At 40.6% G+C, this 144179-nt stretch overlaps 1 pseudogene; it reads right to left on the reverse strand.

Annotated features, from left to right (window-relative positions):
• Window positions 1-45720: 45720 nt before the first annotated feature.
• On the reverse strand, window positions 45721-46190 carry LOC142434968 (small ubiquitin-related modifier 2-A pseudogene; annotated as a pseudogene).
• Window positions 46191-144179: the final 97989 nt, after the last annotated feature.

The following is a 144179-nucleotide window of genomic DNA, read 5'->3' on the forward strand; positions in this document are numbered from 1 at the left end:
CTGCAGGTCCTTTAAGGCCATTGACAGGAGCATAAAAAGTTGCTCTTTTAGGCACACTGAAAGGTGTCCTTTCCATTAACTCACAAATATTCTTCTGTAGCATCACAGGGCTGTATATAGCTATGTGTTGTATAAATGAAAAAAATTATTGCTTAAGAATATAAGTTTAGCATGCACATTATGACCCAGGATTGTGGTTGCCGACACCGAAAGCCAGTCTCCATCCATATTAGAGGTCTGACTGTCGTTTCTTCCGTGACAGAGGGTTTGGATTTTACGCATTACACTCTTGCCTGCACCCACCTTCATTCTATTCTGATGCCTGCTTTGTGTACATATCTATCCAAAGAGTGAAGACAGGGAGAAGACTGATAAACAGTTATTTGAAATCCTATAGGAATGGGATTTTAAAATTCTGAAATGTAAATCGTTTTCAGGACCAGAGATTTATGGAAAGCTTGGATTTAATAGATAATAAATCAGGAGGTATTTCTTGTGTTTGCTATGTTTATATAAGTGAACTATATTAAATATATAAAATATATGAAAAGTGAAGTAATGACCTCAAAGAACAGGTACTCCTCATCATATTTAAACACGCAGATCTCCAGGCAATATTTTTTAACTTACACAGGGAAAGTCATAGACACTCAGTCTAAGCATCCAACATAATTTTCACATCCAATTCATTAATTCATCTACTTTAAGTAAAAATTTGAGAATTTTAAATGAAAGTAATCACAGATAGACACATGGCTATCCTCACCGAGAAAAGATAAGTTTTGTAAGTTTTTCTCAGACCTGCTTGCATCCCCAGAGTGAAACATCATCTCCAGCACAGAACTGTGCAATTGTACTATAAGAAATGAAATAGAGGAAGGGAGAAAGGGAGGGAGGCAGGATAGAGAAGGATGAAAGAGATCGTCTGGGAATTCCTAAATGTAAGAATGTTTCTATCTTCAGCCTACATGCATTTGAATGTTTCATCACATTATTTATTGCGTCTCCTGGTTGACATTTCTTACTGGCCTATCATTCACATAGCATACAATTTAATAGTTCCATCATATTAAGGAGAATCGGGCAGTCATCATCACAGTCAGTCTTAGAGCTGTTGCTGTCACTCTTGACTTAATTCGATGTTTTCAAATTCATGATCTGACAATTGACCCTATTCCTCCCTGTACATGGCCAAGGCCACAGATGCCCTAGGTAAAGCACCTGAAGGATTCCCACCAAGCTTCAACTCCCTATCTTCGGTCTACACCCTCAACCTGTGGTGTGGTGGCACAGGTCTTGAGCGAGTACTTTCTCCCTGAGTCTGCCTCTTCATCTGGCCCTTCAGATTGACACCTCAATGAGAATGCCCACGTGGCTTTTCCTTGGGCCTTCATCCTGCCTCAACTAGCCCTGGACCCCATGCCCTGAAACCCTCAGACCCTACTCCAGCCTCCGAAAACCAGACTAGATCCAGTGCCAAAAGTTGTCAGTTATCCTAGTGGAGTTTCTTTTTCTTTTTGTTTTGAATAAATAATTTTATTGGGTGCTCTTACAGATATTATAACAATCCATAATTCAATTAGATCAAGCATAATTGTACAATTGCTGCCATCATCCGTTTCAAAACATTTTCTTTCTTCTTCAACTCTTTGATATCAGCTCCCCTTTGTCCCCTTACTCCCCCACCCTATCCCCCAGGGACCCTATTATTTATAATATTATATTATGTTATGTTATATTATATATATTTTGCCATATCTTACACCATCCAATGTATCCATTCACATACAAATCTGTTCCCCTCCAGCTGGGTTATATAGTCATCATTGCTGAGTAGAGTTTCAATGTTCGGATGTTTCTGAGAACCACTGGTGAAAGGACTGTCTTTTCCAATGAGATTTTTCTGTTTTACTTTGTTATTGTTGAGTTTTGTTGCTGGCTTTGTTTTTTGTTTTGGGGTTAGTTTTTTTATGTTTTTATGTATATGAAATTCAAGATGGGTGAATCTATAGAGACAGGAATGGAATTAATGATTTCTTGGGGGCATGTCAGGGGAGGTTGTAGGAAATGTGAGGGAGCTAATAACAATGATTACCAGAAAGATGAAAATGTTCTTAAATTGATTGTGGAAAACATTGTATAACTCATTTTGATATTGTTGAATCGTTGAATTATATGATATGTGGAGTATGTGCTAATAACCTGTTTTTAAAATAGAGGACTGTAACCATTACAAGGTGCATGTGCGTTCTGTTATTTAACTTGTAAAACTTCTCCACCTCAGTTTCATCCGCAGAGAAACATAAGTAATAAAAGTAACATAAATTTTGCAAGACTGTCGTATTACATTTCTTAAATAGGAGGAAAGTGATTATAAAGAACTATATCAATCCAGAGAGCAGCCACTGGAAAGGACATCACGCTCAGTCGATGGTGAACACAAAAGAGGGAGACCTTCTACGAGATGGATGGACACAAGGGTTTCAACAATGGGCTTAAACATAACAACAATCGTAAGGATGGTGCAGGACCAAACCTTGTCTCCTTTCTTTCTTTTTAAAAATATATTTAATCATGCTATATTTATTTTATTAACTTTCATTATGCAAAGAGCTCTTCACGCACACCCCCCAGAGACCATGTCACCCTGGGAAATAATCACCCTGTTGGCAGACAATCTCTTGGCTCTCTCCAACAATAGTCAGACAGATACCTTGTCCTCGTGGAAGAGAAAGTCATGGTTTGTTGCCTTTGCCAGGAGTGAAAATATTGGGTGGCAAAGCCTTCCCATTGGCATCTTTCACATGAACCACACCAAAAGAATCAGGGTGTCTCGATTGGTGATCACACCAATCCTTCCCGGGTTAGCGCTTCCAGCGGCCATACACAGGTGAGCAGCATCGAACTTGATGAAATTAGTACTATTTCCAGGCTGCATATCAGTCTGAATGATTCCATTTCCCTTGATGAAGGGATGAGGATAGCAGACAGAGGGAAGAGCATAAGTCCCCAGAGGGAGGATTCCTTTTGAGTCCACAAAGATCTGTGTTACTTTGCACAACATGCACTTTGCCTCCCCAGGATGCATACGCTGAATGGCAAAGCAACCCTTTGTGTCAGAGATCACAGAGAAATCCCTTCCAGTCTTGTCAATGCTGATGGCATCCACCAGCAGGGCAGGTCATATCACTTGGGCATTGTCATCCATTTTAATGAGCCACTGCATGCAGACCTTTTCCACTTCATCTCCCATCAGGACACAAAAGTCCATTTCTTAAGAAAAGGATCAGCGAGAGACATTCTCTCGACTGGTGGAGACTGGTGGGTGGATGAGGAGTCTGTCTGTCCCACACTCATTGCTGTGGAGCAGCTACACCCTTAAACTGTTTCTCGGGACCAGGAGCTAAGGCTACCCTGAGTAGGGACAGAAGACAAGCTCCTTCAGGTGTTCCCAGAAAATACGGCCACTGTTCAGATCTTTGGTCCAAAGGGTCTTCAGGAATCAGAACCCACCTGGAAGCACCTGACAGCAGCAACACATCTTGTTATTGTCAAGAGAGTTTCCATAGGGCAATAGCAAACGAATAATAGCAGACAAGAAGGAAAGCCACAGCAGAATACATTTCAAAATCTTAGCCCTGGCATGAAGTCTATCCCATGCCACAACTACAGCTCCCTCTTTTGCCATTGCTTTGGCATAATGTAGTCCCACACCCTTAGTGTTCATTAGATGATTGACTATTTTTTTTGTTTGGCTATTTATCTCAGGCTCAACAGAAAAATAATGCATATGTGCTTCTGGACTGTGACAAGAAGTCAGAGGGAAGTTTTGAAAGAAAAAGACAAATGCCATGAAAAGGGACAGGTTGCTGTAAATAACATAGAAATGACTCCCAGAGAGTGTCTGAGACGTGGGCGGGGCTGGTACCTGCACACAGTGACTGTGGCTCACAGGAGAAGGGTGCGTTTAATGGGAGCCTGTGGCTCCATTGGAGGCCCCTGTCTATCACATAGAATTCTATTGTGCGGTCAGTGGGGTTCTCGGTTTTAATCTAGTCTCAAAAATTAAGAAAAAAGAAAGAAAGAAATGACTACGTGGATGGGAGTGTTTTGTTTATTTGTTTGCTTGTTTTTATGTTTTAACAGCACCAGGGAGCCAAGGCCACTCTTCAGGAAGCTCCAACAGCTCCCCAGACCTAATTGCAGGAAGAGAAGAAACTCCAGAGCCCATTATTTCTCAGAGAAACCCAGCATCTGAGAGCGCTCAGCACAGTTATTTCTGAGGTTAAACCAAATAAAACCTTCAAAACGGTGAGTAACAGCACCGAAATTTCTTTTCCTGTCAAAAGCACTAATACTAAATTAGATTTAGGATTGCAGATGCAAGAATCAGTGTAGAAACTTTCCCCTCCTTTTCTTTCCTTTTCCAAGAAATTCTTCAATGTAAACACTTGGATAAGCAGTATTATGTCTATTAGTAGGTCCCAAAATTAGTTAAACTATCAATGCATAATCTTTGTGAGCAAGCATATAATTCCCATTATTCACAGCTGTCAACAGAGTGAATGCCGGTGTGATGGTAGAGTACTTTCCTAACTCATTATGCTTCCAGTGAAGTCTTAGTAGGTCTTTGGTGTATATTATGATGTCAGTTCACACCACCACTTATATGTAAAGAGAAGGTTCTGCATCAGTAAGGCAACATTTCCAGGGACTAAATATGGATGGAGCTCTTGTGACATAGCAGTTACTCATAGGACTGTCATCTTCAGGGTCAGCAGTTCAAAGTCACCACCCACTCAACAGAAGACGGAGCATTCAACTCCTATAAAGTGTTAGTCTTGGAAAGTCACAAGGCACTACTACCCTGACCTATAGAGCCACTATAGACTTCAACTCAATGGCAGTGAGTAAGGTACTATACATATTCAACATATATAATCCACAGCTAAGGTTTATGCATTCCCAAAGTATTTGAGACTGATGCACAAAGAATAGAAATTGCTTCCCCAAGGCCCAACAATTAATTGACAGCCAAACAGAGTCTCCAGTGCAGGACTCCAACATTGAAGTTCGGGCTCTTGATACTATATCACACCACCTCCTCCAAAAATTCAGCAACTGTTCAGGAGATGAGCCAGATATGCACACTCGTTCAACATTCTTCCATTAGTTCAAGAACTATTGACTGCCTAGCTATTCAAGTGATGAGCAATATCAGGAACACAAAAGAAAGTGTGATGTTGGCAAAAAAGAACAAACACATGCTCTGGTGGGTCATGCAAAGAAGTCACCGAATGAATATGAGGAGGCTTTGAATAGAAGGGGACAATTAAGATGCTGCCTAAAGGAGGGTCAGCAAGGGAAGAAAACCAAGGGAGGAGCTTCATTTTCGGCACAGGGAACATTTAGGAGGCTTAAACGGAGAAGGAAAGGCGGGTTATTTAAGACACTGAAAATGCAAGATAAGGCCAGATCCTCAACAGCCTTACCTGCCAGACGAAGAATTTGTATTTTGTTTACTGTGCCTGTTCTTGTTCGGTACCATGGAGCCCTTTCTAGCTCATAGCAACCCCAGGTACAACAGAACAAAACATTGCTCAGTCATCACCATTCTAAAAATATTTTCTTTCTACTTGAGCCCTTGATATCAACTCCTCATTTTGCGCCTCCCTTCCCCCTCATGGACCCTTGATAATTTATAAATTATTATTTTGTCACATATTACACTATCTGATGTCTCCCCTCACTCATTTTTCTGTTGTACATCCCCCAGGGAGGAGGTAATATGTAGATCCTTGTAATCAGTTACCCCTTTCTACCCCACCCTCCCTCCACCCTCCAGGTATCACCACTCTCACCATTGGTCCTGAAGGGACCATCTGCCCTGGATTCCCTGCGTTTCCAGTTCCTATCTGTACCAGTGTACATCTTCTGGTCTAGCCAGATTTGTAAGGTGGAATTGGGATCATGATTGTGAAATAGAGGAAAAAACTAGAAGGCAAAAGGTATTTATAGAGGTCTAAATACAGGCATATACATATATAATACATTTATATAGGCTGGTGGAGAAATAGATCTACGCGCTTACGTTTATAGGTTTAGTATTAAGACATCAGATGGACATTGGACCTCCACTCAAGTACTTCCTCAATGCAAGAACACTTTGTTCTATTAAATTGGCATTTCGTGATGTACACCTTCCCCACACGCTCACTGAAGACAAATGTTTGCATAAGCAAATGTGAGGAAGAAAGCTGATGGTGCCCGGTTATCAAAAGATATAGTGTCTGGGGTCTTAAAGGCTTGCAGGTAAACAAGCAGCCATCTAACTCAGAGGCAACAGAGCCCACATGGAAGAAGCACACCATCCTGTGTGAACAGGAGGTGTAGAAGGAACCAGGTATCAGGCATCAAAGACCAAAAATCATATCAGCGGGTGCCCATCTTCCTAATATGATCACTGAAGACAAATGGGTGCATACGCAAATGATGGTGAAGAAAGCTGATGGTGCCCCGCTATCAAAAGATATAGCATCTGGGGTCTTAAAGGCTTGAAGATAAACAAGCGGCCATCTAGCTGAGAAGCAACAAAGCCCACATGGAAGAAGCATACCAGCCTGTGTGACCATAAGGTGTTGAAGGGATCAGGTATCAGGCATCAAAGGATAAAAATCATATCATTGTAAATGAGAGTGAGTACAGAGTGGAGACCCAAAGCCCATTTGTAGGCAACTGGACACCCCCTTACAAGAGGGTCATGGGGAGGAGACGATCAACGATGAAACATAACTTTCCTCTAGTTCTTAAATGATTCCTCACCCCACTATCAGGATCCCAATTCTACCTGACATCCAATTTGACCTTTTCTTTCTATTTTCTTCATGACCTTTTGTTTTCTTCATGTATGATGCTCTTGAGATCATCCTACAACTCGTCTGGCCTATGTCATTCGTGTTCAGTGCCAAATCTATTTTTGAGATGGCCTCTTCTCTAAATTAAGGCAGGGGTTCTCAAGCTAATGCTTTGGCTCTCACATTTTCTTAGGCACTGAAAATTGTAGAATATTTTAACTAAGAAATCATTTATCCATATCTGTGATTTAGGATGATACATCTGAAAGCAATATGTGTGGATATAACTAATGGGTAAAAAAGTGCTACAGCCTATCTGAGAAGAACAAGGCTAGAGGGTGAGGAAAGCTGATGGTCCCCAGCTACCAAAAGATATAGCGCTTGGGGTCTTAAAGGCTTGAAGATAAAGAAGCAGTCGACTAGCTTAGGAGCAACAAAGCCCACATGGAAGAAACGCACCAGTCTGGGAAATCATGAGGTGCAATGGGATCAGGTAGCAGGCCTCAAAAGACCCAAAACAAGCAATCATATCAATGTGAATGAGGAGGAGGGAAGAGTGGACACCCAAAGTCCATCTGTAGACAATTGGACATACCCTCACAGAAGGGCCAAGAGGAAGGGATGAAACATACAACATTCCTATAGTTCTTTAATGCACCCCCACTACCATTACCCCAGTTCTACCTGACAAATCCAGCTAGACTAGAGCATGTACACTGTTACAGATAAGAGCTCCCAACACAAGGAATCCAGGACTGATAAACTCCTCAGGACCATTAAAGAGAGTAGCAGTACCATGAGGGTAGGGTACAGGTGGGGACAAGAAAAGGGGAATCCTATCACAATGATCAACGTTTTTAACACCATGCCCCCCCCTCCAACCCAGGGGAACAAACAACAGAAAAGTGGGTGAAGGGGACAGCGGTTGATGTAAGATTTGAAATAAATTATCATTTATAAATTATCCAGGGTTCTTGAGGGAAGGAAAGTAGGGAAGGGAAGGAAAAAATGAGAGTTCAAGTAGAAAGAAAACGTTTTGAAAATGATGATGGTATCAAATGTACAAATGTGCTTGACACGATCAACGGATCTGTGGATTGTGATAAGAGCTCAAATAGCTCCCAATAAAATACTTAAAATTAATATTTTAAAAAGAAAAATAACGAAATGTCCTCTAGCTAATACAACTCTCTAGAGAAAGAAGATTATGTATAAGCATACATTTTGATGTCTCTCTATGGCATCTCCAACAACCCCAGTAACACATAAGATGAAGTTTTCTGAGTGTAAAAATTCCAAATATTCAGGCTTCAACGTCACTTCATAGCTTGGTTCACTCTCAGTGCCCTCTTCTTACGAAAGTACAAAGAACAAGGACCCTTTCCCTTTGTTGGATAATCTCGCATTTATTTAAAAATGTGTTATTATTGTTATAGCTACTTGTCCTCAGGTCAGCTCAAACTCGTGAAAACGGCATGCATAACAGAACCAAACATTGCCTGGTGACACACCATCTTCATAGTCACTGCTATATTTGAATTGATTGCTGTGGCCATTGTGCATTTGAAGGGCACTATACCCAACAATATTCTATTGTGATCCATAGGTTTTACATTGGCTAATTTTCAGAAATAGAACATTTTTTTCCTATTCTGTCTCAATTTGCTGAGCCCTGTGCGTGGGTATTCTCCTGGTATGAGAAATAGCTTCCACAATAGCAGCAAGCAAGTCATTACAGTAAGTCAGAGTGAAGGAGCACTGGTGGTGGAAGCACGCTCATGGAGAAATCAACCAACCAAAGCAAAGGAGAGACCCTAAGTTTGTCCAGATTGCTTCATGAATGGCTTCTATCACTCCAGTGACCCGATAGGACAGGGTGGAACTATCCCTGGAACTCTTTATGGGAGTAGAAAGCCCTGTCCTTCTCCAGGTGACCGTGGCTGTTGGTTTCCACCTGCTGACTTTGCAGACCACAACCCAGGTCATAACTATTACGCCACCAGGGCACCACAATGGTTTCTGTAGTTCTAGGTAATGCATTGAGGTCTATGATGCAGCCCATTTTTGTATATGATATGAGTCATGTTTCATTCTTCTACAGATGGATATCCAGTTTGGGCATAACCATTTATTAAAGTAAACTTCTCCGTCCCATTTAATGTGTTTTGACCCTTTGACCCTGTGATCCTGAAGGAGGATGGATATGCTTCTGGATTCTCAATTCTCTTCCATTTTTCTGTGTCTATCATTGTATCAGTGCCATGCTGCTTGAATTATCATGACTGAGTAGTAGATTTTGAGATTGGAAAGCAAAGGCCTCCTACATTCTTGTTCCTGCCTTACTTATCTGGGCTCTGCTTGCTCTCCATGCAAAGTTGATGATTAGTTTTTCCATCTCTTTAAACAAGGACGCTTAAATCTGGATCAGGGTTAGATTATACCTATTGTTCATTTTGGGAGTATTAAAATTTTCCCGTGTGATAAGTAATCCCACCCTCGAGCATGACACATTCTTCTATTCATGTAGGTCTCTTTTGGTTTATAGTAGGAATGCTTTGTACTTTGTACTCTCACCCACAGTCATATCCATTCCTAAATATTCCATCTTTGGAGTGGCTGTGGTAAATGTTACCATTTCCAAGATTTCCTTTTCAGGATTCTCTTTGTTAGCATATGAAATTCCACCACTTTACTGAATCTTTCAATTAATCTCAACATCCGTCTTAGCTAGTCTTTGGGAATTTCTATATATAGGATCACATCATCTGCAAATAGAGAACTCTACTTCTTGGCCGACTTTAATTTCCCCCTTTTGCCTCACAGCTTTGGCTAAGACTTCCAGCACAATCTGAATCAGGGCGCTAATGAAGGGCAATCTTTTTTAGTTCTCATTTGTAAGGGGAATGCTTTCAGTTTCTCTTCATTGAGAATAACCGTGGCCATTAGTTTTATAAATATGCCCCTTATCATGTTGAGTAATTTCCCTTATTTTATACTGAGTGCATAATCAGAAATGGTTGTTATGGAAAAAAACATTATCAAACATAACTGAAAACAAATAGCAGGGAACAAAATAGATGACCGGGGCTCCTTAAATAAAAGACACTTCATGCATCAAGAGATTTTACAGAAATAGCAAAAAGAGAATCCTCCGTTTGGGGTGGACAAATCATATCAGACAAGGAATTAATCTCTGAAATTTATAGAAATAAATAAAACCTTAACAATAAGAGCACAAGCAATCCGGTTAAAAGATGGACACATAAACAGACACTTTGTCCAGAAAAGCTATTCAGATGGTCAACAACCATATGAAGAAATACTCATGATCATTTGGTATTCAAGAAGTGCAAATCAAAAGAACCATACAATATCACTTCACCCCAGCATTCAGAGCAGTTAAAAAATTGAAAAGTACAGATGCTGGTGAGACTGTAGGGAGACTGGAACCCTCACACTGTTGGGATTGTAAAATGTTGCAGCCACAATGGCATGGCACTGTCTCACAAAGTTGGGAATAGGAAATACCACATAACCCAGCAATGCCTCTACTGCATATACATCCTAGATAAATAAAAGCTGATACATGCACCGCCATGCTCCTTGCTGCAGAATTCAAAACAGCAAAAAGATAGAAACAACCTAAACGCCCATCCATGGAAGAGGGATAAATAAATTTCAGTATATACACATAATAAAATACTATGCAATGCTAAAGTCTAGCAGTGAATCTGTAAAATACCTTATTACATGGTTGGTGAGTCTGGGTACATTAAAAAAACAAATCCACAGAAACTCATATGAATAAGAGAGAGTTTTATATAAAGGGTAAGTGCATATCAAGAAAACATCCCAAACCAGCAAGCCCACAAGTCCAACATTAGCACATATGTCCAACACCAATCCACGAAGTCCTCCTCCATCTCACAAAACACACGCAGTGATGACAACTGCAGGAGGAAAGCCAAATCAGTGTGCATGTAAGCATCTCAGCGCTGGCAGGGATCTCCAGCTGGGTGCTCCAGCACCCAGGGCTGCATCAGGGTAGGTCCATGTAGCTTCTCCTCGGGGATGTCTTGCAGGAAGTAAGCCTTGCAAGCTGAAGCAGGGAACTAGTTAAGGCAGCTACACCCTGGTCCGATCTTCAGAAACCGAGAGACCCCCGAGAACTAGAAAGGCGAGGCTCACCGAGCCATTTATCTCTCCGCCTTTCAATTAACCCCACATGTCTTTATTGGCCAAGTTAGCACAATCAATGAACTACCTCAATGGTTAAGCCTGGAAGACATTTGCTAAGTGATATCTGTCCATCAAAAAAAAAGACAAATAGTGTATGAGATAATTATTATAAATGTAAAGAAAAAAATTTCTCACTAAGAGAACCATTCTCTGATAGCTACTAGGGATGGTGGAGGTGAGATGGAGGGAAGGTCAAAGATTAAAAGGCAGACATGTTAACTCGGGGGAAGGAAAAGACGATATGTAATAAGAGGTAGGTTGGGGGAAAAATGATTGAGGCAGGAGAAGACACTGGGGAGTTTGCAATAGTTAAAAACCAACATAGGCATATACTCTTAACTACCAATCCTACAATGGTGGTGATCTATGAGTAGATAGTTGGATTGATATGCAGACTAAACAGGTAGGGGAGGGAAATTGGGAGTATGCCCATATATATCTATATAAATATATTTACTTTTGCTGCAAATACAGATATGATTGTGATGGAGCATACAAAAGTCAAAGCTGAAAAATCTTCTGAGACCTAACCAAACACCTTGAGGGAATGAGATGCTGAGCCTATGGGGTCAGGCCCATAGTCTCAGTTATGCCCAATTCAATTGGTAGAGCATAGTTAACAAAGACAATGTTCAGCATTCAACTTTGGTGAGCAGCCAGTGAGCAGGCACTAAGATACAACTTGTAGGTATCTCCCCATTGAGCAGAAAGAAGTGGGGTGAAAATCACAAGACATATGGGCAATTAGTCCAAATGACTAATGGACCATGCAAAGATAAGTCTCCACAACCCTGAGACCAGAAGAACCAGTTGAAGCCTCTCTACCACCATCAACTCTGTAAAGGATCATATTGGAAGATCCTGCCATTTAAGATTGAAAAGATAGCAATCACCTAAGAACAAAACTCAGAAGGTTAAGAAAGAAGGAGGACGGGAACTGGGAAGCACAGGAACACAGTGGATAAGTGATGGTACCTGGAAGGGATTACAGCGGGTGAGTTCAAACAAAACGCTTGTGAAATGTTGGATGTAAAACTGATGATCTGCTCGGTAAACCTTGACTCAATTCACAGTGTAAGAGTTTGTAAAGTAAATAAAGTATAAGGCGGTGGGTTTGATGAGAGAGAACACTAGTAGAGTGAAGTAGACATAGGAGGGAGAGGACGCACCATCTTGAAGGGTTTCTGCAGTGAGATGGCTGCATTAAATCAACCACACCCCCTCTCAATGAAGCTCCCCACCCGCACTGTGCACTGAGATGCAAGCAGATATCCGTGTGTTCACCTTCTGTGTATTATATTTAAACAGTGGACATGCTGTCGGGAGAGACCAGCCCATGGTGAAGGACATCCTGTTTGGTAAAATAGAGGGGCAGCAAAGAGAAAGGACCCTCAAGGAGGTGGATTGACAGCCTGGCTGCAACAATGGGCTCAGGAATAGGCGTAACTGTGAGGATGGCGCTGGACCAGGCAGGCTTTTGTTCTGTTGTTGCCAGGGTTGCGATAGGTCGGTACAGGCCCAGTGGCACCTAACCGCAACAACAGCATGTCTTAAGTCAATGCGGAAAGCATGTAAGGAACACCACATTGGTCTGGTGCTGCGCAGTCACCGGTGATAGGTGCCAGAAGTACGAATGTAGCCTCAAAAACACAGTGAGGCTAATGGATTCAAAGGGAGACAAAATCTGTGGCTTGCCCTGAGTCCTATCCACCTGGCGAAATCCTGGGACTCACACCAGACTGGCCCTTGAAGCTAGATGGGGTCGATCTGTGTCACGATCTCGAACTACAAACCAGACACTGGGCCGAACGCTTCTCTGACCTGGCACTTCTACCTCCTCCGAGCAATGGCAAAGCAGAGGGAAGACGTGAAGACCCTCGACAAGCAGAGGTGAGGGAGTGAGGGCGTTGGAGCCCTCTTTGGCTGCTGGTGAGCCTGTGGGATGACACAGCTGTTGTGGAAACGCTCTTGGCGGTGCCCCCCAAATGAACAGAATTACCAGATGATGTAGCAACTACACTGCTGCCCCAAAGAAATGAAGACAAGGATCACACAGATACCTGCAACATCATTCACGACAGACAAAGGTGTGAACAACACACGTGCCCATCAGCAGATGAATAAACAAATAAAATGCGCTATACACATACAATGGAACATTAGCGATCTATGAAGAGAAATGAAACCTAGTATTGTATGCAAACAACACGCCCCTCTACATCCGTTTGCCACAAATTGACATAAGCAATTGAGATTTTTCTCTGTTTTACTTTGTAATTGTTGTTAGGGGTTTTTTTTCTCCGTTTTGTTTAATGTGTTTCTGTGTATGAAATCCAGGCTAGGTAAGTCTACAGAGCTTGCGATTGGATGAATGGTTCCTGGAGAGCATGGTGAGGAAGTTGGGGGCTGGGGTGGGGGCGGGGGTGGAGAGCTAATAACTTGGAGCGAAAGAAGGAAGAAAGTGATGTGAAATTGATTGTGGTGATGACTGTGCAGCTCTTCCTAAAATGATTGAACTATTGAACTGTATGCTTTGTGAATTATATGCCAACAAAACTGCGAAACTTTAAAAAGTTGGCATAGTAAATCTTGCAAACATTTCATGAGAGGAGGATGCAGTTGGCAAACGAGCATAGCAGGCTTGTGTAGCTTGCATTAAAAAGACAGCAGTGCTCCAACCTTGAAAACATCACGCTAAGTGAAGTCAATCTGATGCAAAAGGACAAATATTACATGACCTCACTTACATGAAATAGCTAAAAGAGGGAAATGTCTAGAAACGAAAGCTTACCAGTGATTGATTGTCAGGGGCTGGGAGAAAAGGGCGTGGGGGAGTTTTTGCCTCAGGGGTACAATATTTGTGTTTGGGGAGATGAAAAACTTGGAAATGGTGGTGTTGCTCGCACATCATAACGAATGTAATTAATGTCACTGAATTGTTAAGTGGTTCAATGGTAGACATCGTATATCATCTATATGTGTGTATATATATACATGAATGTATATCCACAATATTTTTTAACGAAAACCCCACTTCTCCTTTCACAGCACATTACTAGAGTAGGCCAGACAGTGGTGTGCAGTCTTCAGCCATTAAGGCATCAGTAGGGCCTCTAACGTACCAACAGCAATTTTATCCCGATGAAAAGCATTAGCTTACATAATAAAATTGGGGCAGAATTGTTCGGAGTGGTGTGAGTAGAAATGTTTTGCTGACTGCTGTTGAAATGGGTAACAGACTTTGCATATTATATCACCATTTTTGGTTGTATTTCACATGCAGTGTTTTCCTGCTCTTGACTTTGAGGTGTGAGGGGGAGGCTCTAATCATATGGCCTTGTGCAGATGCTCCATTTGCATTTCTATTAATCCAGGCCCTCCTGGAGATGCTCGAGCAGAGACACAGCAGGCTTTGTGTTTGAACTTGTGAGAACCCATACCACCGCTTAATAACTTAATACATATGTATAACCTCCCTCAGACAGCCCACTAGGAGGCAGAAGCAGGAGGAGGTGCTACTAGCTTGCAAACTGCGGGGCTCTACGGAAATGTGTTCTGACAGGAAGGAGCACCTTGCTCAGCAAAGAGTCCCTGTGCCTTAATCCCAGCCAGCCAACCCACCAGCCTGACTGGGAAGTCCTGCTGTGTTCAACTTGGAAACAAAACACTAGCTCTCAATCCCTGGTCAGAAGTACTGGCATGAGGCTAACTGGCCCCTTGCAGTATTTAACTTGGTAATATGACACAAACTATCCCTTTGTTTCTAGCATGAATCAGGAATCTTTAAGTAGGAAATACAAGGAAATAAAATGCTATTGTGTTGGAAGCTTGGGCTGGAGCAGGTGTTTCTTTGAAGGCCAGCCCCACTTCTTACTTGCAGATGCCTTAACTTTTCCGACCCTTGGTTTTCTCACCTGTTACCTACCTTGTAGGGTTTTGTTGGCAATTAAAATAAACAATGTACTTGGAGCACCTGGATATTTAATAAGTTATAGCTATTATTATCATTACATCATTTTCTTGCTGTTTCATCGTGTCCTGGTAGGGCCAGTTAATTCTGTCCTGGGTTGATTTGCAGGGTCAAAGGGCGGGATAGGGCAGGGGAGGTGGTTCTGTGGGAGCTCTTTTGTCCTACCAGTGTGACACATGTGCCAAACCAATTCTGAAAAAACTTCCTCTAATAATTTTTGTGGAGGCTGGGCGAGGGGTATAATAATACAGTCACTTTTCAAAAGATTTAGGGTTCCTTTGTCCTGTGCATTTTCTGTATGGGAAAGTGTCTGAAATTGGCAAATGAATGAAAACCACTAAAAATTCTTAGAATCCTCCGAAGAAAGCCCCACAGAGCAGTCTCTGTGGCAATCCTCGTTTCTGCTAAATATCACAAAATGACTTTCAATTGATGAGATTACATCGCACGCTACAGAGAAATCTCGCCACCTGTTAAGATATCCCTAAGATTGTATGAATAAGAAATGCTTCTAGCTTTTGTCTTTCTGCTTCTCCCTAAAATAAACCAGAGGTTATCTATCTCAGAAGATAGAATTGCAGAATCTTGTCCTCATCGTTTTTTTTGTTTGTAGTATTTTTGTCATTTTTTAAGATCTACGAGATCATGTGTTCTTATTTGATAAATAGCCTATGAGCAAGGGGATGCATAGAGAGGAGAGGGTGATATGCTAACAATGAAAATTAGCATGTCCACAGGTTCTTTCATTCCCTGTCTGATATATGGTAGAGAAACACAAATTTTAATACTAATTAAAAATATATCTTACAACCTCCCTAATATTAGGAAGGTTGGATGAGTAGAGCCAACAGAAACCATAACCAGAATATTCTTAATCTACCTACAAAATAATCATTGCATTCTCCTCATGATTCTGCACAAGACCTCCTAATATTTTATTTTCAATGAATCCGAAAAGATCTATCACTAAAAGTTAACTCCTTAGAGTCAATCCAAAACGCAATGAAAATAGCTGAAGCCAAGTAGTTATGGTAGGGAGCTCCATAATCAACTTGGTCAGATGACCAGGGGTGGTAACTAAGAGCTAGACCATCACTACTCCAGTACTCTGCCATCATCATTACCAGAATGCAACTGCACAACGCCTCAGACACCTCTAGTCTCACAAGATCTGCTGCTTCTGTTAGGTAGCTTAGCCTAGGGAATTGGGAAGTCCATTACGCATGCCCAGGAGAGCCAGCAAAAGACAAAAGCTGGATTTTCCCGCCGGTGGGCTTGGATGGGTGTTACACCTGGAGCAGCTCACCTGGGCCGGGTGATTGCAATTCAGCCAATGGAATCGACCTGGGGACGTTCACCACACCTCCCCCGGGAACCCTTAAAAGGCAGGGACCTGAAGGGAGAGGGTCGCTTGGTATCTTGGTCTCTTGGGCGCTTGGTTTCTTGGTCTTGTCTTGCTTGGGCGGTCTGGTGGTCTTCGTGGGAGGAGAGAGATCCTTGCGTGTCCCGGAGCAGTCTCTGCCAGGCCGCATGGTCAAAGGAATCCAATGGGTGCTGCGTAAAACCTGATGCTTCTTTGAACTTTCATTAAATTCACTTGGATCACGAGCCTGGCTTCCGCGTGAAATCTTTCTCGCGTGGAGCTAAGGACCGAGGCTGAGATTTAGGCCGGAGAGAGAAACCTAACACTTCCACATCCTTTGCCTAACCAGATGGTGGATTTGGGTCCAACTCTTCTTCTTGTCTTATGCCAGCTTCAGCTGTATTTATGGCAAGTCGACATTTGGGTAACTTATCCTTTAGGCACCTGAAAAAATGTTGGCCATCCAATAAAGTGGCTAATGATCTTATTCCTTCCACCAAACACAATCATAAAGAAATAAGGGAAGTTGATAATAAAGAACAGTCCTATATTTAGGTTGGGTTTTATCCAAAATTCTGAGATCTAGTGGTCCCCTCTGGATTTTATCCTGAGTTTTGTTTTTGTTTTATCCCGAGTTCCTGGAGGTGAGCACCTGTACAGTAATAACCACACTGAAGGCCTTTGGGTAATATGTCTATAGTCTGCCAGTCTACCTACTCTCTTGTGTATCACTTTTTTTGCAAAAAAAAAAAAAACTTGCCTTAAGATAGTACTTGGCTTCGCAAAGCTGCAACTAAACCAGGCATAGAGTGGACTCTGAATGAGGATCCTGGAGTCCGACTACTTGGATTCAATCCCCAGCTGTACCATTCACTAGCTGTTTGCTGTCACACAATTCACTTGCTGTCTTTAAAACTCAGTTTCAAGTTTCTTCATCAATGACAATAACAGTAGTAGCTAACTCTCAGAGTTGAGGTGTGCATGAAGTGAGCCAGTAGATGTCAAGCTCTTGGCACATACCAAGTAACCAATTGATATTTCCTGTTCTAATCAGTGCAGAGCCCTGGTGGCACCGAGGTTGCCAAAGGCGAGCAGCTCAGTGCTCCCAGTGGCTGCAGCAGGAAGGACCTGGTGACCTGCTCTCACGAAGACTACGGTTTAAGTAGTTCATGAGGCAGCTTCAGTCTGTGAAGCACGGTTGCTGTGAATTGGCATCAACTCAATAGCACACGACAACATCATTATCACTACTATGATTGCTTTATAGAAATACAAGAGGGCTTCAAAAATGTATGGAAAAGTTGAGATGGAGAGCTAATAGAATTTTTCCACAGACTTTTTGAATCCCCTTCATATATGATTTCTTCCTTCTTCTTCGTATTTTACAGGTATTTTCTTATCATTCTTTGGTTTATCACCTACATTTACTTTCTTGGTTTTTTTAATAATACACAATCATTTATTATTGTTGTATTAATTCAACATAAAGCCATAGATCAAATCTTTGCATTTCTTTTATTTTATGCTAATGCAGCAGGAGGGGGGCATGTTACTGGGCCTTGGGCCTTGAGCCCTTTACTGTCAAAATTACACATAGAATTACTGTCGACCCTTCTTCCCTACCAGCAAGGATGAGTTCTAGTTACTTATGTTTAAAATTAATATCTTGAGTAAACTCTGCTAATAAAGCTCTAGGCATTAAAACACCAGTTAACTAGAATCTATTTTAATGCTCTCTTGAATAGCAACCAGGAGTTAAGTGTATCTTAATCCAATGGAAGAAAACAGAAAGGACCTAACTAGCAACAAGAGTAAACTAGCCAGCTTACTGACTAACGAGTAAGGCAGTGTGGGAAAAGCAGAGGCTGAAATCAAAGCAGAATTATAATACATAACAGAGATTGAACAACGCAGAAAGGCGCTGGAGTTCAAAGTGGACGGTCCTATGACAATATCGGGTGGACGGCATTTTAATGTTGACTGTTCAAGCCAGCCATGCTTTATAAAGCATCAGCTCTGTGTTGGTCACTTGACCAAATGTCAAGGCATTAAGGATTTGTTGGACAAGAAAGAAGGAAGGAAAGGAAGTGGGGTGCGGGGGTGCAGGATTGATGGACAAAAGTGGAAGGAGTGTTTCTTCACATATCCTGAATTCAAACATAAGTACAATATATAAGTATGACTTTCATATAATATTCTATATTCTGTATTATAACTCACTTTTATAATGATAGCACAAGAGATTCAGGAGGTGAAGATTAAAGTGAAAAATCCTGTGAACATTAAAATGTCTTCATATTATATCTATGATGGCAAAAAGTGATCTAAAATGTTTCAGTCCCAGAAGTTGAGAGTTTCTAACTAAGTAATGCAAAATTATCCTTAGCAGAATTGAAATAGAGAAAAAGGCTCCATCTCACTACCACTGACTAGGCTAATGTTGAGAATGATTCTGAGATTAACTCAAGTTGAATAATGTTTTACAAGGGGGCTTCAAAAAATTCATGGGAAAATGGAATTAAAAGATCATTGAATTTTTCCATTGATATTTTGAGGCCCCCCTGTATGTCTGCCATGGATAATATTTGTGGAACATAGTCTGTGTTTTCACTATCCTGACTATAAACAGACCACTCTCTGAGAAGTCTAGCTTAAAATTCGAATGAAAAAAAAATCAAGGTTTTCTTATGCAGATTACAGCTAATGTTAAACAAATAGTTAATACCCACCACAGGTCTAAGGACTTAAAAAAAATCTTCAATTAAAAAAATATGTTCCAGAGAGCTTCTGCTTCACCTAAGACTACAGCCACAGCTACATTGTGCACTTTTTCATGGTTCATAATTCAATAGCTCTCTCTCTCTTGATTTCACTAAATTCTGAACACAGCTCAGCCCTGGTGGGCAACGAACAAGATGCTGGGGAGCATAACCAGGTAACCGCAAGGTCCCCGATGGATAGTCCACTGACGCCATCAACAACCACAGAGTAAAAGTTGCTGTAGTCTCGCCTTTCTGACAATATATCTAAAGGGGTTTGCAATCTCGGGGCATATTACGTTCGCTCATGAAAGTGCTGGAATTTTAAATGCGGGGATCCCCAGTCAGTCTTGTTTGCTGCTGGGCATCTAATTCCACATCTCAGAGATAAATCATCATCTCATTTAGATTAGGGCCCCTTAGCTTTTTGACCCTCTGTGCTTGCTTAAGTGGCTTTTTCGGTTGGTTTCTCCTTAATTAGGAGAAGAAGTCGTGCTGTATTTTAAGAATGTCACTGTTGAAAACAATGTGAGTTTTATATAACACATTTGCCTTGAAGCATCTGCAGGAACACATCTTCATAAATCAAAACAAATATGAATTTTAAACCAACCATTAGGCTTGCTAGCCAAGATTCTCTTTTTCTTGACCCTGTTGGCTAACAAAATCCAAATTCCTTTGTTGAAGATTGGTCCTTACAACATATGATTTTCATAAATCTCTTTATTTCTGAGAAGTTCAAAAGGAGCAGAAGCGAAATTTTCAGGGAAGCACCAAATTAGCAATTAAAGTCTCTAATATAATACCTAAACTGAAATGCTGTACTCCAAAAGATTAAATATTAAGCCCCTAGAACAATTTATTCAATTCCACGGAAGAGAAAGGGCAGCAGAGGGAAAGTGCAAACTTCCACATCAGTTGCAGAGTTTAGTGTTGCTTACAGTTTGCTTCTTTACTCTCAATCCTGTTACAAATAATGCAAACCTGTTTTTATTAATTTACATTAAGTTCATTTAACACTGATGAAACAGACCAGAAATGTATAATGAGGAACATTTAACAAGCTCCCGCATTAGGGCTAATCATGCTCTGTTTACGGGAGCTTATTTCATTCTTGGGAAATATCCTCGTAGAAAGCTCCATCCGTATTTAACAAGTAAAAAGGGGAGAGTCACCAGCTACTGATAACAAAGAAATGAACAAGCTTAATAATCTCCAATTTGGTTTTCCACTCCACTTAATGACGGAGGCGATGTGAGCTCTGCGGCCAGATACATGAGGAAGCATCCCCAAGTGCTGAACACTTAATTAAAAGTCAGAAAGCCCCTGCAATGAAGACTCAGCAGAAAGCCATTTATTTTTAAAATCTAATATATTCTTCATGACTAAAGGCTAAAGCGCATGCTGACTTACACATTTAGCTGTAACTGATTTAAGCTACTTGATGATTTCTTCTTTTTTTCTTTCTTTCTTGCCCCCCCCCCCGCCCCCTGACGCCCCTCCCCTTACTCACGGGGTGGTGCTCAAATTGCAATGGAGTAAATTGGCAGAATTTAATTTGGTGGATTATTTTTTTTAACTTGGTAAAAAGAATCCTCATTAAAGCCATAAGATCAGCTGTGTACTTTTTTTCATCATTAACTAGCCTAACTGCAGGTAAAAGAGATACAATTATGGATTTATATAAATCCTATTGTCAATTTACAGCGGAAAGACTGGTGAGTTACCTCATTTTAAAGAGGTTATTTTCTCCCCTTAACCTTTCTTTGTTTTAATGAGGATTCAGTTTGTCACTGTCTGAGAAGTCTGCTAGTGGGAAAGTTTCTCAGAAATTACAGAGATAAAAAGTAGGAATAGAAGAAGATACTTGGCTAAATTTCAGATTTGCTGAAAGAGTCAACATTTGGAATTCATTTCCAGAGCTGGATGCATCTTGTCGGGAGGACAGAAAGCCCGGCAATGGGGGCGCTGCAGGGGGGCTTGAGAAGAAAAGGGACTGGAAAGACCTTTCCTTCGAGGTCATAGTGCACATGGGATAAAACTGTACACAAATCAAGGTGTGCCTCCCAGATAACCTTAAAATGAATATATGTTCGAATAGTTTACCAGTACCGATCTGTTCATTTATTTTAAAAGGCTTCAAATGTAGTTGGAAGACCAGTGCAGAATACAGTATTCTCCACCCTCAAATGGAAACTTCAGAAACACTTTTCCCCTGGCTCAAATCCGACCATCCCTACAAAATAGCGATGAAACCATAAAACAGATCAACTCGTGGAGGGATCTGGAAGATATGATGCCGAGTGAAGTTAGTCACGCGCAGAAGGACAAACACTGCATGCGTCCAGTCAGGCACACCTGAAGCTTGCAGGCCATCCAGTCTTTTGGCGGAAAGTCAGACTGGTAAAGAGCCAGCCCAGCATCATCTGCGCCAGATAAGTCTAGTGTAGGTCACTTGACCGGAGGGCACTTCATGTCAGCCTGAATCAAATGGTTGGGGGAGGGAGTAGGGGGGTGTCTCTGTTGTCTGCTCAGTGGCTGCCTTGATCTAGGGTGAGGTCCCCAGAGAGGGAGGCAACCCAAACAGAGGGATGAGGCTTACCGATGGGAGGGACAGCCCAGGAGAGGGGAGAGGGAATTGTCAAGTTTGGGGGAACATAGGTGCATGTCTGTTGAGGGGCAGGGTGGGAGGGCAGACCTCCAGGTGGGGGACGGAGAGACTGGGGATGTTTGGGGGAACATTAGGTGGGAAGGGTCTTTAGTGGCATGTGGTGGGTGGACACAATTGACCTGGGGCATCTGGCGGTATCCCGGGAACCCAGGCTCTACTGGGACACATCATGCTCCAGATGCTGCACTGGCGAGACTCCATATACAAACTCCATTGGGTGAACTGGAATGTACCCCAGACTCACTTGTAACCTGAGGATTTAAACACATGGTATCTGAAGAAGCAGAAGACAGCTGTACCAAGAGTGGGGTACTGTTGACTGGGTGACAAACAAAGTCTTGCTACATCAATGCCCTGTATTAATATGTATTAAGACACATATTATGCTGGCAGTCCTGTGATGGCCATTCTGTTATCTTCTGCTTATGCTTGTTTATATTAGGGTGTATCTTAGAAGTGCCTCGCCATTGGGGCTCAAACTCTTGAAGCTGTGTTAATTGTTCATTTGTTTTTCAGTCAATGAAACCCAGGGATGTTGAGCCTACTGGGAAATAAAATATAAGAAGGGTTTGGGGTAAGGGATATCTAGAGGGGTGGGGAAGATATGAGGGAGAGGATGTCAAGAAGATGTCCAGGAAGGAAGATTATGCTTGAAGACTGATTATGGAAGCAATTATACAATTATATTGGACATAATTGAACTATGGAATGATATGACATACATATTAACTCCCAATTTGCAGCAAATTAAAAAGAAAGTTAAAAAAAAGCATAGATCCAGGAATGGGTTTTGGACTTGCACTAAATCCTAGCTCCAAATTAAGAATAATCAGTTCTTATAACATGACCTTGCTCAATACTCCCTTTCATGAAATGATCACTGCAGATAAAGGTGCTGCAGCAAAGTGTGGTGAAGAAGGCAGATGGCGCCCGACTATCCATCGGAATAGTGGCCGGGGTCTTAAAGGCTTGACTCCAAACAAGTAGTCATCCAAGCAAGGAGTCAACCAAGTCCACATGGAAGAAACACTCCAGCTTGTGTGCTCCAAACATGACAATTACAAAATTCTAATGTGGTGAGGAGCAAAACATAAGAACAGAAATGATGAATACCTAATTTGGGAAGGGCTGGACAAGCGGAGCCCCAAACCCATTGGTATACAATCCTGTCAGACTGAGCCGCTGGCAGGTCTGCTCTGGTCACAGGCAAGAGTCTTGGACAGCCTTTCTATCAGGCAGAGACCATTGCCATCTGGAGTATGCTGCAGCCAGTTCGATACGTGGCCAGCTGACCACCCTATGCACATGACCGGGATCCGTACTGGGTACAAGTTTCTCTTCCCGGTCCCACGGCAGAAATTTCCTCGCTGGCTTTTTGAATGTCGATAGGGGTCTTTTCTTTCTTACTCGTTATTTGTATTTTTGTCTTATACTATTATGATTTTATCCTTACCACCATGGTGCAACTTTGTCTTTTGTTTGTTTTGCTTTGTGTCTCCCAGATGTGGAGCACAGGAGGAGTGGATGCACAATGAAAATTATAGATACAAAGGGATATAGGGAATGCAGGGGTGGACCACACGCTCTCTCTGCATCACATTCCTACTGTTGAGACACGCAGAGAGCTGGAGGAGCCATGTGGAGACCCACACCAGTGCTATTCTTAATGCTTCCACCAACACTGGATCCACAAGACTTTCCACCCACCGGCCTGTGACCTCCCTGCATTCGGCATCATTGCATGTGCTGTGTGAGACTCAAAAGGAATTTATGGACTAGTATGGGACTTATGGGCTAATATTGGACTTGATCTGATCTGGGCTACAATGTTTTCTCAATATGCATTTGCTCTATGCTATAACACACATATGAGTGTCTAGATTTGTTTCTCTAGTCCACACAGACTAAAAATCCCGGCCTAACACAATGAGACATCTGAAGTCTTGACCCCTTTTCACTTTTCTTCTCTCCAACTTAGATTAAACAGCAAACATGTTACCCATGTAGCTAATATTAATCTTTTAGCATTGAATAAATTGGGGTGACCTCCTAGAGCCAGTCATCTCAATTTACCTCTAACACACTTCTTGCAGAAGAAGAAAAAAGTGAAAAATTTCCTATGGGGAAGCACAAATCCTTAGCTTTTTACCTTCTTACCCAAGAACAGATTTAGAATATCCATATTTATTGGGCAATGAAAACAGGGAACATGAGCATGGTAAGCTGGCACTAAAGAACAAAGTCCAGGCAAGCACTTGAAGTTCTTTTTGGCATCTTTAGCTGTGCCATGCTTCCATATTTAAGTAGTACCCCAAGTGAACCACAAACCAACGCAACTATTAACCCCCACTTTTCCTGGTACCCCAAAATGTGAATGTTGCAAATTATTCTCTAAATGACCCATTTGCTTTATTGGTCATCCATGGGGGCAAGATTTATGAAATTATGTTCCAGATGCAGAAAGAATAGGGCTGGATTATTTTTCCATATTCATTTCTATTTTGCCAATAAGAGAAATCCATAGCCCTCTCCTATAATTTCCAGGACGTCTCGGTGCCAGTCCTTCCTGAGAACACTGAGAACTAAGCAGTGGAAGTTGGATCAAATCTCCCTTATAAAAAAGCAACAGCATGGATGTGCTTTATACAATTGATGTATGTATATGTATGGATTGTGATAAGAGTTGTATGAGCCCCTAATAAATTGTTTAATAAAAAAAATAAAATTAAAAAAAGCAACAGCAAGTGTTATAGCTAATGATATAAGCTTTGTTTAACACTGCCAGAGTCAAAGAGTCTCCTCTTTGATCTCCATGGGCAGTCATAAACTATATAAAACATCTATGCACTGTGGCTTTGCCTTTAAGGCCAAAGAAGTGTGTACCAAATTTGGAAGGGACTTCTTTGAACATGAAAGAGATTTATGGTAGTTGATGTACAGAATGAAGTTATCTATTCCTACCCACTTTTGAAGCATGACATTCACCCCAAAAGAGATGAGTGGGGCACTGAAAGAGATCCTTGGTACCTGTTCACCCTGCAGTAACCGTGGTCAACAATGCTTCTGAACTTCCTGTTGGCCTCACTACATTCTGTGGTCATGGTGCCATATTGTAATATAAAATCCTGATTGCACGGGATTCACTTACAAAAACACTCTTAGGATGTTTAGTGTCCACGGCATCTAAGAACTATTTTTTCTCCTTATTTCGGAAATATTCTGGAGTCTTTTTTTAAAAATCACCAGGAAGAAAACAAAATAGAATTCTCACTGATGGCACTCATCACCAGAATTTTAGGTTCCAGTTACCAATTTTATTACAGCACAACCAAACTTTTTGTTCCATTCCATCTGCATCCATTTATCCCAGTAATCCCTGGCTCTTGTGCCCTCCTGTCCCCTAAGAGATAACTAGAGTCTCTGGAAGCAACGTATGATAATTGTTCTAGATTTTAGCAGCCAAGGGAGGACCAAATTGAAAGAAATAATAAAGCATACAAAGTAGGAAAGAGAGGAAACGGTTAGGGATGTTGGATAGGAGGTACCTATAAAAATCTCCACCGCTCACCTACTTGTATATGGTGATTCACATGTTGCTAAGATGCTGAAAGTTATGCCCCTGGTGTTTAATATACTAGCAGGCTCAGCCATGGTGTGCAGATCTCAACGAAGCTTCCAAACTAAGACAAAATAGGAAGCAGGATCTGGCAACCTACTTCTCAAACAATGACCAGAGAACACCTTATAAACAGCAGAGGAACATGAGCAGTGGCAGAAAATCAGACCCTTTAGTGTGGAAGGCAAACACAATGCACCTGGCGGAAAGTTGCCTCTTCAAAGTAGAGTAGGGGATTTCAATGGCATGGATGGGAATAAAGCTCTCACGGCCTTTGTTTAGTGTGGCATGACTCAAATGGATGAAAATAGTCATTAATCATCCAGACTTGGAATGTGCAAAGTATGAACCTAGGAAAATTGAAATTCATCAAAAATGAAATGCTTAAGATCAATCTCCCAGGTAATAGTGAACTGAAATAGACAGGTATTAGTCATTTTGAACAGGGCAACTACATGGTCCAATATACTGTTAAGACAATTTGAAGAGAAATGCAGCTGCAGTTTTTTGCCAAAAAGAACATTTCAAAATCTATCCTGAAGTGCTGTTGGTGAGGAAATAGTATCCATAACTCTACAAGGAAGACCAGGTAATACAATTATGAAATTTATTTACTACCACTGATACCAATGATGAAGAAATAGATGAATTCTGCTAAGGTGTTCAATCTGAAATTAATCAAGCATACAATCAAGATGTTTTGATAATTACTGGTGATTAGAATGTGAAAGTTGGAAACAAGCAGAGGGGGCAGGTGCAGAAGATGGTCTTAGTGATAGAAGCAATGCCAGAGATCTCATGATAGAATTTTGCAAGACAATGGTTCATTCCTTGTAAATATTTTCAATGACATAATTAGGAATTATACCTGTGGATCTGGTCACATGGAAAAATAGGAAGGCATCAGCGTAAAACAAGGCTCCTGCTATCAACAGAATACCACTTGAGATATTTCTCCAATTGGAAGCAACACTATTCTAATAAATTTAGAAGAGAGCTACCTGATCAACTGACTGGAAGAAATCCAAATTTGTGCCCATTCCAGAATTCCAGTAACTCCTGCATTCTCTTGGATTATCTATAGAGAGATTATCTATAGAAAGATAATCCGAGAGAATGCAGGAATTATCAAACAATACCATTACTAACACACAAGTAAAATTTTTCTGAAGATAATTCAAAACTCATTGTAGTAATACACCAACAAAAATTCAAGCCAGATTCAGAAGAACACATAGAATAAGGAATATTATGGTGGATATCAAATGGATCTTGCTTGAAAGTAGAGAATACAACAAAGATAGGCATTTGTTTATTGACTATGCAAAAGCATTCAACTGGGTGAATAATGACAAATTATGGATAACATTGCAAAAACCTGGAATTCCTAAACACTTAATTGTGTTCACGTGGAACATGTAGATAGGTCAATAGACGGTCATTAAAACAGAACAATGGGATATTGCATGTTTTAAAATCAGGAAAGGTGTGTGTAAGGGTTGTTACTTCCACTGTACCTAGTCAATTTGTATTCTGAGCAAATCATCCAAGAAGCTGGACTAGGGGAAGACTGCATCACCAAGATTGGTATAAGAATCATTATCAAACTGGGTTATTCAGATTAGACAATTTGCTTGATGAAAGCAGGACTTGAAGCACTTGCTGATGAAAATCAAAGACTACACCATTTTATATAGGTTACAGCCCTACAAAGAACGCAAAACTCTTTACAACCGGACCAGTCAACAACACCATGATAAATGGGGAAAAGATGGGAGTTTCCAAGGATTTCATTTTACTTGGTTCCACAATCAGCACCTGTGGTAGTAGCTGTCAAGAAATCACACAATACGTTGCATTGACAAATCTACTGCAAAAGACCCTTTAAAGTGTTAAAAAGCCAAAATGTTACTTTAAGGACAAAGGTGCACCTGATCCCCGCCATGGTATTTTCAACTCCCTGTAGGTGTATGACAGCTGGACAGTGAGTCGAATGACAGCGTAGAGAACAACAAAGACGTACAGCCAGAATGCTGTGCTTCCTTAGAAGTGAGGATGGCAAGACTTTGTCTCATGTCATCTGGACATGTTATCAGGAGGAACTGGTCCCTGAAAAAAAAGGGCATCGTGCGTGGAAAAATAGAGGGTCTTTAAAAAAGAACTGAACCCTCAAAAAGTTGAGTGACAAATTGGCAGCATGGTAGTGATTAAGATGGCGCAGGACAATGCAGTATTTCGTTCTGCTGCTGACAGGGTGGCCATGAGTTAGAACCGACTGGATAGCATCTAACAATAACAACCTGGAAAAACTAGATGGAAATATTCAGCAGCAAGGTGACAATGGGATTAGACATATGATGTAAACGGAAAGGTTTATTTTGGAACCAACAGCAAAATTTGATAACTCTAATCATCAGAATGGATCAGATTACCCATATCATTATATAGAAAAAGTATATAGAAAAATAAGGCCAGATGCCCAAAGAATCTCTATAAGATCAAAGAAAGAGAAGCCCACAAAAGAGATCAAGAAAAGTCTTTTTTTATCTTAACCTGAGTACCTATAGGCTTAAGATATAGAATTGTGTGTGTGTGTGTGTGTGTGTGTGTGTGTGTGTGTGTGTGTGTAAGAGAGAGAGAGAGAGACTGAACAAAAATACCACAAGCTATAAACCAATTTGAACCTGTAGTTCAAGGATTAGGATAGGAAAGTAGCAAAAGGGAGAAAGGAAACAAGGATTTGAGCAAAGAAAAAAATCAACATGCAAGACCAGCTCTCATCAAATGAGCCCACTAATGTAAAACTTGGTGGTTGTGTGTGTGTTTGCGTGTGTGTGTCTGTGTGTAAAAAAAATGGCAATAAAAAGGATAGAATTAGATTGCCTACTCTATCTCAGGATATACTTACAAAGGAAGAAAAAGGAAAAATTTAATTAATAACCATAATAAGGCCCTATTCCAATACAAATTTGCTTAAATTACATATGAAGGTACTGTATATACTTGAGTATAAGCCAACCCAAATATCAGTCGAGGCACCTAATTTTACCACAAAACTACATTAAAAATGTGCTGAAAAACTCGGGTTCCACCACAGGACATGGCATCCCTCAATGGACTATGGCGCTGTGGGGGACAGTCCTGGAGACACAGTATGGGAATAGTGCACAGTCTGGCCCCATCATACTGGGGCAAGGTCTGGGGGCATGCAGCAGAGCAGCAGGGGGAGCAGAGTGATGAAACCCTCGGGAATGCCAAAAATAGACATTGGAGACAGTGTGGCTCCCCATCAGACTCAACTGGGAAACACTCATAGAGGCCAACAAATAGACCTTGAACTATTTATAGGCTTTTCCATTTTTGTTAGTGGCTTTCTTTTTGTTATTGTTATTTTGTGGGGGGGGTTGTAGTTGTTATTGTTTTGTTGGCTTTGACTTCCTTTGGTGTTTTATTTGGCTTTGCCTGGTTTTTGTACTTAGTAATGTATCTGCATGTCTATCTAGATAAGACATGCCGGATACATAATTCAGAGAAGAAAAGAATGGGACCAATGGTTCCAGGGGGATATGGGTGAAGGGGAGGTGGGAGAAAGAAAGGCGGGGAAACCAACCCAGGGATAAGAGAACCACAAGTGAACTAAAATCAATGGAAGGAAGATCATAGGGTGCCTAGTGGGGCTTAATCAAGGGCAATGTAGCCGTGAGGAATTACTAAACCCAAATGAAGGCCAAACATGATGGTGGGACAAGAGGAAAGTAAAAGGAAATAGAGAAAAGGACCAGGAGACAAAGGACACTTATAGAGGCCTAAATACAGGCATGTGCATATGTATGTCTATGTGTTAAGGATTAAGGTTTCAGATGGACATTGGGCCTCAACTCAAGCACTCCCTCAACACAAGAACACTTTGTTCTAATAACCTGGAATTCTGTGGTGTTCATCTTCCCGACAGGACTGTTGAAGACAAAATGGGTGCATAAGCAAATGTGGTGAAGAAAGCTGATGGTGCCCAGCTATCAAAAGATATAGCATCTGGGGTCTTAAAGATCACAGTGAATATTAGAAGAGACTCTGAGAGTTGCTCTTTATCATAGAGTAGATAAAGCAAATGGAAGAAATGATGAAGTCAGGATCTGAATAGAAAATTTCAAAGGGCAGCTTGAGAAGACAAGGCCAAATTTATATTGAAGTATGTAAGTACTAGAATTAGAAATCCCAAAGGGAAGAACATACTGCGAATATCTGAAACTGAAAGAACAAAAGAAAAATCTCAAGCCTTGAGTTGCAATCTTGAAAGATTCTACAGGCAAAATATTGAATGATGCAGGAAGCATCAAGAGAAGATGGACAGAATACACAGAGTCACTGTGCCAAAAAGAACTAGTGGCCATTCCACCATTTCAGGAGGTAACATATGAGCAAGAACCCATGGTGCTAAAGTAGAAGTTCAAACTTCACTGAAGCATTAGCAAAAAATGAGGCTCCAGGAATTGATGGAAGACCCATTAAAATGTTTCAGCAAGGTGATGTGGCACCAGGAGCTTTCATTCATCTGGGCCAGGAATTTTAGAAGACAGCTACTTGGCCAACTGACTGGAAGAGATCCATATTTGTGCCCATTCAAAAGAAAGGTGACACGCAGAATGTTCAAACTATAGAATATTATTATTGACACTGCACACAAGTAAACTTCTGCTTCAGATTATCCAACAATTGTCGCAGCAGTACATGGTTCACAGGAAACTTCCAGAAGTTCAGGCCAGATCCTGAAGAGGACGTGGACCAAGGGATATGACTGTTAATGTCAGATGGATTTGGGCTCAAAGCAGAGACACCAGCAAGATGCTTTTCCTTGTGTTTCAATGACTTTGAAAAGGCATTCAACTGTGTGGATTATAATAAACTCTGGATGACCCTGAGAAGAATGAGAATTCCAGAACCCTGCATTGTGCTCACAAGGAACTTGTACATGGTCAAGAGGCAGTTGTGCGAACAGAACAAGGGAATGCTGCGTGGTTTAAAATCGGGAAAGGTGTGAGTCAGGGTTGTATCCTCTCCTTATACTTGTTCAATCTGTATTCTGAGCAAATCATCAGCGAAACTGGGTTATATGAAGAAAAATATGGCATCAGGATTGCAGAAAGGCTTAATAACAACCTGTGATACGTTGAGAACACAAGTGTGCTTGCTGAAAGCAAGGATTTGAATCACTTGCTGATTAATATCAAGGATTGTAGCCCTCAGTATGAATTACAACTCAATTTAAAGAAAACCAAAATCCTCACAATTGGACCAATAGGTAACACCATGATAGTGGAGGAAAGATTGAAATTGTCAAGGATTTTTGTCTTGCTTGGATCCACAATAAATGCTCATGGAAGCAGCAATCAAGATATCAAAGATATATTGCATTAGGTACATCTGCTGACAAGACTTCTTCAGAGTATTGAAGAGCAAGGATGTTACTTTGAGGATTAAGGTGCCCCTGATCCAAGCCAAGGTATTCTCCATTGTATCTTATGCCTGTAAACCTTGGACACTGAATAAGAAAGACCATAGAAGACACATTTGAATTGTGGTTCTGGAGAAGAATGTTGAAAGTATCAGGGACTGCATAAAGGACAACCCGATCTGTCTTGGAAGAAGTAAGGCCAGAGAGCTCCTTAGAGACAAGGATGGCAAACCTCCATCTTACATAATTTTGACATATTGCCGGGCGAGACCAGTCTCTGGAGAAGGACATCATGTTGGGTAAAGTGGACAGGCACTGAAAAGAGGATGGCCCTCAGTAAAATGGAGTGACACAGTGGCTGCATCCATGGGCTCAAGCACAGGAACAATTGTGAGGATGGCCAGGACCATACACTGTTGATTTCTGTTGTGCACAGAATTGCTATGGGAAGAAGCCAACTTACGGGCACCTAACAAAACTCAACTCTACCCTGTTTCATTTTACACTTCATCTATTCCTGATCTCTCATCTATATTTTCAAATGAAGCACATTTCTTATGCCAACTCGTATGCATTTGGACATCTTAAATATTCACTCTTCTTTGAACGTTTCTGTTTGAGAAAAGCCTCCTTTTATTGTCTTTGAAAGAATAAATCATTATTTATTTACATATATCAACATACATTTTGCTTTTTAGTCATTTCTATCTATCAATGTTTTGTGTGTTTCATTGTAGTATTTTATGTTGTCTTCTCAAGCTTCCCTTTGAAATTTTTTGTTCAACTCTTTTACTTTGTAATTTTTTTTTCAATTTGCCTTAGCTATTCTAGATCAAGATCAAGTTTCGGGGCTCTTCTGACATTTTTTAATGTTTTCTTTCTTTTGTATCTTTTTTAATGACTTTTTGCTTTGTTCGTGTATAATGTTCTTGATGTCAGCCCACAGCTCCTCAGGTGTTCTGTCATTAATATTCAATAAATCCAATTTGTTCTTGAAATTCAGATGGGATAAACTCAAGGTTGTATTTTGGATTCTTTGAACTTGTTTCAATTGTCTTCAGCTTCATCTTGAAATGAATAATTGATGGTCTGCTCTACAGTTGGCCCATGGCCTCATTTTAGCTACTGATGCTGATTTTCTTTGTCATCTCTTCCCACAGATGTAGTCAATTTGACTTCTGTGTATTCCATCTGGAGAAGTCCAGGTATATAGTCACCATTTGTGGTATCAAAAAAAAGTACTTGGGGATCAACTAAGGGATTAAAACCAATATCTAGGAGTGTGTAGAGCTCCTGTGGATATTAGAACAACACCAATGTAGTTTAGAGGAAGCACTAAAAGGTAGAAGAAGGGGGAACATGATGGTGGGGCAGGAGGAGACAAAAGGAAACAGAGGAAGTCTCTAAGAAGCAAAGCCATAGATAGAGGTATTAACAGAGATGTGTACATATGTAAATGCATTAATCCATAAAAATAGATAAAGCGGCCATCTAGCTCAGAAGCAACAAAGCCCACATGGAAGAACACACCAGCCTGTGTGAGCGAGTGATCCCAAAGGGATCAGTTATCAGTCATCAAAGAACAAAAAATCATCATATCATTGGCTGCACACCTCCATGATAGGATCGCTGAAGACAAATGGGTGCATAAGCAAATGTGGCAAAGAAAGCTGATGGTGCCCGGCTAACAAAAGAGATAGTGTCTGGGGTCTTAAAAGCTTGAAGATAAACAAGCGGCCATCTAGCTCAGAAGCAAAAAAGCCCACATGGAAGAAGCACACCAGCCAGTGCGATCACGAGGTGCCCAAGAGACCAGGTATAAGGCATCATGCAAAAAAAAAAAGAATATGTGTATATATATATATATACCATATTGAATGAAGGGGGAAGTGCAGAGTGGAGACCCAAAGCCCAAGTGTCGACCACTGGAGATCCCCTCATAGAGGGGTTTAAGAGAGGAGGAGATGGGGCAGTCAGGGTGCGAGGTAGTACCGATGAAGAGCACAGCTTTCCCCCAGATCCTGGATGCTTCCTCCCCACAACTACCATGATCCGAATTCTACCTTGCAGGGCTGGATAGGGCAGAGGTTGTACACTGGTACATATGAGGGCTAGAGGCACAGGGAATCCAGGGTGGATGATACCTTCAGGACCAAGGGTGTGAGGGGCAATGCTGGGAGAGTGTAGGGTGAGTGGGTTGGAAAGGGGCAACTGATTACAGGGATCCACATGTGACCTCCTCCCTGGGAGAGGGACGGCAGAGAAGGGGGTAAGGGAGACTCCGGATAGAGCAAGATATGACAAAATAACGATGTATAAATTACAAAAGGCACATGAGGGAGGGGGAAGTGGGGAGGGAGGGGGAAAAAAAAGAGGACCTGATGCAAAGGGCTTAAGTGGAGAGCAAATGCTTTGAGAATGATTGGGGCGGGGAATGTATGGATGTGCTTTATACAATTGATGTATGTATATGTATGGATTGTGATAAGAGTTGTATGAGTCCCTAATAAAATGTAAAAAAAGAAAAGGAAAAAAAAAGAAAGAAAAGAAAATGATTAGGGCAAAGAATGTACAGATGTGCTTTATACAATTAATGTATGTATATGTATGGACTGTGATAAGAGTTGTATGAGCCCCTAATAAAACGTTTAAAACAAAAAAATAGAGGTACTGGCCTATGTACATATATTTATAAGGAAATACACTGAGGCTGCGGATGGGCCTTGGGCCTCTGCTCATACCCTCCCTCAATATGAGAAAACTTTTTTTCTAACAACATGGAATTTTGCGATGTCAACACACACACACCATCGCTGAAGACAAAATGGGCGCATAAGCAAATATGGTGAAGACAGCTCATGGTATCCAGCTAATAAAATATATAGCATCTGGGGTTGTAAGGGCTTGAAGTTAAACAAGAAGCCATCCAACATTGAAACAAGAAGTCCACATGGAAGAAGTACACCAGCCGGTGTGATCATGAGGTGTCATCAGAACTGGGTAACAGGCATCAGAAGATTCATAACAAAAACAAGCAAACAAACAAAAATGTGTTGGTGAGAATGAGGAGGTCTGAAGCACAGACTCAAAGCCCAGCTGTAGGCAATAGAACATCCCCCCACTGAGAGGTCACAGGGAAGGGATGAGTCAACCAGGGTGCAATATACCTGTGGATCATGCAATATTCCTCTGGTTCCTTGAGGCTTCCTCACCCCCCACTATCATGACCCCAGTGCTGCTTCCCACTCTGGACTGGACCGGAACATGTGCATAGATATAAGCAATAGATAAAGCTCACGACACACAGGATCCAGGAACAGGAATGGGAATAGTAATGTGAAGAGGGTAGGGGGAAGGCGGGGAGAGAAGAGGATGAAGGGGGTACTGATATCAATGAATGGCCCATAACCACACACACCCCTCCAGGGGGAAGAACCAAAGAAACCAGAGGGGAAGGGAGACAGCGATTGGTGTGAGAAATGAAAATAATAACAATCTATAATCTATCAAGGGGTGTGGGGGGAGGGAGGTAAAAAAAACAGGGGCTGATCCCAAGTGTTCAATAGAAAGTAAAGGTCTAGAAAAGAACTTGGTAAACTATGTACAAATATGTCTAATACAATTGGTGAATCAATTGTAACAAAAGTTGTAAGCGACCCCAATAAAACAATCTTTAGAAAAAGTATTTTTATAGTGAAGTGTGGGAAAAGGAAGAATAAATTCTACATGTCTGAAACGGAAAAAACTAAAGTAAAAATCCAAGCCTCAAATTGCAATCTTAAAAGATTCTATGGGCAAAATAAAAGAAGGTGGAACTAATACAGAGGGGCACTGTACCAAAAAGAACACGTTGATATTCAGTTAATTCAAGAAGTAGCATGTGAGCAAGAACCGGTGGTACTGGAGAAAGAAGTCCAAGTAACACTGAAGCCACTGGCCAGAAATAAGGCTCTAGGAATTGACAGGTTTCCAACTGAAAAGTTTCAAAAGGCCTGTGAAGCACTGAAAGCACTCACTCGGCTTTGCCAAGAAAATTGGAAGACTGCTTACTTGGCCAACTGCCTGGAAAAACTCCATATTTGTACCCATTCCAAAGGAAGTTACACAACAGAACGCTCAACTTATAGAACCACATCATTACGACTACATGCAAGTAAACTTTTGCTGAACATCATTCAACAATGGTCACAGCCGTACATGACAGGGCATCTTCAAAAGAGGTCGTGAACAAGGGATATCATTGCTGATATCAGATGGATCTTGCCTGATGCACAGTCCCAGAAGGTGTTTACTTGTGTTTTACTCTGTAAAGGCATTTGACTGTGTGGATCATAACAGACTATGTATAACTGAGAAAAATGAGAATTCCAGAACACTTCATTGCGCTCATGTGGAACTTATTTATGGATCAAGAGGTGGTTGTGTAAACAAAACAAAAAAATACTGCATGGTTTAAAATCAGGAAAGGTGTGTGCCGGGGTTGTATCCTCTCATCATACGTGTTCATCTGCATGCTGAGCAAATCATCAGAGAAGCTGGGTTATATGAAGAAAAATGAGGCACGAGGATTGCAGGAAGGCTTATTAACCTGTGATATGTAGACAACACAACCTTGCTTGCTGAAAGTGAGGAGGACTTGAATCACTTGCTAATTAAGATCAAGGATTGCAGCCCTCAGTATGGATTACAACTCATTATAAATAAGACCCAAATCCTCCTAATTGGACCAGTAGGTAACATCATACTAAATAGGAAAACGATCTAAGTTGTCAAGGATTATGTCTTGCTTGGATCCACAGTAAGTACTCATGAAAGCAACTGTCAGTGATCAAACGACACTATTCCATTGGGGAAATCTGCTGCATAAGCCCTCTGTAAAGTGACTAAAAGCAGGGATGTTACTAAGGTGTGCCACACCCAAGTCATGATATATTCAGTCCTCTCATATGTATGTGAAAGCTGAGCATTGAATAAGGAAGCCAAAGAAGAACAGATGCATTTGAACTATGAAGAATATTGACAGTGCTGTGGACCCACAAGAACAAATCTGTCACGGAAGTAGAGCCATCATGCTCCTTAGAGCAAGATGACAAGACTTCTCATCTCAGGTACTTTGGATGTGCTATCAGGAGATGCCAGCCCCTGGAAAAGGACATCCTACTTGGTAGAGTCAATGGAAAAAAGGAAAACCCTCTCTTTCCATGGACTGACACAGAAGTGCAACAATGGACTCAAAATGAGAACAACTGTAAGGATGGCCCAGGACTGTGGGTGGGGGTTCCCAGCAGAGGCTGTTTTCTTCTGTTGTACATAGAGTAACTATGAGTCAGAACAGACTCGATAGCACTTGTGTTAGTCTGGGTAGGCTAGAGAAACAAAGTCATAGACACTCGTGTGTGTATAAGAAAGAGGCTTATATACAATAGCAATTGAATATTGCGAAAACATCCCAGCCCAGTCCAGATCAAGGCCATCCAAGTCCAATATTAACCCATATGCCTGATACCAATCTATAAAGTCCCCTTCAGACTCATGAAACACATGCGATGACACCGATTGCAAGTCAATCACAGGCCAATGGGTTGGAAGTGTTCTGGATCCAGTGGTGATGGATCTCAGCGCTGGCAGGGTCTCTACGTGGCTTCTCTAGCTCCAGAGGTGGTTACATCAGGGTAGGTCCATGTGGCTTCTCCAGCTCCCAGGGTGTAGCGCCATGTGTCTTGTCAGTAGAGCATCTCCAAGGGAGTGAGCAGAGAGAGAGACAGTGTCTCCCGCCTCCAAGAAGGAAAACAAGATTTCCCAGAATTATAAGGAGAAGGCCATGCCCACACAGAGGCCTCTTTGGCTATGATCCAATTGACAGACTAGACTCCACTCCTTCACTCACAAACCTCTCAAATTGACACCAGATTATGTAACTACCTCAGCACTTAAAAATAATAATTTATCGATGTAGTAATTATATATCAAGCAAATATCCCAGTCCAGTCCAGATCAGGTCCATAAGTCTGATACTAGTCCATAAGCCCCTCTTCAGCCTCATGCCACATGCAATGATGCAGAATGCAGGAAGATCACAGGCTGGTGGGTGCAAAGTCCTGTGGATCCAATGGTAGCGAAAGCATCACAGGGCTCTGGCAGTTCTCAGCATGGATCCTCAAAAGGAAGGTGAAAACAGACAGGGGTTGGGGGGAAGCCCCTAGGCCCTCCTTATGAGAAGGCCAACCTACAGGAAGGTATCATCAGGCTGTGACCTGATGGACAGGCTAGACTCCATCCTACACTTTGTTTATCAAGTTAACATCAAATTATATAACTATTACAAACATCTTCATATTCTAAGTGATTTGGCATTTATCTTTACATATATAATTTGAATTATAGAACTATATTCACTAAGAAATTAGGGGCTATTAAACTGTACTTTAATGACAGTAATCTTTAATTAACAAGTATCCCTTAGAGATTTCCAAGATCAGGTTCCCCAAAGAAAACATCATAAAAATAACTGAAGAACATTGCCACAGGGGACAACACACCCACATATTCCATGGCAACCAGCTTTGAGGTCAAAAGCGAGATTTAACAAATTGTTTCAATTACATGGTAAGGACAAGCATATAATCTGTTGAATACTTCATCTGTTTCTCTTCTGTGATGAGTGAGATAATCTCTTTCATTTATACTACAAAGAACCAGTTGAAATTGGCTTTTATCAAGAATAAAATCAAAGCTTTTAGATTTCCCAAACAATTCTAAATAGTGGCCAAGAGTTAAGGAACACTCAACTGATATTTAATTCAGTAGATAATCAACATTGTTGGAGAAAAAAATTGATGGTTTGGCTTTGTTTCTGATTAGTGAGATTGAAAAAACTAGGTTACACTTCAGTCTCAATTGTGCAACGAACAGTCCACTGTTGAAAAAAGTTGGTTTGATTAAAGATTTGATAAAATATACTGTTACGGCTCAACCTGAAGTCTTAGAAATAAAGAAGTGGTTCATGATTTGATGTTAATGTCTGAAAAATACAAATCAATCTTGGCAAGTAGAATTCTCCTTACAAGCGAGGCTAGAGGGAATTCATCTTGCTAACTTTAGATTGACCAGAAAAGACGTCTCATTTTTTTCAACAAAAATGAGAGAAACTCTGTAAAAGATGGATTGACATAATAGGTGCAACAATGGACTGAATCATAGCAAGCGAGCATAGCACAGGGTTGGTCAATCTTTTGTTCTGTTAAACATACAATCACCATGTGTCAGATCCTAGGGAATGACGAGATACAATAATAATGAACCATCTAGAAGGAAAACTGTTCCTTCTGCTGAACAAGGTGGTTAGGACATTTTTGTTCTCTAAAACAAGACTTGCTGTACTGTTAGATAATAAAAAAGGAAGTTTTCCATGCCGCCCCCCCTGAATTTGCTTTTCAGAAAATATGTGAGTGGAAAGAAGTGACACTGAGTGGATGAGCCTATCTGCCTTTGAGACATCTCCGAGCATATCTTGCTGGGTATGCTGCTAGAGAGAGAAGAACTTTGGACAGAAAGGGCAAGGCAATGTAGAAGATGGGAGATACTCAGTCAAATGGCTCCTGTCATACAATTGACAGAGTTCAAGGCTCCATGACAGGCTGAAACTTGGACTATTCTGTGGAGCCAGTTTAATAAATAAGACAGCATATGCAGAAATCAGCCACTCAAACATGCAGAAATTTTGTCGATAATTTTGCTGAAACTGTAGGATATTCCACTAAATCCAACATGCAGGACTGCTTTGGGTAGGATCGTCCATCTGCTCTGAAGATCCTCGGTTACAGAAATTTACAGCACATTTCTAATTCTGTAGCCTTGGGTTTTTGTTTAGCTTTGGTTTTTGGTTTTTTGGAGGGTTTTATTTCCTTCTTTTCCCCTTGCTTTAATTGTGCAGCAGGAATGCCACATAAGCAAAGTCAAAATCAAGTCTTGCTAGTTAAATATAAGAACACGGAGCAAAATATCTGAGAAAGGTTACACCTCTTTAAAGATGCAAATTGATAATGGAGCTCAATATCAAAACAACAGAGCGCTGTTAATTTTTAAAAAGGTGCAAATTGCTAATCTTACTTAAGGCTTTTTTTTTCCTTTTGGAATTACTTATTAAGCGTCCCAGCATGAAAACAAATTTTAAACAAAATGCACTCTTAAAAATGGAGGACAAAGGGCTAAACATGAAGTGTACTGCAATCCGCTGCTTCTCTGTGAACTTCCTTGTTTCAACAAGAATTAATAAAAGTTTGGAGGCTTTATATTCTTTACCCCAGGGTCAATCTCCACACTTGTTTCATCAGTAATCTATTGCCCCCATAGTGTTGCAAAACAAATAGTCATTAAACCTCAGTGGTACATAATAAACATATATTTAGTTCATCAGTCTGGGAGTTCAGCTGACATTGATGAGCCTTGGCTGATCTTACCTGGCCTGACCCATGTACGTAGAGTTAGAGATGAATGGACTGGAAGTATCTAAGTATCTATGGTTTTGACTGCGCTTGTGCATATATTGGAAGCAGTCGTGTGTTGATGGAGCCACTGTAACGGGACGGCAGGCTAACTGCACTGTGTTCCATGTGCTTCATCCTCCAGTGGCTAGGCCGGCACGTTCTCCATGACCATAGCAGAGAAGTAACAGTTAAATAGAAACATGCAAGGATTCTTTTCAAACAGCCTCATGTTCACATTACTTTTTTATTTTGGTTTCTATTTGAAAATAGTTTGTGTCTTACAAAAAATTGAAGCCAGTTTCAAGTTTACTTTTCCTCCATTTATAATCACCCATACCAATGTTTAGAGCTGATAAATAAGGAAAATGGGGAGTGTTTGCGGCTGTGACCATTCTCTTTATTTTTTAACTTAGAAGCGTTTCCCTTTTGTTTGTGGGATATAATGTAGGCAAGAAAGGCATATTATACATGATTGCAGAGCCCAGTGCCTCCAAACAGTAAGAGTGTCCGCTAAGCTCTCCACCTCCTCTTCCTCCTCCTCCATTTTCTTTTACCACTTACCCCGCTTCCTTCCCTCTCTGCCCTTTCCCTCTTTCCCTGCTTCCTAGCCCCGCCTGTCCGTCAGTCCGTTGTCTTCAAAATTTTTTCCTTTTTGTCTTGCTGTTGTTGTTTTCCTGTACAATAATGGTGTATGAGCCCCTAATAAAATGTAAAAAAAAGAAAAGGGAAAAAAATGGTGTCATGAAATAGTTGTCTTTGTGTGATTGACTCCAGTAATTTTGCTGAGCAGAATGGCTTCCAGTTTCGTCCATGTTGTGAGGAAAGTTAGCACTTCTTTTGTTGTCACCCCACAAAAGCAGAAGTCACCACCCAACCTCCCATCCTATGCAACAGATAGGTCAGATGTCAAGATGAATGAATGATACTTCACATGTGGAGAGAATGGCAAAACAACTTAAAAGTTTATTGCTCACACAAAGAACTTGTAATGCAGAGCAGGCACAAATGAATCTCATTAGCAAGACAACAGAGAGGTTGGCCAACTAGTCTACAGTGTCCCACCTCCCACCAGTGTCAAGAGTTCAGGTTTCCTTGTATGAAGTGCCAACTGGCGTTGGGTAAGGGAAATATGAAAGTTGAGATATTTTTAATAGTCAATGATCAAAATGTGAGTCAGAATCTTTAGTGCAACATTCCAATGGCCAAGAAAAATGCATGACCAAGCTCAGTAGCAAAGGGCTGAGAACTCCAGAAATGCCGGTAGAGGGATTAGAAAGTAGTATGTCAACAGTGCATGACGTCAGGAAGGGACTACTAATGCCACTAACCTAATTAATGCACTGAATGAAGATAGAGATGATCTTCTTAGAAGACAGAGACACAAACATTCTTGTCTCTGCAACAATTTTTGGACACTTCTGATGAAATAAGGGACTTTCCATCAAAGACAAGGGATAAGGGCAAAGGAATGATGACTCTTTAGAGTCTTGTATTTGATGTGATCCTCAAAAAAGGAAAAAGAATTCTGGGATCTCAGAAAGTAAAATTTAAAAGGAAATCTGGAATCTCAGAAAATTTCAACTGAATCTGGGAGCTTGGAAATGAGGTTTGTGAATGTACGGTTGAATCCATATTTAATGTCTGTCTATCTCGTAGCGTGATGTTAGGTCCTATGCAAATCCATGGCAATTATCCCTTAGTAAATCCTCCTTGGAAAGAAGAATACTAAGCTGGCCATAAATCTCCATGTAATTTATCACAGTGGGACATCTCCTTCCACTACCCCACTATTTTAATTTGAGGACTATTAAAATAATTTTAACTGTGGTCTAAATAAGAGAAACAAGAAGGAAAACCTGCTAATCTTCAGAGTCCCCTCAAGGTCTCCAATATAATAATTTCATATAAATATAATGTCATTTAAGTCATCCACCATCCAGAACATTCTCCCTCCCCCATCCAGTAAACATCTATAGGGCATTTAATTTATAAGATGATTAGGTAAAGTGCTCTTTAGGTTTCTCTTCAACCAGTTCCTAGTATGCACATACCCCGCCCCCCCCCCCCCACACACACACACACATCCTGGCTCTCAGCATAGCAAAACACTTAGCATCATCTGCCTCAGTCAGGAGTGTGGAACCATTGGTTATCTTCAGAGCCGGGCAGACAAGACACCCCCAAACAAACAAAGGCAAGAAAACAGAGATTTTATTGCCAAAATTCAGAACACTTTCTCAGAGAAGCTTAATAGAAACTTCTTATTTCAGATTCTCTAAGTAAATATCCCACTGGAAAATAGTAATAACTATGTGATGTTTAAAAGCAAATAAATCTAAATGTTTCATGTACTATGAATTCTTTCTCACCTCTTCCAGGCACAGTCAATAATTTCAGGCCTCTGAATTCTCATAATGCTTTCTGCCTCTCTTCACTGAAGACTCTACTGTATAGTTTCATAACTACCCGGAGTTAAGCTATGAGCTCCTTGGACACAGGTACCATCTTGCTCTTCTTTGTATCTCTCCACAACCAGCCTTTAGTCCAGTGTCTGTTACCTACCACATCTAATAAAAAAATGAATGACTGCATTGCTGCTTCCTAATAGACCTCACGCTTCCCACACTTCCCATAGTGGTATTCCTATAGTGGGCAGTGGAGCCTACTAAACACGTAGCCCTTTATCGGCAGGGCTAGGGATAAACTTCTCAGACATACCATCTAAAAAAGCAAGACAGGAAAGAAAGAAAGAAAGAAAGAAAGAAAGAAAGAAAGAAAGAAAGAAAGAAAGAAAGAAAGAAAGAAAGAAACATCAAACAGACACATGGAGCAAAGACAGAAATAATGGAAGTAATCGATTGAGAACAGTCTGGGTGGACAAGTGGACAAGAAGAAAGAAAAGCCCAGCAAGGTACAATGGCAGAGAGCAGAGGACGCGGTGCCAAGAGGAGAGCGATGAGAAAGCGCTGTTTGTGGGGAGGAAGGGAATGGGGAGAACTAGTAAAACCCAATTAGAAGGAAAGTGAAAAGACTTATTCAAGGAGTATGGTGTTAAAAAGTGAATGAAGTGGGAAAATTTCAAGTGTTAATCTCTATCCAAAAACAGTATAAGGGGAAATTTTCACACAATGAAACTTCAAGCAAGTGAAGAAAAGACGTACCAAGTCTTTTGTTGGTGCTTAGATGGCACGAAACACTACATCATAATTAAAGCCCTTTGCCAGCACTAATTAAGTTCGATCGGTCAATATTATTGGTCTGTGTTCTAAGGAGAAACAAACCTTGGAGCTAGAAAGATTAGGTGCCTCGACAGGATCACGCGTGAGCCTGTTTCTCCAGAAAGAACGAGGTAGGTTGTGTTGCGCAGAGACAGACTCGGGCACAGAAAAAAAAACGGCTATGCGAAACAGCCCAGGGCAGAAGAAAATATGCATGCAAATGAGCAACGATTATGCTGTTGGTGATAGGTACTGTCAGGTCGGTTCCGACTCATAGTGACCCTACGTACAAAGGGAACGAAACGCCGGCAGACCCTGCACCAGCCCCACAGCGCTTTTATATTTGATCCCATTCTTGCAATTACTATGCCAATCTCACCTGTAGCGAGACGGTCTTCCTCTTTCCCCTGCTTCTCACTGGTCTCTCCTGATACACGCACATAGTAAGGGAGCATTCTGGCTGTCCTTCTTTCAAGACACATTGTTGGTTCTTTTAGCAGCCCAATAGTACTTTCAATATTCTTCACCAGTACTGTAATTCAAATCCCTTGATTTTTCGATGATCTTCCTTATTCAACTGTCCAACTTTCACATGCATGTGAGGCGACTGAAAATACCATGACTTGCGTCAGATACACCTTAGTCACAGCCTTGCTTTCTAATACATTAAAGAGGTCTTGGGTAGCAGATTCACCCAGTGCAATGGTCATTGGATCTCGTGACTGCTGCTTCCATGAGCATTGATTGTGGATCCAAGCAAGACAAAAATCCTGGACAACTTCAATAGTTTCTCTATTTATCATGATTTTACTTATTGATTCAGATGTGAGGGTTTTTATTTTATGTAGGCATATATAAATTTATAAGTAGATTCCCCCAAAATACACAAGACCGTTGTCATCTTACCCAGTGTGTAGTAAGCTTTGTCCTAGATTGACCAAGGGTCCATCATATGAAAGAGAGATAGTTACACTTGGCAGCAAACTGCAAGTTCATTCCGTCTCTCGGTTTAGAGGTAGGGCCAAATACAAGGATATCCCAAAAGAGTGGTTTAGCAGGTTCAGAAGGAGCCCTCATGGTATAGTGGTTATGTGTTGGTCTGCAATCCACATGGTGAGCAAGCAGTTCAAAACCAGAGGGGACTTTCTACAGTCTTGGAAATCCACAGGGGGCTCTCTGTGAGTCACATTGACTCAATGGCAATGAGTGAGCAGCTTCAGAAATCCAGCGCTGGAGCAAATTGATATTATTCAACAGTGTCTCTCCTTGCCCCCATACTTCCTGCAGTTGTGCCCGCAGTACACAGATCCCTGGCCCCCAGCGCATATCTGAGTGCTCTGGTCCCCCAAATGTACTTCTTTAGCAGCTATCATCACTAGATTGTGATAATTTACAAGTGGATTTCCCTACTAGACTAGGAACACCTTGAGGTCAGGTGTTTATAAACAGCACCTGTCAAGATTCCCAACTTGTAGCAAATTATAAATTAAGTGAAATAATAGATGAGCAAACAATTTAGAGATGATGCTTAATCTTTAAACCAAGCCCCCTGTGGGTTTGTGACAATGCTCTGGGCACCTGGCAACAATTTGAATTATTAACCGCTAGATGGCACTATTTTAATTAGGTAGTAAAGCCCTTACCCTGCAGCCTATACAGATATGTAAATTAATTAATTAAGTATTCCAAAATAGAATTTTTGAACCCTGGAAGTTATTTTAAATTCACACAATAATTTATTCCTGATTTTTCAAAAATCAAACATTTTTGATAAATTTCTTCCATTTAATCATGGTAATGAATTCTCACGTATGTGTCTTCCAGATAACATTTGAGTTTTAATAGATGATTTCTATGTGATTGTCTCTGTGATGCATACTGGGGCATGGTGGTTGACTCATGTGGATACACTTGCCCATCTGAACATACAAGACTTTCACTCTTTCACAAGCAGAGACAACTGCACTCATTAGCATCCCTTGAAACATGCAATAATGATACTGGCCTTCCTCTCCCCTTGTAAGTTGACCATCAGACATCTCAGAAGAATAAACTACAGAAAGCAGTATGGTGCGTCCATAAACAAATGTGAATAGAAATATCACATGACGCAGCAAACTCTCTGCTCAGTGTATGGCTCAAAGAAATAGAAAAGCAAAACCCAAACAGATAGACCCAAACAGTTCAGATGGATGTCAAATTGCTTGGGCCGGGATTCTACGTGGTTGGTGTTCATCGCCGCCTCCAGTCAGTTCCATCTTAGAGTATCCCTATGGTTAGTGACCCTGATTCTGCACTGTCTTCACAGAGGTGATTGCGTTTGAACCCATTATTACAGCCACTGTGTAAATCCGTCTTGTGAATGGTCATCCTCTTTTCGCTGCCTAGCTACTTTACCAAGCATCCAGTACTTCATGGTCTTTCCTGAAATATGCATCTCTCCCCATCCTTGTCTCTGAGTAGCATTATTTAAACAAGCTGCTTGACTTGAAGGGAAAACTGTCTAAACTTCATTTCTTTGAGAGTAATTTGCTCCTGCCTAAAGACAGATCACCCTGTCACGGCTACAATTGCCATGTGCCAGCTACCACCAAAAAAGGGTATAAAGTCATCCTGGGTTTTACAGTGATAAATGAAAGACATTGACGTTCTCTCATCGAACAAGGAATGAAAGAATTTTTATGTCTTTTCTTGTTGTTGTTGTTGTTGTTGTTGCTGTTGTTGTTGTTGTTGCTGTTGTTGCAACAGTGAGAGCAAAGTAACTTCCGGCAATAGAAAGAGAAGAGATGAATGACTGTGTCACGCAGGGAGAAGGGTGTTTCACAAAGCCGGTATTTCCCCGTCCCGTGTCTGCCTGAGGTCCATCAAAACACATCATCGTCTGTTTAGGAAAAAGCAACCTAAGCCAAGGGGGCATGCCGTATGCTGTGCACATGCACCAGTGACTTGATGTACAAGAAAGGGATGGGAAGGGGAAACGAAAGACAAGGGGAAACTGTGCCCCAGTCATCAGGATGTGCAGGAACCACACTGTGGTTTTCGAACGCGGCTCGGTAGGCACAGAGATCTGGAGGAACGGAGCAGGCTCCCTTTTAGAAGACGCCTCCAGTCTGCTGCAGGAACACATCTACTGTGTCTTCATCCTCCGCGCCCACCTGGGCAGGTGTGTGTGTTTCATTGATTGGCTGCCCGTCAAATCAGAATCTGATCTGCCTCATTGACAAACCCTGTGGTTCACAAAAGGCTTTCATTGGATTACGAAGTGGCATCTGCCTCTTCATCTTAAAGTGTGTCACAGAGCCATCCTGCCCGCCACCTTAAACTTAATGTGACCGTTGTTCTCAGTCTTGACTGCTTCCTTGGGTTCCTCCTCGGCCACGTCAAGGGCTGGAGGCTCCTCAGCTGCTGCTTCACAAAAGAGGTCCCAGGTCTGCACCAAAGGAGGGGGCAGTGGTGGAGGGAGGAGGGCCCTCAGGAGCAGTCTGACTGTACTTCTTCCAAGACAGATTTGTTGGTTCTTTTGCCAGTCTATGGTACGTTGAATATTCTTCACCAACACCATAATTCAAAAGTGTAGGTTCTCTTTGGGTCTTCCTTAGTCTATGACCAACTTGTACATGTATACTCATATGAGCACATGCAAAATACCGTGGTTAGAGTCAGGCACATCTTAGTCCACAAAATAATATCTTTGCCTTACACACTTTAAGAGGTCTTGTACAGCAAGCAGATTTCCTAATCAATGTGTCCTTTGATCTTTTGGCTGCTGCTTCATGAGCCTTCATTATGGATCCAAGCAGGACAAAATCCTTGACAACCTCAATCTTTTTCTCCATTTATCAGGATGTCACCTAGTCTAGTTGTGAGGATTTCTCTTTTCTTTTTTCTTTTGAATGTATAGAAAATATCCTTTTTTAGTTGATCAGCATCTAGTGAAATGTTTTCCTTAAACCCTTGCAAATGTTTTCTAATCAAATTGCATTTAAGTAAAGTTACATTATATAGGTAAGGGGTTACACAGAAATCAGTTACATTCAAATCGCATTTTAGCATGAATAGATAAGTCCAAATCGCGATCTTTTAGCAAAAGAACAGTCTGGTGTAATAGTCTAGTCATTGTTGTATAAAATGTTCAGTTATGATAGAGTCCAAGTGTGTCCCTTAGACAGCATCATCAAATGGAAGAAATATCTCAGCAGGCAGTGATCGCCATTCTCAGGAATCTTTATTCTCAGGCATCTGCAAGGTCTTCTTGATGTTTTGAATAACTTCAGTAACAGGACAGGTTCAGGTCACAGCATCAGCTTCCCTCCTTGTTTTCTGGGCCTTGCTGGCTGAAGAGAAATCCACCTATTTCCTTTGCTTGTCATATAAGATCATGGCATCATTGCATGTCTCCTGTCCATCATACTGACCTTTTTTGGCAGGAAGCTAAGACTGGAAGTTGTCTGCTTCCAACCAGAACTATAAGATATTCACAACATCCTCTTTTTCCATGTACTCAGAGAAATAAAATAGGGCTGATTCACAGAACAGAATGTCAGCCAGGTAAACAGTTCCACTGGCCAGCACTTCAGTCTGGTATTTACAGAAATGATGACTTTGTAGAAAATCACCGAAGTGCTCTTCCTCCATTGCACTAAGGACTGTGGACTATGCAGAAACAAAACAGGTGGGATTCACCTGTGCATCTTCCCCACAAATCTTTGCTAGGTTGTCATTTCTCACAGCTTCTGTAATTGGTATTGGTTTAGCGGCATCAGGAGAAGATTAAATATCTGGTAAAAGTATTTACTGCGTCTTGTTCGATGCTTTTCATTAGTTTCCCAGATAATTCCTTTAATGGACTATTTCTACTGGCTGCTGTAAGTCTGGTTTCTGGGTTTCCTCTGGTCCTTTCAAGATGAAGGGGATGGACATCATCACATTCCTTGAATTGACTTGATATCTGATGTCTTCTCTTGTTCTTTGCCTTTCACTTTCCACAGGAACAAGGACATGGCGGGACTCCAGTGAGGGCGGAGAGCCTAGGGGACTGTCGCGGGGAGGGTCCAGCTACCCTCATTCAGCAACTGGCCACCAAACGAGTGCCAAAAGAGACACTCTTCTTCTGGATGTGGACCTCACTGCTTCCTAGAGATCCCAGGGCAGTTAGGGCTGCCATGTTATCAACACACAGCCCGTTGGATTGTTATTTTGTTTTTTACTCATTTTTAAAATCATTTTATTAGGGGATCATACAATGCTTAACACAATCAATACATGCATCAGTTGTGTACAGCACATTTGTACATTCATTGCCCTCATCGTTCTCAAAACATTTGCTCTCCACATAAGCCCCTGGCATCAGGTCCTCATTGTTCCACTCCCTCCCTGCTCCCTCCTCCCTCATGAACCCTTGATAATTTATAAATTATTATTTTGTCATATCTCGCACTGTCCGATGTCTCCCTTCACTCACTTTTCTGTTGTCCGTTCCCCAGGGATTAGGTCACATGTAGATCTTTGTAATCAGTTCCGCCTTTCCAACCCACCCTCCCTTACCTTCCGGGTATGACCACTCTCACCACTGGTCCTGAAGGGATCATCCATCCTGAATCCCTGTGTTTCCAGTTCCTATCTGTACCAGTGTGCATCCTCTTGTCTAGCCAGATTTGTAAGGTAGAATTGGGATCATGATAGTGGGGGAAGAAGAATCATTTAGGAACTAGAGGAAAGTTGTATGTTTCATCGTTGCTGCATGCATGCACCCTGACTGGCTCTTCTCCTCCCCAGGACCCTTCTGTAAGGGGATGTCCAGTGGCCTACAAATGGGCTTTAGGTCTCCACTCCACACTGTCCCCCTCATTCACTAGGATAAAAATTTTTGTTCTGATGATGCCTGATACCTGATCCCTTTGACACCTCATGATTGCACAGGCTGGTGTGCTTCTTCCTTGTGGGTTTTTTCTTGCTTCTGAGCTAGATGGCCGCTTGTTTACCTTCAAGCCTTTAAGACCCCAGACGCTATCTCTTTTGATAGCTGGGCACCATCAGCTTTCTTTGCCACATTTGCTTATGCACCCATTTGTCTTCAGCGATCGTATCATGGAGGTGAGCACACAATGATATGATTTTTTTGTTCTTTTTTGCCTGATAACTGATCCCTTTGGCACCTCGTGATCACACAGGCTGGTGTGCTTCTTCCATGTGGGCTTTGTTGCTTCTGAGCTAGATGGCCACTTGTTTACCTTCAAGCCTTTAAGACCCCAGACGCTATATCTTTTGTTAGCCGGGCACAATCAGCTAGCTTCACCACATTTGCTTATTCATCTGCTTTGTCTTCAGCCTTTGTATAGGGGAGGTGAGCATCATAGAATGCCAATTTAATAGAAGAAAGGAGTACTCGAGTGGAGGCCCAATGTCCATCTGCTACCTTAATACTAAACCTATACATATATGCACTTAGATCTATTTCCCTATCCTCATATATAAATATATTTGTATATGCACATGCCTTTATTTAGACCTCTATAAATGCCCTTTGCCTCCTAGCTCCTTCCTCCATTTCCTTTGACTTTCCTCTTGTCTCACTATCATGCTCAGTCTTCATTTGGGTTTCAGTAATTCCTCTTGGTTACATTACCCTTGATCACGTCGTACCAGGCCTCCTACCCCCTCCTTACCACCGATTTGGATCACTTGTTGTTCCCTTGTCCCTGGGTTTGTTAACACCACTACCTTTCCTCCTACCTCCCCCTCTCCCATGTCCCCCCACCCAGAACTGTCTGTCCCATTGTTTTCTCCTCCAGATTGTTCATCCAGCCTATCTTAGAGAGACCTGCAGAGATAATAACATGCACAAAAACAAAACAGAGCAAAACCAAACAACAACAAACCAATGACAAAAAACCCAAACAACACACAACAAGAAAGAAAAGCTTGTAGTTAGTTCAAGGACTGTTTGTTGGCCTTTAGGAGTGTTTTCCACTCCAGTCTGTTGGGGACACTGCGCCCTAGCCCCAAAGTCCACCTTCAGCATTCCCTGGAGACCTCGCCACTCCATTCCCTTGCAGATTTTTATTTTCTTACACTGAGTTATAATCCATACTGAAGACTACAATCCTTGATTTTGATCAGCAAGTGCTTCAAGTCCTCCTAACTTTAGCAAATACAATCGTGTCATTTTCTTATTGAAGGTTGCTAATAAGTCTTCTTCCAAACCTTTGTTTCTTCGTATAGTTCATCTTCTCTGATTATTTATTCAGGATACGTATTGAATAAGTATGGTGAAAGAATACAACCCTGACGCGCAACTTTCCTGATTTTAAACTATGCAATATTCCTTTGTTCTGTTAACACAACTGCTTTATAATCGATGGACAAGTTCTTCGTCAGCACAATTAACTGTTCTGGAGTTTCAATCCTTCCCAAGGCTTTCCATAGTTTATTAGGAAAGACACCATCAGACGTCTTTGCAGAGGCGATAAACCACTAGTAAACATCTTTCTAGTATTCTCTTCTTGCCACCAAGATCCATCTGACAAGAAATGATAGCTACCACTTGGTCCGCATGCTCTTCTGAATCAGGCCTGATACTCTGGCAGCTGTCAATATATTGCTGCAAACATTGTTGAAGGGTTTTCAGTAAAATTTTACTTGCATGTGATAAGAGTTATATTGTTGTATTATTTGCACATACTGTTAGGCCATCTTTTTTTGAATGAGTACAAACATAGGTCTCCTCCAGTTAATTGGCCAAGTAACTGTCTTCCAAATTTCTTGGTATAGATAAGTGAGTGCTTCCAGTGCTTCATCAAATTCATGAAACATTTCCGTTAATATTCTGCCAGTTCCTAGAGGTTTGGGTTTTTTCTTTGTTTGTTTGTTTGTTTTCTCTCATACCTTCAGTACAGCTTAGACTTCTTTCTTCAGTAGCATTGGTTCTTGCTCATATACTACCTTTTGAGATGGTGGAATGTGCACTGATTCCTTTTGGTACCATGGCTCTGTATATTTTATCTTCATCTTCTTTGGATGCTTCCCGCATCATTTAACATATTTCCCATAGACTCTCAATATTGCAACTTGACGCTTGATTTTGTTTCTTATGTTCTTTCAGTTTTAGATATGCTGAGTGTATTCTTCCTATTTGGTTTTCCAACCCTTCTTTTGTCTTCTCAGGCTGCTCTTTGAAATTTCCAGTTCAGCTCTTTGACTTCATTCCTTCCCTTTGCTCTAGCTACCACATGATTAAGAGCAAGTTTCAGAGTCTTTTCTGACACCCACTTGGATATTTTCTTCCCTTCCTGTCTTTTCGGTGACCTTTGGCTTTCTTCATGTCGGAGTTCTTGCCGTCATCCCACAGCTCATCGGGTCTCTGTTACTAGTGTTCAGTGCCTCAAATCAGTTCCTGAGATGTTCTCAAAATTCACCTGGAATAGACTCGAGGTGGCATTTTGACTCTCGTGTACTTGTTTTCATTTCATTCAGCTTCAACCTGACCTTGCATATGAACAATTGATGGTCTGTTCCACTGTCAGCTCCTGGCCTGGTTTTAGCTGCTGATATTGAGCCTCTCCATCTTGTCTTCTCACAGAGGTATTCAATTTGATTTCAGTGTATTCCTTCTGGGGAAGTCCATGTGTCCAGTGGATTAAAAATTTATTTTTCTTGACCCTGCAGGCTAAAAAAAATCCAAATTCCTTTGTTGAAGATTGGTCCCTACAATATGTGATTTCCATAAATCTCTTTAATTCTGGGAAGTTCAAAAGGAGCAAAAGAAAAGTTTTCAGGAAAGCACCAAATAGCAATTAAAGTGTCTAATATATGACCTAAACTGTAATTCTCCAGTCCAAAAGATTAAATAATAAGATTTTAGAACAATTTTTTCAATAGTCATATAATCTCCACAACATAATAGTAATTTACAGAGAAGACAGAGAATTATCAGAGTGAAGAATCTTGCTCATATATTTCACTACTTACTGCAGCAAATAGGCAGTGAAATATATTTTATTGTTTCTATCCTCTACCAGGTATTCACACAAATGATTTCTCTATTATTTTTCATTTTATTTAAAAATTTCTACCTTGATATTAGAATATATCTTATTTTAAAATGAATTTCTGATATTTCAGGAAGAAGAGTCATTCATTTAGGTGCTTGAGTGAATTTTGTGTTCATGAGCTTAAATTTTCCACTATTCCTGGGGATATTGGAAAAATAATGAATATATTACTAGAGTAAAATAAGACCTGTAGACAAAACTAAAGTTGTTATTTTCCAGGCCTTTAAATAAAACCCAGGAGGTAAGATATGGCTTAGCAAAGTGACATAGCATAAAAGGGCTTCTCGTCCTAAAGACATGAGCTCACCTTTTGAGACAAAGTCTGAACAGTATAAAATTGTTATAAATAATAATCTTCCTTGCAGGCAGCATAGGTCTGGAATCAGACTGAGTGAATCTCACTTCCATCACTCTGTGATCTTAGGCACGCATCAAGTTCTTAGAAGAGTTTTGATGAATGAATTAGACCATACCTGGCTCACAGGGCAGGGTTCTATCCAGAGGAAACAGCAGAGATGGAAGGATAGAGATACAAATTAACACGGGATATTCAAGGAATTATAAGTGTCATGTATGGTTACGGCGTAAGGTTCAAGCCGCACGTTGGGCTTGAGGTGAGAGGACCAAGTGGAGGCCCATGATGTAGAACTTTCACTTTGTGCTACAGACGATGAGGATCCACTGGCAGGTTTTCAGCAGGGTAAAGCAGGACCAGATGGGTCTCTGGGGCAGCTCTGATGATCTATCTAAATCTCTTTGTTCTGTCTGCCTGGAACGGCTCTACTGCCTTCTCCTTGTGCCAAATCCCAAATTATTCTCAAGGTCCTCTTCAGAAATGATCACCATGGCCTTTCCTGTCCTCTCCTATTTGTAATGGGAGGCAGGACTCAAACCCCTTGCCACTCAGTAGATTCCCAATGCAAACAATCCTACGTAGAGCTTCCCCAGCTGCACATCCTGATGGGAGCAGACAGCCTCCTCTGTCTCCCTCTGAGTGGCTGGTGAATTCAAACCACTTACCTGGAGGGTAATAGTCCAACACTTAACCCACAGCACACTGGGGCTCCTTAGTGGGTTGAATAGCAGCCCCCCATCCCAAATGATATGTTAATTTTCTAATTCCTGGAACCTATGAATGTTACCTTGTTTGGGGAAAGTGCCGTTATAGATGTAATTAGTTTAAGATACATGAGATGAAGTGATTGCCCTGGGGCTCAAAATCCAATATGACTAGGATTCTTATAAGGAATTTTGTATACACATATGCAATGTAACAATACAGTGTCTGGAAGGATACCGTCACAAACTAAGGAATGTCAACAGGAAACAGGTTCTCTTCTAAAGCCCCTGAAAGGGAGGTTAAAACAATGATTTTAAATACTGATTTTTAATTTAAAAACCATCATTTTAAAACAAAATACCAAAAACAAACTCACTGCCACCAAGTAGACAGTCTTGGACTAGTCCTCCAGACCCCCAAAGATATTTTGATGAAGCTACCAGGTGGTCATACCTTCCAGGGGAAGACCCTGTGGCCTAGAGCAGGTGACCTCTCTGCAGACGGCTGAAAATGGCCGCAGAGGTACAGCTGCAGCTGATAAGGAGGTGACAGATTGCTGATCCTGCATGTTCGGAAAACAGAAATGTTTCCCTGAGATCTTGCACTTCTCCAGAATGCAAAGGTTCGCAGGGAAATTTGGGTCACCTGATTCTTCATCCTCCAGGGGCCTTCTTCCCACCAGCAGAAACCGAGCGCCGACTCCAAGGACACAGCTATTCAATTAGCTCGCATGCAGGTGCCTTCTTTTCCCCACAGGGAGAAATTGGGTGCCTTGCATGTTGTTTCATATTTGACTCAACGTAAAAAGATATTTATTTCCAGGCTGTCCCTGCCTCTAAAGAGGCAGCAAAGACATATCTCAGGCCTACAAAGTTTGCCTCACATGCCCCAGTCCTCCGCCAAAGGGAAATCAGGCAGAGAGAGCATTGCCCTAAGCCGGTTACAGTGCAATTCATTCTCCCTGGGCCTGCAGAGAAGAGGACAGCAAGTAGTGTATCTAAGGTATCTGAAAAGTGGTTCAATATGTAGACAACATGTGACCGCCAAGTCCCGAAGCAAATTTCTCAGCGGAGGGTGGATAACATTTGCAAAACCGTCATGATAGATAGAAGCCGGAGCTTTTCCAAAGAAGTGTAATTTGAGGATGCATCCAATTTCAGGTATGGCATTGAGTATGTTTTCTCTAATGGCTAATAATTTCTAAATATTATTGGCTACATTCATTCCACCACCCCATCACCTTTTCAATGGCAACTCTTCTATATACTTTAATATACTTTATAATCTGGTCACTATGAGCTTGATCAGTTTCTTGCCATTCCCAAAGCTCCGGCCAAACTGATCTCTGCATTACCCTAAGTGGGCCACTGAACTTCATCTCTTTTTCCCACGCTACCTCTTCCTATTGACACATTCAAGGAAAGGTCAGAAAGTACTGCTGCTAATGTTCCAGTTAACACATTCATAGATGTATAACAAACAAATTATGTTTAAGAAGTCTCTGTAACCATTTGACACCCACAGACAAGTTCTCTCAGTAATACAGTTTTCAGCCTCAATGGCCACCACCTTGGCTAGTTTATCTAACTGTGGTGATCAGTGTGGTGCTGTGTTACTGGAAGCTAGGTCACTGGTATTATCAAACACCTGTAGGCATCCCCCTCCCCACACCACACCCCTCCCCCCGAGGGAACAGAGAGCTTTAAGACAAAGAAGAGTCTATGAAAAGGGGCTGGGCTGTCCACTTGAGAGAAATCAGCCATTGAAAACCTCGTTACTCGTAGCGCAACATTGTCAGAGATAGTGACAGATAGTCCCCATCGGTCTGAAGGACTACTGAGGAAGACCTGCTTTCTCAAAGTACAATCAACCATAATGTTATGCTTGTAGCAAGGCCTGTGGGACCTTCATTTGCCGATTGGGTTCAACTCAAAATGAGAAGAAACAGCTGTAAATGTCTATCAATTATTAGAACTTAAAACATATTAAGTATGGATATAAGATGATTGGAAATCATCAAAATCAAATGGAATGTATAAAGTTGACTATCCTGGGTGTTAGTGAGCTGAAGTGGGCTGATAGTGACCATTTTGAACTGGAAAAGCATGTGGTTTTCTAAACCCAGAACGATACAATCAAGAGAAAACGTATTGCATTCATCATTGGGAAGGATATTGCAAGATCTATCATGAAATACAATGTTCTCTGTGATGGGATAATATCTATGTGTGTGCAAAAATATCCATTCAATACAATATAATTCGAATTTATACACCAACCACCACTAAGTTAGTGATGCAATAATCAAAGAACTCTAGAAATATCTTCAGCCTGAAATTGATCAAACTGGCAATCAAAGTGCACTGATAGTTATTGGTGAATGGAATGCAAAAGTTGGAATAAAATTGAAAAGAATAATCGGTGGTCTTGGTGATGGAAACAAAGCTAAAGATCACAGAAAACAAATTTTCAAGACCAATGACTTGTTCAGACCTGTTTAAACAATACAAAAGGAAATTGCATGTGGACTTCTCCATGTGGAATATGCAGAAATCAAATTGACCACATCTGTGGAAAAAGACAATGAACAAGCACAATATGAGCAACTAAAATGAGGGTAGGGGCCGACCGTGGAACAGACCACCAAATACTCATATGCAAGCTCAAGTTGAAGCCAAAAAAAAGAGTATCACACCTGAATTTTGAGAGCATCCTAAGAGCAGATTTAAGGCACTGAACACTAATAGCAGAAGATGTAATGATAGCATAACTCTTTTTATTATGAATAAACTATGAATGGCATGATAGGTGAATTACATGTCAATAAGACTATTTTTAAAAACAGGAAATGAAGGAAGGACCAAAGGGGGTGTGAAAAGAGACCCAGAAAACTGCTCTTCTACGTAGAGTAGCCAAGGCAAACGGAAGCAAGGAGGGAGTCAAAGAGGTGAACAGATCATTTCAAAGGGCAGTGTGTTAGTCTGGGTATTCTAGAGAAACAAATCCACAGAAACTCATGTATAAGAGAGTTTTATATGAAGGTTAACTGCTCATCAATTAAACAACCCAACCCAAGTCCATAAGCCCAACATTAACCCATGTGTCCAACACCAATCCACAATGTCCTCCTACATCTCACAAAACAGACACTGTGATGCCGACTGCAGGAGGAATGCTGAATCAGTGAACATGTAAGCATCTCAGGGCTGTCAGGGATCTCCACACGGCTTCTCTAACACACAGGGCTGCATCGGAGTAGATCCATGTGGCTTCTCCTTGGGAATGTCTTGCAGGAAGTCAGCCTGGTCAGTTTAAGCAGGGAACTGGCTAAAGCAGTTGCATTCTGGTCCGGCCATAAGAAAACAAGAGACCAAGAACTAGAAAGGTGAGGCTCACTTATCCCTCCGCCTTTCAATTAATCCCCCCATGTCTTTATCGGCCAGATTGGCACAATTAACTACCTCAGGCAAATAGAGAAGATAAAGTAAAATAATATAATGAAATGTGCAAGGGCATAGATTTAGAAAGCCAAAATGAAAGAGCACTTTCAGCATATCTTAAGCTGAAAGAACTCAAGAAAAAAGTCAATCCTTGAGTTGCAATCTTGGAAGATAATATGAACAAAATATTGACCGATGCAAGAAGCATCAAAAGATGGAAATATTATACAGAGACACTGTACCAAAAAGAATTTGTATACATTCAACCACTTCAATAAAAGAACCAATGGTACTGAAGGAAGAAGGCCAAGCCGCACTGAAGGGATTAGCCAAAAACAGGCTTCAGGAGTTGACAGAATACCAACTGAAATGTTTCCACAAGCTGATGAAGTAGCAGAAACACTCCTCATCTATGCCAAGAAATTTGGAAGACAGTTACTTGGCCACTTGACTCAAAGAGATTCATAAGTATACCCATTCCAAAGAAAGATGACCGAACAGAATATGCAAATTATACAACAGTATCACTGATACCACATGCAAGTAAAATTTTGCTGAAGACCATCCAATAATGGTTACAGTAATACATTGACAAGGAGCTGCCAGAAATTCAGATCTAATTCTCAGGACATGGAACAAGGGATTCCTGATGTCAGATGAATCTTTGCTGAAAGCAGAGAATACCAGAAATATGTTAATTTGTGCTTTAATGATTATGCAAATGGATTTGAATGTGTAAACCATACTATGTACATAGCCTTGAGAACAATGAGAATTCCAGAACAATTACTTGTACTCATGAGGAATATGTACATGGATGAAAAGACAGTGCTGGGAATAGAACAAGGGAATACTGCATGGTTAAAATCAGGAAAGGTGTGCACCAGGGTTGTATCCTCTCACCGTACTTATTCAAATTTGTATGCTGATCAAGTAATCAGAGAAGCCAGATTAGATGAAGAAGAATTCAGCATCAGGATTGGAGGAAGGCTTATTAACACCCTGAAATATACAAATGACACAATTTTGTTTACTGAAAGTAAAGAGGACTTGAAGCAATTGCTTATGAAAATCGAGTTCAGCCTTCAGTATGAATTTAAGTCTATGTTAAGAAAACTGAGCCAGACCAATAGGTAATATCATGATAAATAGAGAAACAATGAAGTTGTCGAGGATTATGTCTTGCTTGGATACACAATCAATACTCATGGAATCAGCAGTCAAGAGATCAAATAATACGTTGCTTTGGGTAAATCTGCGGCACAAGACCTCTTTAGAGTATTGAAAAGCAAGGCTGTTACTTTGAGGACTAAGTTGTGCCTGACCCAAGCCATAGTATTTTCAATTGCCTCATATGCAAGGGAAAGTTGGACATTAAGAATCGCTGTGTTTGAATTATGGATTAGTGAAGAATATTGAAAGCATTATGATTGCCAAAAGAACAAACAGATCTGTCTTAGAACAAGGAAGCCAAAATGTTCCTTAGAAGTAAGATGGCGAAACTTACTCATGTGGTTTGGACAGACCACTCCCTGGTGGAGACATCATGCTTGGTAAAGTAGAGAGCACCAAAAAAGATGGATTGGCCTGGTGGCAGCAACAATTACCTCAAACATAGGAACAATGGTGAGGATGGCTTAGGACCAAGGTGTTCTATTCTGTTTAACAACATTCTGTTGATGGCTGTGAGCTGGAACTGACTCCATGTCACCTGACAAAACAAGTCTTAATGGAGTGCATTCCCAAAAGAAGGTCCAATAAAAACCATGGTTTCTGAGATCTATGGGACCAGTTATATCTGAAACAGAGAGGGCAGCTTAGAAGGTTTTATGATGACCGTGTTTGGGAATTCCAAAGGGATTGTCTTTTTTTTTAAAGTAGTTCTGTTATGATTTGGGTAAAAGTTTCCAGAACAATTTGGTTTTCCACTCAATAATTCATATATAGTTTGATTCATGACATTGGTAGCAATGACACTGAACAGATATTTTATCTGCATCACTACAGGATCCCCAGAAGTTGGTACTATTTAGACAACAAATAGTTGTTCAATAACAAAATAGCTGTTCAATAACTATTTGCTACATAAATGAGTGACCTTTTATTTGAGGTCAATCAGCTTCTCTGAGCATAGTGCGTAGGGAATGCTGGGAAAATGATCTTCTGTCACTGGAAACTGTGTTGTCACAGTGTTCATGAGATTATGCCTCTTGTCTCCATCACCAAGGAACTGGCACTTCTGAAGGAGCAATTTTATTCATCCTTAATATGTTATTTTTAATGAATTTTTACTGTGACTTAGGTGGGGAGGAGGGTTACATTTAAGACCATCAACTATGAATTCAACAATTCAAATCATTGATCACCATGCCAGCTCCCCTGATTTCCCTTCTCCCTATTATGGGTCTCTATTCTCCCTTTCACCCAAATTAACCCCTTCTAGCTCACTGCTTCCTTGCCACCCCTTTCCCCTCCCTTAGGAACCTCCAAAGTCCATTCCCTTTGGTTTGTCTTGGCTTTTTTCCTTACCTTGGTGGTCTCATACAATATTTGCCCTTTTGTGACTGACTAAATTCACTCAGCAAAATGTTCTCTAGGTCCACCCAGGTCCTGAGGTGCTTCATGGTTTCATCATTGTGTTTTTGGTGTGCGTGGATGTCATTGTATGTATGTACCGGTTTCTTTACCCATTCTTCACTGATAGGTATTTAGGCTGTTGTGAACAGTACTTCAATGAACATGGGACTGCATATGTCTATTCATGTTATGTCTCCTACTTCTCTAAGGTATATACCCAGTGGCAAGATTGTTACATAATATAGAACTTCTAATCCCAGTTGTTGGAGGCAGCTCCGTATTGCTTTCCACAAGATTTTACCTATTTACAGACCCACCAGCAATGTATGAAGTCTCAATCTCCTAACATACTCTCCAGCATTTGTTTTCTATTGTTTGTTGTTTTGTTTTCTTAATTGGGCTGTCATTGCTAGGGTAAGGTGATATATCATCATTGTTTTGATTTGCATCTCTCAGGTGGCTAATGATTGTGAGAATTTTTTCATATGCTTGTTAGCTATTTGGATATCTTTTTTAGTGAACTCTCTGTTCTTGTCCTTTGCCTGCTTTTTAATGGCATTATTCATGTTTCCTTACTGAGATTTTGCAGTTTTCTATAGATTTTAGGGATTAGTCCTTTGTGTGTTTTGTCATTGCTAAAGATACATTGCTTATGTCATTTCCCCGTCCATGGGTTCCTTGTCCTCTTTTGATGAAGGCTTTTGATGTATTTAAGTGTCTTATTTTTAGTAGGTCCAAGTTATCTATTTTGTCTTCTACTGTGTGTGCTTTATTATGGTTTTTTTTTTATGCCCGGTTTTTACAGTGTTTTATTCAAAGTTATTTTAATATGCCACATTTCCCTCTCCAAATTATCAGATGGTTTCATTATTGTAAAAGACAAGCAACCTAATAAATATTAAATTTGCCAGAATACCACCATTTTAAAAACATTTTATGTCTTTTCTATAGAAGGCATGATAAAACCCAGCCCTATGGGAAATCTTGTAGCTCTCCTGAGGCCTGGGATTACATTAAAATAAACTTTTTATCTAATACATTTACTAAGCATATCAGCACATATGAAATCACACAATTCACATGTATTCAGAGTGGATAGTCATTTAAAAAATAATTTTATTGGGGGCTCATACAACTCATCACAATCCATCCATCCATCCATTGTGTCAAGCACATTTGTACATTTGTTGCCATCATCATTCTCAAAACTAGCTTTCTACTTGAGCCCTTGGTATAAGCTCGTCATTTTCCCCCTCCCCGCTCCATCCTCCCTCATGAACCCTTGATAATTATAAATAATTATTATTTTGTCATGTCTTACACTGTCCGATGTGTCCCTTCACCCACTTTTCTGTTGTCCATCCCCCAGGGAGGAGGCTATATGTAGATCCTTGAGATCGGTTCCTCCTTTCTACCCCACCTTCTCTCCACCTTCCCGATGTAGGAATAGTGGTTTTATAAAAAAAAATAAGTTTATTTTTCCTTACTTTTCGTTTCATACCAAGGAAAGCCACAGAACTTAAAGAATTGACTTAAGCATTTAAACATTGTTCTGAGCCCTCCTAAGAACTCGGTGTATAATTTTTTTATTCTTGATATAAATATATTTAGCCTTTGAGTGAAAGTGGACCATTGTTTTATTAGTAGTCATTTAAAGTACTTATCCCCCCGTGATAATTCTGGTTTTAATATTATGACAGCTTGAATAATGTTTTGTTGATTGTGGGTACTACTGAAGGATTGGATTTTCTTAGTTAATTGAGTAGTACTAAGGGGGTACCACCCCCAAGAAACGGATTTTTAAAATTTTATTTATGTATTTTTCGGATTTTTTTTTCAAGGCTAAGTATTTAAAGTTTTTTACAAAACAACTATTACCTTCAAAGTACTGCCCATTATATTTAATACGTTTGTCAAATCTGTGATTCCATTATTGGAAACATTTTTCAAACTCATTTGTTTGTATGGCTGCCAGCACCTCCCTGGTTTTTTTTTTTCTTCACCTCTTTTATGTCATCAAATTGTTGTCCTTTCATATTCCTCTTCAGTCATGGAAACAAAAGAAGTCTCAAGGAGTGAGGTCAGGTGAGTCAGGTACATGGGGCAAGGGAGGGATTCTGGTTTTTGCCAAAAATGGTGCACTAGGATGGCTGCATGAGCAAGTGCGTTTTCTTTTTTTTTTTTTTTAACAATTTATTGGGGCTCATACAATTCTTTTCACAGTTCATATATATACATACATCAATTGTATAAAGCACATCTGTACAGTCTTTGCCCTAATCATTTTTTTCTCTTTTCTTCTTTTACATTTTATTAGGGACTCATACAACTCTTACCACAATCCATACATATACATACATCAATTGTATAAAGCACATATGGTTTATAGTATATCTATGCACTGTAATTGGGCCCTTAAGTTTATCTCGATTTCCTCATTGATGATCTTTATACCTCTGGGGTTTACATCAGGTCATTGTTCCATGTTGAGGTCAGTTTTTTGTAAATGGGCTAAAATATGCATCCTGTTCATTCTTCTGTAGAAGGAGGCCCAATTTTGCCAGCACCAGTTGTTGAAGAGACTGTGTTTTTCTCATGTAATGTTGTTGACCCTTAGTCAAAGAGAAGCTGCCTATGAGGAGATAAATTTATTTCTGGACTTTCTATTCTGCTCCATTGGTCTAGGTACCTATCTCTGTACCAGTATCGGGCTGTTTTGATTATTGTAGATCTCAGAGGTCTGGTGGTGAGACCCCTCCTATTTTGTTGATCTTATGAAGTTTTTTGCTTCTCCTGTGTCTTCCCTGTCTATATAAAGTAAGTAATCAGTTTTTCCATTTCTTTAAAGAATGGAGTTGGCATCTAGATTGGAATTCCATTGTATTTAGATTGCTTTAGGTAGTATTCGCATTTTCCCAATATTAAGAATTCCTATGCATGCACATGTAATATTCGGTGATTTATATAGGTTTATTTGGGCTTCTTGTAATAGTGTTCTGAATTCTTTCTTTGTTTCTCTGATTAGGTTTATTCTTAAGTATTTCATCTTCTGTGTGACTATTGCAATTATATTGTTTTCATAATTTTATTTCAGAGTTCTCTCTATTAGTTTACAGAAAATCCTATTGATGGTTGTGTTAATTCTGTATCCTACCTCATTGCCGAATCTTTCTATTGTTTCCCACAATTTGGGGTCGAGTCTTTGAAGTTTTCTACATATAAAAATTCATGTCATCTGCAGATGCTAAGCATTGCACTTCTTCTTTGCCTAGTTGTTTTATTTTTATTCCTCTTTGTTGTCTGGTGGTTCTGGTTAAGATTTCAGCACAATGATGAATAGGGGTGGTGATAAAGGACATCCCTGTCTAATTCTGATACACAAAGGGAATGCTTGCTATTTGGTTGTTTTTGTTTTCTGTTTTTTTCCATTGAGAGATATGTTGGATGTTGGTTTTTCATATATGGTCTTTGCTGTGTTGAGAAATTTCCTTTCTATTCATATTTTGTTGAATGCTTTTTCAGAAATGAGTTTTAGGTATTGTAAATGGCCTTTGCTATGTTCTTTTTTAAAAATCATTTTATTAGGGGCTGATACAACTCATCACAATCCATACATACATCCATTGTGTCAAGCACATTTGTACATTCATTGCCCTCATCGTTCTCAAAACATTTGCTCTCCGCTTAAGACCCTGGCATCAGCTCCTCATTTTTCCCCTCCCTCCCCGCTCCCCACTCCCTCATTAACCCTTGATAATTTATAAATTTTTATTTTGTCATATCTTGCACTGTCCAATGTCTCTCTTCAGCCACTTTTCTGTTGTCCGTCCCCCAGGGAGGAGGTTATATGTAGATCCTTGTCATTGGTTCCCCTTTTCTAGCTCACCTTCCCTCCACCCTCCAGGTATCGCCACTCTCACCACTGGTCCTGAAGGGATCATCTGCTCCGGATTCCCTGTGTTTCCAGTTCCTATCTGTACACAGTGTACATCCTCTTGTCTAGCCAGATTTGTAAGGTAGAATTGGGATAGTGATAGTGGGTGGGGAGGAAACATTTAGGAACTAGAGGAAAGTTGTATGTTTCATTGTTGCTACACTGCACCCTGACTGGCTCATCTCCTCCCCGAGACCCTTCTGTAATGGGATGTCCAGTTGTCTACAGATGGGATTTGGATCTTCACCCTGCACTCCTCCTCCTTCACAGTGATATGATTTTTTGTTCTTTGACACCTGAGACCTGATCTCTTCAACACCTCATGATCACACAAGTTGGTGTGCTTCTTCCCTGTGGCTTTGTTGCTTCTGAGCTAGTTGGCCGCCTGTGTACCTTCAAGTATTTAAGACCCCAGACGCTATATCTTTTGATAGTCGGGCATCATGAACTTTCTTCATCACATTTGCTTATGCACCCATTTGTCTTCAGCGATCATATCAGGGAGATGAGCACACAATGATATGAGTTTTTGTTCTTTGATGCCTGATATCTGATCCCTTCGACACCTCGTAATCACACAGGCTGGTGTGCTTCTTCCATGTGGCTTTGTTGCTTCTGAGCTAAATGACTGCTTGTTTGTTTTCAAGCCGTTAAGACCACAGACACTACATCTTTTGACATCTGGGCACCATGAGCTTTCTTCTCCACATTTGCTTATGCATCTGCTTTGTCTTCAGCAATTTTGTAGGGAAGGTGAGCATCATGGAATGCCACTTTGATAGAACCAAGTATTCTTGCATTGAGGGAGTACTTGAGTGGACACCCAATGTCCCTCTGCTACCGTAGTACTTAACCTATAAATATATGCACATAGATCTATTTCCACATCCTCATATATAAATATATTTACATATGTACATGCTTGTATTTAGACCTCTATAAATGCCCTTTACCTGTTAGCTCTTTCCTCTATTTCCTTTGACTTTCCTCTTGTCCCACTATCATGCTCAATCTTCATTTGGGTTACAGTTACATTACCATTGGTCATACCTTACCAGGACCCCTACACCATCCTCACCACCGATTTGGATCACTTGTTGTTCCCTTGTCCCTGGGTTTGTTACCACCACTTCTCTTCCCCCACCTTCCCCTCTCCCATGGCCCCCCAGAACTGCCAGTCCCGTTGTTTTCTCCTCCAGATTGTTCATCCAGCCTATTTTATTTAGACAGACCTGTGGAGATAACATGCACAGAAACAAGGCAGAGAAAAACCAAGCAACAAAATAAAACAAAGCAACAATAACAAGCCAATGACAAAAACAACAAGAAGAAAGAAAAGCTTGTCGTCAGTTCAAAGACTGTTTGTTGGCTTTTAGGAGTGCTTTCCAGTCCAGTCTACTGGGGCACCAAGCCCTGGCCCAAAAGTCTATTTTTGATGTTCCCTGGGGGCTTCGTTGCTCTGTTCCCCTTGCTGTTATGTTCTACGCCCTTAGTGTTTTGCCTCGGCGTGGTGGGATCAGATCGGGCGGAATTCCCACACGGTGTCTCCAGTGTTGTTCCCTGTAGGAATATGGGTCAGTGAGGGATGTCCTGTCTCATAGAGGGGCCAGCCATGTGGTCCTCTCTGTGGATTGGCTGCTCTGAGTGGGAGCATCGTCCTCAAGACTTAGTGGGCCAGGATGTGTCCCACTCTCTCTTCATCCCCCTTCAGTTGCTCCCGTGTGCTCTGATCAGACACGTCCCTCTCCCTGAGCTGCAGCTTCAGTGCTGTCCTCTGCAGTGAATTCTTCAGGGAGGAGGATCAGGTGTCCATGTAGTTGGAGTTGGGGCCAGCCCCTCAGACCTCTCCACTTGTTCCCTACTCCATGCTGGCATGTTGCATTCACATCTTGGAGATTTTCTGTGTTCTTATGAGCATTTGGTCCTTTTTTGTTGTTGTTCTGCTTTTCCAAGCCTGAACAATCCCTGCATACCTAGTGTGAGTCCCCACTGATCGTGCTGTGTTGTTCTAAATGTGTCTTGTTTTATTCTATTGGCCTGGGTTTTGTCGAGAATTTTTGTGTCTATGGTCATAGGTGGTGCTGGCCTGTGTTTTCTATCGGTGTGGTGTTTTTCTTGGTTTTTCTTGGTTTTCTTGGTTTTTCTTGGTTCTTGGTTTTCTTGGTTTCTTGGGTATGAGAGTTATGCTTGCTGCATAAAATGAGTTTCGAAGTTTGCTTAATTTGTCTACATTCTGGAAAAGTCTGTGTAGAATTGGTGTCAGCTCTTCTCTGAATATTTAATAGAATTCCCCAAGAGAGCCATCTGGTCCTGGGCTTTTTTGTTTGGAAGTTTTTTAATGAACTCAAAGGAGTAATCTTGATAGTCTTTCTTGAAGAACTCTGAATGATTGCAAAGGCTTATTAGGAGGACGTTTTCAGAAAATCGAAAACTCCATTGATGACAAAAAGGTCAGGAAAGTTCCATCAGGAAATCTTTTTCCCATTGTGACAACGTACCTGCTCATTCTTCCATGGTAGCAAAAGCTAGCCTGTGAGAATTTAACGTGAAACCTTACCCCATTCACCCTACAGTTCTGATCTTGCCTCTTCAGATTTTGTTTGTTTGTTTCCAAATTCAAAGAACATTTAAAAGCAAGATGATTTGTGCCCCTAGAGGATGCCAAAACTACTGTTTGGCCTGGTGTCAATCAAGGAGTGCAGAACTCCTCAGGGGAGGGTTAAAGAGATGGAGACTGCCTACAGGAGTGAATAGATGGAACATATGTTGAAAAATGGTGGCACCATGTTTTTTTATATTTTTGTTTAATAAAGGTTTATATCATTTCAAAGCATACCTTTTACCTACCTTTATATTTCCACTCTTCAATGGAAATTCTCATAAGTACAATAGCCAAAATTTCTTAGCGTCTCAAGCACACCTAACACTGTAGTTAACATTAATATAATAAACACAAGCAAGACATGACCTCAAAAGCCATTTTAGGCAGCATTGTCTCCATAAACCATCTCTTTTTCTTATTCTTGAGGAATCAATAAGGCTTCCTCTTGTGCTTTCTGCTATTATAAAGCCTATCATGATACACAGTAGCCAGTTACTTGTTGATTAATTATCCTACCAGATTATAAACTTCTAAAAGTCAGAGACAGTGTCTTCCACTTTGGTCAGCACCGCATCCCTCCTCACAGCGTGAAATTTAATATGTGCTCGATGTGTGTTTATCCAATAAGTGAGGTGGGGATAAATTACACTAGCAGATTTTGCATGGCAATAAACAGACCTGTGTCTGGGGAGATTATTGTGCATGTGACAGTTTAAAATCCCAGCCATATTTTATGGCTTGGGAAAAATTAATAAAATTAATAAACCTATATCATTTTCCATGCAAATTTTAATATATTTATGTCTGTAGGGAATTTCAAATTAAAGTAACAATTAAATGTCATGACACATCTATTATAATGGCTAGCAGCCAAAGCACTGGCAATGCCAAATGTGGATGAGAATATGAAGCAATAGAACTCTCATGTACTGCTGGTGGTCATGCAAAATGGTGCAGCCACTTTAGAAGAATATTTGCCATTCCTTACACAGCTAAATATATGCCTTTAGATGGGGTTCATGTGCTGCTTGAATAAAAATATACCTGTGGAATTTGAGTGAGAGGCGTTCCTATAAAGTAAACAAAAACAATTGCCTTTGAGTTGACTCAAATGAATGACAGGCATGTGTGGAAGAGCAGAGGGCACCCCACTCCCCACAGCAGACCACGAGGCCTTTCCCCCGGTGGACCGCGGGGGACTTCAGACCAAACGTTCAGGCAGGTGCCAAGCATGTAGCCATTTGTGCCAACGAAATATCCTTTTGTCGAAGGTACTTGGCACAAAGTAGAAAAACTTCTAGTGTGTTAGTTCTATTCTCCCTTAACACTGAAAGCCAATCATTCCAACCTAATAATTCCTATCAAAATCCTTTTTTAATTTAGATTTATAGCTTTGGTTCTTTAGAGCATAAGAAAGCAAAAATACAGGCAGTGGTTTCACAAAAGTTATGTACAACAATTTGAAATACAGGAAGGCATGCATGACCTTCCAATAAAAAAATATTTGAAGACTGAAATTAAAAAGAAAACAATTCAAAACCTTAACATTTACAAAATCTTCATAATCCCAATTTTACCTTACAAATCTGGCTAGACCAGATGATGTACATGGGTACAGATAGTAACTGGAAACACAGGAATCCAGGACAGAAGATCCCTTCAGGACCAGTGGTGAGAGTGGCGATATCAGGAGGGTGGAGGGAAGGTGGGGTAGAAAGAGGGAACCAATTACAAGGATCTACATGTGACCTCCCCCTGGGGATGGGCAACAAAGAAGTAGGTGAAGGGAGACGTCGAACAGGGCAAGATATGACAAAATAATAATACATAAATTATCAAGGGTTCATAAGGGAGGAGGGAGAGAGGAGGGAGGAGGAAAAATGAGCTGATGCCAGGGACTTAAGTGGAGAGCAAATGTTTTGAGAATGATGAGGGAAACAAATGTACAAATGTGCTTGACACAATGGGTGTATGTATGGATTGTGATTAGAATTGTATAAGCCCCCAATAAAATGATGTTTTTAATTACAGTCTCAGAAACCCAATATGAGGTGATTATAAATTGGAATCAACTCAAAAAAATTTACAAAATCTGGCTTATAATTTTCAGATTAAAGAAACTCAACAGCAAATGTGCTTCACACACTGGATGAATGTATGGATTGTGATAAGAGATGGAAGAGCCCCCAATAAAGGTATTTAATAAAAAAAGAAAAAGTAAACTGAGGAAATAAAATCCGTATAATCCAGCAATACCTCTGCTGTGTGTATGCCTTAAAGAAACCAGAGGCATAGCACGAATGGACGCATCTACTCTCATACTCTCATGTCACAGCACGGTCACAATAAGAAGAAACAGGAAACAGCCCCAAAGCCCGTTACAAGAAGAATGGTGCACTTGCACAGTGGAATGTTATGCATCACTGGAAACAGTGACGAGGCTATGAGACACCTGACGACGTGGGTGGACCTGGAGAACATTATGGTGAGTGACGTCATTCAATCACAAAAGGACAAATATTGTATGAGAGCACTACTCTAAGGTTGAAAACCAAGTCAAGGCCTGTAATATCAGCAGGAACACACTTTGGAGGCTCCCAAAGGAGGGAATAGGCAGGAAGATGACGCAGTGGGCTGGAAGGTTGGCAGGTATAGGGCCACCACTAGAGGAAGAAGAGATATGTGGGAAGTCGGGGGGAGTAGAATATGGGGAAGGTGTGAATAAGCGGTTTAAATTGTCCAATGCAGTTGAATGGTCTGAATTGTAAACCTACACACACACACCTACTTCACGATAGAAATTCATTTTTTTTTAAAGCTGTATTACAGAACAGCACAGAAATTAAAGCATGCTCTATGGATCATTTAAAAATTACTCCTTAAAAGAAAAACTTGATATGTTAGAAAAGTATAATATTAATAATTTATAAATACTGGTTCATGAATATAAAAATACTGGTTTATGAATATAAAATTTTGAAAGCTAATATTCACATATAAAAATGTTTCTACTTATGTTATAAGATTAAAAGTGAAATTTTGGATATAAGCTGCTTTTTAAATAAAAGTATGTACATAAAAAAAAGGATGGTAGGGACAGGCGGGGAACTGGGGGAAAGGGAGAACCCATCACAAGATTGGATATATATATCCCACCCCCAGGGGGAAGAATGACAGAAATGCGGGGGAAGGGAAACAACGGACAGTGTAAGACATGAAATAACAACAGTAGCATATCAAGGATTCACAAGGGTGGGAGGGAGGGGAAAAAAGAAGAGCTGATACCAAAGGCTCAAGTAGAAAGAAAATGTTTTGGTAATGTTGATGGCAACATATGCACAAGTGTGCTTAATACAATTGAATGATGGACTGATAAGATTCGTAAGAGCCCACCAATAAAACAATTAATTTTAAAAAGAATAATTCAAAGTTATCATTGCAAGTTATCGATTAACTTTATATTTTTCTCTATCAAACAGAACCAACTTACATAAATTTAAGACATTCATATTCTTCATATATCCTAAGTACTGATATTGCTGATGTAGTTTTTGTTTCTAATTGGCTACCACCTCTTTTCTTGATATCCAGAAAACAAACAAAACTTATGAGGATTATCTTTTACCTGTCAAAATGGAAATGTTCACTCAGGAGGGGTCATATTTGATTGACTCTTCAATAATAGCTCTGCTCAGTTCTCCAAAGAGATGTAAGGTTTGAGGCAAGACCACAGTCTTGAGCTTGATTGACCTGGTCCAGACTCCACTAGACGCCCCGCAGTACTCACTCCGCTGCACGAATCCGCCTCCCAACGCTTGAGCTCTCCATGCCAGGATCTGGGCCAAGTTCCAAGACAGAACTCGCTCCAAGTGCTCTTATCATTGTTTAATTGCATATGGCTGTGCTTCCTTACGGCCCGCCACTTAGTATTCCTGCATGTTGCTAAACAGCTGCCATGTTGTTTCCCTGGAGATATGTTCCTGTAGATCCTTACCTATTTCACAGGGCTGTTGGAGAGCTTAATTAATTAACGTTTCCTGAATGCCTTGAGGTTTTCAGATGAAAAGTGCTAGGTAGAAATGTAGGCAGTTTTATTAAGTATCCAGTTTTATTCTGGAAATGGAAGGCTCTCCCCTGGGCGGGACACATCACAGGGAGCATTCAGAGAGAAACGTTGCTCTAGTCACCACTTCAACCCAACTTTCTAAGAGGTGACGGTTATGCAAAATACCACACAGGGCGACAGCTGCGACCCCTCGCTTTTCTTTGCAACCAGTCTGGATGTCATTAAGACAGCACATATTTCTCATAGTGGATTACAAAATAACGCTGCCAGATTCCAGGATGGACATAAAACGATTTTTATCTGCAAAGGATATGAGAGATATGAAGTATTTCAGATGAACAACCTATATGAGTAAACATTTCAAAGAAGAAGAAACTGAAAAGCTTAAAGGTCCAATTTTAAAAGTGCCCAACACCACCAGTAAATACTGAAATGCAAAGTAAAGTAGCTAAAACGATCTTACCTAGCCACCCTGTTGGCAACAATCTTGGCACACGAAGCATGGGCAAAGATGGAGCCAAGAGAAATCTTACAAACTTCGGGTGGGATTATAAACTGGTACGATCACATAAGAGACAAGCTGGTAAAGCTGAAAATGTGGTCACTCCCTGACCCATAGTGCCACTTGTACATGAGGAAAGTCTTGCACATATGCAAAGAACAATTTAAATTGTGTCATATAGCAGCCCCGTTTTTATTTCAAAAAGAGTGAGAAACAACCTAAATGTTCATGAACCATGAGGTTTTTGTTCTTTTTTTTTTTTAAGTTATGGGAGAGTCAAGAAATACTAGCTAGAAGTGAAAATAACTCATCTGGAGTTATTGTGTCAACATAAATAAATTTCACAAACACAATGGTGAGAGAGAAAAAAGAAAGCTGCTACAGAATTTATAAAGATGATGCCATGATTTGATTGGAATTGAATTTTGTTCTCTCAAAATATGTTAAAAATTCTCACCTCTATGCCAGTGGCTACAGTCCTATTGGGGACTAAAGTATCTTTGTTATGTTAATAAGGAAGGATTCCTATAGAGATTATCTTGAGACAAACTCCCCAAAAATATAGGAAGAGCAGATGACAAAATAATAATTTATAAATTATCAAGGGCTCATGAGGAAGGGGGGAGCGGGGAGAGAGAGGGAAAAAAGAGGACCTGATACAAAGGGCTTAAGTGGAAAGCAAACTCTTTGAAAATGATGAGGGCAATGAATGGACAGATGTGCTTTACACAATGGATGTACGTATGTATTGTGATAAGAGTTGTTTGAGTCCCTAATAAAACGTTAAAAAAAAAGAAGAAGAAAGCAGAGAAGAAAGATAGATGCAAGCTTCATGCAGCTCTCCAAGGAACCAGAAGGTAAGGAGACCTTGCGCCACAGCTCGTGCACAGAAAGCCTTCCACGGTGCTGACGCCCTGGGTTCTGACGCCAGATCCTGAACCGTGAGAAGTGAGGAAAGTGAGCCTTCTTTGTCTCTGTACTTTGGCTGTGTTAACGGGACAGGCCAGACCCTGGACAAGGGCATCACGCTTGGTAAAGAAGGGGTCTGCAAAAAAGAGAAAGACCCACAGGGAGAGAGACTGGACACGTTAATTGCAGCAATGGACTGCAACATAACAATTGTGAGGATGGCCAGGCAGTGCTTCGTTCCTTTGTACACAGGGTCACTGTGAGTCAGAACGGACTGAATTGCACCTCATAACAACAATAGACTGTGAGAAAATAAAGTTTCTGTTTGCTACCCCATCCACTTGTGGTATTTCTGTTATCGCTAAGAAGCACCATGTATATACAAGGGTAAGTCATCATTAACCATTACCTAAACCTAGCAATATGCACCACCATTTGTCTGTCTGTGTGTCTTACTGTGGTGGCTTGGTGTTGCTGTGTCGCTGGAAATGATATCATTGGTACTTCAAATACCAGCAGAGTCACCTAAAGTGAATATGCTTCAGCAGAGCTTCCAGAATAGCAGACCCCCAAAAAGGAACAGGCTGTCCACATCAGAACACCTTTTGAAGCTCAGAACATTGTCAGATACTGAAAATCTCATGAATAGAAATTGAGATAGTTAACATTTGTGCCAGTATGGCCAAAGGACACATGTGGGATTAACTGAAGGGTGGAGAGAGAAATGGCTCGGCGAGCCTCGCCTTTTCTGTCTCTCGCTCTTTGGTCATCGGACCAGTGTGGGCTGCCTCGCTTGTTCTTTGCCTCAATTTGCAAGCTACACTACCTGTGAGATACCTAACCAATGGACTATGTTGCTGTAATTTGATGTTCCTTCATCACACTATTGGAATTTACATCTCTTGAGCTGTGGACTATTGGACCCTGTCATCTGGCTGACTGTTGGTGACCTGCCTTGCTGTTTGCTACCTGTGGCCAGGTAGCCTGAATCTCTCTACAGAGGGCTACCCAGCGGCTCTCAAGACTTGAAGGACTGCCAGTGTCTCACAACTGTCTCACAGGAGTGAGTTGGCTGAGCCATTTGTACTGCATTATACTTTAGTTAACTGTTTATTTCTTATATTATATATATGTATAAATATGTATAAAATTATTAACGTTGTGGTTTTGTTTCTCTCGAGAACCCTGTCTAACACATTTTCTGAGATCATGTCAGAAGATGAGCAGTTCAGGTCTGTTGTTTTGTGATTGTTAGCTGCCATCACGTCACCTCCAACCCATAGTGACCCTGTTCACAACAGAACGAAACACTGCCTGGTCCTGCGCCATCCTCACAATTGTTCCTGTGCCTGAGTCCATGGATGCAGCCACTGTGGGCATCCATCTAGCCAATGGCCTACATCTTTTTCTCTGGCCCTCCACTTCACCAAACATGGTGGTCATTTCCAGGGACTGGTCTCCTCTGACAATACGTCCAAAATATGTAAGATGAAGTCCTGTCATCCTTGTCTCTTAGGAACACTCTGGACTTACTTCGACCAGAATTGACTGGTTTGTTCTTTTAACAGTCCATGGTACTTTCAGTATTCTTCTCCAGCACCACAATTCGAATGTATTACTTCCTCTATGGTCTTCCTTATTCAATGTCCAACTTTAACAGAATGCCATAGCTTAGTCTGGCACATCTTCACCCTCAAAGTAACATCCTTGCTCTTTGATACTCTAAAGAGGTCTTGTTCAGCAGATTTGCCTAAGTCAATATGTCTTTTAATCTCTTGACTGATGCTTCCAAGAGCATTGATTGTGGATCCAAGTGAGACAAAATCCTTGACAACTCCAACCTTTTCTCCATTTATCATGATGTTCCCTTTTGGTTCAGTTGTAAGAATTTCCATTTTCTTAACATTGAGTTTTAATCCACACTGAAGGCTACCATCTTTGATCTTCATCAGCAAGTGCTTCAAGTCCTCACTTTAGCACATGTCATCTACATATCACAGGTTGTTACTAGCTTTCCTACATTTCTGATGTCACACTCTTCTTCATATAATCCAGCTTCTCTGGTGATTTGCTCAACATACAGATTGACCACGTATAGTGAGAGGATACCACCCTCGTGCATACACCTTTCCTCATTTTAAACCAGCAAGTATGCCCTTGTTCTGTTCACACAACTGTCTCTTGATCCATGTACAAATTCTGAGTGAGCATAATGAAGTGTTCTGGAATTCCCATTCTTCTCAAGATTATTCACAGTAATTATGGTCCACACAATCGAATGCTGTTGCATAGTCAAAAAATACAAGTAAATCTTTCTAGTATTCTCTGCTTTGAGCCAAGATCCATCTGACATCAGCAATAGTATCCTTTGTTCTACATCCTCTTCTGAATCCAGCCTAAATTTCTGGCAGCTCCCTGACAGTGTACTTCTACAACCATTGTTGGATGATCTTAAGCAAAATTTATTTGTGTGTGCTTTCAATAATAATGTTCTATAGTTTGAGCATTCTGTTGGGTTACCTGTTTGTTAGCCAAGTAACTGTATTCCAAATTTCCTGGCACAGACAAGTGAGTGCTTCCAGTGCTTCTTCGGCTTTCTAAAACATTTCAATGGTTTTCCCCTCAATTCCTGGCTCCAAGAATTGTCCACGTCGGAAGGTACTCAAAATATGACTGAGGAGGGGGTGTCTCCTCAAAGTGGAGTCAATCATGATGGAGAAAGCCTGTGCAAGTAAAGCCTCACATACTTTCATTGCTGGTGGCCCACGACACAAAACGAGAAGAAACCGCTAAAGACATTAGTTAATCCTTGGAACTTGGAAGGTAACCAGTATAAATCTAGAAAATCTAGAAGTCATCCAAAATGAAATCTAGAAAATTTAGAAGTCATCCAAAGTGAATCCAGAAAATTTAGAAGTCATCCAAAAGAACAATACCCTAGGCGTTGGTGAGCTGAAATGGACTGCTGTTGGCCATTTTGAATCAGTTAGTTAGATGGATTACTATGTCAGGAAAGACTGATTGAAAAGGAATGGCATTGCATTCATCATCCAAAAAGGACATTTCAAGGTCTATCTTGAAATACAACTATGGCCTCAAGTTTAAGAATAATTGTGAGGCTAGCCTTGGACGGAATGGTGTGCTGATTTCCTGTTGCACAGAGGGTCCCTATGAGTTGGAATTCACTCCATGGCAGCAAACCACAAGTAATAATATGGTTAGTAAAACGTTATCGCCACAAAATCATGTTTCTGTTGTTAGATGTTGTCAAGTCAATTCTGGCTCATAGAGACGCTATGTATAATAGAAGTAGAATTTGTCTCCTTTTGTCTAATCCTGCACCATCCTTACAATTGTTTTGTTTGAGCCCATTTTTGCAATTACTGTGTCAATTCATTTCCATTATGACCTTCCTCTATTTCATTGACCTACTTTAACAAGCATGACGACCTTTTCTAGAGACTAGTCTCCGCAGATGACATGTCCAAAGTGTGAAAGACAAAGATTCACCATCCTCTCTTCTAAGGAACATTCTGGCTGAACTTTTTCAAAACAGATTTAATTGTCTTTCTGGCATTCCATGACATTTTCAATATTCTTAGCCAACACCTTCGTTCAAATGCATCAATTCTTCTACAGTCTTCCTTATTCATTGTCCAACTTTAATATGAGGCAATTGAAAATAACCTGTCTTTAATTGTCTTTCTGGCATTCCATGACATTATCAATATTCTGAGCCAACACCTTCATTCAAATGCATCAATTCTTCTACAGTCTTCCTTATTCATCGTCCAACTTGAATATGCATATGAGGCCATTGAAAATAACCTGGCTTGGCTCAGGCCCACTTTAGTGCTCAAAGTCTTATCTGGTCTCTTCAACACTTTGAAGAGATCTTGTGCAGACAGATTTACTCAAGACAATGCAGCATTTGATATTTAGATCATTGTTTCCATGAGCACAGATTGTGGATCCAAGCAAGAGAAAACCCTTAACCACTTCAATCTCTTCTCTATTTATCATGATGTTATCTATTGGGCCAGTGTGAGGATTTTGATTTTCTTTACTTTGAATTGCAATACATACTGAAGTCCACAGTCCTTTATCTTCATCAACAAGTGTTTCAACTCCTCCAGGATTTTTAGCAAGTGAGGTGTGTCTTCTCCTTATCACAAGTTATTAATAAGCCTTCCTCTAAACCCATTCTTCTACATGTAGTACAGCATCTCAGATTATTTGCCCAGCATACAAATTGAATAAGTATGGTGAAAAAATACAACCCTGACACACAACTTTCCTTATTTTAAACCAGGCAGTATTCCATTATTCTGTAAGAATGACTGCCTCTTGGCACAGGTTCCACATGAGACCAGTGAAGTGCTCTAGAATTCCCATTTTTCTCAAGGGTATCCATAGTTTGCTATGATCCATATCGTCGAATGCTTTGACATAGTCAATGAAACACAAATAGACATCTTTGTAGTATTCTCTACTCTAGGCCAAGATCCATCTGGCATCACCAATGACAACCCTTGTTCCAAATGAAGTGTTTAAATGCTGGGGAAAAAAAAACAGCTGAAGTTCATTCAACAATGGGTAAATCAGGACATTGACCAGGAGCTGTCAGAGCTTCAAGCCAGATTCAGAAGTAGACAGAGGGAGCTATGAGGGGAGCTTAAAAATAACTGCACCAAGAATGGTTATGTCCTATGCAAATTAAGACTCTTTTATTTATTAAGAAAATAACAGGGTGGTTCAACAAACTTTTTTGAACACCAAATTCATCATGCTCCCCTCTCCTCCAAATTCTATTGCTATCCCAATTTTCCTTTTCTGCTCTGTTTTCAACCTCTTCTCTTTTCCCCAGTAAGTGACAACTTCAGATGCATAGCAAACCAGTGTCTACACTCCCACTTTGTCCCTGGCACGTGTGAGTCAGCATCTTTTACAACCCCTGGCTCCAGGTGGGCTTTTAGGGACAGTAAGAAAATGTAGTGAGATTTGGTCCTGGATTTGGTCCAGCGCAGTAGGCTGCCCCATCCTCTTACTTTTTCTTGTCTGTTTTGGTTATTGCTGCTTGTTTCCCTTCCACTGGAATTTAGTGAGAAAATGACTGTAACCGGATCAGCCAGCCTTGATGTGACAAAAAAAATGAAAATGAATGGTGAAGGGGGGTGGGAATCAAAAGGTTTTCACTTTGAGATATAATTTAGTGTCTGGCAAGAATAATTCAAGAAAATTGTGTCCACTTCCTGATCACATAACTAAACAAACAATGAAGGGAGAAGTCATGCTGAGAGGCATTTTCACATTAAAAGGTGCTAAAAATGGGCTAGAGCTCCTCCCAGCCCTGCTGGAGGCCTCTGTTCAATTTTTAGTCATTTCCTCTCTCCCCCTAGACGAATAGCAACTGTCTAGGTGGGGGGGAAGAGAGGTCACACCTCTATATTGACCCACTCAGCTGTTCACAGAATGGTTGAGAAGGGAAGAGAATCGTGTCCCTTCTGCAGCAGGGTTGCTGAATTAGACTTTTATTTGGTGCCCAAATGTTACCTCCCCAAAAAGTAAATAAGAAAATAAAACATACTTAGACATACAGCATTTGATGTATCTTCTTCTATAAAGGTCTCAGTCCTGTCTTTTGAACCTTGGAACATAATCTTTTTCATCAAATGTCTCATGAAAAACATTTAATAGCCATGCAAATGAGCCTTCTTTAGGTTTTTATTCCCTCAGAACTTTCCGTTAAAATACCCTGTGCTTTTGAGGAGTGATTTTTTGTATGCTCTTGAGGAGTCCTAGCGGTATAGCGGTTACTTGTTGGGCTGCTAACAAGAAGGTTCAAAGCTCGAAACCACTGGCTGCTTCTAGGGAGAAAGACAGGGCTTTCTACTCTCGTAAAAAGTGACAATCTCAGAAACTCACAGCGGCAGTTCTACCCTGTCCTATAAGGTCACTGTGAGTTGACATTGACTTGATGGCAATGAGTTTGGTTTGGGGGGGCTTTTTGACAAGTAATGAATGGAGTCTTAAAAGCTCATAAACCACTATCTAAGGTGCAACTATTGGTCTTCCTCGGTCCAAAGGAAATAAGATTAATGAAAATGAAAAGACACATGGAAACACTCTAATAGATTAATGGGCCATGCAAACATCAATCTCCACAGCCCTGAGACCAAAAGAACTAGCTGGTACCCAGCCACCATTACAACTTCTCTGAAAATGATTACATCACAAGGTCGGTGAAAGAGTGGGAGAAAAATGGGGGACATGATTTCAGATCCTGAGAGAGACCAGGTTCACCAGTTAAATAGAAATTGGTTGCACCCCAAAGCAATGGCCCTTAGCTCAAAGTCTCCCAGAGAGAACCAGTGCTCTTCAACTCCCAGGAAAATGGCACCTGGCTCATCTAAAACAACGCAACGCAAACAGCCATCAGCCCCAACGACCTCAACGAAAAAATGGGAAAAACAAAAGGCAATTTCAGAAGATGTCCTGAACATAAAGACATGCATAAAGGAAGCAGACATTGAGCTGCCACAGAAATAATGTTACTTGGAGAAAGAATGTTACTTGGAGTCATAAAGGATATGAGGGAAACAATACAGAAAAAGGATGAAATGATAGAAGAGGTAAAAGCCATAAATCAAAGAGAAATACAGGAGCTTAGGTAGGAGAAAACAAAAACCAGTATCACACTCATGGACCTCGAGAAGCGACTGGAGGAATCAGAGAACCACATCAGTGACTTGGAGGACAGCCAAGCAGACTTTAACAAACGCGAATAAAAATCTAATAAGATCATCAGAGAAGCTGAAGAAAACTTAAGAGCTATGTCTGATGCTATGAAGTGGAACATTAGAATTATTGGTTTACCACAGGAAGACACAACAAAGAAGTCATCTGCAAAAATAGAGAATTCTTGGAGGAAAGCTTCCCCAGCTTAGTGAATGAAAACCAGGCAGCCATTCAGGAGTCTGAAAGAACCCCAGCAAGACTGAATCCCAAGAAGAAGTCACCAAGGCACATAATAGTTAAATTATCCAACTTTGAGGAAAAGGAGAAAATCATGAGAGCAGCTAGGGAAAAACAAGCAATCACATATAATGGTTCCCAAATAAGAATATTCTCAGACATGTCAGCAGAAACTATGAAGAAGAGGAGAGAGTGGAATAACATATTTTAAAAATTGAAGGAAAACAATGCAAACCCAAGAATACTCTACCCAGTCAAATTATCGATCAAGATAGATGGAGAAGTAAGAGTCTTCCAATACAAGGAAAAACTCAAAGCATATGTTAGAAAAAACCCAGCCCTACAAAAGATCCTTCCCAACCCAGTATGGGCAGAAGAACAACACTCACCAAGCACAAATAAGAGACCACCACATAGAACAACCACACCCAGAGGGCAAAAAAGAGAAAACAAACCTAAAGATAGCATTGACTTACATATAGAAAGACTTCAACGGCTGCTGAGGTAAGCTTTAAAAAAAAAAGGCAAATGGGGCATAGGGAAAAAACTACAGTATACAAACATTCCTGGGGTGAGGACCAGGTGGTGTGGCGGGGACCAGACCAAATACAGGGATACACACGGTAGACAACTAAAAAAGGAGGTGGGGAAGGGAAAAAAACAAATAATAATAAAAAATAAAAGGGTAGAGGGGGCACAGGGCACTAATCCACCCAAGGGGAGGGTATTGTTTGTGTCGCCAAAGGGATAGAGGGACCACACTTGAATCCGATGCTCCAAGATATGAATGCAACATGCCGGCGTGGAGTGGGGAACCAGTGGAGAGGTCTGGTGGGCCAGCCCCGACCCCAACTACTAAAGGGACGTCTGCCTCTCCCCTCAGAAGAATTTATATCAAAGGACAGCACTGAATCTACAGCTTTGGAAAAGGGACATATCTGATCTGAGTACACAGGAGCAGATGAAGGAAGAGGAGGAGAGAGTGGAGCACATCATGGCCCACCAGGCCAGGAGGTCAATGTTCCCAATTAGAACAGCCAGTCAACAGAGAGGACCACATGGCCGGCCCCACTATGAGACACTGGTCCATAGCCCTACAGGCGACAACACCAGAGACACAGTGAGAGAATTGCATCCGATCAGATCCGCCACACCGAGTCAAAACATCAAGGGGGTGCAACAGAACAGCAAGGGAATGGAGCGGCCAGGTCCCCAGGGAAAGCTGAAGGTGGACTTTGGGGCCAGGGCATGGTGCCCCAACTGACTGGACTGGAAAACACTCCTAAAGGCCAACAAACAATCCTTGAACTAACAAGCTTTTCTTTCTTGTTGTGTTTTGTTTTGTTTTGGGCATTGGTTTGTTGCTATTTTGTTGTACATTGTTGCTTGGTTTTGCTCTGTCTTGTTTCTGTGCATGTCACTATCTCCGCAGGCCTGTCTAAATAAGATAGGCTGGATGAACAATCAGAGGAGAAAACACCGGGACTGATAGTACTGTGGGGACATGGGAGAGGGGGAGGTCGGGGAAAGGTAGTGGTGTTAATGAACCCAGGGACAAGGGAACAACAAGCGATCCAAATCGGTGGTGCGGAGGGTGTGGGAGGCCTGGTTGGGCATGATCAAGGGTAATGTAACTAAGAGGAATTGCTGAAACCCTGGTGGGGACTGAGCATGATAGTGGGACAGGAGGAAAGTCAAGGGAAATTGAGGAAAGAGCTGGGAGGCAGAGGACATTTATAGAGGTCTAGATAAAGACATGTACATATGCAAATATATTTATACATGAGGATGGGGAAATAGATCTATGTGCATATATTTATAAGGTTAGTATTAAGGTAGCAGAGGGACATTGGGTCTCCACTAAAGTACTCCCTCAATGCAAGAATACTTTCTTCTATTAAATTGGCATTCTATGATGTTCACCTTCCTGACAAAACCACTGAAGACAAAGTGGGTGAACAACTAAATGTGGTGAAGAAAGCTGATGGTGCCTGGCTATCAAAGGAGATATCGTCTGGGGTCTTAAAGGCTTGAAGGTAAACAAGCGGCCATCTGGCTCAGAAGCAATAAAGCCCACATGGAAGAAGCACACCAGCCTGTGTGACCACGAGGTGCTTAAGGGATCAGTTATTAGGCATCAAAGAACAAAAATAAATTGTATCGTTTTGTGCTCACCTCCTGATATGATCGCTGAAGACAAATGGGTGCATAAGCAAATGTGGCGAAGAAAGCTGACAGTGGCCGGCTATCAAAAGATATAGCGTCTGGGGTCTTAAAAGCTTAAAGGTAACCAAGTGGCCATCTAACTCAGAAGCAACAAAGTCCACATGGAAGAAGCACACCAACCTGTGCGATTACAAGGTGTCAAGGGATCAGGTATCAGGCATCATCAGAACAAAAATCTTACCATAGTGAATGAGTGGGGGAGTGCAGAGTAGAGACCCAAAGCCCATTTGTAGACCACAGGACATCCCCTTACAGAAGGGTCTTGGGGAGGAAACGAGACAGTCGGGATGCGATGTAGCAATGATCAAAAATACAACTTTCCTGTAGTTCCTAAATGCTTCCTTCCCCACCCCCACCCCACTGTCATGATCTTAATCCTACCTTGCAAGCCTGACTAGACCAGAGGATGTGCACTGGTACAGATAGGAGTTGGAAACACAGGGAAGCCAGGGTGGATGATCCCTTCAGGACCAATGGTGTGAGTGGCAATACTGGGAGGGCACAGGGAGGGTGGGTTCGAAAGGGGGAAGCTATTTCAAGGATCTGCATGTGACCTCCTCTCTGGGGGACATACAACAGAAAAGTGGGTGAAGGGAGACATTGGACAGGGCACGATATGACAAAATAATAATTTATAAATTATCAGGGGTTCATGCTGGATGGGGAGGGGGGTGAGAGGTGGGGAAAATGAGGACCTGATGCCAGGGGTTTGGGTGGAGAGCAAATGTTTTGAGAATGATGAGGGCAACAAATGTACAATTGTGCTTTACACAATTGATGTATGTATGGATTGTGATGGGAGGTGTATGATTCCCTAATTAAAAAAAAAAAAACATCGATAGTATAGGAAACCTGAGGAGCAGTTCCACTCTGTCCTGCAGGGTCACTGTGAGTGAGGATGGGCTCCATGGCAGTAGGCGTGGTTTGTTTGTTTGTTGTTTGTGGCCATGGGGAAATCAGGCACAAGCTACGATTTGCACACAAATTTTACACCTTCTAGGTTTATAGGGAAACTTCAGTTTGAAAAAATGTTTGTTCTGAAAATCAAAATAATTCTTAGTCCAGCCCAATTTTCTATGCTTCTCAAAGTCGAATGCTCCCAGGGTAGAAGATGAGGCTTTCTACTCCCGTAAGGATTTATAGCGTCAGAAACACCCAGCGGTAGTTCTACTCCGTCCTATCAGGTCACGACCAGTCAGAATAAATTCTGTCACAGAGTTTGGGTTTTGGAAAACATTAAAGAAAAATAAATAGCATTTTTTAGTGTTCCTTCTTAAGATTTCCTATTTTACAAAAACGGAGGATATGTTGTAAATTTCCCATTAAACGCAAAGCTTTCATGAAATGTCATGTCATGCTTGAAGAGTTCCATTTGTTGTAAATTGAATGGGTACTCCGCTCCCCCAAATATATAGACTCTTATCCAGCCTCAGAACCTATAGATGTGAGTTTGTTTGGAGCCCATCATTTTTTCTTTTGTTATATTAATAAAATCACTTTGCCAAAAAAAATTAAAACCTGAGAATTTAAATCTTAACATCTTGTTCAAGGTCACATATCTAGGAAATGGAGACTAGAGGGCTCAGCATGAGCTCATGCTTTGGCCAGAGCTATCCATTTGTTTACCCACCTGGAATGGCTGTAAGTCTACTAATCCTGCACAAAGTCAGGCTAAGTTAATGGGATTTTCATATAAGTTCATTGCTGTGGTGGCAATATAAATGTTTATATCTTGGGTGATAATTCCATCCCAGAAAATCTCAAAAAAGGTAGAAAAAAATTACTGCCATTGAGTCGATTCCAATTCAGAGCAACCCTCTGGGACAGAGTGGAACTTCCCTGCTGGCTTCCCAAGGCTATAAATCTTTACAGGAGCAGACAGTCTCATCTTTCTCCTGTGAAGCAGCTGGTGGGTTCAATCTGCCGATGTTGAGATTAGCAGCCCAACCTGTAACCCAGTCCCAGGAATTCTTTAAGTAAAAAGACAACCCCATGTTTCTGTAAATAGATTCAGCCCAGGGATTTATCCCCCTCATACTAAAACTTCTGGTACAGTCAGGTAATCGTGGGCTGCTAACCTCAAGGTATTCAATACAAACCCACAAGCCACTTCTTGGGAGAACGATGAGGCTGTGTGTTACCATGATGATCTACAGAACCCCTACACAGAGTTGCTATGAGCCCTGGTGATGTAGTAGCTACATGCGAGGCTGCAATGTGCATGGTCGGCAGTTCAAAACCATGCTCTGCCGGAGACAGACTGGACTGCCTACTCTTGGAAATGGTTACATTCTCGGAAACCCATCAGGAGTCAGCACTGATTAGATGGCAATGAGTATAGAGTATGAATCAAAAACAACTTGATGGCAGGGGGCGTGGAGGGGTCAGGGGTGGGGAGCATAAATTCTAATAATGCAAAGAAGGTAGCAGCGATGTGCTTCGGCTCCAGAGGGTGGCAGCAGTGAGAAAAAGATCAAATGTTTCAAAGTTGGCTTAGGGACGCTTTGTGACAGGAACAGCTTCTGGGGCAGTTATGGAAGAGTCTAGGCAAGCCCAGGCCTGATCATAAAATAAACGTCAACCTTTGGGACATGAGTAAAATGCTGACCACGTTAAGTATTGGGGTTGTGGGGGAGTAGGGAGTGAGGTGGTCATTAAAAGACAACGCTAGCTAGATTCACTGCTACCAAAGGCATTAGAGGGGCCCTGGAAAAGGACATGTAGTAAGTTCCATGTGGGGGCTGCAAACCACAAGGTCAGCGTTCAAAGTCATCAGCCACTCTGGGAGAGAAAAATTAGGCTTTCCGCCCCCAGAAGGATTTACAGTCTCAGAAACCCAAGAGGCAGTTCTCGTCCTGTGGGGTTTTCCAGAGTTGGAACAGCCTTGATGGCAGCAGGCTTTTTTTTTTAAGGCCTTAGATTGGTATTGTTCTTAGAAAACTGCTGCAGATGAACAGAGGAGAGAGACTGTACACTATCCAAGGCTCAAATGGGAACAAGGACGAGGACACCCCAGGCCACACTGTGTTTTGATTGCCTGTTCACCTGCTTTCTCTGCGTCATCCCGCTCATTGAACTTCCTAGAAGGCAGTTATTGAGCTATGTTTGCCTTCCGATTTCTAGTGCCTATTTCAATAACCTCCCACAATGCCTATTATGCACCCCGCATATGATAAATATTTGTCAGATAAATGGAACAAACAGGACTTTGTTGTGACATTTGTGAAGAAGTCTAACCCCTCCCATTAGCCTACTATGAATTTCCACATTAATAAGAAGGGCTCTCTAATGTGCATGCCAGTGCCTAGTTCTAGTACCTTGTAAGCTCTTAAAATATATCCAGTGGGTGTTCAAATGAATTACTAGGTGGACGGATGGATGAATAGATGGATGCATGCATGTTGCTAGATTTAGGGATTATCACTATAATATTTCTCTTTGAGGACATGCAAACTTTCCTAACGATTCAGCATACCTAGCACTCAGAGCTGGGTTTTGAAAACCATCCTCCAATACAAGGAGACAGACCTCCTTAGAGAAACTCTGCAAGGCTGGTGTTTGGTGTGAGGCAGGGACTATCTCAGATGATCATAGCGCATGTGACAGTACCAGAAAGTAAAGATGCACCTTAAGTTCTTTTTAATTGACGGGTTTATGTCAAGGGAGACAGAAGCCAACTGAAAGGGCTCCCAATGGCCAACACTGGAACAATTTAACAACAAAGTGAGAGTACTTGATAAAACCTGAAATATAAGATAAATATCCATGAGTCTATGGTGACATAAATAAATGATCGAATAAATAAATGGGGGGAAATAGATAAGCATTCCATTCAACATAATTACAAATAATTTACAGATACTCCTCACTCAAAGTGGTGGAATAGAACTCCTGATTCCTTAAGTGCGGGCTCTGTTTAGTGTCTTCCTTCCAAAGAATAAAGTATGGGAAGGGAGAATAAAAAGATTAACTTTACAGTGAGAAATTGGCAAAAACTACCTCAGTTAGGTGATTAAGATTGACATCGACAGCGCTAAGTTTTGTTGATAGTATGCATCCTTGATAATGTGCTGAGAATGGTATTTTGCCTCTGTGGTCTCTTCCCCATGCCCAACCCCCAAAAGGATCTCCCTGACCTAAACACAAAAACAAAAGCAAACAAAAAGAAACAGCAGACATCCCAACTGAGGGACACATAACACTGAATCCGTATTCCCGCAAAATGCCAAGGTTTATCCAAAGCAAAGGCGAGCCTGGGAACAGTCACTGCCGAAAGCAGCCTCCAGAGAGGTGACGACTGAATGTCCGGTCATATCTGCTCCTGGAAGGGAAAAAGAGCATTCGTTTAAAACTAAGAAAATCCGATGAAACTATTTAGTCAACAGTAATGAATCGATATTGATTCACTAATTGCGACAAGCGTAAGATGTCACCGATGAGGGAAATTGGGTAATATATATATGAAAACTATACTATCTTCACAACTGAATCTATTCTAAAGCAAAAGCTGCTCTTTTAAAAAGTCTTAAGGGGGAAAAATGCGATGATATTCTGCTGTTTTATCACAAGAGGTTATGGGAGCTTCAGTCTCCCGAAATGAGTCATTAGTGACATGTTTATATCAAAAGGGCAGAGGCAATGATACTTCTAAACTAAAGTGCGCGTCTGTGAGAAGCTAGCTGGTCACTCGTCCCTGCTATGTTGACCACGCCGCGATAATCAAGGGTTCCTGGTCCTGGCATAAGCTGTCTCATCGCTCCACGGGAATGATTCGTCAGCCGCACTCAATGGCAAGGGCTTCGGCTTTCTTCTGGAGCTACGTCTCTCTGATGGATGGGGTTATTAAAATTACTCCTTTGTTTGTTGGTTCGCTGGTGGCCAAGAAAGACTTAGTAACTAGTCTGATCACTGAGGGCCTATGGTATCGGTGACTGCCTCCTCCTCTTCAGGATCCACAATCACTGCTCGATTCCCTGAGAAAGTAAAACAATGGCTGAGCCGGGGGTTTGGCCAGCCATGGGAAGGAGGGCTGGCCAGGTGCAGAAACCCAGCTGCGAGGCCTACCTCTGACTTGGCCTTTTCTATCAATGATCTGAGTCATTTCCTCTGGCCCCTTTTTATCCAATTGAGATTAAAATGTGCCTTTCTATTTGAGCCTCCGTGCTCCTTTGGTGTCTAAAGTCTACCTTTATTCTATTGGATTTGTCACTAATGCTGAAGGGAAAGATAAAGTTAAGCTCATGGAGGCGGCCGAGGGCCTCAAACCACTCAGCATGGCAGGAGGCCACAGTAGGATCCTTTCTCCCTCTTCTTCTTGAGGAAAGCCTGTCCGTCAACAATTACCCGCCATTTGTAGCGTGCTGGAGTGGACACCTTCTCAAATCCCCGGCCTGAAAGCCCTCCCTCGGCAGCCTTGCTCTTTGTAAATCAGACCAACAAGAACCATCAGGGAGTAGAAGTGACTGAGTGGAAGCAGCTATCAGTGAATCGGGTTTGAATGGAATCCTCAAGTCGTGTTCATTAATATGCGAAGCCCACTGGCTCCACAACCAGCCATTTCTCAAATTGAGAATTGCTGTTTTATATCACTTTGCATGCAGCTCTCAATTAGATTGTAAACAAGGACCTGTGAGGAAACGGAATCAAACGCAACTTTCATAATTATTAGGAGTGTTCACTCTCATTAACAAGGGGTAATTGTTTCTGTTTTGTAAATTGATCTGAGATGAAAGGAGTTAGTTAATAATTTATACTGTACTATGGAAAGGGGGCTGTGAAAAGACTCCACGGAAGGATTTGAATTAAACAGCCTTTCACCCTTTTAATATCTCACAAGAGATTCTTCTGCACTGGTTCATTTAATTTAGTGGACACCGCAGTGTGGCCCATTGATTGTGGACAAAACTTCTGAAGGGCCTGGTGCGCGCCCCTGTTAAAACGTGGGAAGAGAGTAAAGTTGGATGTGAATTAATTTGATTCTGTACATAATTCTTTTTCAATGGGATTCTGTGTCCCATTGCAAAGGCATGAAAAAAGGAGACACTGAGTTTGATTGCTCAATATTCATCTACATTTTCCTCTCTATGGGCACAATATGCTTGGCTTAATTAACTTTTCTCAAAGGTGAAGCAGTGCGCACCATCTGCTGTGAGACAATCACATTTGTATGCCTCTCAGAATAATCCCTTTACTACTGAAAACAGCTATCATATAGTAGCCAAAATCCAAACTTTCAAACATGTTTGGCCTGGGAGGGAAAGACCAAATCCATTCTGGTCCAGAGGCACAGCGCAGGGAGGTGACATGCAGCAGAGGCACAGGGTCTTGTTTTTTTGTGACAGCCCAGCTCCTGGCTCACAAATTATTTGAAGTTTGCCTTGTCTTCCCTCCACCACCAAATTTAAAATTCTGCATGCTTCATTTAAAGCCTAGCTCAAGACCAACTGCCCCGCGGGAGCGTCCTCCTGTTCGCCTCCCTCTTCGTTTCAAGCCACCAGAGGAATAGGAAAGCGCACTATGGACAGAATCATCAAGTCACTCAAGATTCCAACGCAAAATATTGAGGCAAAGTTTAGCCATTTAATTTTTTAATCAAGCCTCAAGGACCACACAGTGTTATCAAGGGCCTGCTGAACTTGCTCGAAAGCTGGGTCATTATTTGATCTTTGTGGCTGGTAATCTGATTATCTCATTGTGGAGGTAAACTTCAGACCCAATCTTGTTAGCAGCTGGCGAAGCTGGATGACTACAGCAACTGAACTGGAAAATGAACTGAGCAGTCCAGCTTTGGCCTTGCTCTCTGAGCCCACGGTTGGCTACTTCAGGGGATACACTTTTGTGTCTGAATCAGCGTTTTATTCCAGAGTCTTGCGATGCCATGTAAACATATTCTCTGATGAAAATGCCAGGCCAGGACTCGAATACATGCACATGCACACACACACCTATATCCCATCCCGGTGCACACTCACGCATAAGCATGCTAGTTTTGAGTTAACAGGTAATGTTCCTCTTCAGCAAAACATATAGGCCCAAATATTTAAGGAAGGAAACTAATGAGCAGCTTTCGTCGCTTTGAGGTTCACACTCAACAGAATGGCTAAAATATGCAAATACCCACAAGAGTTGTGTGGTCCCTGCTTAAGACACTCACAGTTTTGCTTGTGGTCTCACTGAGGCATTGACTGCTTTTACAGTGAGCGCCCAGCCCCCTCAAAGCCCAGAAAGTCTTGAAAAATAGCTTGAAAGAGTTCAAAGGGACTAAAAGACAAAAAAGGACTAAGCTGGGATTTTTATGTACACTGAACAGAAGAATAAAATATAAGTTCCTTAATGCAGGCTGTTATGGCAATGTCCCCCATATCAAAGCGCGATGGTGCTGCGCAAGGGGGTTGAAACGTTTCTGGCGCACCATATGCAAAAGAGAAATAGACACAATTTAGGCCGGCGGGGATTTTGTGACATGAAACATTGAATGCTCTTTTTTGACACACTGTTGAGTGAACAAGGAATTCAAAGAGTTTGAACTCGAACAAGTTTTCTGCCTCAATAAGCCAGAATCAGCCCCAAAGAACCAAGCCCTCCTCAGAGGAGTGGTCTGCTCTCAAGGCTGCCCATGGTGGGTTTTGCTGCCTATTATAAGACGCATCAAAGCAAGGGCTCTTATGTTGGCTTTCCTCTTATCAATTCCGCTAAAACCTCAAGTCTTTGGTGTGATTTCTGAAACTAGAAAGCCGACCAGCGGCACTCCCCAATATCAACATCCCACACAATCATCAGAGAGCCGCATTAGTACACAGAGCAAGTGGGCCAGCAAGGCAGCGGAAAGGGCTCGCATCTGTGCCGCCTGGGTGCAATTGGACGCAGCATTTAGGAGCACTTCCAGTGGGCCTTGATTTATTTTCAAGGTCTAGTGGATGAGGCTATTTCACTCTGCACGCCTACTTGGGGCAAAAGCACCAGACAGATTACATGAGAGGCAGCTTGCCTGAGAAAGAACAGCCCGCTCAGATTTAAAACGCATTTTTGCATTTTTCCCCGATTTTTCAGGAGATTTACTCCGTTATACAAATTCTTTTACTAGCATGTAGATTTATTTTAAAAAACATGGAGAAATGACGGGTGTGGATATTTGCCATCAAATGTGGTATTTATAAATGAAGGTTGTTCCTGGCATCTAGAAGTGAAACTTTCTGAAGCAGGGTGCAGAAATATGGGATGGGTCGTCAGTACTGTTTTCTGATGATTTTTCTTTAATACAAAACAATTCACTTAAAATAGATCAAAATGTCCATGAGTTAAATGTTAATTCAATTAATTATTATTAATATATTATCATCACAATGTAAGAAACCATGCTGGTGAAGAGGATATAATAATATGACCTTGTTCTAGCCATATTTGCGATAGTATTTTAAGCAGCTAATTATGCATATGTTTAAAGCAGTAATTAATTTTAAAAATAATAACCACACATAAATTTCTTAGCCGTCAGGGACTGTGGCCATAGCCCAGCTGCGCAAACCAACAAGTTTTAAACAGAAAAATGGGGCGGGGGGGAGTGGGGGAGAAAACGCCACATTTCTCTCAATGAGAATTCAAGACAAAACATAAGTGCCCAAATTAAACCTAGAACTACCATTTGCCACTAACTCTTTGCATAGACTGCTTTAAATTTTTTTTTCTTCTCACCTTCAAACAAACAAAAAGGGGTATATATTTTCTGTTCAGGTTGCTCAGTAAGCTCCACAATTACATTGTACGGTTTTCCAGGAATATTGAGGGGCAGGGGAAACATTTGTATGCCTAAATTTAGATCTGAATTTGCAAGGAACACCTTTTAATTAATCATGACATTTGACACAATCGGGCTTGAAGTTACCTGCACACCTTCACACCTATGAAAATCGTTGTAAGTTCTCAGCACAACTTAAAATACAGCATCTTACACGCACAGCAGTCTACCTGTGATAGACACATGCGTGAGCGAAGAATTTCTTTTAAAATAATGTGGCTATGGCGTATTTTCCTAATTATCTGCATTTTACTGTCATAAATTGTCCAAGTTTTCCCTTGTTAACATATAGTTACATTTTTTTCAATTTCCATATCCATTAACCATATCTGGCAAAGACGTTGTCACAAAATGTTAACATAAAACATACCCACCCACTACTAGTAAAGCCAGAATAAATGAAAATAAAGGTAAAGAGAATATTTATGGAGAATGTGAGAGGTCATTAAAAGGTAATACTCCTTATATGCAAATTTTGAATGTAGTTTAAAATTATAAATTTAAGACAGGACACTCATTTTTTCAGTTTCTATCAATATCTTTTTTTTTCTATCAATATCTTGATAATAGAACATTGAGTGAAAATGAAGAATGATGTAAGAAGAAACAAATAAAACAATAATAATACAGTTTGCTAAGCTCTGGTTACGTAACTCAAGATTTCAAGGATAAAAGTACATACAATAAAAAGTAAGTCTTTCAGAGCCTAACATTGTACAACAGACTAGGCAAAGCAAATCTGACAAGAATAGGAAATGAGAGAAGTTGATATTTTTTAATGGAATTGAAATTCATTTTTAAATTCTATAGATGTTTGCTGTTGTCATATAATAAACGGTCACTTTAGCATCAATGGCTGTTATCTTCATAGTGAAGTGTGAAAAATCAAATAACAATGAAGAAAGTTTTCTTTTCAAATTTTTAACAAACTACTCATATGCAAATATACCCTTTCCGCTTTTTAATTATATTTATTTGACTAAAGAACCTAATTCATTTCTTCAACCAGAAACACCCTACCTGGTTATTGACTAGTTCTTTATTATAGCTGTCATTCCACGAAACGCTGTCACACCATTTAAAGCTTTCTTCAGCAAGAATATTACGTGTCTTTTTCATACCCATAGCTTGTAATCTTCTAAATTCTGTTTGCTATGTAGCCAGTTAGATCTTATTGCTTTAGACAAAGGCTATTGCAAAACTAATAGAGAAGATGTTAAAGAAGATGTCAAAAATCTAACAGACATTATGGTACATGATGAAGAGGTTGAGGTTGTCAGGTATTTCAGCTTACTTGAATCCACAATCAACACTCCTACAAGTAGTTGTCAAGACACCAAAATACATACTGTTTACGAAGATCCACTGTGCGTGCCTCTTTAAAGAGTTAAAGAGGAAAGATGTCACTTTGAGGACTAAAATGTGCCTAAATGCCGGCCATGGTGTTTCCACTCACCTCATATGCAGGGCAAGGAAAGCCAAAGAACATGGGATGCATTTGGATTTCTGAGTTAGTGAAGGATATTGAATGAGCATGGACTGCCAGAAGAACAAACAAACCTGTTGTGGAAGAAGTGCAGCTGAATTGCTCGTTAAAATAGGGGATGGCGTGATGGGTAGGGATTATGTCACCTGACTAAGGGCAGGGGTGGAGCCCAAACTGTCAATTCTATCAATCAAGTCAAAAGCTGATAACACTTCTTTGAGAAGGTAGGCCCTTGGTGTAAGAAAGATAGCAAACAGAGCCGATTTCTCTTTGGCCTTCTGTCTTCTGCCTTAGCTAGATCCTGTGTCATCGATTTCCCATTATGTTGCCTGCCTGCCAATCCCAGAAGCCATCCGCTGACTACCAACAGTAAATTCATTTGGTCCAACTTGGATTCATTTACCTCTGCATCCACTAGCCTCTGACCCCCTCCTGTTTCAACATCCTGCTTCCTTCTTTCAGCTTCCAGAGCTACACAAGTCAGAAGAAGCCTGACTTGAACCAGATGGGACTTAGCTGCTTTTACAATACTGTGGGCCGTTTCTCTCTATAAATCTCTTTCTATCTACAAACCCTTGCACAAGTGTCACTGGTTTTACTTCCCAACCTAACACAGATGGTAAGACATGTCTGATAACATGCTTCGGACATGTTATCAGAGAGGACCAATCCCTGGAGAGGACACCATGCTTGGTAAAGCATTGGTTGGATTGGAGAAAAAGAAGATCTTCAACAAGGTGAATTAGCACAGTGATTGAAGCAATGAACTCAAACTTGACAACAACCGTGAGGATGGCCCAGTACTAGGCAGGGTTTCCTTCTATTGTACTCAGGGACACTAAGAGTCAGAACCAGCGGGAGAGCACTTGACAACAACATTCTGTGTATGTTGGTGAGTAGATGCTGTGACTCTCCACCTAGATCAGTGGTTGTCAAGCTTCCTAATGCCGCGACCCTTTAATACAGTTCCTCGTGTTGTGTGACCCCCCCAACCATAAAATTATTTTTCATGCTACTTTATAACTGTAATTTTTCTACTACTATGAATCAGGTGACCCCTGTGAAAGGATCATTCAACCCGCAATGGGGTCGCGACCCACAGGTTGAGAACTGCTGATCTAGATCTTCTCTTCAGAATGGATTAATACCTTGATGAGGACCATAGTAAATAATAGTAACACACTGCTGGTATAGTTCCTATAATTCTGGAAAATCAATGAAGCACATCAAGTAAAACACAAATTCCAGAAGTTCCATGTTCCTGAGCAAAAAGGACCGAGAGATTTACTATGTAAGAACAGAAGATTCATGAGTTTGGTTAAATACCATACTTGCCAAATATATTGACACGGAATTGATTAGAGAAAATGATACCAGCATCATTGAAAAGCTCAGTGGTGGCTATACATGTGGGCCAGGGCCAATGGCAGAGCTACTATTACAGAGCAGGGACTCCAGAATCCTGAAACACAGGAGGCCAAGTGGAAACACTTGACCATCAGCAACAAGGCAGGACAATAATTGGGATGAGAGGTAAGACTGGAGTGGCAACCAGGGGAACGCACTGGCAGAGAGATGGAAATGGCTCTTATTGGAACAGTGCTCATAAAAGAAAGAGAGATGAAGAGCCAAGAAGGGTATTGCTGGGCTTATTCAATTGAAAGAATGATCTTATAGCTAGCTACTCCCAAATTCAGGCAACAACACCTTGTAAAGAGGAAGTGTTTCAGGCTTTTCAGAATTACTGAGCACAGCGTCAGAAATTACATGATCATCCAAGGACCGCAAAATCATTATAGTTTACTTTTTTTAAATCATTTTATTGGGGGCTCATACAACTCTTATCACAATCCATACATAACATCCATTGTGTCAAGCACATTTGTACATTCGTTGCCCTCATCATTCTCAAAATATTTGCTCTCCACATAAGCCCTTGGTATCAGCTCCTAATTTTCCCCTTCCCTCCCTGTCCCCCCTCCCTCATGAACCCTTCATAATTCATAAATTATTATTATGTTGTCATATCTTACAGTGTCCGATGTCTCCCTTCACCTACTTTTCTGTTGTCCATCCCCCAGGGAGGAGGTTATATGTAGATCCTTATAATCGATTCCCCCTTTCTACCCCACCTTCCCTCCACCCTCTGGTATTGCCACTCTCACCACTGATCCTGAAGGGATCATCTGTCCTGGATTCCCTGTGTTTCTGGTTCCTATCTGTGCCAGTGTACATCCTCTAGTCTAGCCAGATGTGTAAGGTAGAATTAGGATCATGATAGTGGGGGGGGGGAGGAAACATTTAAGAATTAGAGGAAAGTTGTATGTTTCATCGTTGCTACACTGCACTCTGACTGGCTTATCTCCTCCCCATGACCTTTCTGTAAGGGTGTCCCATTACCTACAGATGGGCTTTGAGTCTCCACTCTGCACTCCCCCTCATTTAAAATGATATGACTTTTTGTTCTTTGAAGCCTGATAACTGATCCCTTTGACACCTCATGGTCACACAGGTTGGTGTGCTTCTTCCATGTGGGCTTTGTTGCTTCTGAGCTAGATGGCTGCTTGTTTACCTTCAAGCCTTTAATACCCCAGACACTGTATCATTTTATAGCTGGGCACCATCAGCTTTCTTCACCACATTTGCTTATGCACTTGTTTGTCTTCAGCAATCATATCTGGAAGCCATACAGAACCTTCTGACACTTCCTTTGACTCCCAGCAAAGAGAGTAAATCAAAAAGAATACTACATTCTGGGAGAATAGCAGATATTAGCACCACCTTCTAAGAAATAAAGAATGTTGTTGTTGTTCCTGTTGTTGTTGTTGTTGTTAGAGCCCATTGTGTTGGCCCTGACCCATAGCCACCCTGTGCACATTGCCTGGTCCTACACCATCCTCGCAATTGTTCTTATGCCTGAACCTATTATTGCACCCACTGTATCACTCCATCTCTGTGAGGGCCTTCTTCTTTTTGTTGTCCATCCCTTTACCAAGAATTATATCTTCCACCTGACATGTCCAAAGTATGTCAGACAACAATGTGAAATGAAGCCTTGCCATCCTTGCCTCCAGTGGGCATTTTGGCTCTACTTCAAAGAATGTCGACATGATTTCCATTTAATTTACCTATCTGGAGTCAACCAAACCCAATGGGTCATGATAGATGAGAGCATAACATGAGTGATTCCAAAAGTACTGCTACTATAGGATTCCAGATCATGCATGCACAGGTTTCTTCAAGAAAAATAGATTTACACATGTCTCTGCAATAAGTAAGAAGCTTCAAACAAGTTCTCTCCATAAAATAATTATCTTCATTTCATTATAGCACCTTCACAAAAATGTCCTCAAAGATAAGGCATCATGCAAAAAAAAACAACAACGATATAAGTGTGTGTATATATGTGTATATGTATATATATACCATATTAAATGAAGGGGGAAGTGCAGAGTGGAGACCCAAGGCCCAAGTGTCGGCCAATGGAGAGCCCCTCATAGAGGCGTTTAGGAGAGGAGATGGGTTAATTAGGGTGCGAGGTAGTACCGATGAAGAACACAGCTTTCCCCCAGATCCTGGATGCTTCCTCCCCCCAACTACCATGATCCAAATTCTACCTTGCAGGACTGGATAGGGCAGAGGCTGTACACTGGTACATATGAGGGCTGGAGGTACAGGGAATCCAGGGTGGATGATACCTTCAGGACCAAGGGTGTGAGGGGCGATGCTGGGAGAGTGGAGGGTGAGTGGGTTGGAAGGGGGGAACTGATTACAAGGATCCACATGTGACCTCTTCCCTGGGAGAGGGACAGCAGAGAAGGGGGGAAGGGAGACTCCGGATAGGGCAAGATATGACAAAATAACGAGGTATAAATTACCAAGGGCACATGAGGGAGGGGGAAAAGGGGAGGGAGGGGAAAAAAAAGAGGACCTGATGCAAGGGGCTTAAGTGGAGAGCAAATGCTTTGAGAATGATTGGGGCAGGGAATGTATGGATGTGCTTTATACAATTGATGTATGTATATGTATGGATGGTGATAAGAGTTGTATGGGTCCCTAATAAAATGTAAAAAAAGAAAAGAGGAGAAAAAAATGATTAGGGCAGGGACTGTACAGATGTGCTTTATACAATTGATGTATGTATATGTATAAACTGTGATAAGAATTGTATGAGCCCCTAATAAATTGTTAAAATTAAAAAAAAATAAATAATAAATAAATAAATAAAGACACCACGTTTCAGGGTGAGGGGGTCCCCAACACTCAAATGGATTCTCAGGAACAACTTTGCCATTGTGGAAAATAATACAGACAACGCGATACAGAGGATCCTTGTCCCAATGTCAGGACCAAGAGAGTGAACGTATTTTCTAATGGGTATATACGAGGATAATGGGCTTACAGATCTTTCAAAAGGCACACATGTCATACAGTGAACATATTACATAATCAATGGGTAATATCATAAGTGGGTAACAATAAACAGGCAATGAGGTGAGTCATCATGTTGACCTAGTGCTAGTTAACCTTGGATGCCCCTGAGTCCTCCCCGGGGGAATGATCTATCAGACGAGTTTGCTACATTTTACAGTGGGTTGGCTACAGAACTTGAATGCTCTTATTTACAGATAACTCTAGGTGCAGAGAATAGCCAAATGCATAAATGATTCATTCTGTGTAGTAGTTCCTTAATGATAGTTCCTTTATTGGTGGGGGGGGTGTGAATCGAAGGACTGTGTTCAGTTATGAGAATGTGTATTCAGATTTTTTTTTAAATATCTCATAACAGAGAAGGTCTACTCCCACCAGAACTGGCTTTCTAGACCTGTAATTATGAACACAGAGGACTTAGCAGCATTAAAGTCTCAGCCAGTCCCTCAGTTTACCACAATCAAGGACAAATGGCATAACAGAGTTCCCAGAGACAATGTTCGACATCCTAATTTGGAAAGTAACAATTGAGCTCTAAACAGCTCATAAGCAGCCATCTATGACGCAAATATCGGTCTCCCTCCATCCAGAGGAAAGACACATGGAAACAATTAGTCCTGTGGATCAATGAACCATGTAAACCTCAGTCCACATCCTGCAAGCAGAAAAGTTAGACGATGCTTGGACACCACTACCAACTACTCTGAAATGTAATATATTGGAAAGTCCTGGATAGAATGGAAGAAAAAGGCAATATAAAACTCAAAATCATAAAAGATAGCAGATTCACTGTCACATAAAAACTAGTGGGAACGAGGTGACAAATGGTATTTATAGAGGTCCAAAGACTGGAATGTACATATGTAAATATATTTATATGAGTGTGGGGCAACAGATCTGTGCGCATATATTTAGAGGTTTAGTATTAAGGCAGCAGATGGACATTGGGCCTCCAAACAAGCACTTCAATGCAAGAACACTTTGTTCTAATAAATTGGCATTCCATGATGCACACCTTCCCAACACGATTGCTGAAGAAAAATGTGTGCATAAGCAAATGTGGTAAAGAAAGCTGACAGTGCCCGGCTACCAAAAGATATAGCGTCTGGGGTCTTAAAGGCTTGCAGATAAACAAGGAGCCATCTAGCTGAGAAGCATAAAAGCTCTACATGGAAGAAGCACACCAGATTGGCTGAACACGAGGTGTAGAAGAGACCAGTTGTCAGACATCAAAACTGTATCAGCTAAAAACCGTATCAGTGGGTGCTCACCTTCCTGACGCAACCACTGAAGACAAACGTGTGCATAAGCAAATGTGGTAAAGAGGCTAATGGTGCCCGGATATCAAAAGACATAGGGTCTAGGGTCTTAAAAGCTTGAAGATAAACAAGTGGCCATTTAGCTGAGAAGCATCAAAGCCCACAAAGAAGAAGCAAACGTGCCTGTCTGACCACAAGGTGCAGAAAGGACCAGTTATCAGACATAAAAGAGCTAAAAACCATATCGGTGGGTGCCCACCTTCCTGATACGATCAATGAAGCCAAACATGTGCATAAAAAAACGTGATGAAGAAAGCAGATGGTGCCCAGCTATCAAAAAGATATAGCATCTGGGGTCTTAAAGACTCGAAGATAAACAAGTGGCCATATAGCTCAGAAGCAACAAAGCCCACATGGAAGAAACACACCAGCCTGTGTGATCACGAGGTGCCGAAGGGATCAGGTATCAAGCATCAAGGAACATAAAATCATATAATTGAAAAGGTGAGTGAGTGCAGAGTGGAGACTCAAAGCCCAAGGGTAGCCAACCAGACACCACTTGCTGAGGGGTTGTGAGGAGGAGATGAACCAGGCAGGGTGCAGGGTAGCAACGATGAAACATATAACTTTCCTCTAGTTCTTGAATGCTTCCCCCCACCCCCCACTATCATGATCCCAATACTACCTTGCAAATCTAGCTAGACCAGAGGATGTACATTGGTACAGATAGCAACTGGAAACACAGGGAATCCAGGACAGATGACTCCTCCAGAGCCAGTGATGAGAGTGGCGATGCCTGGAGGGTGGAAAGAATGTGGAGTAGAAAGCAGAAACTGATTATAGGAATCTACACATAGCCTCCTCCCTTGGGAAGGAACAGCAGAGAAGAGAGCAGGGAGAGACGTCAGACAGTGTCATATATGACAAAATAATAATAATTTATGAATGATGAAGGGTTCGTGAGGTGGGGTAGTGGGAAGGGAGGGGGAAAATGAGCAGCAGATATTATAGGCTCAAGTAGAAAGCAAATGTTTTGAGAATGATGATGGCAACAAATGTACATATGTTCTTGATACAATGGATGTATGTATGGATTGTGATAAGAATTGTATGAGCCCACAATAAAATGATTTTTTTAAAAAAGAAAATAACCCTTTGGGGAGAAAAAAATAGTGGGACACCCCCCCGTCCCCCAAGATGAGGGACTTTACCCTTCTCGTGTGGAATTTGATTTATCTCTGTGTCGAGTAACTATTTAAGATCACAAGGGCAGTATTAACCCAAAGAGAAAGAGAAAACACCTGGAGGAAGTAGGCTAACTAGCAGTACACTGAAGAAATTCAGTGGATGAGTTGCAGGGGAAAAAATGTGTATGGGTTGTTGAATGAAAATCTTATCTTCTCTGTAAACTTTCATCTCATTCACAATAAAAAGTTTGAAAAATAAAAAAACATCCAATCAAAACAGATCCTTCTGAGGGAATCTGCAGGGCCAGTTACATTCAAGGCACAGAGGGCAACTCAGAACGTTAGTTTGTGTGCTTTTTATTCTACAAGGGTAATCTTGATAGATCTGCTCAGAGAACACAGGAAGACCAGGAGAGCTTTCAACTTTTAGGAAAACTGAAACTTGCATTGATGCATTCGCACTCTCCCCTATATAAATAAATAAATAGATATATAAAAAGAACACCAGTAAATTTACACTAAGGAAGCTTTTTCTATCACAGAGTATACTAGATGATTCTTCGAGGGTGGTAAAGGCTGTCCAGTGAGAACTTGGTTGGGAAGCGTTACCCAATCCAACCCGCAGCCCTGATCTTGCTCCTCCAGACTCCTTTTTGTTCTCCAAATTCAAAGAACCACAATGTTCCCCTAACATAAAATGACAGGTTTTAATCTGATAGGCAAGGATATGAACTTGTAAGAATTGATACAGGATATTTTCCCCAAGCACCAATCCCCATGCTCAGTGTAAACAGAGCTCAGTCAATTAAGAAATCAATCTGTACAAAGCAACAACTCATGGATGGCAGCTCAAAGTTGGACTATATTTACATAAGTTCCTCATATCAACAGTATCTTAATTCTATATCATTAGGAAAATTACTGATGTTATCAATGCCATCGCTTTAAACCCCAGGAGGATGATTGAAAAATGTTTTTTCTTTTATCTTTTTTTTCCTGTATGTGTTAGTTCTGGGTTGACTAGTGGAACAAATCCAAAGACACTCATACAAATGTAAGAGAGAGCTTTATATAAAAGGTAGCAATATACAGGAGCGACTGTACATTGAGAAAACATCCCAGCCTAGTTCAGATCAAGTCCATAAGTCCATATGTCTGATAGTAGTTTTGGTAGTCTGGAGAAACAAATTCATGGGCACACATATATGTGTAAGAGACAGTTTTATATAAAGGATAGTTGTATATTAAGAAAGCATTCCCAACCCAGTCTAGTCCAAGCTCATAAATCCAATATTAGCCCATATGTCTGATACCAATATATGAAGTCCTCTTTAAGCTCACAAAACACATGCAATGATACCGAATGGAGGGCAGTCACAGGCCAGTGGGTAGAAAATCTTTGGATCCAGTGGTAGTGTAAGCATCTCAGTACTGGAAGGGGTCTCCACGTGGCTTTTCCAGCTCCAGGGTTGCATCAGGGAAGGTCCATGTGGCTTCTTCCCAGGGACGTCTCGCTGGAAGTCAACCTTGTCAGATGAGTGTCTCCAAGGAAGTGTGTCTCCCACCTCCAAGGAGGAAATTGCCAGAGTTCCCAAAATTCTCAGGAGTAGGCCATGCCCACGCAGAGGCCTCATTGGCTACATTTTGATTGACAGGTTAGACTTCACCCCTTCACTCATAATCCTCTCAAATTGACACCAGATTATGTAACTACGACACTAGTCAATAAATTCCTCTTCAGACTCATGCAGCACATGCAAAGATACTGAATGCAAGAAAATCACATGCCAGTAAGTAGAAAATCTTGTGGATCCAGTCGTGGTAGAAGCATCTCAACACTGGCATGGGTCTTCACATGGCTCCCCCAGTGCTCTGAGTGTCTGAACAGCAGGAAAGGGAAAGCAGAGAGAGAGAGAGAGACTGCCCTCCAATGAGCTACTTATCTCCTTCATGCCTCCAAATGAGGTCATCAAGCTGTGACCTGATTGACAAGCTAAACTCTACCCCTTCACTCTTAATACGCTCAAGTTGACCAGAGATTATGTAACTACCACATTGTATTTTTTTTGTTTTTCTTTTAGTTGTTGTTCTTGTTGTCCTTGTGGGGTTTTGTTGTTGTCGAATTATGACCGCCAAAATAAACCAGAGTCATTCATAACCAATGAACAAGTAGATACATTCTGGGCTCCCACTTAACTCTAGGTCCAATCCAAGAACAGTTAGTTCTTATAACATGGTCCTGCCTGATACATGCCTTCATGAAATTACTCCAAAGATAAGGGTGTCACAGCAAAATATAGTGAAGAAGGCAGATGGTGCCCAGCTAGCAATTGGAATAGTGTCTGGGGTCTTAAAGACTTGTTTTCAATTAAAAAAAAAAAAAAAGACTTGTATTCAAACAAGCAACCTTCTAAGTGAGACATCAACTAAGTCCACACAGTCTATGGGGTCCAAGATGACAACAACAAAATCCAAAACTGAAGGGAAAGTATCAGAGTATAAGTTGTGAACACCCAATTTGTAGAAGGCTATGGAGGACAGTGGGAGCCCAAAATCTATCTTCAGACTATCTAGTCAGATTAAGACTCTAGCAGATCCACCCTAAGGGGCACTAGAACTGATTGTGATGATGTATATGCAACTCTTTTTAAAGGCTCTTTAACCATGGAAGTGTATGATTTGTGAATACTATATCAAGAAAATGACTAAAAATAAAAGAAACCAAACTTGACCAATAGTTACCATTGGTGAAGGAGAAAGAGCTGTTGCTTAGGGATCATTGAATTTATGGAATGGTGGAGAAATATTTGGAAAAGGATATCAATAATGGTTGTACAACATGAAGGGTATAATCAATGGCACTGAATTATACATGTAGAAGCTGTGAAATTGGAGAATGTTTTGTTGTGTATATTTTTCCATGATTAATTAGAAAAAATAATAATTGTATCAATAACAATCAGTACAGAGAAGAAGAAAGTGTTCCAGAATTCAATGTAGTCATAATTACACAATTCTTCTTGATCGAATTGCTGAATTGTATGATATCTGGATGAAATGCTAATAAAACTGTTTTTTCTATTAGAATAAATTCAGCTGGGATAGATTCAAGGCTATATTTTGGCTCCTGTGGACTTGTTTTAATTTTTTTTTCAGCTTTATGCTGAACTTACATATGAGCAATTGATGGTCTGCTCCACAGTCAGTTCATGGTCTGATTTTAGCTGCTGATATCAAGCTTCTCCATCCAGTCTTCCCACAGATGTAGTCAATTTGATTTCTGGGTATTCCATCTGGGGAAGTCCATGTGTATAGTTGCCTTTTGTGTTGTTCAAAAGGTATTTGCTTTGAACAAGTCATTGGTTTTGCAAAATTCTACCATGAGATCTCCAGATTCATTTCTATCATGGGTTTCATTTCTATTACCAAATGTATATTGTCCAACTACTGTTTCTTCCTTTTTGTTTCCAGTTCTGCATTCCAATCATAATGCAACTCATAAACACCCTATTGAACTCAGGAAGAAACAGGCAATTTGAATAATTTAATATTTAATATCTATATGTGTTCCAAAATCTTCCAACAAAGAAAACTACAGAAACAGATAGCTTCACTGATCAGTTTTACCAACTTTTAAGGAAGAAAAAAATGTTTTTTTAATATGTCAATTCTACACAAACTCTTCAAAATATAGAAATGTATGGTTTCAAATTAATTGTATAAGACTAGTATTACCCTGACATTCAAACCAAGCAAAGATATTACAATGTAAATCCAAAAATATTCAATAAAACAGTTTCAAATTGAATATAAAAAGGATAATACAGTATTAACAAATGGAGTTTATTCCAGAAATGCAAGGCTGGTTCAACAATTTGAAAATATCAAGCCATGCCACACACAATATCAAAAACTAAAGAAGACAAAATCCGCCCCCTTTTTTAAATAAACATTTTTACTAGGACATAATCCAAATATCATACAATTAAATAGCTCAAACATATCAAGAAGAGTTGAACAATCATTAGCACAATCAATTTTAGAACATTTTATTCTTTTTTGTATTCTTTGTTATTAGCTAACCATTTCCCCCAACTTCCCCTGTCAGGCCCCCAAGGAACCATTAATCCGGTTACTGCCTCTACAGAGCCAGTCATTCTGGACTTCAAATGCTGACAAGCACAAAAACAAAGAGCAAACAAAGTAAAATAGAGGGGGAAAATCATGTAAGTGTTGCATTAAGCTGTCTTTTGTTTGTTTTTCACGGTGTTTATACAAGCTCAACTAATTTCAGTACACTGTAGTCACTTGTGCTTGAATTTGGTAGCTTGTAACATTATTTATGAAGGAAAAATATAAATATGAAGTACCTCATGTTGAATGTTTTTGTACTACATTTGTAATGCAATTGCAGATCTTGTGAGACATGAACTGTATAATCCTGTTAAATGCACATAAAAATAAGATTGCTTCATAAGGAAAAAAAGAAAATAATAAAAACTAAAACAACTTTACAATAGGTCCAAAGGGAGGCCAAATGATCAGGGTTTAGATTGTAACCTAACTACATCTGCTGAAATCCCCTTTCTAAGGCGCTCTGCTTGAGACCAAGTCTATTCAAATCCCTGTCTATGTCCCCAGGGTATTCACCCGAAGTTACTTCCACGTGTATTTCTCTTCACTTTTTTTTAAAGCTGATAGGTCTTTTAAATGGGTCAAAGGGGAAACCAAATCAGCGTGACAATGTAAACTGGCTGAAGCTACTGTAATAGTCTGTCTGTTAACAAGGCCATTGACATCTCTCAACTCTGGTCACTGAGAATTCACTGGAGGCTTAACCCATGTGTGGATCCTGCTCATGGATTTTGGCTGGAGATAAATGCCCTGCGATCGTTTTAATACATGGAGGAAGCACACGTGATAAAAGCCAACATGCATTCATCAAAAAACTTGTCAACAAACTTGAAACAGAAGGGAAATGCCTCACTTATAAAGGGTGTGACAAAAGCCTGCAGCTAGCATCAAACATAATGACGAGAGACAAAACATTTTCCTCGGAAGATAAGAAACCGAGGATTGTCTCCTCTCACCACTTCTTTCAGCATTGAAATGAAGGATGTAACTAGGGAAAGGAGTCCAGGAAAAGAAATAAAAGCTATGTCAAAAAGGAAAAATACTTAAATGTTATTGTCTCTTTCTGTAGATAAAATGATTGAGGAGATGCTGAAACATATTCAAAAAAGCTAGTTGTTCAGTTTACCAGATACGCATTATCAATGAGAAACGTCTAATTTCTTTGTTTCAATGTCTTTTTTTCCCAAAACCATTTTATTGGGAGCTAATACAGATATTATATCGTTCCATAGTTCAATCACATCAAGCAGCATTGTACATTTGCTACCACAATCAGTTTCAAAATGTTCTTTTCTTTCTTGAACTCCTTGACATCAGCTCCTTGTACCCCCACCCCCTCCACCACAAACCCCAACAAACCCTTATTCTCCTGCTGTCCCTATAAGTTCATCAATCCTACGTTTCGGATACTGAACAAACAGAAAAACATATAACAAATTCAAGAGGGTAACCCCCAATAACAGAACGCAACTGAGATAAGCCCCACTATGAACAAACATACAAAGATGCAGAAAATATTGAAAATACCAGATCAGGCCCAACATTCATCAGAGGGAGGATCAACTGACAAGGTTTAACCATTCAAGTTTCTATAACCACCATTGAGGCACTTCTGAGTCACAACAATCTTATGATGCCCCTGTCAGGTTTGAGGCTACATATCTTTACAGAAACAGAAATCTCCGTCTGTCTCCCACACAGCAGCGGGTTGGGTTTGAACAACTGACCTTGTGATTAGCAGCCCAATGCATAACCCAATAACTACACCTCAACGGCTGCTAGTGAGAAGGTATAAGTTAAAATTTTACTTCAAACAGTATAAAACACTTAAATATAAATCTAACAAAACATTACAAATATATAGGCAGAAAACCATGATGAAAAATATGTTTAATTTAAATAAGGATATACCATGACAATATTTGATTTTTATTATTCTTAATATGATTTGAGTGCAAGTTTACAGAGTAATGTAGTGCAATATTCTTAATGTGACAACTCCTAACAAATTAATTGATAGATTTGAAGAAATTTCTATCAGAAATCTCAGCAGGATTTTTTAAATACATCTCTAGTTCATTCCACTATTTAAAGGAAAATGAAAATGGACTACAAAAGTGCCTTTACCTCTTTTTGAAGCAATTGTTAAGGGTCATCTGACTTTAGAGCTCTCTAAATGAATAAATCGAAATTTCACTTTTATTGCGCTGTGGGTCAGTCTCTCTTGCTCAACCCTGTCTTCCCTTCAGGGATGTCTACTAAGACCAAACCCCATAACCTTTCCACCAGCAAGTCTCTATCTCAGACTGTTTGCAAGGAATTCAAGCTAACTCAGTATGTTAGAATGAGTTTCTATTTGTGTGTGTGTTGCTTGTTCTTTTTTAAAAAAATCATTTTATTGGGGGCTCATATAGCTCTTATCACAATCCATACACACATCCATTGTGGCAAACACATTTGAACATATGTTGCCATCATCATTTTCAAAGTATTTTCTTTCACTTGAGTCCTTGGTATCAGCTCATTTTCCCCCTCCCCGACCCTTTCCCTCTCATGAACCCTTACACTGACCGATGTCTCCCTTTACCCACATTGCTGTTGTCCGTTCTCCTGGGAGGGGGTTAATATAGTGTTGTTACTGAATCAGAGTTCACTACATAGCTTTGAGTGTTGTGTTTTGTCATGGACACCACCTTGGAAACTCCACTGGATGCTCTGCTTTGTCCTCTAGGGCTGCTATGAATCGCTTCAGTGGCACTGAGTGTAGCTGTTAGTGTACACATTGTGAATTTCCTCATGCCACCTGAGAAAACTATAATCAATACAGCTAGCTTATAACATTTTATTTTATTTTATTTTGTTAGGAGCTCTTACGGATACTATTACAATCCATAATTTCCTTAGATCGAGTATAATTGTACAATTACTACCCTCAACATTTTCAATACATTTTCTTTACTTCTTGAACTCCTTGATGTCAGCTCCCTTTCTCCTCTCCCTCCCCCATTCGCCCTCCCCCATGAACCCTCAGTATATTGTATATTATTATTTTGCCATAACGTACACCATCCCATGTAGCCGCTCTCCTTAAGTTCTGATGTTTGCTCCCTTCCTGTGGGGATATACAGTCATCATAGCTATCTGTTCCAACTTTCCCTTCCCCAGCCCCCGTGTCTCTTCCTGTATCTTCAGGAAATCAATATTCCCCTTACTATTTTTGAGGGGATCCTCTATTTTGAATTTCACGCGTTAAAAATCTTGGTTATACCCATGTACGTACTCAGGACTAGAATGATTAGTGAGGTAAATCTAGGACCTTAATAGTGGGAGGAAGAAATTGTTTTAAAATTATTTTATTGGGGGCTCTTACAATTCTTATCACAATCCATACATACATCCATTGTGTCGAGCACATAGGTACATTTGTTGCCATCATCATTCTCAAAACATTTACCTTCTACTTGAGCCCTTAATATCGGCTCCTCATATTCCCTCTCCTTCCCCACTCCCCCCCATGAACCCTTCATAATTCATAAATTATTATTATTTTGTCATATGTTATACTGTCTGACGTCTTCCCCCACCCCCTTCCCTGCTGCCCATCTCCCAGGGAGGAGGCTATATGTAGATTCTTGTAATCGGTTCCCCTTTCAACCCCACATTCCCTCCACCCTCCAGCCATGTCACTCTCACAATGAATGAGGCAATGAAGGAGAACACAGCGATGACTACAAAAAGGAAAACCAATGACCCATAAAAGAATAAATTAATTAAAGGACAAAAAAATTTAAAGAAAGAAAAACCTATAAATAGATCAAGGTCTGATTTTTTAATCTCTAGGCATGTTTTTCAGTCCTGTCCAATGGGGTGCCACACTCTGGCCCCAGAGTCTGTCCTTTGTACTCCCTCGGGGGCTGCCTGCTCTGCTCCCACGGTTGCTCTGCCACACACCTTTAGTGGTTTGCCTCAGTGTCACAGGGTCAGTCTGGGCCAGTCGTGACACTGGGTCTCCAGTGTTGTCCCCCTTAGGGCCCTGGGCCAGCAAGGGATGGCATGTCTCATAGTGGGATCAGCCATATGGTCCACTCTGTGCATTGGCTGTTCAGAGCGGGGATATTGTCCTCCGGGCCTGATGGGCCAGGGTGTGCTCCACTCTCTTCCTCCCCCTTCATTTGCTCCCATGTGCTCTGATCAGACACGCCCCTCTCCCCTAGCTACAGCTTCAGTGCCGTCATCTAAAGTAAATTCTTCTGGGTGGGAGGGACAGTTGTCCATGTAGCTGGTATAGGGGCTAAGCTGACACAGGTGTCTTATCTTCAGCATACCCCACTTGTCTATTGGTGATTCCTCTGGATTTGTATCTTTCCCTATTTCTGATAGCCATGGATTGCCTATGCATAGGTTCTCAGGTTTGTCCCTGTTCCCTCATTAATGGCCCTAATTGGTTGGGCTTTTATCTCAAGGTCTGTGACCCACCTTGAGTTTATTCTTGAGCATGGAGTGAGGTAAGGGGTCTTGCTTCATTTGTCTGCAGGTAGGTGTCCATTTTTTCCAGCACCATTTGTTGAAGATGACATTTGTTTCCCATTTAATATTTTTGGGCCCTTATCAAAGATCAGTTGCCTTTAGGCTGATGCTGTTATTTCTGGGTCTTCATCTCTTTTCCATTGCTCTGAATATCTGTCGTTATACCAGTACCACATGTGGCCGTATAGTACATGCTAAAGTCAGGTAGCGCAAACCCTCCCACTCTTTCCTTCTTTGTGAAGAGTTCTCTGATAATTCTGGGCTTCTTCCCCCTCCATATGAAGTTGGTGATCTGTTTTGCCAATTCTTTGAAGAAGGATGGTGGTATTTGTATCGGGATAGCATTGAACTTATATAGTGCCTTGGGCAGAACAGACAGCTTTACTATATTGAGTCTTCCAATCCACAAGCCTGGGATATTCTTCCATTTGTTGAGGTCACTCTTGATTTCTTGTATTAGTGTTTTATAATTTTCCTCATACAAATCTTTTGATTTTTTAGTCAGGTATATCCCTAGGTATCTCAATCTGTGCTTGACTATTGTAAAGGGTACTACCTTTTTAATCGTCTCTTTTGTGATCTTGTCTGATGTGTAGAGCAGTCCAATAGACTTCTGTTTGTTGATTTTGTATCCTGCCACTCTGTCATATATTCCTCTATTGCTTCCAACACTCTGTTTGTGGAGTCTACGGGTTCTTAGATAGATAGAATCATATCGTCTGCGAATAATGATAATTTCACCTCTTCCTTCCCCAGATGAATGCCCTTAATATCTTTCCTTTGTCTTATGTTGCTAGCTAAGACCTCCAGTATGATGTTAAATAGGAGTGGGGACAAAGGGCATCCTTGTCTGGTCCCCTTTTTCAGTGGAATTGTTTTTGTTTTTTCTCCATTAACTACCACATTGGCTGTTGGTTTTTCATATGTGCCTTCTATAATATTGAGGAATTTTCCTTCTATTCCTATCTTCTTGAGTGTCTTAAAGAGGAATGTGTGTTAGATATTGTCAAATGCTTTTTTCGCATCTATCAATATTATCATGTGGTTCTTATCATTTTTCCTGCCAATGTGGTGAATAATGCTGATGGTCTTTCGTATGTTGAACCATCCCTGCATCCCTGGTATGAATTCCACTTAGTAATGATGGATTATTTTTTAATATGCTTTTGTATTCTCTTGGCCAGTGTTTTGTTAAGGATTTTTGCATCAATGTTCATTAGGGATATTGGTCTGTAGTTCTCGATTCTTCTGGTATCTTTGCTCACTTTAGGTATCAGAGTTATACTAGCTTCATAGAAAGAGTTTGGGAGTTTTCCATCTTTTTCTATGTTCTGGAAGAGTTTGTATAGGATTGGTGTCAGTTCTTCCCTAAATGCTTGGTAGAATTCTCTTGTGAAGCCATCTGGTCCGGGGGATTTTTTTGTTGGTAATCCCTTGATAACCTTGCTATTTCTTCCATTGCTATCGGGCTATTGTGGTTCTTGACATCCATCTGGGATAGTCTAGGGAGGGATTGTGTTTCCAAATATTTGTCCATGTCTTCCAAATTGTTGAATTCGTTAGAGCATAGACCTTCATAGTACTGTGTAATTATCCTTTTGATTTCATTAGGGTGCATTTTAATATCCTGTTTCATCCCTCATCCTTGTAAATGTCGTTTGTTCCTTCCTTTCTTAGGTCAGGTTTGCCAGCAATCTATCAATTCTGTTAATTCTTTCAAAGAACCAACTTTTAGTGGCATTAATTTTTTTCCATAGTTTTCTTGTTTTCTCTCTCCTATATCTCAGCCCTGATTTTTATTATATCTATCCTATTGCTCTTAGTAGGGTTGTTCTGTTGACTCTGCTTGAATTGGTGTAAGTTTTCTGCCAGCATATCATCCATGAGTCTTTCTTCTTTTTTAATGTGTGCATTTATTGCTATCAGCCTTGGGGGAAAGAAATTTTAAAGAACTAGAAGATAGTTGTGTGCTTCATCAGTGCTGTACTGCACCCTGGATATATTATCCCTTCCATGGGGCCCTTCTGTCTAACTTATTCAATGTTCAATTTTCATTTGCATGTGAGACAATGGGAATTACCATGACTTGGGTCAGTCACACCTTAATCCTCAAAGTAATGCCCTACAGTTTTATTTTTTTAAAAGGTCTCAAATTGTTGCCTGCCTCTGAAAACACCTCTAAATCAACCTAAAAGAAGTTAAATTAGTAATCACCATAAATTCTAAACTCACTCTTTAGACTTCTGAGACTAAACATAGCATAATTTTAGAAAGCAATTATTGAAATAAAAAGAGGTGCTAATTGAGGGGAATTCACATCTGCATAGTTAAAATCCCCAAGGTACTAAAAGAGAAAAGAAATATTTATTACATATTTTTAGAAATTATTCCTTATGTTTTATAACTTATAGATATTGTCACTTTAAAATTTTTTAATATTAGTATAACTATTTCAAAATGCCTCGATTTTTATATGATAAAATTTGACAGGTAATAGACATTAAGCTTTATCCATACAATAAAATACTACACAACAGTTAAAAATAATGAATCAACTTTTGTGGCTCAAACAATAGAATTTTTAAGCTATTTTAAGTGAAAATAGCAAGGCACAGAACAATGTATGCTATGTGCAAAAAATAAATGACTGCATACACACAGAGCAGTGGTTCTCAGCCTTCCTAATGCCATGACCCTTTCATGCAGTTCCTCATGTTCTGGTGACAACCCCAACCATAAAACCATTTTCGTGTTACTTCACACTGTAATTTTGCTACTGTTATGAATCGGACCACGCCTGTGAAAGGGTAATTCAATCGCCAAAGGGGTCACGACCCACAGGTTGAGAACCACTGACATAGAGTTTGTTGATCCGGGTTGACTAAGAAAAAAAATCCAGAGATACTCATATGTGTATAAGAAAGAGCTTTATATAAAAGAGTAATTGTATATTGAGAAAACATCCCAGTCCAGCACCAATCAAGTCCATAAGTCTGATACTAGCCCATATGTCTGATACTAGTCCATAAGTTCTTCTGTAGATTCACGCAGCACATGCAAAGATGTTGAATGCAGGAAGATCACAGGCCATTGAGTAGAAAGTCTTGTGGATCCAGTGGCAGTAGAAGCATTTCACCACTGGAGTAGGGCTCCATGTCTCCTTCAGCTCTCTTTGTGTCTCAACAGCAGGAAAGGGAAGGCAGAAGAGTGTGTCTCTCACCTCCAGAGAGGCAACAGGAGTTCCCAGAATCCTCAGGAGAAGGCCATGCCCACAGAGGGGCATTATTGGCTATGGTCTGATTGACAGGCTAGACTCCATCCTTTGCTGAAGTCGACAGGAGATTAAGTTTCTGCCAAATAGAGTATATATTTCTTTTAAAAGATAAAAGATACTGACAATAGTAGATACCTCCTAAAACTGGCTAGAGAGATGTTTTCATTGCATATCTCAGAATCATATGTCAGGAAGCAGTCTCAAACGCACAAGTCTCAAACCAGTCCAAACCACATGAGATGGGTATTACCATCCTACCATCTATGGAGCATCTTGAAAGAACTTCTTCAAAGACAGGTTTGTCATGCTTTTGGCAGAATGTGAAATGTTCATATTCTTTCCTAATGCGAGGCAAAGGTATCCATTCTCTTCCAGAGTCCCTTATTCATTGTCTGACGTTCACATGCATGTGAGGCAATGGAAAATACCATGAGTTGGTTCAGGTGCACCTTGATTCACTGAGTTCTAAGTGACGTCTTTGCCTTTTAATACATTGACGAGGTCTTTTGTAGCAAACTTGGCCAATGCAACTTATTATTTGATTTCTTGCCGGATTTTGTGGGGTTTGACTGTGGATCCAAGTAAAATGAAATTCTGAACAACTTCAACCTTTTCGCCGTTTATCATGATGTTTTCATTGGTGTAGTTGTTGGGAATATTTTATTAATAGTCAGGTTTAATCCATGAAGTCTGTACTGTTTGGTCATGATCAGTAAATGTTCTTTGTTTACAGCAAATAATGTACAGATCAAGTGGAACAAAAATAAAATTTTTACATAAGATTCTTGAATACTTCATTTTGTTTGCTCTTATTGCTGCCTGCAGTCATACAGTAGGTCCCAATTCACGGTGACCCTGTGTGTCCAGTGTACAGGTGTCTATAGGGCTTTCAAGACTTTTAGACAAAATAAAATAAAAAAGCTTTTAGAAGCAGCTCACCAGGCTTGACTGTCAAGAGGCCCCTAGGTGAATTCAAACCACCAACCAATCAACTCAATGCATTTTGACAGCATATCATTATATAATGCTGTACTAACAAAGGACATATTTTTCCAAAACTAATGAAAATTATAATAAATTTTCAATAAATGAAAGCCTCAATTTTCCCTTACCATTTAAATATGAGTCAAATCTCTAACATTAGTCTAAAGAACATTAGAATCTTGAAGTGAGAACAAACTCACTGCCATTGAGCTGGTTCTGACTCACAGTGACCCAATAGAATGGGGGGGGGGGGCTATCTGAGCATTTTAAACACCCTTTCAAATAACTATCAGAAATTTCAAAATAAGAAGAAAATATATCTAAATTAAAAAGAGCAAGAATGCACCTGAAAGATTTAAAAGAGAAGCAGAAGAAAACACTAAAAAGTACCAAAAAGGAAAAGAATATGTGCTGGCAGATATTAAAATGGACAATAACTATAAAAAGGTCATAACCATGAAACCATAATGGAGTGCCATTTTACTGATGGGGTCCCCATGCGAATCTGCTCAACAGCAAGTAGTAATCTGAGCGAGAAAAAAAGGCCAAAAGACCTAGAAGAACATCAATGGGTCCAATGGTTAATAAACTTTGGGGCAGGAGGGGCAGGAAGATCAACTTCACTGGTAATAAAAGATATCCAAAATCAATTCAAACCCAGTGATAGGTCACTTTCTCACTGGGGAAGCGGCGCACTCTCACCTGGCTGCTCTCACAGCCTTTAAGAGCATCACTGTGGCCATGCTCATCAAACACCTTAAAAATAGGTGCGCCTTTCAGTCCAGATATCCTCCTTTAGGAAACTGTCTTAGGGAAGTACGTAATTAAGAATGTGAGAAAAGAATGAACTGTCAAAATATCTGTGATAATTCTCTTAGAGAAAAAATGTTACTACGTGTTTTAATGTTGTATAAAAATGTAAGAACTGTAAAGCAGCAAAGCACATGAAGATACAAATGAATTACAATGCTGCTACTCAAAATGGCAACACTGAAGTGCATTCGTTCGAATGTAAAGGCATTTTGGTAGCTGAAACAAAAAGATTGTGGAATAATTGCTACCACCACTCCTAATGTGTAGCCTCTGGTCTGTTCACATCTGATCCCAAATGTTGAGCACACAGAATATTTTAGGAAGTGTATGATCTAAAAGAAATGTTTGTTTACATTACATATTTGTATATATTTCATGCAAATCAGACTAGATACCAATTAGTGTTATTTAAGATTGTAAATATGTAATAAAAGATTAACTGTAAGTTTTAAAACTGATGGAATAAGATGTATTTTAATAATATAGAAAATACGATGGCTTCCTGCTAATAGAAATAAATATCGTGAACATTTCTTTTAAAAAAAACACTGAGAGGAGGTGGCTAGCCTTACTATCGGACCCAATGCATCAGAAAGTAGGCTAATCTAATGCAGATGAAGTTAGGTTAAAATTCAACACTTTACCACTTGGTCTCCCTTTTGACCGAATTTAAATAAATTTGTCCTAATTTTATTATTTTCTGTTATCTTTTCGTCTTAAGTTTTTCTGTTTGAATTCATTGTTGTTGTTCAGTTTTTGCTTTTTGTTTTGTTTTGGTTTTGGCTTTTTGTACATTTTCCTTGATATAAAATTCAGGATAGATCAATCTATGGAGGTAGTAATGGGATTACTGGATTAATATTTTCTTGAGGTATGGCAGAGAAGGCTGGGAAGAGATCAGTTGCTAATAACTAGTATAAGGAAAAAGAATGTTTTAAAATCGATTGCACAATTCTTTTTAATATTTACACTATTGAATATGTGAATTATATGTCAATAAAACTTGAATTCTAAATTAAATAACTAACAAAAACAAAATACTACATAACAATACAAAAAGAAAATAAAAACATGCTGAGAGCACAAGACAAATTTGGAGAACAAAATTGTCATTAATCTTATTTTTATTTTTTCTGCTTTTCTATGTTTACTAATTTGTTGGCAATAAGCATTTTGTAATGAAAAAGAAAAATTTTCTATGTGTTTCATGTTCTGGTATACTAAGCATTTACGTAAAACTCTACATTAAAAGAATGTTTGTTACAGTGAGAAAATTTTCATGGCACATTATTGAATAAAAACAATAAGTTGTGAACATTACATTCAGTATGTCTCCTATCAGTGTATAGACATATGCACAAAGGTTCTATTTCTGGATAGTAAAATCATTTTCATTTCCTTCTTTGTGAATTTTTACATTTTCCAAATTTTCTACAAAAGGATCTATCTCCCTTTTGTCATCAGGAGAAAGGACAGTATAAGGGATGCTCGCTTTGTTACGGTTTTAAAGAACTGGGGAAGATATGAGTGGGTCGGAGGTCAAGTCATCAATCCTCGACAGATTCTCAGCTTTGTGGGAACGCATTGTCAATGGTAAACTTATTTTTCCCTCAAGTACATATTTTCTACAACTGTTCATAGGTATGCTTCTGAATGCTATTAAAATATTAATGTATTCTTCTCATGTAGTCCTCTCATGTTGCTCACTTTCTGTCTGAGCAATAAATCTATACTTTCCCAACCTCTCAAAGAGGGAGAAAACTTGCCCAAGGTGACATGCTGCTTATCCATGGACTAGGACTGGAACTCAATAGTCCTGCATCCCAGTCCAGCTTTATCCCCTGGGCAAACAAGTTTAAAAATCCACTAAACAATTAACATCTTTATTCTTTGTGTATTCTCCTTCAAATCAGCAATAATTTAAGTTCTGACCTCCTCTATTATGGACCCAATTCCAACAAACCTCCAAGCTCTCCTGCCTGGGTGGGGAGAGAGGCTGCAGCCATGAAGTGAACAGCAGTGTCTTCCACGCTATGGAATACCTATGAATGCTGAATATCCATTTGTTATTAAATTGGTAGCCTGTTTCATGGGTGGGAAGAAAAAATTCCAAGTTGAACGGCAGAACCAGGAAAGTCTAATTTAGACTCTCTCCCTCGGTCTCCTTCGCAAGAAGTCTCAGAATCCTGAGAACTTTCCACCAGCGACAGAAGGCTGTCACTCTTATGCAAAAATACCATTCATTCTTAACCCAGCAAGAAATTCACACACTCTTGATACACACAGCATTCTGCATAGGGCCCTCTGCACAAGAAGGAACGATTTCAACACGTCATTTTATAACCCGTAATAGGTTATAAACAGCAGATCAGCATTTCAAATGGAAAATTTCCATGAACTGTTAATAAAATAGCATAGCTCTCTTTTAAAAAATTCCTACAATGTAGCATTTGAAATTGCCTCCAACTCAAAATTCTTTATTTAACATCAAATCCAACTTTTCATTCACAGTAAACACAACGTCCAGAAAGCATCATAGCTATAACTTGGTAATGACATGTTTGCTGCTGTTTCTCCCCAACATAATAAGAAAATGCTTCTCACTCGGGATGATTAAAAAGCCCAGATGACACATGAAACTTCATGAACATAACTCTTGCATTGCTCTAAATATCAATCACATAAAAAACCCTGATACTGTGACTTAATTTGTTTTTCACTTTGCCAAAAACCTCTCCCAATCATCATCAGACACACACAGCACAATAAATCTAATTAATTTTTTTATAAATTAATCTCTAGCCCAAATAGGAAGAACAGAGACCTCTGGAGTCTTTCTTTCTGTGGTTTCTACTCTGATATAAATAATTCCATTTCTAAGCTTTTTAATCCATCACTACTTTCTTCTCTATTCACAAAACCATATCAGGGTTTGGAATTTAAGAGTACCTAGATAAACATACTTTTATGTTTAAGGAAAGTAGATTAACTTTTGAGAACATCATATTTTCTTTGCTTGTGAGACAAAATAGCACAACAAGGAAAAATATACTAATTGATGGATTTCTAAAATAAGCTATGATCATTGAGTAATGCTAAATTGGTTGTCTTGTATGTCAAATTAATCTCTTCATTATGTGGAATTGCACTGGCTATTTTGTGTTTCAATCCATCTTTAAGTGCAGCATTTGATTAGTCAAGTTAATGATGACAAGTTTTAGCTAGTGACAAATGATACATTTACCCTGGCCATATTTCAGATAGTCCAAGCTACCGAGAGCAAAAGAAAAAGAAACATTAATTTGGGAAACTAAACTAGCATACTTAGTTTGAACTACACACTTACACCAACAAATATGATCAGAAATAAAGATTAGTTACTGAATAAAGCCACTAAGGAACTGCCACTGAAAAAAAAAGACAGAAATCATAAAAAACACCACAAAATTGCCATTGATCCGATTCGTCTCAGAGCTGCAATGTGACCATGTATAACTGCTCCCCTAGGATTCCTAGTGCTACAATCTTTACAAAACCAGACTGTCACATCTGCCTTTTTGGAACAGCTGCTGGGTTCAAACCACTGACCTTTGGGTTAGTCGTTGGGTGCTTAACCAATACACCATGAGGGTTTCCCTTCATTGATGGAAACTCTTCCAGCTCGTGTTATGTCAAGGGAATGTTAAAATGCTGCATATTTATATTCATATCACAAAATTTGCCCCAATGCTTAAATTTACCTCAGCTACCTATGAAGTGCCCTTAATAAAATTGAAACAGTTTTAAGAGGTCCCTCTTGAAACTAAATATTAATACAGCTACCAGAGGACAACTCATTGCCCCCTTCACTTAAGGGCCAAATACATGATGTAATGTTGAGCTATAAACCTTTACGTTTCAATGGGCAGGGCACCGGTTGGGCTAGTCCAATTTATACACTTAGAGAAAATGCTCTAATACAGTTGTTGACAAACTACAAATGCATCCTGCAACCTGTCTTTGTAAATAAAGTTTTATTGGAACACAGACGTGACAGTTCATTTGTCTTTAACTACTTTTGTGCTGTAATAGCAAGGTTAAGGAGTTGGGGCAGAGACCATAAGACGTGTAAAATCTAAAATATTTTAATACCCAGCCCTTCATAGAAAAAGTTTGTTGACCCCTACTCTAATATACTGGTTTTCAGAATTTTTAGCCATTTTCACATATACACGGTGGGAAAAATGAAGAAAGCTCAGTGAATAAAGTATCTGCATGCTAATTTTACAAAGGAGCCCTCGTGGCAGTGTGGGATCAGTATTTGACTGCTGGTCACAAAGTCAGCAGTTCAAGCCCACAGCCTCCCACAGAAGAAAGAGGAAGCTCTCTGCTCCTGTAAAGATTGACAGCCTTGGAAACCCTCGGAGCAGCTCTACTCTGTCCTGTAGGGTTGCTATGAGTCAGAGGCAACGCCATGACAGCGAGCTACAATTTTTATATAGTCAAATCACACTTGGGTTAGACACTGTCAACCAGTGAGATGAACCATTGTTTCCTTAAACACAAAATTAGAAATGACAAATAGCAGGTGCCAGTTGCAGGCAGCGGAGTATCCCTGTTTTGTTCTGGATTTTGTTTGTGTTGCAGAGAATTGAGTCACACAGAGAAGTGGTTGCAAATAGTAACAGTCTTTGTAACACTCCCCTTGCACACTCAAAAAACTCGTCAATTGAAAGATGACAGTACAAATTGTATTTTTAAAAAAACGACATAAGTGAACTTGGTGGCCCAAGTTAGTATACTGGATCTCAAAGGTTTTAAAATTCAGCACCTAGTATTTTCACTACAGCTGTTAAAAGCAATTTTTATTTAAAATAATATTTCATTTGCTGCATGGATTAATTAAGTGCACGGGTAAGTCAAAAAGTATCGCTATTATGGTTCTAATCCATGCATGCACCTATTAGCTCCCCCCAAAAAAACATGTTTAAAGCAGTCTGTTGTCAACAGTTCTCTCTGTAACACACTTGTCTTAGTCTCATACAGTTGCCTTAAAAGGGGTGGGCGGGGGCAGAGGGGGAAAGGTCCCATCAAAACAGTGGCTTCAGAAAGGATTTACTGTGTCAGATAAATTCAAGACAAAGAGGTCAGCTGAAAAGATTATTTCGACTTATCAGGAGCATTCCAAAAGGGTAAACTTGAAAGAATTCCTGAAAGGACACAGGATGATCTTGGAGACTTATAACAAAAACATTTTGAGAAAATTGAAAGCTGCATTTGTGAGGAAAAGTGCAGGAAATTTGGACAAAGATCCTGCTTCCTCTCCCCCCACAACCACTCAGCCAGCCCCACCGCCAAAAGCAGGATAACATATCTACTCATTCTCCGAAGGTAGCATTGGCTGTCCTATGAGAAGTCTCTGGGAAACCCTGCGCCATGCACCCTATAGCCCTGAGCTTGCCTCTTGAGACAACTTTTTGCTTCCCAAACTAAAAAAAAAAAAAATTTCATTAGAAAGGAGCATTATTTGTGTCCATTGAGAACACTAAAACTGCCATCTTGACATGAGAAGGCATAGAGAGATGGAAGCTCAGCCGTCAGAAGGATGTAGCCCTAGATAGATTTTTTCCTTAATTTTAATTAAAATTTCTATGATTTTCTAGCAATAATATTTTACCATCATCATACACGTTTCTGTCCACTTGACATACAGCGGGGGCTTGCATATTTGAAAGTTGGAAGCTATGTCACTGATGTTTCCAATGCCAGCAGGGTCACCGAAAGCGGACAAGTTTCAGCAGCGCTTCCAGATTCAGGAGAAGGAACAGACTGTCCACTTCTGAAGAATTAGCCACTGCAAACCCTATGGACAAAACTGACCCGTTGTCAGATACCAAAAGCCTCATGAAAAGAAGCAGAACCTTGTCAGAGACAGTGCCAGGAGGTGAGCCCCTCGGGTCAAAGGCACTCGAGATACAACTGCAGTGGAGCTGCCTTCTCAAAGTAGACTGACTGACTGACTGACTGACTGACGGGTGGAGGAAAGCCAGTGGGAGGAAGGCCTTTGGAACTAGCAGCATTTGCTCCTGAGGAACAATTCCAAATGAGTAGAAATAGTTTCAAACACTAATCAATAATTAGAACTGAGCATGCACAAAGTATGAATCTATGAAAATTGAGGTCGTAAAATATGAAATGAAATACATTAGTGAGCCAAAATGGTCTCATATGGGCCATTTTTAATTAAGCATTATGTGATTCACAATGCTGGGAATGAAACAATCCAGAGGAATAGTGTGGCATTCATATCAAAATGGACATTTCAACATCTACTTTGAAGTACAATGCTTTCTGTACTCGGATAATATCAACCCAAATCCAATCGACACAACTATTATTCACCAACCACCAAAGCGAGAGGATTCTACAAATTACCTCAATCTGAAATGGATCAAACATGCAATCAAGATACATTGATAATCATTGGTAATTAGAATGCAAAAGTTGATAGCAGAGGGAGAGAAGTTGGAAAGTATGGCTTTGGTGATGAAAATAAGCCAGAGATGACATGATAGAATTTTGCAATACCAGCAACTTCTTCAATACCTTTTTCAACAGCACAAAATGCAGCTCTACATGTGACCTTCTCCAGGTGGAATACACAGGAACTCAATTAACGACTCAGTGGGAAGAAAGCATGTAGAAGCTCAATATCGGCAGCTAAGGTGAGGCTAGGGGCCAACCTTGGAGCAGACCCCCAATCATTCAGGGGGAAGGTAAATAAAATGAAAGTAAATCCACAAGAGCCAAAATGTGACTTTGCGCATATTCTACCTGAATTTTGAGAACACCTCCAGAACTGATTTGACACATTGAACACAAGTGACAGAAGACATGATGGGCTATGGGATGACATCAAGAGCATCATACAATAGGGTTAGGGGTAGGGGTAGGGGTAGGGGTAGGGGTAAAGTTAGGGGTAGGGGTAGGGGGGGAAAAAAGAACATCATACATGAAGAAAGCAAAATGTCATAAAAATACAGGAAAGAAAAAGATGAGAGCGAATGTCAGAAGGCACTCTAAAACTTGCTCTTAATCATATAACAGATAAGGCACATGAAAGAAATGATGAAATCAAAGACCTGAGCCAAAATTTTCAAAGGGCAACTTGAGAAGACAATCAAATAATACAATGAAATGTGCAAAGAAAGACCAAGAGTTAAAAATGAAGAACACGCTCAGCGTATCTTAAACTGAAAGAAGTCAAGAAAAAAATCCAAGTCTCAAGTTGCAATAGTGAAAGATTCTATGGGAAAAATATTACATGACACTGGAAGCATCAAAAGAAAATGGAGAAGATAAAAAGACTAAATATACCAAAATGAACTACCAGTAATCAACATTCAACTATTTCAAAAGGTAGCATATGAGCAAGAGCCAATGTTATTAAAAGAAGAAGTTCAAGCTGCATTGAAAGCATTAGACAAAAATAAAGCTCCAGATATTGATGGAATACCAACTGAAATGTTTCAACAAGTTGATGAAGTACTGGAAGCACTTAACTATGCCCAGAAATTTAAAAGAGAGCATCTTGGCCAGTTAACTGAAGAGATCCATATTTGTGCCCATTCCAAAGAAAGATGACCCAACAGAATGCTCAAATTATAGAACAATATCATTGATGTCACATGCCATAAAATTTTACTGAAGACCATTCAACAACAGTTTCAGCAGTCCATTGACAGGGAGTTGCCAGAGGTCCAGGCTGGCTTCAGAAGAGGACATGGAACAAGGGTTATCACCACGGATGTCGGATGGTTCTTGGCTCAAAACAGAGAACAACAGAAAGATGCTTACTTCTCTTGTATTGGCTCTGCTAAGACATTCAACTGTGCAAACCATAACAAACTACAGACAGCCTTGAGAAGAATGGGAATCCCAGAACACTACATTGTGCTCGTGCTGAACCTGTACATGGTTTAAGAGGCAGTTGGGTGAACTGAACAGGAGAACTGAATCAGGAAAGGTTTACATCAAGAGTGCATCTTCTCAACATGCTTATTCCATGTGTGTGCTGAGCAAATCATCAGAGAAGCTGGATTATATAAAGAAGAATTTGGCATCAGGATTAGAGGAATGCTTACTAACAACCCTCGATATGCAGATGGCACAACCTTGCTGGCTGAAAGTGAGGAGGACTTGAAGCACACGCTGATGAAGATCAAGGACTGCAGTCTTCAGGATGGATTATGACTCAGTGTAAAGAAGACCCAAATCTTCACAAATGGACCAATAGGTGACATCATGATAAACGGAGAAAAGTTTGAAATTGTCAAGGATTTCATCTTGCTTGGATCCATAATCAATGTTCATGGCAGGAGCAGTCAAGGAATCAAGTGACATATTGCATTAGGTAAATCTGCTGCACCTCTTCATAATGTTGACAAGCAAGAAAGGTACTTTGAGGAAGAAGGTAAGCCTGATCCAAGCCATAGTATACTCACTTGCCTCATATGCATCTAAAAGTTGGACATTGAATAAGGAAGACAGAAGAAAAATCAACGTATTTGAATTCTGGTGCTGACAAATAATATTGAAAATACCATGGACTGCCAAAAATACAAACAAATCTGTCTTGGAAAAATATAGCCACAATGCTCCTGAGGGCCAAGGATGGCAAGACTTCATCTCACATACTTTGGACATGTTGTCGGCAGAAATTAGTCCCTAGAGAAGGACATCATGCTGGGTAAAATAGAAAGGCAATAAGAAAGAGGACAGAATTCAATGGCAAATGGCAGTGGTAGTAGTGATCTTAGAAGGATCATTCATGTCCTGGTGATGCTACTTTTCTGACCACAATGATAAACCCACGCCAAGCTAACAACAGCCGACTCCCAGAATTCTTTAACCAGACAACAGAGAGAAGACATTTCACTTCCTCTCTGGCATTGAATGAGAGTGATATGAGGTCAAAGTGGTACCAGAGATTATCTATTTCAGTCATGTGGAAAAAGAAGATAGAAGGATACTGGCATGCCAAAAGAAGAAGAGATCAGGCATAGGAAAGTCTTAGTGATATTTCAATCACTTACACATGCCTGAAGTCCTAGCTACATCCCTGTCTTACCTTGTGCATAGTTTATTTTGATTATAAAAGTCAATAAACTGATATGTTTTTGTTGCAAATAAATAAGGAAAAAGAACGTATTTGATTATGTATTTTTTGGAACCAATTTGATGGCAACGAACAACAATCATCTCACAAGGCAATTGCTACTATTCAAAAACAAACAAAAAAGAACAAAACTTCATTTCCATTGGCTTGATCCTGAATCGTAGCAACCCTAAAAGGCAAGGTAGATATGCCCCCTTTGAGCTTTCAAGACTGTGACTCTTTATGAGAATTGAAACCCCATCTTTCTTCTGAGGAGTGGCTGGCTGGTGGTTTCAAACTACTGACCAGTTAGCAGCCTAGGGCCTAACCACTACCCCACAGATAGAGAAACTGAGGCATAGAGAAGTCAAATAGCATATTCAATGTCAGAACTAGTAAATTAAAGAATAAATTTCAACCCAAGAAATTTGGTTCCAGAGTCCATATTCTGAACAGTCTGGTTTGCTTCTGATAACTCTAAGGAGTTGTCTGTAAGTTTTCATTTTTTTTCCAGGCTCTGCCAATAACAGCAATGAACCAAGGGTTTTAGGGTCAGGAAGGCTGCGTCCTTGGCAGCAGTGGCAGTTGCAGAAGAATCAGGTTCCTGGGAAGACATGACTTCAATACCAAGGCCAATATCCAGGTTCTACAGTTAAGCCTCGTAGCAGAAAAGATTTTCACTGGGCTGTTCCTTCTGGAAATCCAGAAATCTACTGAATAGCATCTTTATATATTCCTTTCCTGTTTGAGTCAGCCAGAGTTTTCTGTTCCTTGCAATTTAGAATCTGATTCACAAATATATTGCTGATAGTGGTTACTTCTGGGGAATGTGCTTAGGCAAAGACCTTTTATAACATTTCTGTTTCTATATTATTTTGGTTACTATGGACCCTGGGTGGTGCAAAGGGTCTGTACTTGACTGCTAACAGAAAGATTGGCAATGAAACCTATACATTTTCATTTTATGCCTCAAAAAAGGTTTTTCTGCTCTTCTTCCCTCAATACTAAGGAAAGCCTCGTCTTAGTATTAGTATTCCATATCAAAAGCCTATTCTATTTTCTTTTTTTGTTTTAATCATTTTATTGGGCGCTCACACAACTCTTATCACAATCCATCAATTCTATAAAGCACATTTGTACATTCGTCATTCTCCTCATTCTCAAAAACATTTGCTCTCCACGTAAGCCCCTGGCATCAGCTCCTGATTTTCCCCCTCCTTCCCCACTCCCCCTGTCCCTCATGAGCCCTTGATAATTTATAATTTATTATTTTGTCATATTTTATACTGTCTAACGTCTCCCTTTACCCACTTTTCTGTTGTCCGTCCCCCAGGGAGGAGGTTACTTGTAGATCCTTATAATCGGTTCCCCCTCTCTAGCCCACCTTTCCTCCACCCTCCCGGCATCACCACTCTCACCACTGGCCTTGAAGGGATCATCCATCCTGGATTCCCTGTGTTTCTAGTTCCTATCTGTCCCAGTGTACATCCTCTGGTCTAGCCAGATTTGTAAGGTAGAATTGGTATCATGATAGTAGGTGGGGAGGAAGCATTTAGGAATTAGAGGAAAGTTGTGTTTCATCATTGCTACACTGCACCCTGAATGGCTCCTCTCCTCCCCACGACCCTTCCTTAAAGGGATGTCCAGTTGCCTACAGATGGGCTCTGGGTCCCCACCCTGCACTCCCCCTCATTCACAATGATATGACTTTTTGTTCTTTGATGCCTGATACCTCATCCCTTTGACACCTCGTGATCACACAGGCTGGTGCTTCTTCAATGTGGGCTTTGTTGTTTCTGAGCCAGATGGCCGCTTGTTTACCTTCAAGCCTTTAAGACCCCAGATGCTATATATTTTGATAGCTGAGCACCATCAGCTTTCTTCACCATATTTGCTTATACACCCATTTGTCTTCAGTGATCATATCGAGGAAGTGAGCACACAATGATATGATTTTTTGTTCTTTGATGCTTGATAACTTATCCCTTCAGCATCTCATAATCACACAGGCTGATGTGCTTCTTCCATGTGGGCTTTGTTGCTTCTCAGCTAGATGGCCGCTTGTTTATCTTTAAGCCTTTAAGATCCCAGATGCTATATCTTTGGATAGCCGGGCACCATCAGCTTTCTTCACCACATTTGCTTATGCACCTGCTTTGTCTTCAGTGATTGTGTCGGGATGTGAGCATCATGGAATGCCAGTTTAATAGAACAAAGCATTCTTGCATTGAAGGAGTACTTGAGTGGAGGCCCAATGTCCATCTGCTACCTTAATTCTAAATCTATACATATATGCACATAGATTTATTTTCCCATCATCATATATAAATATATTTACATAGACCTCTATAAATACCCTTTGCCTCCTATCTCTTTCCTCTATTTCCTGTTACTTTCCTCTAGCCCCACTATCATTTTCAGCCTTGATTTGGGTTACAGTAATTCCTCTCAGTTACATTACCCTTGATCACACCTTACCAGGCCTTCTACACCCTCCTCACCACCGATTTGGATCACTTGTTCTTCCCTTGTCCCTGGGTTTGTCAACACCACTTCCTTTACCCCACCTCCCCTTCTCCCATGTCCCCCTGGAACTGTCAATCCTGTTGTTTTCTCCTCCAGATTGTTGATCCAGCCTATCTTATTTATATAGACCTGCAGAGATAATAACATGCACAAAAACAAGGCAGAGCAAATCCAAGCAACAAAAGAAAACAAAACAGCAACAACAAAAAGCCAATGACAAAACAAAACAAAAAAACACAACACAACAACAAAAAAGAAAAGCTTGTAGTTAGTTCAAGGACTGTTTGTTGGCCTTTAGGACTGTTTTCTGGTTGAGTCTGATGGGGTTCCAAGCCATGGCCCCAAAGTCTATTTGTGGTATTCCCTGGGAACTTCATTGCTCTGTTCCCCTTGCTGTTCTGTTCCATGCCCTTAGTGTTTTGCCTCGGTGTGGTGGGATCAGATCAGGTGCAATTCCCACACTGTGTCTCCAGTGTTTTCCCCTGGAGGGCTATGGGTCAGTGGAGGATGTAGTGTCTCATATGGTCTTCTCTGTGGATTGGCAGGTCTGAGAGGGAATATCGTCTTCAAGACATGGTGGGCCAGGATGTGCTCCACTCTCTCTTCCTCCCCCTTCATTTGCTCCCGTGTGCTCTGATCAGACACGCCCCTCTCCCTGAGCTGCAGCTTCAGTGCTGTCCTCTGAAATAAATTCTTCTGTGGGGAGGGGCAGCTGTCCTCATAGTTGGGATTGGGGCTGGCCCCTCAGACTAACCTGGTCTATTCATGCAATGGAAAGACATCAAAGTTTCCTTGGAGGGCATTGCCCCCAAACAAAGGTGCATCTTAGAGTGGTAGGGAGGACAAGACACCTTTCCGAACTAAGAAGGAAATGCTTTGTATCTTTTCTTTGGGCTCAGAAGCCCATAGAATGTTTGTTTTGTTTTGTTTTGTTTTGTTTGGGGGATTGTTGTTGCTACTGTTTTCTTCCACATTGTTGAAGGCAGAGAGGACTGTGAATGAAAAGTCAGGTGCAATAGTCCAAGTATTCTGTAATCAGGACATAAACACGGAGGGGTGAGAGAGAAGGAACAGGAGGAGGGTGGAGTGTTGAGACCATTTTCAAACTTCTTTCCCCATTATTGTAAATTAGGTAGAGTTTACACTTCAGATCATCAACTTTGTATTCCAACAGTTTAGCTCTTAATCAACCCCTCACTGGTTTCCCTTCACCTTCTCCTTCTTTTAGTCAGGTATCTTCCACTTCACCCAACTGAACACCCTTCAGCAGTGTAGCCCAGGGATCGGCAAACTTTTGAAAAAGAATAATCAATCATGTCCCTCACTGCAATTTACAAATTAGAGAGCCATAAACATAGTTTTACAAACAAATGAAATCACCATGATCTGAATAATGTCCTTAGTTTTTTATAAATGAAACTATGATGTTTTATTTTCATTTTCAATTTTACTTCAGAGCCACGCCTACATACCAAAAAAGCCACATGTGGCCTGAGAGTCACAGTTTGCTGAACTCCGCTCTAGCCCACGACTCCATCGGTCTTCCCTTGCCCTCGCCCCTTTAGCAAGTGCAAAAAATCTGTTCCCTTTAGTGTGAAAGTCTTTATCTTGAGAGGTCTTTTTTCCCTCTTTAACAGTGATCTCATGTAGATGTTCATTTGTGATTGGCTAATTTCATTCAGCATAATATTCTCCAGGCCCATCTGTGTTGGGCTGGGTTAACTAGAGAGACAAATCCAGTAACACTCATATATATATATATATATATATGTGTGTGTGTGTGTGTGTGTGTGTGTGTAAGAGAGCTTTATATTAAGAAGTAATTATATATCAAGCAAACATCCCAGCCCAACCCAAATCAAATCCATAAATTCAATGTTAGTCCATAAATCTGATATTAGTCCATAAATCCTTCTTCAGACTCATGAAACCACCTACAGATCCAAGGGCGGTGGATACATCTCCGAGGCTCCGGCTGCCATCAGCATGGCTTGAAGTTGCTAGTCACCAGGAAGGTGAACAGATAAAGGGAGATCCTCCTCCAGAGTCATTTACCTCCAGGCCATTTCCAAATTTCCAAATGAGATCATCAAGCTGCTACCTGATTGATAGGCTAAACTCCACCCCTTTCATATCTTCAAGTGAACATGAAATTATGTAACTACCGCACCATCCATGCTAAGAAGTGCTTTGTGGTTATATCATTGCTTTATAACAATGCACAGTAACCCATCAAGGAAGGATATGTGCCCACGTCTCTCTCTCCATTCTCGTACTGATGGGCATTTGGGTTGTTCCCATCAACTTGTGATTGTGAACTGAACATGGGTGTGCATATGTCTGTTTGTGCTATGATTCTTACTTCTTTGGCGTATACCCCTGGCAGAGGGATTGCTGGATCGTAGGACATTTCTCATCTCAGTTGTTTGAAGCAGCACCAGATTGCTTTCCACAGTGGTTGTACATATTTACCATTCCATGTCAGGGACTCTACTCTATTTCATGGCAACTCCAAGTGTGTCCAAGTAGAACTGTGCTCGACAGGGCTTTCCATTATTTAAATTTGGGAAACAGATCACTAGATCTTTTTTCCAAGGCACCTATAGGTGGATTTGAACCTCCAACATGGCTAGTGACCAAGTGTTTTAAATGTACGCACCACTCAGGGAAGTCAAATTGTTAGGAACTGAGCATTTAAATTAAATAATGATGCATTTGGCATCGAGAATAAGAACATCAATACCCGAGGCATTCTGTTGTGATTCAGCCTGCTTGCCCACTTTTCAAGTAATTGGATTCGGTTTCTGAACTAAGAAGAAGACTTTCCACATCTTCTCTTTAGGCTTAGACCCATGGAAAAATTTTTTTCACACAGCTGAAGGAATCACAAATGATTTACACTTGAATATTCACACACACTCTCTTCTGTTTTTATTACATTTTAAATAAGACTTTAAAAATGCTAACTTATCAGAAATACACTAGAGAAAAAAGAAACAGCATGGATATAACCCCCTACTAATGAGGCACTAATGCATAATTATTATAATACACGCGCTGCTCTCCACAGACGAATATTTATAAACACTGAAACAGTCTAGTTTGCAATGAAGCCTTATGTACAGATTGTTTCTCTCCTGTGGCTTGTCCTTTTTTTCTTATTGTGGTAATCTTTAATGAATTTCACTGGCTCTGCTCATTCTCTGAAAATGCTGAATGAAGCTATGCTCCTAATACGTGCTGACTTCAATGAGCATATAGAGATGAGCTATTAAGTAACATTAGGTACATCATCATCGGTATAAGTAGTCACTTATCTCAATTTCAAATGCATTTAAACTAAAGCACAATATGTTAAAACTAGTTGCAATAGGTGAAGATTGGGGAGGGACTCAGAGGGAAGCGTACACTTATTGATAGCATGGTTGCATTATTAAGCATCTGCGTTGTATTGTCTGTATTTGCTATATCACTGTATGCTGAAAATGTCAACACACTCAGCAGCTAACCCAAAAGTTGGTGGTTCAAGTACATGTAGGAGTCCATTGAGAGGCAGAACTAGCTACTGCTTCCCCAAAATCAATTACTAAAACCCCACGGAGCACAATTCTACTCTGGCACACATGGAGTCGCCGTGAGCTGGAATTGTGTTTTTAGTAACCTTTTTGCTGCTGCTGTTATTCTTACCAATAAGAATGTGAATTGCTTAGTTGATCAAGGACTGATAAACTTTGATGGGGCCCATTAAATAACACACTTCTGTGCAGCCTGGGTTTGGAATCAACTGAGAGCTAAACAAGAGATGGAGAACAAAAGGCCAGCACTCTCCATGGTCAGTGCAGCGCTGTTCACAATAACAAGAAGACAGAAGCAACCTCAAGGTCCAACCTCAAGAAGAATGGATAATGAAACTAGTGTATCTGCACACAACAGAATGCCATACATCCCTACAAGACAATGCCATGTGTCACTAGGAAGATTTGATGAGGGAAGGATTCACTGCTAAAAGCCAAGACTGTTGATCTTTGAACCCACGGCAGCCTGCTTCTTTAATCCCAGCAAGAGGGAAAGAGAGCGTCTGTACTGCTTTGAGTTTCAGACCACTAGACCTTCTTTTAAAAGACTTACCTGATTAGGTCAGGTAACTCAAGAAGATCTTGTGATTAATTGAAAATCAGTGGGCTCAGGGTTTTATTTCCATTCACATTTGCTATATTCTCTTGGTTAGTAACCAGTTCTGGCCTACATGCAAGGAGAGGGGCTTATACATGGGTACTGTTACTTCATTGGAGATCACAATAGAGTGTGTCTACCATAGCTCGCTAATCTAAAATCAAATCAAAATGAAAAAATACCAGGGGGAAAACTGTCAAAAAAAATCCAGTTTCCTGGAGAAGTATGCAAACAGCCCTTAGGCACATGAAATATTGTTCAAGCTCATTCATCATAAGACTCGTGCTTTTTTTAAAACATCATGTTCATAAAAATCCCAAAATTAGATAAGAATTGTGCTAGTTTATTTTCTTGGAGAAGCAAGCACTCTCCAACATTGCTGGAAAAAGTGTAAATTCTATCTAGCCCTTACAGAGAACCATTGGTAATATCTACAAATCTATCCCCAACCAGCTATCTCCCCCGTCTCAGTTAACACAGCGTCATGCCTCCCCAAATGGCTCGGATGCCCTTTCAAACGCTCTGCATCTAGTATCTCTTAAATCCATATATTCTATACAGTTGTCAAGGTGAGGCTGTCAACAGTTCCGACCTGAACAGAACGCCCACCTCATTAAGGACTGTGATTCGTATTCATCTGCTAAGCATGGTTCTGCCCTTGGGAAGGAGTGCTATTGGAAGCGGTGCCCTATCACCACCTCCGACTGCTAGTGTAAATACTGTCCAGTCACTTAAAGTATAAGCTCCACAAGTCGACGATTCATGTAATGTGATTTGTAGCTGGCCTATACTTGTATGATTTCCTTTTCTCAACAATGTTTTAGATATATACCATCGGCTAAACTCAATAAAATTCCCTCATCACCCAGGAGGGCAATTGATGATGTTCTCTATCATAAAATGATAACAAGGCCTCTAAAGTGAACCAGAGACATATGTAAACTAAGGACAGGTGAATAGGCGTGGGGCTCACACTTAACTCTAGCCCCAATCTAAGAACTATTAGGTCTTCTGACATGACCCTGCTCGGTGCTCACCCTCGCAAAGAGATCTCTGAGGACATAGGTGCCATAGCAGAGTGTGGTGATGAAAGCAGATGGGGCCCAGCGGTCGGAAAGAGTCGTGTCTGGGGTCTGAAAAGCTTGTCTTAAAACAAGCAGCCATCTAAGTGAGGCATCAGTTAATTCTGCATGGATGAAGCACATCAGCCTGTGTGGTCCAAGGATTATAAATAAGAAAATCCAAATCTGAAGGATGGAGTGGTGTCAGAGCTTAGACTGAGAACACCGACCTTTCAGAATGCTGTGGATGACAGTCGGATCCCAAAATCCATTTGCAGTGTCCCTGCATGGGTTAAGCCTCCAGTGGATTCCCTCTGACCATAGTCGAGTGAAGTGAGCGGCCTTGTTATCAGACAGAGCGTTGTAAGCTCGACTGTTATAGATGTAGTTCTATTGAAATGTAAAAGCTTACCATTTGATGTCCCTTTTGATCGATTTTTAAGTTATTTCATATTTTTAAGTGAAAGAGACATACGTGGGATTAAATCTTCAGTGAATCCCCTCTGACCATCGACCGGGGGCGCAAACAGCTTGGCTGTCATGCAGCGTGCAGTGGAAAGTGGATTGTTGCAGATGCAGTTAGGTTAAAATCAAATGTCGGACCACTTGACCTCCCTTAGGACTCGTTTTAAATTTGTACTAGTTCTTAATATTTCCTGCTTTCTTTTCTATCCAGAGTTTTCTCTGACTTATTCTGTTGTTGGGGTTTTTGTTTGTCTGTTTGTTTTGCATGTGTATGAAATCCAGTATACGTACATCTACAGAGACAGTAACTGGGCTAATGACTTATTAGAGGGGACGGCAGAAGAGTTTAGAGGAAACTGGGAGCTAATAATAATGAGTACAAGAAGGGACAAAATGTTCTACAACTGTTTACAGTGATGATAGTACAACTTTTTAAAATATGCTTGGACTATTAAATTGTATGATACATGAATTATATGTCAATAAAGCTATTTTTTAAAAAGAGATTAGCCTTAGAGCTATGTAGGTTTTGAAGTTCCTTTAAGAGAAGAAATGAAAAATTTAAAAAGAAAGAAAAGGAGGGCAAGAATGGTTTCACCACCTGAAGAACAGAACCACTGTCACAGACTTGTACAGGTAGAAATTGTTGAACTAGTGTGTGTACTGATGTGTATATCGATAACAAAAATTTAAATACATTTTTTTAATTTAAACCACTATGATAGTTCCTAACCTTCTCCAAAATAAAGCCTAAGTTACTTGGTATCTTCCATAGCATGACCTGACCCCTGCCTGCTGCATCTAACATCGTTTCCTCTCTGTCTTTCCCCTCCTGGTCAACAGACAAGCCTGGCGCTCCAAATACTTGCAGACCCCAATCTCCTCATGCTCGTCCCTCTTCCTGAAGTCCGTTTGCCCCTTTCACCACCTCATTCTCATTATTCTTTAATGTTGGTGTACTTAATGAATCGAGCCTGGTTGTGAATCCCTTTGCTCTTACCTTGCTTGCTCAGCAACCCTTCAGTGCTAGCACAGCGCCAGGTGCATAATGGATTCTCGGCACAGGTTCCTGAATGAATAAGGCAAGTCAGGGAAATCAGCTGTCACTCCAAGGCAGAGAATGACAGCTCCTTCCACCTAAAATAGGTTTCTCCTTGAAAGAAATGACTGCTGTCAATACATCTTTTGATGTCTTTGACTTGCTCTCCTAACTCGTCAAAGGGCACTTTTGGTGAATAATGGTCTCACTTTGTGCCTTAACAATTGAAGCATCCACACTCCATAGAGAGGCCCATTGACAGGCATAGCTAACAAGCTGCAACAAAACTGGTATAGATAGATCAAGTGAGAAAGTAATGGTTTCAAACAATTACGTCTAGTATAAATAACTTGAAAATTATTAAAGAATAGTTTTCAGATTACATGTAGTTAGTCCCTTAAATAGGAACAGTGTCTATAAAAGAAACACTCCAATCCATTTAACCTAGAGAAGGTTGCATATCATGGTAAATAATGTTTGCTAGAACAATGGAATCAAGAAAAGCACATTCAAACTATACAAAGCCCTTGTGTGGAATATAAAACATTCAAACCTCAACTCATTTTTATTTTGCCTAAATGTCCTGTACTTACAGAAAGATTCTCTATCACCTTGACGTTTTTCTTTTGTATACAGATTTTATTTATCTGAATTATTAATGCTGCCTTTGTTTGTGCCCATATCTTAATTTTTCTCTATTCATCCACCTGTCATGAGTGAGTGTTTTGAGTCACATTTCATAAGATGATGAACAAAATACTTCTTTGGGAATCCAGGTAATGTCATCAGTGTTTTTGTAGTGTTATTTCCTTGGCTTACATTTTCTAAAAATCATGTTTTTTTTTAAGAACTGTCAATCATTGAAATTATACTTTAAACTGTATTGAATAGATAAAAATAGACTTTAAAATATGGATGGTATGTCAGACAAGAAGATACAATGCATAGATATTTCAGTGAGTAAGTATCTCACGATATGAAACACTTGCCTTCTGGAAAAATCCCTCAGGCAATAATAGTGAGCAGCAATTAGTAATGCCCATGAGGACACTAATTTAGTCATTCAGGACAATTTTTTAATTTCTTTGTATCTTTATACTATGTACCTCATGTTCCTCTATTATTTAAAGCTATTTGATTAAGTCATAAGTTTAGTTGGGGTAAACGTTGTGGATAAAAATATTTCAAATTTATGATTAAAAGACAAATTCCTCTACTTTAATTTTTAAAAAGAGTCAGGGATCAATGGTTTTCTGTTGCTATTTTGAACGTGCTTCTTATTCTTCCAAAAGGACGAACTGATCTGTCTTGGAAGAAGGACAGCCAGACTGCTCCTAGAGGCAAGGATGGCAAGACTTCATCTTACATGTGTGTATAGGTATATATGCATACACATGTTTGTGTTGCTGCATATATATCCATATTTATATAATAAATCATAAGGAGGACATAGTGGTGGGTACGTCCTAGATATAACCAAACACCTCATAGGCTTGGCATACTGGATTGGAAGACTTAGGACCATAGTCTATGAGCAGAACTCAGGAAATTGACATACCATAGTTCATATAGATATTGTCCTCCATCCTAGACTGGTGAGTAACCTCTGGGTCCATAAAAAGTTAGTGAGTGGCCATTTAAAATACAACTACTGGTCTGTACTCATCTGGAGCAACAGCAACGAAAAAGAAACAAAAAGCACAAAGAAGAAACCAGTCTACAGGACAAACGGCTCACACAGCCATGACCTCATCTATGCTACGTCCAGAAGAATTAGATGGCGCCCAGCTACCACTTACACACATTCTAACCAGGGGCACAATGTGTCATCCCAAACAGGATGGGAGAGAAACGTAGAGCAACCCTCAAATTCATTTTTTTTAAGTCCAGACTTACTGGACTGGTAGAGACTAAGGAACCGCCCCCCCCCCCACACACACACACACACACAAGTCTATAACCCTGAGAAATCCTTTAAGTTGGGAACTGAATTCCATTCCTACTGGGCATATTTCAGCCAAATCATGTCTTGGGCCATAAAATAAACAAATATCACTGATGACTACTTAGCAACTTTTAATTAATCTACTATATGAGCCCCAAGAGTCAATGTTAGCCCTACAGCAAAGATGAGAAAGTACAGGGGTAGGGAAGCTAGATTAATGGAAACAAAACAACCATAATGACAAAGTGAGAATGCTGACATATTGTGAAAAACGTAACCAACAACACTGAAGAACAAGTATAGCTATTGCTAAAGGCGGGTCTAATTTACTGTGTAAACTTTCACCAAAAATTAATAAATTCTCCTCCTTTTCTGTTTTACTATGTAATAAACCAAACTTTCCTTATTGGAAGGAAAAAGAAAGTAAGTCAGTCTTTTTGAAAAAAGGCTCAGGAAACCCCTTAAGAAGACTGATACTTCACCACCTCCTGCAATCACGTAGATTCAGTTGAAGTATAAGACCATAGGTACTATTATTTCAAACTGACAAGCACATTGGAAAGAAGAGAAAAATAGTTTTCTGTCTTTGATTTATTTTAGAATGATTAAATGAAAGGGACAGTAATACATATTTTAAGCCCATTGAATTAACAATGGGGCTTTAGAAGAAAGAGGTAAAAAAAAAAAAACCTTGAAATAACAAAAGTCCATCACTGAGTGCTTTTCATCTCCCAAGTACCTTGTCAAGGGAATGACGCTAGAGGGAGGCCCGGCTGGCTTGGCCACTGCACCTCTCCTAGCAGAAGGGATTTCCAGAGGGTGTCAGTGTAGTGAGAATCCCCAGCACCATTCACTCCTCGGGACCTCTCTTCTTGCCGCACAGAGAGAGCTGTTTTAGTGGCATGCCTTGGGAACATATTCACCTGCCCGCTGGCATTAGCGTGTCTTTGTGCCAGCCCAGCTCCTGAAGTCTACAGACTGCATTAAGTTGATGAAAGCAATCCAGGAGACTACCTAGACTTTCACACCGCCCTGAGATCAAAGACCACAATTTTTAAAAGGACTTCTTCTGAGGATATTCTGGCTCAGAGTGGAAAGGTAATTTGGAGGAAGTGCTGGGTTTTGTGCAGTGTGTGTGTGTGTGTGTGTGTGTGTGTGTGTGTGTGTGTTTATCAGTTTTATTTTTTTTCTCTCTTTCAAAGAGATCAACAAAAGTATGAAGGCTCTTATATCAGAAAAATAGAGGAGGCTTTTATTACAAAAGGTCTCTAATTATGCCTTTGTTCCTAAAGACCGCTGTTACTGCTGCTGAAGCTTAAGACGCCATCGTGAGGCTCAGATGAAGCGTTCATCCTGAGCCCTGGAAGAAGAGTCTTGGGTAAGGCCAGCAATTCCCCTCAATCTAACTGAATGTCAATGACTCTTTGGTCGGTAAATTCTAAATCTAAAAGGAGATCTAAAACTCAAATGGATGGATCATAAATTGATGTATGAAGAGACCATGAACATATGAAAGAATCAAGAAAAAACAGAAGCCAATTGCCATGGGTGTTAATTCTAACGGATGGTGATGCCATGGGCGTTAGAGTAGATGTGGACCCCATAGGGCTTCAAATGGCTGGTTTAGGGGAATACATCATCCAGGCTTTCCTGAGAGGTGCCTCTGGGTGAAATCCAACTTCCAGTTGGCCATTCTGTGTGTGCGCCATTCAGGGACTTGAGAGTAGCACAATACTTAAGAGCATAGTTTCAGAAATTAAGCCCCCTGGTTATTCAACTACCTGCCTGAATCCCAACTTCAAAAGCTCAGTTTTCTTCTGTGTAAAATGAGATAAGAATCCATCAAGTATGGTTATAAAAAAAGGCTTTATGAGAAAATATATGTACATGTTTATCCCAATAACCAGCTTATAGCAGCCATAGAAGCAATATTGTTCATTTATGTGAGATATTTTCTATAACTCAGCAAAAGCAAGTTCAGAAGAAGCATACTTGGCATCCTTGACTTAAGTCCAGAAGATCTGGATGTTAGTTTTGGCTCTGCGCTTTCCTTGCTGTGTGCCTTTGAGGATCTCAATATCTTCATCTATAAAACTATAGGGTTACAAAACATAGGCCAGTTTTCATACTATTTTTAAGTATAAACTTATTTGAAAGTGAAATCTCAAATTGTTATATCAAAGGGGTCACCACACAACTGCATGTGCTCGGTTGAGGTGAACACTCATTTCATGTCACCAAATTGCATGATCAGTTCTCCAGCATCCTCCTACTTGACCTGTCCACAACATTCAGCACAGGCGATCATATATTCCTCTTTGAAATGCTCTCTTCTCTTGGCTTACCGATCAGCACACTAGCCTTGTTTTCCTTCTAACCCATTGGATTCAACTTCTTAGTCTTCTTTGACAGTTCTTCTCTTCCCGCGTTCCCACCTTAGATATTGAAGGACAATGGGGCTCCATTCTCAAATATTTATTTTCCCTGTGTTCACTCCCCAGTACCATGAACTTAATATATGTTTATGACCTCCAAAAATCTATACTAATCTTGACTTCCCTGAGTCCCAGATGTGTTCATCCAAATGTCTTTTCAAAAATACCACTAGATATGTTTAAACTTGAATAACTACTGTTCCCCACAATCTTTTTCCACTTGGCTTTTTTTAAATGTATTTTTCTCTCCTAGACCCCCTATCTCCACAAATATTCCCACTTCAGTAAAAGGACTGTTACTAATTTAGTCCCTGAGACAGAAACCTTGGAAACAAAGGGGTATGTGTATGCAATAGTTCATAGCTCTCTCCAAACCCAACAAAAGTCTTATTGGTTCTACCCTTTATGTAAGAAGGGACTTTTAAAAGCTCATGGAAAAATGGAATTTTTCCACTCACTTTTCAAAGCCCGCCTCTCTAGCTATCCAGAATGTGGCTATGTTACTTAACCTCCACAACTCCCTTTCTAACCCGTCATTGTGATCTCTTGTCTGGATTGCTGCATTGATTTCCTTCCAGTTGGATTAAAACTGTTATAATTATGAAATGTCTCTATTATCTCTATAATGTTTTTGCCTTAAAGGTTTACTTTGAGCAACTTGGGTCTTAAAAGTTTCTTCGCTACCATCTAAAAGGCAGCCACTGGTCATTCCCTGCCTGGAAGAAAGAAGAGGGGAAGGGTTAGGAAATGAGAAGGAACGGAAACAAAGCCCAGAGGGAAATGGGTAAGTGATGTGACATTGTGGAGACTGGAGTCAATAAGTTCACCATTCCCCAAGATTGCTAAAATTTTAGAACATTTCTATTTTATTCACTCTTTTCCTTCATTAGCATTATTTTTGTCAAGCATTTCAGTTCTGTGCAAATTCAAACTTCCAAAAGACTTATTGAGTATCATTTATTATGTTCAATATTCACTTATATTTGGCTCATATTTTCCCTTTCTGGTGATCTTCATTCCTTCTTGAATTTATATGCTTCTCTCAGAAGAAATTCCTTCACTATTTCTTTCACTGCAGATCTGACAGCCATAAATAGCTTCCATTTTTTCTGAAAATGTCTTTATTTGATCTTAATTAATAAAGGATATTTTCACTGGGTATAAAATTCTAGCTTGACAGTTATTTTCATTAAGTATATTAAAAATTCCATTCCATTGTCTTCTGACTACCATGTTCTCAACTGAGAAGCTAGCTGTCAATACCTTTGATAATCCTTTGAAAGTAATATGTACTTTAATCTGTCTGCATTGGAAGATTTTTCTCTTTTTGTATGTTTTCTGGCAGCTTTACATGTGATGCTACACACCTTCCTTATACTTATCCTAATTAAATCTGTACATTGATATCTTTCACAGATTATGAAAATTATTATTTATTAACTCTTTGAATATTGTTTCTATATTTGCTTCTCCTTTTCACCAGCATTTCAATTGCATGTCCTTCTTGGCATGTCCCACATTTTTCTTGTTTTTTCCCTTTATTTCTCTCTCTCTGTATTTCCTCTTATATATTTTCTATTAGACTATTTCTAATTCCAAGAAAAACCCTAGTGGCTTCAGATGACTCTCCTCCACAATGTAAACTTTCCTCCTTCCACTGCTAGGTAGACTACTATTTGGGAGGTTAATTAAAAGTGTCGGTAAGAGCCATCTGCCTCTACCTGTTCCCAATGCATGGCTCCCCAGTGTTTTAAATTAAAAACTCGATAGGGCTTTGACTTCCCAGACTTGAGAAACTAAATGATTTTCAGGTCTTTTCTTCTTCTTAGCTCTGTATCTTCAATTCTTCCCTTCTCTTAAATCTTAGTTCTTTATCTTCCTACCCCACACCACTTTGACTATGGCAAATGTCTTAAAGGAGACTAGTTTTGTATCAGACCTTCTCAAGTTTCTAGTTGTATTACTCCAGGCACCGTTTTCTTTTGTCCCTGTTTCCCAAGACTGGCTTTCTGTCAGATTGTCAACCTCTAGCTGTACCCAAAGGAAAAGCAATTGTAGCCTAAGACACCATTTCTTCCAGAATTCCATCCTTTCCCTGCTCAATGTTGGGCCTCCTCCCAAAGAAGTCCTTGTTTTCTGAGATTATGGAATATTTCACTATATCTTTTATGAACTTTCAACCTACCCTTTTATTCTCTTCTGAAGACACAGAATTTGGCAAAACCTGGCCATGCATTCAAGATCCCTTCAGTCTCTGATTTTTTTTCACTTCAGTTCCATACAACCACTAAAAAAATAATTTTCCTCAAAATCACCTTGTCTAAGCTAAACTCCAGTCCTCAACCCATGCTCAGCGTCATCAGATGGTCTCAGGGAAACCATGGGCATGGATATCAGCTTCCCCTCTGAAATCATTGTCTGTCCTGTTCTTCTACTATACCCACAGTTTTCTGGTGCCGGTAAAATTATGAGTTTGGTAATTTAGTCAGCTTTTTCTAATTGCTTTCAGCAAGAGCATTATGTTGACACCATCTACTATACCGTGTTCAGAAGTGGAAATCTACATAAGCCTCCTTCTATCAGGCTTTGCTTGCTTCCACTTTGGCCATGTCCAGGTGCTGGAATGATCCTTTTACATCATAAAGGAGATCACATCAATTCCTCTCATAATAGAGTCCAACTCATCATCATAGGTTCAAAGTCCTACATGTTCTGACCCTGGTGACCTTGTCTCGTACTTCCCTCCCCCAAGCTCACTGCTCCAGCAATAGAACTTGCTATTTCTCATGAAAGGGAACCAGAAATCTGCAGCTGCTGGATACATATGTATACAGTAAATGAATGTCTCAGATTGAAGCTGCCTTGGCTACAGTGCAGCTGAGGTTTGGAAGTCCTGCTCAATAACTTCCCTTTTGCTTCCGGTGATCATTTAGATCGTTGTTCACAGCAAATTTCTTAAATAAAATTTGCCTGTAATAGAAACTGTTCAATAGAAAATTTGCCTATAATAGAAACTAGGGTTCCAAGGATCAGAGGTTGAAAAAAATCAATTGACTCACTAAGATTCTCTCCAGTTCTAATAGTCTGGCCGAAACTTTCATGTTAGGGGGAAAGCTGAAGCCAAATATTCCAGCACTCCTATCCCATTAATGCATAATTTATTTCAAGAAAAAATAGATATGTCCATAACTGCCTTAATAATTCTAAAAGCTAAATATGAAAAGCGAAAGTGTAGCTACAATGCACTTACTTTATATATACAACTGATTTTTCTAGGGAAACATTTTCAATGTGGTGCCAGACTTTGGAACCCAAAGAAAATGAGTTCTCTACTTCCTTCTGCACCCACAAAAAAGATCCTCTCCACTAGAATGCACTGGCACTAACTGAGAGTGTGGCAAACTCGAGTACACTGGTTGAATCTCTGAAGTGCGTAGCCTGTGTCCACTAAGATATTGGGCACAGCGTTATACAGCTTTCATTTGTAGATGAGAAGGAAAAGGAAATGAAGTGTTCCCGCTGACCTATGTGCTGCCAAACGCTTGTTTTCCCGGAACATGAAAAAGGACTGTATATCTGTGGAGCTTCGCAGAAGCGATGGCTACGTAAGGTCCAGACAGGTGCCGTCTCTCGAAAGGACTGCATTTCCTCACAAGAAGTCATTAGTAATCCCTCACACAGACCTGGTATTTTCTCCATACCTCTAAAATAAGGTATCTATTTGTTCTCTCTTTCTGGGCAGTTTCTCATCCTTCCACAAAGCAAGATTTCCCTGAAGTATCACCTTAGAAAGCACAAGGGTGTTTAGGTACAGCTTTGGCAGCTATCCATTTTCACTGCAATAGATCTCTTTCACGGTTCTATTGACCCAAGTGTGTTTTCTTTTGCTTTACATAACTAAAATGACAAAAATATGACATATCATTTAAAAAGACAACAGTTAATCAGACTAAGACTTAAAATGAGCAATAATTTCCTTAGACTTCGGCAAAATTATTTGAGGACAGCCTAAATCCATGCCCTGGAGGAAAATTTTTTCTGGGGTGAGATCCTACAAATCTGCTCAGATGCTTCATTCTTAGCTCAACTCATGTCATCATCAATCACACAGGAGTATGTTGACATCTGTATCTAAAAGAATAGATCAAAACAATTTGATGTTTACACACGTCTCATTATATAATTAATTTTGTTCCTTAAAAATAACAACTCTCAAGTACATGTGTTAGATATAGGTAATTATCAAACGATGAAGCACTTAATAATTTTTCGTGACGGACATCACGGAAGCAATGATAATTTCTCTTTAAGCCAGCCTTTAGAATCAGATTCTTAAGACTCTTCTTCTTTATGAAATGAGATTTAGAACAATTTTATCTCTGGATTTGGAAGCACGTGATAACCAAAATAGCAGATGTGTTCCTTCTCATCCTTGAAGACTAGCCTATAATTCAAAATTCTAAAAAGATGATCTACACATTAAAAAAAAAGTGCCATTCAATCCTGTCTGACTTAATTAAGAATGTAACTGCACCTCCAGGATTTTCCATTGCTGAATTCTCATAAGTAGATTCCCATGCACCTTTGGGTGGGTCCAAATTTCTTACCCTCCTATTAGCATCTGAGCACCTTAACTATTTGCCCCAGGCAGGTACTCTGGCCTCTACTACTCCCACGCCCCTGCTTTCAAGTCTATTTAGACCCCTGGGCCCTATAGAACAGCATAGAACCCCCCCCCATAAGGTTTCTATGCTAGGTTGGATTTTGTAGTGAAACAATACCAGTGACACTCATAAATGTATAAGAAAGAAAGAAATGTTTTTCTTTATGTCCAGAAAACAGCTCACACAGCCACACAGTGGCAGGACCAGTATAGCTCACATCCATGGATCCGATGCTGAGCTGGAAATACTTCCCGACTCACACAGCCACCCATGCTGGGAAACCCGGTAGCCAGAAATGAACCGGGAGGTAGGCTGAAGAAGCAAGAGGTGAGAAAAACCACAGGTCTGTGGAAACAGGGTAAATTGTCTCCAATTTCAACAGGCAATATGGGTGGGCAGACCACTGGCCCAAGTCCCAGATTCAGGAACCAGGTCAGCATGAAGAAGCAAGAGCCAGTCTGTGTGTAGATAGGAAACAGGCCACACACCAGTTAAAGTACACAGATGGTGTTCTGCACTCTATAGGGGATGTCTTATTGCCACACTACTGAGGATACTAGCCTAGTCAAGTTGACACAAAATCTGACTGGCACAGTTTCCAAGACTTTTATCCTGAGAGAAGCAGACTGCCACATTTGTCTTCCACAGAGTGGCTGGCAGATTCATACCACCAACCTTTTGGTTAGTAGTCAAGCACTTTAACCACTGTGCCACCAGTTCTTCTTGGCTTATACATAGATGGGTTTTATTTTTGAACAGTAGTTTTTAAATGTTCACATTTCTTTATAAATATTTATATCTCAAGAAATTGCATTTTTTTAAACTGAGATGTCTGACATCTTTTAAAAGACCAGGCATAACATATCATTTGATCTTCCTCATGACCCATTTTAAAGTTGTTTCAGTTTGTTTGTTTTTTTTAAGTAAAAGGAACATACTCTTGAATTAAGCCTCTAGTGAATGCACCCTGGCCACGAACCAGGGAGGTGAATAGCTTTGTTAAATGTGCAGAACACATTGGAACGTAGATTATTGCAAATGGAGTCAGATCAATATTTAGCACCTCATCATTTGACATCCCTTATGATCCATTTTGAATTTCATCTGGCTTTTTAACATTGTCTGCTTTCCTTTTCACTGAGGAGTGTGTATGTTTTCCTTTGCTACTCATGTTGGGGGCTTTGTTTGTTGTTTAGTGCTGTCTGTACGTAAGATCCAGGAGAGGTAAGTCAATGGAGAAATGACTGGATTGTGGTTCCTTGGAGGTTTGGCAGGGAGGCTGGGGAAATGGGCAACGACTAGCAGTGAACACCACAACGAAGACAGCGTCCTGAAACTGACTGTGCTGATGCTCAGACAACTCTTCTTGGTGCAATGAAACTATTGAATTGGCTGACCTGTGAATTGCATGTCAATAACGATGTTAAAAGTGTAATTTTTTATACAAATGAATATACACAGGTCTCATACAATTAATGAGGTAAAACTGAGACCATAACAGGAAGGGGAGCAAATATTGAAATCCAAGATAGATAAACCCTTCAGAAATAATAATGAGAAAATTGATTCCCTGAGAGTACAGGGAGAGTGGGGGGAGGTGAGGAAGGGGGAGCTGATGGCAATGATGACTGTATAACCCCACTCGAGGAGAAAGAACAACAGACTTGTAGGAGAATGGATACATTGGATGGTGTAAGATACAGCAAAATAATAATAACAAATAAATAAAGGTTCCTGGGGGGTAGGGTGGGGGAGGGAGTGGATAAAGGAGAGCTGATATCAAAGAGTTCGAGAAGAAAGAAAATGTTTAGAAAATGATGGTGGCAGCAATTGTGCAATTACACTTGATCTAATTGAATGATGGATTGTTATACTATCTGTGAGCACTTCCAATGAAATGATTATAAATAAATAAATCCAATAAAAAAGTTTTAAGTCCATGCAAACTGTGTTGTTCACAGGACATGAGACCAAGGAACATGTGACGTTGGAGCTAACCTTCAGCTATACTGGCCCCCTGATGGTAGGAAGGGGTCCCTTTTTCCAGCTTTCCAACCGCGTGAGGAGCTGGTGATGACACTCTCTTTAGGCCTTCATTCACATGGCAGCAATTGCCTTCACAGCTCGATAAAGCACTAGAGTTTGTGTTTGCTAGAGCCCCGCACCACTCCCTATTGCTATGCTCCTGATCCACTATATTGTGTTGCCTAGTTTTCTCCATAGACATTTGCACTTACCACTATGCGTAAGCATCAGAAGGCAATGATGCTCCAGAGGTCCTCATCTAAACGGCATACATTATGAGTCCAGTGCGGTAGGAAGGAGCAGCAGTACAGGCTTGCAGGCCATGCGGTCTTTACAGCCTGATAAAGAGCCGAGCAGCACCAAGGAGCCACACAGCATCCGCTCCAGGCAAGTGTCCTGTAGGTCACTTGGCCAGAGGGATCAAATGGTCGGGGGAGGTGGGGGAATGCCGCCTGCTAAATGGTAGCCATGTGGGTCTGGTGAGATCCCCTTAAGAGGGAGGTGGCCCTGTCAGAGGAATGAGACTTACTGATGGGAGGGGCAGCGCAGGGGAGGGGAGTGGGAGTGGTCAAGTTTGGGAGAACATAGGTCATGTCTGTTGGGGGGAGGGAGAGCTGACCACCTGGTGTGGGAGGAGAGACTGAGAATGTTCTTGGGATCACTTGGCAGAGGGAGTCTTTAGTGGCGTGCAGCAGGGGAGCAGAATTGACCTAGGGCATTTAGGGATATCCCAGGTACCCAGACCAGGAGCTGCAGAACAATGGGACACTGAATCCTGGATCTTCTAGGTACTTGTCACACCCCAGAGGCTGCATCAGTGAGACCCCAAAGGGAACTCCACCGGGTGAACTGGACTCTACCACAAACTCACTTGTAACCTGAGGACTTAAGACAGGCCATACACGGGTGTCTGAGGTAGAAAATGGCAGCGGTAGCAAGAGCTGCGTACTGTTGGTTGGTGAACAAACAAGGTCTTGGTATATCAACACCCTGTATGCTGTATTGAGATGCGTATTATCTCAGAAATCCTGTGATGGCCTTTCTGTTATATCCTGCTTCTGCTCGTTTATATTAGGGTGTATCTCAGAGGTGCATCACCATTGGAGGTCACCCTCTTGAAGCTGTTGTTTCTGTATTTTTCAGTAGATGAAACCCAGGGATGTTGAGCCTACAGGGAAAAAATATATAACCAGGGTTTGGGAGAAGGGTGCTATCGAGGGGGGAGGAAGATAAAGGGAAATGATGTCAAGAAGTCCAGGAAGGAAGAGTATGTTTTGGAAAACTTATATGATTATAGAAGAAATTATATAATTTATATTTGACATGATTGAACCATGAAATGATATAACATGCATTGGTTATCAAGTTACAGCAAATTTTTTTAAAGAAAATAAGGTCCAGGAATGGGTTTGGAGCTTGCACTAAATCTTAGCTCCAACTTAAGAACAATCTGTTCTTACATCATGGCCCTGCTCGATACTCACTTTCATGAAAAGACCACTGAAGATAAGGATGCCACAGCAAAGTGTGGTGAAGAAAGCAAATGGTGGCCAGCTATTGATTGGAATCTTGTCTGTAGTCTTAAAGGCTTATATTCAAACAAGCATCCATCTAAGCAAGGAGTCAAGTAAGTCCACATGAGAGAGACACACCAGCTTGTGTGATCCTAAGATGACAATTACATTATACGAATATGGTGAGGAGAAAAACATCAAAGCTAAAATTATGAACACCCAATTTGTGGAGGGCTATGGGGGAACGTGGGAGCTCAAAAAAACATCTGCAGTGTCTAGTCAGACTAAGCCACAAGCAAGACAGCCTTACTATCAAGCAGAGACCATTGTAATGAGTATGCTGGATTGACCTTGATACTTGGCCAGTTGACTGCCCTATCGAGGTGACCTGAATTTGTTCTGGGTACAAGTATCTCTTACTGGTTCCATGACAGAAATTTCTTCCCTGGCTTTTTGAATGTTGTTGGGAGTTGTATGAGTCCAGGCTTGACTGGAGTCACAGATTCATAGACCCTCATGTGTATAAGAAAGAGCTTGATATAAAAGAGCAATTGTAGGTTGAGAAAAGAGACCCAGCCCAGTCCAGCTCAAGTCCCTACGTCTGACACTAGCTACGGCCTGATTGACAGGCTAGACTCCACCCCTTCGCTCAAGTTGACAGGAGATTTTGGGACTGCCACAGGGGTCTTCTCCTCTTATTCATTGTTTGTCTTTTGTCTGTATACTATTTTGTTTTTCATTGTTTTCTGTTGGGTCTCCCAGATGTGAAGCACAGAAGAGTGGAGGCGTGATGATAATAACTGATACAAGGGATACAGGGAATTCCGGGGAAAGGTGGATGATAGGGAGGGAAAGGTTTTCAGGAGTAAGTAATAGAGATGGGAGAGGGAAGGCGCACTAGAATGGGTTATGATTGCAGAAGTTACCTTAAAGGCGATCTAACGGCAGTGGGGGGTGGGAGGTGCTCCAAAATTGATGTGGGGGTGATTGTACAATTCTCATTTATATGATTGAGTGATTAAACTATTGAGTTACATCCTATGTGCATTACTTGCCAATAACACTGTTGAACAATAAAATTAAAATTAATGACATAATTTAAATTCATTTTACAAGAGGCCTGTTGTTGCACTGCACCACACAAACTCAGGAATTACACTTCACAACTAGATAGACCTGCACAGAGTAACTTTCTAACATGACACAGCTATGAGACTTCTCTGTGTATTCATTTCCTATGTAGAAAAGAGACTAATATTATAAAAAGGGACTGACATTATTAATACATTATATGAGATGACACGTAACAACTATAGCATTACAGAGCCCAAGAGGTTACATGTTGGGCTGCTAACTGCAAGGTCAGCAGTTCAAAATCACCAGCAGCACCTCAGGAGAAAGAATGGGCTTTCTACTTCTGTAATCATGTATAGTCTCAGAAAACCACAGGGGGTCTCTATGAGTCAGCATTGACTCAATGGCAGTGAGAGAAGTTAGGGTCTAGCTCTAGGAGGAAACCCTTCATTGTCCTCAAAAAATCACAGCCATCAAATCCATAGAACTTGTGGGCAGAGTAGGACCGCCCATTATGGGTTTCCAAGGTTGTAAATCTTCACAGGAGCAGAAAGTCTCACCTTTCTCCTGCAGAGCTGCTAGTGGGTTAGTAGATTTGAACTGCCAACCTTGTGGTTCGCAAACACCTAACCCCTACCCCATCCAGGCTCCTTGTCATCTCCTATTTGACCGCCATCCTTGGTATGCATGTGTTTGAAGACGCGTCGGTCTTCATGGGGTATCTTCCCCCTTGTGCGTGTACCTGTGCCTGTTCTGCTCTTTTTGTAGCTCAGAAGTGGTTAGATTTATGATCCACCTGTAGGATACAAAAAGATTTCTCCCAGTTGTCTCCCCCCCCCTCCAAATATATGCTAAACCTAACTGCTTGCAACTAATGGTAAATAATTGTCAAGTCATCTCCCTGAGGCCATCCGTCATCCAGAGCAAACAGAGCATAGTGTCTGTCCCACGGTAGGTGGGGCTCACTCCCTGCTGTTAGGAACAGTGGACCGCTTCCCCTAAAAGCTTAGACTAAATCAAGTCTACAGCTCAAGAGCAATCAAGGTCAAGCCGCCATCATGACTCTACGATTTGCCCATCTTGTCACATGTATACCCTTAATCCCTCCTCTTCCTATAGCGTGTATACCCCTAGATAGTTTCCTCTCATTACTGTATTACCTATAGTACAACCCCTTCCTGTGACCTATGTCTGTACCTGTAATCAGAGGGCTTGCACGCCCCCAAAAGAGATATAAGCCTTGGTTAACAATAAATCACTCTCT

The sequence above is a fragment of the Tenrec ecaudatus genome, chromosome 1, assembly GCF_050624435.1.
Source record: "Tenrec ecaudatus isolate mTenEca1 chromosome 1, mTenEca1.hap1, whole genome shotgun sequence".
Lineage (NCBI taxonomy): Eukaryota > Metazoa > Chordata > Mammalia > Afrosoricida > Tenrecidae > Tenrec > Tenrec ecaudatus.